Source organism: Diabrotica undecimpunctata, chromosome 6, assembly GCF_040954645.1.
Source record: "Diabrotica undecimpunctata isolate CICGRU chromosome 6, icDiaUnde3, whole genome shotgun sequence".
NCBI lineage: Eukaryota > Metazoa > Arthropoda > Insecta > Coleoptera > Chrysomelidae > Diabrotica > Diabrotica undecimpunctata.
This window is the reverse complement of record NC_092808.1, coordinates 13585661-13693779: the sequence shown is the minus strand read 5'-3', so window position 1 is coordinate 13693779 and position 108119 is coordinate 13585661. Positions and strand designations below refer to the sequence as shown.

The 108119-nt window shown below is 33.5% G+C and overlaps 3 protein-coding genes across 5 annotated transcripts; 1 reads left to right on the top strand and 2 right to left on the bottom strand.

The window, feature by feature from the left end:
* Positions 1 to 5717: 5717 nt before the first annotated feature.
* LOC140444230 (plasma kallikrein-like) lies at positions 5718 to 16311 on the bottom strand. Its single transcript, XM_072535978.1, has 3 exons — positions 16287 to 16311; positions 14106 to 14307; positions 5718 to 5838 (listed from the first exon to the last, which is right to left on the bottom strand). Exons 1-3 carry the CDS (start codon positions 16309 to 16311, stop codon positions 5718 to 5720), a joined length of 348 nt encoding a protein of 115 aa, XP_072392079.1.
* A 2901-nt stretch (positions 16312 to 19212) lies between these two features.
* On the bottom strand, positions 19213 to 57464 carry LOC140443148 (phenoloxidase-activating factor 1-like). Its single transcript, XM_072534241.1, has 6 exons — positions 57105 to 57464; positions 40024 to 40181; positions 32449 to 32644; positions 32228 to 32318; positions 29141 to 29337; positions 19213 to 19310 (listed from the first exon to the last, which is right to left on the bottom strand). Exons 1-5 carry the CDS (start codon positions 57169 to 57171, stop codon positions 29244 to 29246), a joined length of 606 nt encoding a protein of 201 aa, XP_072390342.1. The 5' UTR covers positions 57172 to 57464; the 3' UTR covers positions 19213 to 19310; positions 29141 to 29243.
* Positions 57465 to 61374: 3910 nt separating this feature from the next.
* On the top strand, positions 61375 to 94769 carry LOC140443147 (lysosomal acid phosphatase-like). 3 transcript variants are annotated; one of them, XM_072534239.1, is made up of 6 exons: positions 61375 to 61567; positions 71412 to 71529; positions 74989 to 75093; positions 85867 to 86154; positions 89824 to 90085; positions 91158 to 94769. In XM_072534239.1, exons 2-6 carry the CDS (start codon positions 71443 to 71445, stop codon positions 91622 to 91624), a joined length of 1209 nt encoding a protein of 402 aa, XP_072390340.1. In that variant the 5' UTR covers positions 61375 to 61567; positions 71412 to 71442; the 3' UTR covers positions 91625 to 94769. The 3 variants fall into 3 exon arrangements, with proteins under 3 accessions (XP_072390340.1, XP_072390339.1, XP_072390341.1); XM_072534238.1 differs by having other exon boundaries at positions 61375 to 61600; XM_072534240.1 differs by lacking the exons at positions 61375 to 61567; positions 71412 to 71529; positions 74989 to 75093 and adding an exon at positions 83913 to 84261.
* Positions 94770 to 108119: the final 13350 nt, after the last annotated feature.

The window sequence follows — 108119 nt, the reverse complement described above, 5'->3', positions numbered from 1 at the left end:
TAGTCACTACCCCGATGTATAAGCGGGAACACAATAAGTATAAATACTCATACGCCCATGAATCACACCTGGCGAGTTATGAGGGCCTTCACATTTCACTCTTCTTTAACTGGTCTTGGGTGAAATATCCTTTGATCTATCCTATCAGTCTCTCTTGGCTAAGTCTTGTTTCTTCCAACCCCGAATGGCGATTAGGTTTCCGAAGACAGACGGGTCACTATTTTATTCACACTATTCTTTCTTCTCTCCTAAACTCGCCAACACGCATGGCAAGCGCGGCGTTTTAAATTGCCATTTTCCCTCGAAGAATGAAATGTCAGATAATAAAACTAGATTACCCCAGGTGAGTAGGGTTTAAAACCCAGAATCTCACACTGATCTATCAGTCTCTCCCACGGATTCTAGGGAGGACAAAGTTCTGACAAAACCTGAGAAAAACACAAAGGGATTTACGATGAAAGTTGCAACGCTTAACGCTAGATCCTTGATGTCGGAAGAGAGATTGTTGGAATTGGAAAACGAGCTGCAGAATGCTAAATGGGCCACTAGTCAGACTCAGTGAAGTAAGAAGATGAGGAGAGTCTCTCAAAACACTAAACTTGGGTCACCTGTTTTATTATATGGGAAGTGAACACATCTCTATAGGAGGAGTAGGCATCATAATACATAAGAAACTCTCCCAAAATGTGGTTTTAGTAAAAGCAATATCTGAGAGAGTAATATATAAATATACAATTAAATAAAAGATGTATCGTTAAGTTCATCCAAGTCTACGCACCAACATCAACCCATTCTCATGAAGAGGTAGAACAATTTTACGAAGATGTTGTAATGTAAACAGCAAGGAAATAAAGAAGGAAAAATTAAGAGGTAATTAGCCTAGTAAAGAGTAATAATTATTTAAGTAATTATTATATATTCCAAATTAATAAAGAATAAATTCGACACAGTTTAACGTATACATTCCAAAGTAAAAACAAAACGATTGACCCAGTTTAACACAAGCCTGAATGTTTAAAAAATTACGACACTTAGACCTTGTTGGAAATTAATACAAGGTAAGAATTGTTAAACAAGTGAGAAGAATTGAGCTGAGTAAGTAGTTTTACATAGCGTGATCCAGTTTAACACATGGAATACGTGACATAAAGAATCTAAGGTAGAAGTTGGCGATACATAAAAACAAGCAGAAGTTGGTCAGTCGGACAGTAGTAGCGCGGCGCCTGAGGGCCCCACGCGAGAGCGGCGTTAGTGGGAAGTGGTCACGCAGCAGCTCCACGCCATAGTGTGGAGATCGGAAGGTACGCAGACAGTGGACGCGTTATTTAACTCGACGGGGTAGTGTGACGTATAAAGTGTCGGCAACTGGAGATTCGAAGGTACGAAATCTCAAATCCCGGTAGACTGGAGGTGTATTCCGTAGCTAGAGCCTAGATACGCAGAGGTAACTAAGATCTCTATATACTAACCCCAGGTATATCTAATAATACGGAAATTGTCTGATCTTTAATTCCTTGCTTGTCTTTTCTCGTCTCCCTTCGCGCCTGAGCGAACATTTTTGTCATAACTGATATTTGTAATGTACAGTCTAGTTAATACATTGTAAATTCGAAATTGTTTTGTTATTCCTAGCCGTTACAGGTCGAGACTAGAAGAGATACACATTTCGCTATGCAGTGCTCCGGCTTCTAACGTAAGCCCATAGCCTCTCACTCTTTGCAGGACCTGAGACCAAGAAGTCCTTAATCCCCTTCCTTTCCAAAAAGATTCCTCTACCCTCTTGTAAATCCGCGAGGGCGAAACCAGTCAGTTCAGACTAGTGGAGCCAGTAAGCCTTGCCCCGCTCGCAGGGATAAGTATCCCCTAAGAATTGTAGAGGCTTTGATAAGGATATTGAGACAGACGTCTTCTACAATGGTGACAGCCTTTATCAGAGTGGAGACAATTCATTAGAGGGGTTTATTCGATTCATTTACAGCTTCAATCCTAAATTATCACGCTTAACCCCATAATCTATTAGAATGGTGTCTTCCCCCCCCCCCCCCCAATATACTTTTATGTATTATTAGAATAGTAATTATATATTATTAGAATGGTGACAGCGGTGGCACAGGGCCGTAAGAGAGAACAATGCTCATTACACTGTCGTAGGTGGTGATTTCAACGCAAAAATGAAAACATAGTTAGATGCATCGGAAATATCTCTGGGAAATTTCGGAAGTCCGGGTAGAAATGAGAGAGGTGAAATGCTTTTGTCATTTCTACTAGAAAATAATCTTTATCAAATGAATAGCTTTTTCTACAAGAAGCTACACAGACGTTGGACATGGAGGAGCCCAGACGGAAATACCCGCAACGAAGTAGATTACTTTATTACAGATAAAAAATACATATTTAAAGAAGTGATCGTTCTTAATAGATTCTCGACAAACTCTGACCATAGGATGGTTAGAGCTACCATTAAGATATCTACTCACTTAGATAGAAGTCATATAATAAAAAAGATATACTCTCACTGGACACGCCCACAAGACGAAACAGCATTTGGAGACTACATTAACAACACTCTTGATCACAGCATAATACCAACTCAAAATAACAGAAAGAAGACAGTTACAAAGTGAAAGGGACATTGGCCCACAAACCATTCGGGCACTCAAAAAAGACATCGAATTCTGTGAGAAGAGATATTAGGAAATTTAAACATGAAAAAATCATACAGATCATAGAGCAAAACAGAAGCATGAAGGTAATGAGACGAAAAATGGCGACAAGTAGAAAAGAAATTATCCAGCTTAGGAATAAAGAGGGTGAAGTAACAACAGACAGACAGAAAATACTTGAAATAGTTGAAGAATTCTACACTATATTATACGCAAACCAAATTAACAATAACGTAAATGAAGACGGTAGACAAAAGGTTCAAAACCAGGGATCTGAGGACAGTCCAGAAATTACTCAAGATGAAATACAATATGCACTAAAAAAAATGAAAAACAAGAAGACGCCAGGAGATGATGAAATAGTTACAGAAGCTATAAAACTTGGCGGAACTTCTCTTCTGAGAAAAATACGAGACCTCTTCAATCTCTGCTTGTATAGTCAGAAAATTCCTATAGCTTGGAATAACACCATTACAATTCTTCTGCATAAAAAGGGTAACAACATGAACCTAGAGAATTACAGGCCAATTTCTCTACTCAACCATTTATACAAACTGTACACCAGAATAACAACCAATCGATTGGAAGCAAAATTTGAGCTATATCATCCAAGAGAACAGGCTGGTTTTCGCCCCAACTACGGTACAAATGACCACCTACAGTGCATAAAAGTCTTGATTGAAAAATCAATTGAATACATATAGACCTCTAGTTTTAACATTTATAGACTTCCATAAAGCGTTTGATACTATCGAACTACGCGCACTTCTAAAGACATTGGAAGAGTGTCGAATTGGTCATAGGTACACCAATATTATAGAAAATATATCCAGAAATGCTACAACAACTATAAATCTGCACGGTACTACCAATAAGATACATATTAGGAGAGGTATTCGACAGGGAGATACTATGTCGCCTAAGTTGGTCATTACTTGATCATGCTTTGAAGTCACTGGAATGGAAAAGTAAAGGAATAAATATTGGAGGTGAGATACTTAGTCATCTACGATTCGCAGATGATACTGTTGTGATTTCAGATGACCTTAAGGCTGCCAGTGATATGTTGAATAAACTCAGCGATGCAGCACGTAAAGTAGGTCTAAATATTAACTACCAAAAGACAAAAATGATGACTAATTTAGTTCCGAGCCATTCTTTAAGGGTAGAAGACGTCGAAATTGAAATTGTTGACAGCTACATATACCTTAGACATACGGTAAAAATTAGCAGGGATAATCAAACTGCTGAGCTGCTAAGAAAAATAACACTGGGATGGGCAGTATATGGAAGACTGCGTGATATTTTTAAAGATGATATACCTATCAGCTTAAAAAGAAGAGCCCTTAATCAGTGCGTCCTGCCTGTCCTTACATATGGTGCAGAGACACTTACCCTAACAAGGACATCTACACGAAAACTACAAGTGACGCAACGTAGAATGGAAAGATCATTGTTAGGCATAACGTTGCGAGATAGGGTAAAAAACGAAGAAATCCGTAGAAAAAGTGGTGTAGAAGACATTATAAAATACATAGCCAAAATTAAATGGAGGTGGGCAGGACACGTCGCTAGAATGAAGGATAATATGTGGACCAAAAAAATCTTGTAGTGGAGACCGAGAGCGGATAGACGAAACCCGGGAAGACCACCCACAAGATGGACTGACGACATAAAGAGGATTTGTACCAAGTGGATTGCAGCAGCGCAAGATAAATCTAAATGGAGGTTTTTCCAGGAGGCCTATGTTCAGCAGTGGACGACTATGGGCTGATGATGGTGATGATGATGATGTATTACTTTTTCTAGAGCCAGATTGAACAGTATACAGGAGAGAGGGTCTCCCTGGAGCAGCCCGTTATTTGACTTTTTCATTCAACTACATTCAACTTTTTTAAGAGTTAGTTTTGTTAAATTTTCACATCACAATCACATTCTTTTTCTGTAGGCTTTTTTTCTTGGGAGGTTGTCTGTCTCCTATCGGACGCATCCCCAGGTGGGCTATAGTGGAACGTTCTAACCGGTCATAGGACCGGTGGGTAGTTGGTAAATTAAAATACTAACCGCGAACCAAAACAGACTAAGGTGTGGCAACCCTAACAGAAGAAACTCTGGACCTCCAGGTTGGGGGTTGGGCTAGAGGCTGACAACCTCTTCCTGTAAAAAAACATATGTTACCGAATCTCAGGAACTATTAGCTGGACGGAACTCACGACTACGACTTTGCAAACGAAAACGAAAAATGGAATTAAGATTAGGAACATGGAGTACCCGAACCTTGTACCGAACTGGAGCACTCACATCTTTACTAGACATAGTGAACACGTACAAAGTAGATGTGCTACTACTGCAGGAAATGTGGTGGACGGCAACTGGCACTCTTGACAAGAGAACCTATTCCATATATTACAGCTGCAAAGAAAGCCAACACATAGATGGAGTGGAATTTATTGTACACCGAAGAACAAAAAAACAGCTCCTTTTATAAAAGTAAATATTCTGCAAAATACGAATAGAACAACAGAAAGAATTCGAGATAATTATGGAACTATCTCTGAAGAAAAAAGAAAAAATCTCCAATTACAGCTTAAGTTTGTAAAACTACAATATCGATATTTGTATGAACCAAACTTGGAAAACAAATAATGTGTCAGTAAACTGCTTAACCTTGTATTAAGCAATATTATCTTGTTAAACGGTTAAATAAGTTTTTCTTTAATACATGATCCTTCCATAAAACAGTAGTTCTTGTTTTACTTTTTCTATAATTTTACAGTGGATGAAGGTGTTATGTACAGTTTTTTTTTTCAAATTTTGTTAAGACATAATTTGTGTGTTGATATTTTTCTGTCAATAACATATTCCATATAGTAGTAACGACAAAGAGAAGTTTTTATACAATAAAAGTACATTTGAGAAAAATTTACAATGAAAAACTTTAACCTTAATTTTCTCAAAATCTTTATTTTGTAACATAGCGCCTTCATCCACTGGCATCTTCAATTCTAAAAAGCTTTCTGAAAACCACACTAAACTCAAATTTAGGAATTGGAATTATGAGTCGTCTGGTCTCATATTATCCAGTATCCAGTTCATATAGTGATCTACTTTTGTAAACAGCGTAGGAAAATCACATCTTGGGACACGGTAACTTAGAATTCCATGTTGTACATACCTAAAACAAATTATATAAACACAAAATAAACAAATTTTAATTGTAAGAAAGCTGAGAAAAGTTTATTAATAAAAATTTTATTAATAAAAAGTTTATTAATAAAAAAGCTTAATAAGATACAAAATAAAGGTTATTTCCACATTTTTGCTCAGCTTCAAGCTGCCTTCATCGGCAAATTTTCGGCATCGCTTGAGCATGGTAAAGCAGGTCTTTCTACAAAATTTCGTTTTCGCATGGAGAGCTTTGAATTCCTATTGAATCTTTTTTTAAATGTTGAAATCAAAACCAACATGGTCTTCGATTAGAATAGATCTGCCATCTAGACATTTTTAGATCGATAAAAATAAGCTGATTTCAAAAAAGTATAGTACTCGGGTCTAATGGATATATATGAAAGATATGCGCTTAGAAAATAAATTATTTATTATCAATTGCAAAAAAGTAGCCTACTTCTAGTTTTTGGTATACTGTAATTATTTTTAGTATCGTTCAAAAACATAAGTAGAAAAAATCGTCAAAAAACTGTCAAAGTGTTTAGACGCATTTCAAAGTTTCTCTTAAAAATTTAAATATTTAAATGATTATTTCTTCAGTTCTAAACATGTAAATAGTGAATAATATTAAAATCAAAATCCTGTTCGAGTCTAATCTAAAATAGCTTGCAAAGAAGTTAATTTTATAGTGGTTTAATAACTTAGTGAGAAAAGTAATTAAGTATAAAAGTGAAAGTGATTTATATACTGAATATTGGAATCGTGAGTAGATAAAATATACTTTTTTCATCTATTTGGATTTATATATTTAAGTAAACAACTGCAATTAGTTATAAGTATTATCCAATTTACATGAACTGGTATCACAACGAAAGCTGTAAAACAGCACCGGTTTTAGTCGGATTTTAAAATCCATTTAAAAGATGTCATCTTCCAATCAGCTACCACAAAATGCATCATACTTAAAAGAAGTTAGTCAACCACGTAGTATAGTAATCCCAAGCAGAGATCAAGCTATTTTATTTAACACTCTAGGGAATTGTACAATTAATGACTATCTTGAAGGATTGAGTCAGCATATAGAACCGAAAAGATAATTTTCGCATCCCGTATATCAAACGGTAGAATATGCATATATCTATCATCCAAAAACCTAGTAGATAAATTCATAGCAGAAACAAAGAAGATAATAGTAAATGGAAATATACTAGAAGCGAGAAGATTAATAACTCCATCAGTCCGCTTAATTCTGTCCAATGTATGTCCAAGCATACCTTCTAACATAATAATGGACGAATTAATAAAACTAGGTTTAAATCCTCTCTCAGACATATCATATCTACGGATAGGAGCAACCAATCCCGCCTTTAGTCATATTCTAAGCTTCCAAAGACAAATTTTCGTTTCACCTTTTCCAGACAACTTTGTACTACCTGAAACTTTTATTATCGAGTTGGAACAAACATCATACCGCATATTTATAGCTCAAAACGAAAATTGTTTCAAATGCAAATTAACTGGACACCAGGCAGCTAATTGTCCAAATATTTCACCTTCTAACCATCCTCACAATGATAGTGCAATGCAAACAGAAATAAGACAAAATTCATCAATAAATCATACTCAACAAGATAATTTACAAAATACTCCCGCAATCTCAAATACCACTCCCTCCACACTTACTACGTCTTCTCAAACCACATTACAAACAGTAGCAATCCCAAATTTATCAATAAACCAAACCCAACAGTGCTCACTACAAAATACATCTATACATTTGACCACTTATTCAGTTAACACTACAATCGTAACACGTACATAAATAAAAATACACATTTGAATTCTTACGAACCCCAAGTAACTTCGAACAAAGCAACCGGAAAAGAACCCTAGAAGATGCAATCACGCCACCCTCACAAAAACTTAAGAAATGATATACTAAATCTCCAAACATTATTGGAACCAGTTAGAGAATATGTAGAAAGGGAAAAGCAATTGTTAAGCTTCGATCAAGTAGTGGATCTATTCGAAAATATACAAGGATCAAAAGACATAATCAGCGTAACAAAATTGTACTCAGAAGACTCTCATGCACTTATAAAGATTCTATCGGAATTACATCCACACTACATCGACAGAAAAATGAAAACCAAAAGCACCAAATTAATACGAAAACTTGGCAAACACATAGGTTTTCTCTCTGCAGTGAATACTTCATTGTCGAAAGAAGATTCCGACTCATCGATAAATAATTCCTTTAAAGAATAATTACATTCACTTCTCTGCTTCAATGGAACTTAAATGGGTTTTACACCCATTTTGAAAAACTAATATATATTATCTCTGAAACACACCCATCTATTATCTGTCTACAGGAAACAAATTTCAAAAATTCAAACCATGTATATAACTTTCGTAATTATTCATGTTTTTATAATAACAGATTAAACCAAAACATTGCCAGTGGAGGAGTAGCAATTTACGTGGATGAAAAATTCATGAGCACACCAGTGACTTCAAATAACATTGAATTAATAACTATTGCAATAAATATACCTCAAAAGATTTATATATGTAATATGTATATCCCACCAAATCAAACCATATCCCAAGAAGATTTAACAGCTGTTTTGGAACAAATTAACTGCCACAATCCGATGTGGGATTCCATAAAACTCAACCCAAAAGGACGAATTATAGAAGATATTATAACATCCCAAAATCTGAATCTACTTAACAACAAAAACTCCTTATTCCACAACAAAGCGGATTTAGGCAAAATAGATCCACTATATATAACCTAATAGACTTAGAGTCAGGAATACATGAAGCATTTGCAAATAAGCAAAATTGTATCGCAGTTTTTTTTGATATTAATAAAGCCTATGATACTGTCTGGCGATACAATATCATATTAAAATTGCATAATTGGAATATCAGAGGCAATATGTTAAAATTTATTTCCAATTTTCTTCATTCTCGCAGCTTCATAGTTCGATCAGACAACGTTAACTCAGATAAAAAAGTTCAAAAGAACGGAGTACCACAAGGATCAGTTATAAGCTCAACCTCTTTTTCTAATAGCCATAAACGACATACTTCAACAATGCTCACCGTTAAAGGAAGATTATACGCTGATGACTTAGTTTTATTTGCCAAAGGAAAAAACTCTACATCTATTCAAAAACATTTATAACAAACAATTAATCAGTTAGAATCATGGTCTAGGACTATCGGATTACAATTTTCACCAACAAAAACTAAATGTATTTTATTCACACGAAAAAATAACACTCTAACTCCACATCTAAAGCTATATAATCAAACCCTTAGTTTCACAAGTAATATCAGATTTTTAGGTATGGTTTTCGATCAAAAGCTCACCTGGAAAAAACATACAGAAGAACTTAAAAAATTATGCCGAGCAGGACTAAATTTTATGAAAACTATTTCCAGCAAAAACTGGGGAGCAGATCAAAATACACTATTACATGTATATAAATCTTTAATCAGATCCAAACTCGACTATGGTGCGATAGTTTATTCATCAAGTAAAATATCAGTATTGAAAACATTAGAAACTGTTCAAAACACAGCTCTACGAATAGCTACAGGTGCGTTTCGAACGACACCAGTTATAAGTTTACAATGTTTAACAGGAGAACCACCACTAAGTTTACGATGCAAATACCTTTCTCTCTTATATGCTTCTAAAATAGCTAGTAATAAAGAACACCCTACTTATACCAATAAGTTCAGAGATCGATTTCAAAACACTTTCTCTACAACAAGACTAGATCCACCATTTTACGAAAGAGTTAGAAAAAACCTTCATGACCTACATCTTAAATTTCCTGAAATTCTCCCAACAAATTTCCTAACTTTTCCACCTTGGTTAATACCAATTCCCAAGATTAACACTAACCTTAGTATATATAAAAAACGTGAGACTATAACAGACCTGATCAAACAATCATTCTTAACAGAAATGGAAACTTATAAAAATCACTATAAGATATACACTGACGCATCCAAATCTTCAGACGGTGTTGGTGCAGCCATCCTTACACCCAATACATCCTTAAAATTTAAATTCAAGCCCATTACTTCGTCATATACTGCGGAGTTGTTTGCAATATTACAAGCACTTATCCACATAAAAGAGTCGAAACAGTTCCCGTCTGTCATAATAACCGATTCACTACTTCACACTATCAAACGTTTATATACTAATAATCCAATTGCCTCACATATCAAATCAAAAATAGAGATTCTAAATAATAATAAGTTCACTGTTGACTTCATGTTTGTTCCATCACATTCAGGTATACAAGGAAATAAAGAAGCAGATGAACTAGCACGCTTAGCATCCTTCAGCCAGGACTCCATTCTTATTAATGAGGTTTCTTCAGATGACTTTAAGTCAGAAATAAAACATGTGTTAAGTGCATGGCAAAATAAGTGGAGTGCATCACAAAATAAACTCAAGTAAATCAAACAATTAGTGAAACCGTGGCTCCAACCCACAGCGAATCGACAGGACCAAGTGAGAATAACACGTTTGCGACTAGGACACAGTAACTTTACACATAAACACCTCTTTACACGAACTGTGCCGCCAATGTGTGAAAATTGTCAAGTAACACTCTCCGTGAACCATATACTAACTCAGTGCAAAACATATGAAGCAGCAAGAAAGAAGCACACTATACCAAATAATATAAAGGAGACCCTAGGAAAAAACATGAACATTAAAAACACAATAAGTTATCTTAAAGACTCAGGACTGTATCAATTATTGTAATTTTTTCTAACTTTACCTGTATTATATATTTAGGTCGCTAATAACCCTGGTGGTTACAGCGTAAATAAATAAAAAAAAACATAAGTAGTACAATAATAATTGTATTAATTCGTGAATGTTCTGTATTATTGCTTAGAATTAATTTTAAGTAGAAACTAATTTGAGTGTAAAGCAAAGAATTGAAATACTCATGATGATTGGGTTATTTGCCCACCTCCTAAACATGATATTTTTTATCATAGTCACGGCGAAGTATTGCGCGTGTCTCTTTTTGGTAGCGTTTACTGACTTTTAAAAAAATATAGACATGAACTTTAATTTGTATATTTATTTAAATTTTACTAATCAACTATGGTGTTTCATTAATTTTAATGAATTGATAATGAATTTCTCAGTTTAATTAAAATTGAGATCAATGTTATTGATTTTTTAATAAACCAATTTAAAGTTTTTATTAAATCGAAATTGCAATGAAATACCATTATAATTTTCTAACAAGTGCACATTTAGCAAATCGCTGTCCCGGTGGAACAATGATGCAACTACAAAAGTGTAACTTTTCAGGAGAACCAAAAATATAAAATAATTTACTTAACACCTCATGCAATGAAGCATAATGAAGTTACTGGATTAGTATTGCAGTTATACTTAGCCACCGTGATATACTCTATTACTCATTCGAAATGAATTCCTAATTTTTCATCCCTAAATTTGATCCCCAATTGCAATTACGTCATTGTTGCCACAAAATAACTGAGGCAACAATGACGTAATTGCAATTGGAGATCAAATTTAGGGATGAAATTTAAGGATGTAGAATTTAATTTTAGAAAGAAAAATTTAGAATTTAGTTTTAAAGATAAAATTTCCACAGACATACTCATTTTGTAAAATTTTTGGTTACCTAGCTAGTTTTGAAAGGTGGAATTGAAATAAGCACAAAATGGCATTAAAAAAGTTTATTAAACAAATCGAAAATTGTAGTAAAAGCAAACAATTTTAATAAAAAGGAACTTAAAATTGCAAAAAAAGTATCAACGAAAAATTTAATCGTAAAAGGCTTTACAAAATCCAGAAATTATATGTTTTGAAAGTAACTGTTTTAAATCTTTTAGTTTATCACCTAAAGGAATTTTTGAAGAAAAAGCCCTACATAACTGGCATTTATATAAAAACAATTCCGACTAACTCCGACCCCTTCTTTTTTGGCAAACATCAACTTTCGTCCACGTTAATTGTTTATAACTTTTTTATACAGGAAGTAATATTTCCCTTTTAAGCTTTGAAGTAGCATTGCTTCAGTTATTTTGAGGTCACGGCCGGCCTTTTTCGTCTTTGGTGAAATCTAGTCCCATTTCATTCTACAGTGCTTTTACATCGTAAAACTCAGTGAAATCCATTTCTTTAACGGTTAAAGAAGCTCCTACTTTTTAAGCATTCCTTATTAATTCAACGTATTGCTCGGGAATGTATATGGGCCCTGATTTGGTGGCCCTCTTCACTGCTTTTTCTATTATGCTGTGGACTGGATCACCTTCATTTTAGGTGTGACCGCGAACAAGGTACTTGTGAGTAATAGAATTGATGTCCAAAGTATTGACAGCAAACAGGTACATGGCTATTAGAAATTTATTTTTTTGTTGGCCTCCACAGTTATCGGAATAAAAAATCACATCAACTCCTGGGCTGGTTATTGACAATTCTTTAGATAGTAATAAACGAAAGATCCGATTTCTATTGCCCCTCTATTCCTCATCACTTCATTCCAAAAGTAACAGCTAACTTTATTAATTTCACAAGTGCTAACTGTTTCGGAGACTTGGTCTTTTTTCGCCTTTACTTCTACTACTGTAAAGTTATAACAGTTTAAGCGAGATTTGTAAAAAAATGCAGAACTTTGTCCTATTGGTACAGGTAACACTGCTTGTAAATCATAAGTAGCCAGATATATATTGTTATCAGAATTTTTTGTTTTCAGTTTATCGTTAGTTTTTTCTTTATGACTTATATCCTTTTCCCCTAAATGACTTTCAATGGTTGTTTGCATATTTTCTTTTTCTTCTGTCCCGACATTTTTTAAAAATTCCCATTGGTCACAAACATCTTTCTTCGGAATAAAAAACACTATATTAAATTCGCTATTGAAAATACAAAAATAACAATCCAATCTACGATCTGACTCTTTTTCTTTTGCTTCTTTCCGCTCCTTTATATAGTTCCTGTGAAGTTCCGCAATAATTAAACCACCGTCTATCTATTGACTCGAAGAATCACTTCGAAGAGAGTGACTTTCAATTCGTGGAATTGAATTTGTATGGCTACGAACAGAATTATTCCATATTCAATGGTGATCGCCAACGTCGGATAATTTTGATACGTCACGTGAAGAAGAAGAAGAAGACGAACAGAATCCAAAATGTTGTCAATTATTTTCTTGTGACTGTCGTGCTTCCCACGTTTATCTTCTGGTATAATAGTAGTTTTTTCACTTGAAACTGCTTTAATTATAGAGCGAATAGCTTTTTCAGTTATTTTAAAAGTATTAATGAGAAACGTTTTACATAACCGTTCTTGTTTTTCTTGCCTGTAATGATAATGCACAATTTGTATTTCTGGAAGTGGTTTTTGATGTAGAAATACGGGTAGCTCAACTTAAGTGGCTGAATACAAGAAGCCAAAATATCTCGCTGTCTTTGAGAGGGCCCTAATGCCCAATGCTTTTTAAACTGTGTCTTTCTCAGCTTTTCAGATACCCTATTTGGACATTTCAAACGGCATTTGTCGGTACACATAGGTCCCATTTTTTTAGCAGCTACAGGTTTTCCTGTTCTAGAAGTATACCCCTGTCTAGAATTCTTAAGTTTTTTTCTTTTCTTTTAACCAATTATCCACATTCCTTTGTCTTTTTTTCCCTTCTTGAGTAACAGACCATTACCAAGTGTTGGTGTTTGGGGATCTTGGTGTATATGTTACTTACCTAAAATGCACTTATGTCAATGTTGCCTCACAATAAGGAGAAATCTAGATGAAAAATGACACAGAATGCAGTTACGTCAATGTTTCCGCGTATTTGTGAAAAACCTTAGAGCAACAATAACATAAAATACAATTGCGTCAATGTAGCACCGTAGGTACAAGCACATACTCGACCTATCGAAGCCCAACTATACATTCTTTCATTATTTCTCCGAGATCGGCTGATTTTTTAAATATGACGCATCTGCTCCCTGGTGGTTAAAAGCTGAACAACACGTCTGATAATGATCTGACGAATTGAGTAACCAAGTTTGGACCCAATGACGACATAAACTCATTTCTGATAAATTTGCAGTTACGTTAATGTTCCACCGGGACAGCGAAATACGATCCCGGTAACTGTCAAATGTCCGAGTAAAATCTGATAAAAATAATACAAAAAATAAAAATTTTATAAAAGTCATTTTTGTAAATTATTTAGATAATATACTAACCTTAGTCCATGACCTGGTACAGTCTCTTGAACTTGCAAAGGTCCGCCGCTGTCCCCTTTGCAAGCGTTGGAGTCATTTTGTTCTGCACTTCCTCCTGCGCATATTCTTGTGTCGTCAACAATCGCGAGATTGTTATAAATGTTTTGACATTCACTCTTGTTAACAACTTTCAGTGTAGCGAATTGTAATATATTACTTTGTTCTAAAAGAAAATATGAAATATTAGGTTTTCTTTAATTTATTTACATATAATACAATAGAAGTTAAAATACTTCGTAGAAGAGATAGAAATACAAACCCATAAAGATAAAGAGGTATATGACACACCTGCAAAAACGATTCCATATGAAAGAGTCTAAGAATAAGAACTTGATTGGCTTAGTAGGATACTAAGAGACCGAGAGCTGCATGGGACTGGAAACACACAGCGAAAAGAAATCAAGCAACTTGGTGGACGAAAGAAATAAGGAATAAGTAAAATTAAAGAAATATAAACGACAAATGTAATGCTTTATACCGTGCAAAAATAATTGGAAAATTGAATTGAATTGGAAAATTTTAATTGGAGAAATATTGAAAATGAACAAATAAATAAATGAAAATAATACTTTCAAGATTTACAGGTGAACGTGACAGGGAAAAGAAATTTACAAAACGAGTAAATAATGATACCAAAGAAAAGTAAAAAGTATTGGATCACAGGAGAAATAACATCCCAAAATATGGTTTATTAGGATATGTACACAACAACATACACTCAAAGATTGGCAAGTAGCATTGTACGTATGTATAGCATTAACAGGCCTTTTAAGCTCATTGCTAGATGGATAATTTCCATCGTTTTCTGTTCTTAGCTATCAGCTTCCAATCTCTGATTCTCATCTCTCTGACATCTTCCATCACTATATCTCTCCATTTCTTTCTTGGTCTCCCTCTCTTTTTTTTGTCCTCAGTTACCCTCCAAGTAATATTCTTGACTAGTCTATCACCTTGCATTCTTTCTAGATGTCCGAGCCATTCTAGTCTACGTTTTTTCACCACGTTATTGTAGGGTTAGCATACAAATGGTACACTTCTGCATTAGTTCGTCTTCTCCATTCTCCCTGTACTACTTTTCCACCAAACATTCTGCGAAGTATCTTTCTTTTCCATGCTTCCAATCTGTTCTGTATGGTTTTGTTCATAGTCCATGTTTTGGCAGCGTATAGCATTGTGGATCTACTTATAGTTTTGTATACTCTTATTTTTGTATTACGAGATATATCTTTGGCGTTAATTATTTCGCTCATGGCTCCAGCACACCTGTTACTCTTGGTCAGTTTCAGGTTGATTTCAGTTTCTTCCTTACATGTTTGATCAATAAGAGTACCTAAGTACATATATTCATCCACCTTCTCGAATTCTACAACTGATCCATCCTCCACCTCCACTTTAAATTATCCCCTGGTGTTTATACCTTTTTTGCTCGAGATTTCCATGTACATACTCCGATTTATTAATATGTAGTAACTTTCAGTCCCATTTTAGAGCTTTCCCGAATCAGTCTTTTTGCAATATTTGCCAGTTCTTCTCAATTTCTTGCAATGAGAACCACATGATTAGCATATGCTAAGCATTGGTGCTCCTTAAAAACCCTTAAAATTTTTTCTAGAACTATATTAAATACTAATGTAGAGAACGGATCTCCTTGGCGAACACCATTTTTCACTTCTAATTCTTCTGACACTATAGTGTTGCATTTTACAGTACAAATTGTTTGTCTAATTGTCATTTTTACCAATCTTACTATTTTTTCTGGCACTTGGAATCAATTTAGCGTTCCTATTAATTTGTTTCTGTCCATTGTATAGTAGGTGGCTTTGTAATTAATGAAAAATACTTGTACTGAAATGTTGTATTCATAGCAATTGATTAGGATTTGTTTTATCATAAAAAATTGATCGGTTGTTGATCTTCTATTCCAAAATCCTCCCTGGTATTTTTCTAGATTCTTCTATACATATATTTCTAATCGTTTTTTAATTAGTATGGCGAGCACTTTATATATTACCTCTAATAAGGATATTCCTCTATAGTTTGCGCATTAAGTTATATCTCTCTTTTTGTATATAGGAATTATAATTGACTTATTCCATTCCTGAGGCATTTCTTCGGCATCTCATACTTCTGTTATTAACTCACCAAGTTGGTTTATTAAAGCCTCCATATTTTAAGTTCTCTATCACAATGCCGCTCTCCCTGGAGCTTTTTTGATTTTTCATATCTTCATTTTTTGTTTTATTATATTTTATTTATCATTTCTTCAATTTCTTCTCTTGTGGGCTTTGTATTACTGTTTGAGGCTTAGAAACATTATAATTTTCTTCAGTAGTCACTCCGTCATTGAGCATATCTTCGAAATATTCTTTCCAACTTTCACATATTTGGTCTTTCTCCACTATCAGGTCTCCTTGATTATCTTTTACATTCATTCATTTTTATTTCATTTTTCTTGTCCAAGAACTTTTGTTGTAAGCTACTCACAGTAGCGTTATCTTGTTTGGCGTAGGATTCTTGTACTTCCTATTGATAATCCTGCACTACCTCAAATTTTCGCAGTTTTTCAAAATGAAATTTACGTTGCTCTTTCTTTATCCGTTTATGCTTTTTAATTATTGCTTCTCTCATATTAATTCTTCAAAAAATGGTGTGAGTCTACGTCAGCCTCTCTGCACGTTTTTACATTTGTTATTATTGGCGAATTTCTTTTGTATTTAGATATGGTCTATTTGATTAGTTTTATTTGATCCCAGAATTTTCCACGTTCCTTTATATAATTTTTTTCTCCTGAAATGCGTACTCATTATTTTCATCTTGTTTTCAATTGCACATGTAATCAATCTTTGGTCATTATCGTTTGTATTCATATGTTTACTTTCACCCCCTGTTATTTTTTTATATATATCTTCTCTTCCGACCTTTGCATTGGCGTCGCCTATAATAATTTTAATATCTTGTCTTTGTATTTCTTCAGACAATGACTCTAATTCTTCATAAAATGTATCTTTTATTTCTTCTTCCATTTCTTCTGTTGGAGCATGTATATTTATCAGCGATATCATGTTCTCTTTTCCTTTAATACTAATTACACACATTCTGTCAGATTTTGCTACGAATCGTTTTATACGTATAAATTGTATAAATACGTATAAATATGTGTCTTGTATTGCTATGATGTGTATTTTATATTTTTTTAAGTTCTTCTATTAGGTTAATTAATGCTCCCTCCTCGTATACTCCTCGTACATTCCATGTCGCAATATTTAGGTACGTATTCTTGTTTTTTGTTTTGCTATTTATGTTCAAACTCATTTTCCTGTTCGTTGCTAGGGTCCGTCGGTATAACGGGCCGTCTTTTTCTTTTTCCACTACTATATACCGTTTTTAGAGTCCATATTCCTAGAATTTTTTCGTTTGAAAGTACCATTTCCAGCCCATTCCCATTTTGTGCCAACCACAGTTAGTTTTTTGTACCCTATCTTCACGCTTTTATTTTCAGCTCTTAATTCTTTGCCCTTATATATAATTTTCTGCTTCATGTGTCATGTGTCGGTCCAGTCATCGTTGATGAAGATCTTTCCTTCAGTAAGACTATTTCGACATCTTCTTTTAGGTGCTTTTGTATACATAATTTTACGTTATTTTTTAAGAGTGTTTCATCTGTTGCGACTATTGGTAGACCCGTAATTACTATGTTATTTTTCATCTGTTTTTCAATTCTTTCTACTTTGTTTTCAACCTAGGTTTATTTGTTTTTTGTTTCTTCCAATTCTTGCTTTATCTTTATATTTTGTTTTTTTAAGCGCTATCATCTCTTTTCTACATTGCTCATTTTCATTCCTGATTTATTTCAGTTTCCCCATCATCTTCTAGAACATACTCATAACTCCTCCTCCTGTGAATCTTCTTCCCTTGGTTTTCTATTGCGGTTCTGACAGTTTTTTTGGTTTGCAGGAAAGGTGAAGTTGACCCTCTATCTTTTCTCTTCTTGCCTTCTGATATCATCACTGTCCGCGTGCATCATATCTGTTTCTGAGGACCGCGAAAGGAACTATCCGCTCAAAAATCCAGTTCCTATCAGTCCTCAGTTAGCAGAAATGTTTTCAACTTTGGCAACGTTGCAAAACTAACGGACAGAGTTCCACCAGTATGACTGTTTCGAATTATTGTAAATAACCTTACTTACTCTTATCACTCACTAAAATTTACAGCAGACCTAATAAACAAAGACAGGAAAATAGCCAAAGCCATAGTAGGTCGGTTAACAGGGCACTGTTAGCTGAATAGACAGTTGGGGCTGATGGGATTGGCAGATGATGATCTATGCAAATTCTGTCACCTAGAGGAAGAAACAGCAGAGTACATTTTGTATCAGTGTAATAGCGTGGCAAATGTGCGGTCCTTTACATTAGGCGAACATCCACCGGCAAAGAGCTACGTGGAAGGTTCAGTCTCGAAGTTGAGTCTCGAAAAGGTCGCAAGCAAAAAGCATAAAAGACTATTTATTCACGGTGAAATAAATCACAGAAAAGAGTTGACAATAAAAAAAAAGTATATGGCATTTAAAATGTAAGTGTACCGTAGAATGTTGCGCATACTATGGACCGTATATTGCACAAATAATTCAAAACTTGAAGGACTAAACATAAACACTACACTCACCATAATTATCAACCAAAGTATACTAGAATATTTTGGACATATAACTAGAAGAAGAGAAGGCATGGAACGAATGACAGTTGAAGGCAACGTAGCGGGCAAAAGATCCAAAACAAGATCTCCGGCACGATGGTTGGACCAAATACTAGACATGACTGGAAAACATACTCATTTACCGAAGCAAAATAACATGCACACGAGGGATATAATTGGACAGCAATAGCCAAACGTATTACATGACGCCATTTTATCCTTCCAAAGGAGAAAAGATAGAGGAAGAGGATCTGAAGAAAGATTTCGATGAGGTACCAAAAAGAAAATTATGGAATACAACTAATTATTAAAATAATTTTTTCAAATTATATATTCAAAATTTTCAATTAAACAAATATAGCTAAAACTTACGTCCACTTCTAAATGACGTACGTCCCCAACCTGAAACTTTTGCTGATGCTGAATTAAAGTTAGATTTCTTTACTCGTGGTAAACACACTGGTCTTATATTTTCTAAAAAAAAAATAAATGACTGACTTAATTACAAATACAATCGAAATTAAAAATTAGGCTTTAAGCGGGATAGAGGGACAGGCTCTTGTCCCGTCCCATGCCCCACAATTTTACATGTGTCTCGTCATGCATCCAGGCCCGCAGCTATTTTCGCTGTCCTGTCCCGTATCCCACAACGTTATTTTATACTTTTATTTATAGTGTTCACTTGAATACTGTAAGCTCGTATTATGATGAGTACGATAGCAAAAAGTGACCACCAAAATTCTAGTTATTAAAATAAACAGTAGAGTGGAAGTGGCGTACCAAATTCTGTTTTCTACAATGAACAATTCACACACACGTAACACAAACAAACAGTGTTTATTGTAATATTAGCAGAAATTGCAGGTAAGCAGCGGGTCCACTATTAACAAACATTCAGGACCATGTACCCAACTTTCCAAGAATATTCGCCACTAGAATACACATCCGAACATGCACCAAACCACATATACTGGCAACCGACAAATACTCCTATATCAAACATTCCACAAAATCAATTCGCTCTTCAACCACAACCACAATAATTTCCACCACAACCCCAATCAATTTACTACAATCCAAGCAACCCATCTACTGTAGGGCAGACCTCAAACACAAAGCTAAAAGAAATCCACAATAAAAACTTATGGCAAGTAGTCAAAAAACGTAAATTTCCGAAACAAAATACCGATCCCAATTCTCCAAGCTCATCACCAACAAAAATCGATACAGAGCATTACCAAACGCCGAGAGTCCTGAACAAACTGAAACAGAAATACAACAGAAAATATCAAAACCACCTCCAATATTCGTATACGGCGTCAAAACCTTTAAAGATATGGTCGATAACTTTGCACAAATTGTCGAGGAAGAAACCTACTATACCAGAACTCTGCCAAACGGTACTGTCAAGATTATAACATATTATACAATAGATACATATGGTAAACTGATAAGACATTTACGAGAAGAAAAAATCGTTCACTACACTTACCAAATAAAGTAATAAAGTGCCTACAGAGCGGTAATAAGACATATCCATCACTTTATACCCACAACAGATATACCTAACCAAGAAACTAGAAAAAGCCGGTCATAAAGTTCGCAATAAAACTAACATTCGATACAGACTAACAAAGGAATCCTTATATTTATTTTTCGTTGACCTTGAACCCAACAGTAACAAAAAAACATTTTTAACCTGGAATTCTTATGTCACACCAAAATAGCAAACGAGGCACCAAATAAAAGAAACTCAATCATCCCATGCATGCGATGTCAAGCATATGGCCATAGTAAAACATATTGCACTAAACCGTACTACTGCGTCAAATGTGGAGAACAACATGATTGTACAAACAAAGATTGTAAAAAACCTAGAAACGCTCCAGCTAAGTGTGCACTACGCAAACAAGATCATCCTGCTAACTATAAGGGCTCGACAGGGAACTAGTAGAAAACAGATATATGCAGAAAAGAGGAAACCAACAGCCTCAAAGAACAACATTCAACAGCCGATATGTGTGTACTGAAAAAAATCAGCTGAACACCCCTCTACAAAAGCATCAAAGGACATATGCAAACGTGACAGCACATCAAACCAACCATGATTCAGAATCTAAAACTAATATAGAACAACAACATTCCTAAACGAGTTCAAAAACATGTTCTCTCAACTCATGAGTAAAAATAGTATGATATTAAACTTACTAACACAAGCCGTTAACCAAATAAACTCTGGCCTGTAAAAATGGCCTGTTTACTGCTTATGCTAAACCATAAGCAGGAAGTAATTACTTTCTTAAATCTGAAAAAAATTGATGTTCTGCTTGTTTCAGAAACTCACTTTACCGATCTAACTACGTTCAATATTTCTCTCTATACCTTAGTCCGATGGTACAGCTCATACGCAGAAAAAATACAAGCAGCAATCGTTCAAGTGAATGCAACGCCATGGCACTTTAACATATCTGCAATGTATAGCCCACCGCGTCACGCAATCCAAACACATGAATACAAAGCCTTCTTCCAATTACTTGGCAGTAAATTCGCAGCCGCGGGTGACTGGAATACGAAACACACAGACACTGGGGCTCAAGACTCACAATAACAAAAGGTCGTAATTTTCTAAAAGCAATGACCGACAACAACTATGATTGCCACACTAACGGAATCCCTTCGTACTGGCCGAGTGATTCCAGAAAACTTCCAAATCTACTGGACTACTACATAAGCAAAGAAGTGTCCAGAAACAACTGTCGAATAGAATCCAGCTATGATCTCTCATCGGATCATACACCGGTTATTATGAGCTTTGGTACCACAGTTATAAACAACCCACCACCTCCTCGACTCAGCAGCTTATACACCAGATACAGCAGCTGAATACTTCACCACACTTTTGCAAAAAGCAGCATGAGAATCTACACCACGAACTGAACGCAAGTCAACACATACCACAAATATTCCCCTGCACATTCGCCAACTCAATGCTGAAAAACGTAGTGTGAGGAGAATCTGGCAAATATGTAGCAACAACATAGATCTACATATATATTTAATAGACTACGTAGGCAACTTGGAGTAGCCATCAAAGCCGGAAACAACGAACCCCTCGAACATTACATTACAAACCTTACAGTAAATGATCAGACGTTATGGAAGGCGACTAAGAAGCTTAAGAAACCATACACAACTAGCCCTTTCATACGTAAACCAAATGGCGAATTGGCCTGTTCCAACAAAGAAAAAGCGGAAGTCTTCGCTGAACATCTTACAACCGTATTTCAAACAGAGTCAGCAGACCCTGATGAAGAAGTGGAAGAACTAATTAGCGCAGCATATGAAAGGTCCCTCCCAATTAAAAGTTTTACTCCTACAGAAGTCAAGAGAGAAATAAGCAAACTCAATTCACGAAAGGCCCCAGGTTATGATTAAATCTCAGCGCAAGTACTAAAACGATTTTCTCGCACGACCATTACTTTGCTAACAGTTATATTTAACCTCATTCTAAGCTTATCATACTTTCCAAGAATATGGAAATTTGCTGAAATCATTATGATCCTCAAGCTAGGAAAAGAGTCTTGAAGAGATGAAAAACATCTTATCAACCCTTTATGCTACTCCCAACCGTATATTTTCTTTTGCTATTGTTCTGAAGCTATTTTCTTGTGGCATTTTAAATTAATTACTATTTAAATGGGAATAAGCCACAATTAAAGGTTAAAATACGTTTATTGACGTTTCAATTTCCACTTCGGAAATCGTTCTCAAAATACAAACATTAGTAAATTAAACAAATTTTGTTTTTGTTACTTAGTGAAAAAATTCTTCTAATAATTTAATTTTATCTGACTCATCTATATTGACAATTCAGACATACATTATACATTTTAAAGTAGACGACTTTAAAATGATATTGCCAATATTGTTGAGTTGCGTTCCTGGGACGACTTTACTTATAAGATAGTTCATTCGATTACATGAAATCAACTTTAACTTGAGAATATCCGTCAGAAAAGATCATAACATGTAATTCGTCTTTAAAAAGACAAATACATGCCATGATGACAGTAAAATTTTCCTGTTAGTGATTCCATAGTAAATTATGAGGGAAAAACCAGGAAAAAAACCTCATAATACTATCCCGACATGGTAAGTATTTGATCTTGCATTTAGTTTACCTTCAATAAATACCAAATTCCGATTTTATATGTTTGTTATTTAAAAAATATAAATGATGTATTCTCCATATGTTACTGACTTACCAATACTGGTATTTTCTTTTTAATAACTTCCTCTTTCAATATGGGTAACCAGATCCTACTACATTCTGCCGAGGAATTCGCGACACAATTGGTCTCATTTAGCATAATTAGAGCCGCTTCTTTGATTTTTCTCTTTTTACCATCCGTTTCTTTTAGGACTATATTTGAATCATTCCATTGAACCCTATGTTCATTATCCCATGCATGTTTACATATTTGAGATCTATCAAATTCTCTATTTTTAATATAGGATTGATGTTCACTTATTCTAACATTTAATGGTCTTGATGTTTCACCTAAATAAAACTGATCTCATTCACAAGGTATTTTATAAATGCAATTCTTTGTCCTTTCTTGTTCATTGTTAGGTTTGGTTTTGGACAAAATAGATCTCAACGTGTTTGTTGTTTTGAATGTTGTTGAAATGTTGAATTTATTTCCTATCCTTTTAAGCTTTTCCGATAATCCTTTTATGTATGGTATTGTTATTTTCCTCGTATTATCCCTTGTATATGCTGTAGGATCTCGTTCTAAGTTGTTTTGTTCTATTCGATCGATTGTTGAAAATTCCTTATTTATAAACGATAAAGGATAATCATTTTTTAATAAAACAGATGTTAACAAATGTTTCTCCTCCAAGAACGAATTTTCGTTAGAACAAGTAATTTTGGCTCTATCGTATAAGGATTTAATGATTCCCTTTTTAATATTAATATTGTGATTTGATTTGAAATTTAAATATCTGTTGGTGTGTGTTGGTTTTCTATACACCTGAGTTTCGTATCCAGTATCGTTCTTAGAGATTAAAACATCCAGAAAAGGTAATGTGTTATTATATTCCTTTTCCATGGTAAATGTTATTGTCTCTTCTTTATCGTTTATATCATTTAGGAATGTGTCCAACAACTCTGATCCATGAGGCCATATTGAGAATACATCATCTACATATCTCCACCATACTGAGGGTTTTAAATTTTGTTTAGAAATAATATTTGTTTCAAAATCTTCCATAAATATATCGGCTAATAATGGAGATAAACTAGAGCCCATTGCTAGTCCAAAACTTTGTTTATAGAATTCATTATTTAGTTGAAAATATGTATTATCAGTACATACTGTTATTAACTCCATTATAGCTGATATATTTAGTCTTGTTCTAGTTGCCAATGTATCATCACTCTCTAATTTTGTCTTGACTATATTTAAAGTCTTATCTAATGGCACATTCGTAAATAAACTATTTATGTCAAAACTTACTAAAGTATTATTTGAATTAAATTCAATATTTGATAATTTATTTAAAAAATGTTGTGTATTTTTTATAAATGTGTCATTTTTATTTGCAATTGGTTTTAAAATATTTAATAAAAAATTAGATAGTTCACTACAAGGAGAATTCATGGTACTACAAATGGGTCTAAGTGGCATATTCGTTTTATGAACTTGTACTCCATAAAAATGAGGGGTCTTACTGTAATGAGGTGTAATTAATCTTCTCTGATAACTGGGTAAACAACCTTTAAACTTGAATAAAGTTCTATATATTTTGTTTTCCAAAGGTTTTGTTGGATCCTTTGTTAATTTTGTGTAAGGTCCGTTTATTATTAGATCTTTAATTTTGTTTTCATATTGAATTTTATCCAATATCAGAGTTGCATTCCCCTTGTCTGCTGGTAGGATGATTATGGAGTCGTCATTTTTTAAAGTTCTTATAGACTTTAGTTCCTCTTTGCTTATGTTTTGTTTAATTTTAGTAGACTTTTCCAATTCAAGCTTACATAATACTCTGTATTCTTCCTTTTCATGGGTTGGTAAACATTGAGATATTTTTTCCACTGAGCTTATTTTGTCTAATTTTGGTATTGATGGCTGAGTAACAGCAAAGTTTAGACCCTTTGACGGTATTAAATTCTCCGTTGCACTTAAATGTCTATTTGATAGATTGACAACTGTCGCTAAAATGTCATTATTTCTATTTAGGTTATCTAAAGTGTGTATACTGTTTTGTTCTAATAGAATATTAAATTTATTTAAATGTATATCTCTTTGTTTAATATATGAATTTTCATAAACTATATGTAAACTAAAAATAATTTGATCAAAATCAGAATTTGGTATCACATCGAAAAGCAAATCTTCAATACTTACAATATCTTGTTCAACAAAAAATAAATTTGATCTATGATATTGTAACCTTTCGCGGATCATGGACAAGCTGGCTCTATGTAGAATGTTGTTCAACCTTCTGCTTGAATATGCTGGACGTAACTTCAAGCCCTTTGGTATTAGGTTGTTGTCTCTACATCTTCGTAAAAATTTGATTGAATTTTGACAATGTGCCAGTTTCTTGTATAGAATTTCCAATCTCCGAAAATTTTGAATAACGCTGGGCCCATAACGGTTTCTTAATATTGTTCTGAAGCTATTTTCTTGTGGCATTTTAAATTAATTACTATTTAAATGGGAATAAGCCACAATTTAAGGTTAAAATACGTTTATTGACGTTTTGAGATCTATTTTGTCCAAAACCAAACCTAACAATGAACAAGAAAGGACAAAGAATTGCATTTATAAAATACCTTGTGAATGCGATCAGTTTTATTTAGGTGAAACATCAAGGCCATGAAATGTTAGAATAAGTGAACATCAATCCTATATTAAAAATAGAGAATTTGATAGATCTCAAATATGTAAACATGCATGGAATAATGAACATAGGGTTCAATGGAATGATTCAAATATAGTCCTAAAAGAAACGGATGGTAAAAAGAGGAAAATCAAAGAAGCGGCTCTAATTATGCCAAATGAGACCAATTGTGTCGCGAATTCCTCGGCAGAATGTAGTAGGATCTGGTTACCCATATTAAAAGAGGAAGTTATTAAAAAGAAAATACCAGTATTGGTAAGTCAGTAACATATGGAGAATACATCATTTATATTTTTTAAATAACAAACATATAAAATCGGAATTTGGTATTTATTGAAGGTAAACTAAATGCAAGATCAAATACTTACCATGTCGGGATAGTATTATGAGTTTTTTTTCCTGGTTTTTCCCTCATAATTTACTATGGAATCACTAACAGGAGAATTTTACTGTCATCATGGCATGTATTTGTCTTTTTAAAGACGAATTACATGTTATGATCTTTTCTGACGGATATTCTCAAGTTAAAGTTGATTTCATGTAATCGAATGAACTATCTTATAAGTAAAGTCGTCCCAGGAACGCAACTCAACAATATTGGCAATATCATTTTAAAGTTGTCTACTTTAAAATGTATAATGTATGTCTGAATTGTCAATATAGATGAGTCAGATAAAATTAAATTATTAGAAGAATTTTTTCACTAAGTAACAAAAACAAAATTTGTTTAATTTACTAATGTTTGTATTTTGAGAACGATTTCCGAAGTGGAAATTGAAACGTCAATAAACGTATTTTAACCTTTAATTGTGGCTTATTCCCATTTAAATAGTAATTAATTTTCTTTTGCTTATAGTCTTTGGTTTGGAACCTTTAGCCACGTAATTACATATGAATATTAGTATTCATTCATACAGGATTGTACAAGGAGGATACTTTTCACACTCAGGGATTCATCAGAGCGGCTTTATTTTAACAAACAAGACATAAACCACGGTTAGGTAGGTGGGCAACATAATATATGATAAACATACAAAGGAAATGTTCATGCATACGATCAATTTTACACTCATACCTTCCTTTAATTTAATTTTTACAACAAATATCATAATGATTTTAAAAAATTTTTATATTGTCTTCACTTAATAGAAGATTTACGTTTAATGGTGTACTTAAACCCTCTTTTATCAATTCTTTTACCAGCCACGTGCTTTTATTACGATGTAGTGGGCAGTTGAAAAATATGTGATTTAAATCAGCTATACTAGTTCCACACTCATAGGTCTGTTGGGAGAACTCCTATTTTGTATAGATGTTTCGGAAAACATCCATGATCTACTTTTAATCTTAAGACAGTTGACACTGTATTTCTGCTTAGTGTAACATCTTTGTAAAATTGTTTTACAGCTACTGTTGGTTGTAATTTGTATAAATTAGTGCCTGTGCTTTCACCAAACTGAATCCATCGTCTGTCTCATTTAAATTGAATATGTTGTTTGATATAGGCAAGTAGGTCACATGTGTTGAATTCTTCTGTCACCATATGTGTTGTAATGGATTTTTAGCTATAGAATCAGGAATAGTATTGCCAAAAATATCTGAGTGTCCCTTAACCCATACAAATTTAACCCCATATGGATCTGATAGTTTTAGTAACTGTTGAAAAATTTCTAATATGAATATATTGCTATTGATTGTTAATTTAAAGTTTTGTAATGAGTATAATAGGTACTGACAGTGAATCACTGCTTATGACAATTTTGTTCCACTGGTTTTCACAGCACAATTCAAGGGCTTTGTATATAGCATAGGCTTCAGCAGAAAAGATGCTGGATTGATTATTTAAAATAAATGATCTTTTTATCTTCCTTTTTGCTACAAAGTAAGCACTGGTTGTACATGTTGGTGACTTTGACCCGTCTGTATAGATCACAATATGGTTTGAATAGCCACTTATGATTTCTGTGTGAGTAGTATAACAAAATTCGTTTTGGTATTTAGGAATAATTGTATTTAGGATATTTGTAGCTAGAACATTTGTTAGATGTGGTATATCCAACGATTCCCAGATAAGATTACAAGGGGAATTTATTAACTTGAGTTCGTTGCAAGTTATAACTGCTCTTGCAAGTGGTGGAGAGTTTTTTTTAATGAAAAATGTGAATGTTAAATCAGCTGTATTTAATTCATTATTTATTTTTCCATTATAAGTGCCACGATAATGTTGGTTTAGAAAATATTTGCTTGCCAGATATTCTCTGCGCAATGAGAGTGGGTTTTCAGATGCTAGAACTAGGGTGGCTTCATCTGGAGTATTATTCCTTGTGTATGTTGTACAATCTCGTTCTAAGTTGTTCTGTTCTATTCGGTCGATTGTTGAAAATTCCTTATTTTATAAACGATAAAGGATATCATTTTTTATTAAAACAGATATTAACAAATATGTTTTTCCTCCAAAAAAGAATTTTCGTTAGAACAAGCAATTTTGGCTCTATCGTAAAGGATTTAATGATTCCCTTTTTAATATTAATATTCTGATTTGATTTGAAATTTAAATATCGGTTGGTGTGTGTTGGTTTTCTATACACCTGAGTCTCATATCCAGTATCGTTCTTAGAGAATAAAACATCCAGACGACAAGGTAGTGTGTTATAATATTCCTTTTTCATGGTAAATGTTATTGACAATAACATGTACGAAAACAAGTTTATTGCAAACGCTTTCACAATGAACCTTCGCAGTAGTCGCATATATAAATTAATAACTTAAAGCCAATAATTTATTCCTTTACAACTGCTCTAAAGAACGTAATAAAAAAGAATGTCGTTCAAAATACAGGTCTTCGAATTTACACCGCACGAGTCCAATTCAAACCCTATAATGGGACACTCGATAGATTCCACTCAGTCTTTGGAAGACAGTATACGAGTCTTCCTTTTGCTGCTGAAGTATCATCCAATTAAGAAAATCCAATTATACCCACCGTATTTGCTGACCGGCTTAAAAGTTGTTTCCAAATTTCAAATCAAACTGTTTATTACCGCCTACAGACTTACTTGTTAAAATTTGGTTTCCAGATAACTACAATACTTTCTACATGCAAACTCCTCCTTGGACAACTCGCCTTCCCTCTCCTGACTCTACTGATATCAACCTATTGCGCTTAAGAAAATGAGAAACGCTAGCAAGTGAACTTCTTTTCAGGTGTCGCTATTCCTTACTCTTATTTGTCACTCATTTCTGTCCATCTTGTCTTCTTTATTTAAACCATTTTCTCTCAAGTCCTCTATCACATTTTAAAAAATGTACCTTGATTCGATAATTTTACGATTTTGCTTGTTAGAGAATTAGTTTATAAAGACATTTTTTTAAATAAAATTTTTAATACTTACTGTCATTAAACTTGATTTTTTTAACTCTCAACAGACCAATATCATTTAAAAATTGTTTAGAATCGAAGTTCGGATGTGAAATTATATCTTCAATTGCTACATCCTAAATAGGCTCGTTGCATTCTCGGTCATAACCACTGCCTGTACAGTCTATTCCTTCATTGGAAATGTCATATTCTCCAAGTCTTACACCTAACCTAAAATTTACATGAAGCAAGTTAATATTGGTTACCTCAGACAATTTGGAAACTTCAGAAAAGAAGTTTAAGAATAAAGAGACCTGGTGGTGACCAAAGAAATCAAAAATATTACATAGCAGTACGAACACAATATAAAAACATGACAAAAGCAATAAAGCATACTCTAATTCCTACACCAAATGGATTGTTTACTATGGAGGCCACCACAGTAAACATCTTAACGGAACACGACACCCTGAAAATAGTTTCAGCACATGTTAAATAGATACAGAAGAGCCCACCGTTATCATAGGAGACCTAAACGCGAGATCACCCAATTGGTACGACAGAGCAACAAACTGAAATGACAGACCGTTCGACTGTTGGACCGGTGGAACCAACATGATTCCATCGAAAAGACAGACTTCCCACTTTTCTGGATATAACAATTCTACATAATATAGGGCAACAATACGAAATACACTCACTAAATGAAGGGGATTCAACACATAATCCAATCTTACTGACCCTAGGAGCAATTGAAACAGAACAATTTCAACCCAACAAGAAGAAGAGAACTAGTTGGCCAAACTTTAAAAGGATAGTAAAAGATCGGCAATCACTCTGTCGGATTATCAATACGATATTTAGTATAAAAAAGGAACAGCAATTAATAATGCTGATGGTTTATCACGATTACCCGGTGGTGAAAATACAAAAATTACAGATTGTTTGTATTCATTTAGCTTGGTAGATCAAATACTTTTAAATGCTTGTCATATTTCGAATAAAACAAACAAGGATTTGCAGTTAGTAAAAGTAAAATATTTTATTTTATCTGGTTGACCAGGAAAGTGAGTGATAAATCCTTAAAACCATACTTTAAACCTAGAAACGAATTGTGAATGGAACAAAATTGCATCCTATTAGGAAATGAAGTATTTATTCCAAAAAAATTACAAGATAATGTATTGGACTTAAGTGATAGATTCGACCGTTACTTGATGGAAATTCGTTTAATCTAACAATAAAACATTGAAAACTTTCATTTTCAACTCTTCCACAAAATTTATTTTAAATTATTAGAGAGCAAGAAACCACCAAACCGAAAATGGACGTGGATATCTTCCTATAAAAAGATGAAAAACCAGATCAATTACTTCTTGTGTGGGAACAAAGACATTTTTGAAGATATAACTGCTCTCAACCGATTCACAACTGGCAGTGATCATCGTCTTTTAAGAGCTAGGATTCTTGTTAAGTAGACGAAAACCAGTAGAAACAGGCCACATAATTATTGTAATCAGATAGATCAAACTAAAATGCGACAGAAGGGAGATGAGTACAGAGAAGTCTTACGAAAAGAATTTGTAGAACATTATCAACAAGAATATTTCGACATGCACACAAATTATAAAGAAATGCAACGAAAGCTCTTGAAAGCAGGACTGACTGTTGCAAAGAAAACGAAAAATAAAGAAGACAGAATAAGTGATGGAACAAAACGGTTGATGGAAAAGAGACGCACATTTCTAAGCGAAGGAACGCGAAACACCGATGGTTTCAAAGAATTGAATAAACAAATAAAGAAGGGAGTAAAGGAAGATTTAAGGATTTACAATGAAAACAAGGTAGAAAAAAATAATAGAAAAGAACCAAGGCCTGAAATGCTTAAGATCAACTTAGAAAAGCCTATATTAATCTCACTGAAGAATAAAGATGGAAAAGAAATAAGAGAAAAGAACGAAATCCTAAATGTTACTCAAGCATTTTACCGTAATTTATATTCCTCAAACAAGAACCCAGATAACACTGCAAATGAAGATCTTAAGAGAAATATAACGAATGTCAACTCAGAAATACTCCCTAACATAGAATCCTTCGAAATAAAACAAGCTATGGCACAACTAAACAACAATAAGGCTCCAGGCCCAGATGTAATACTTGTAGAAATGTTGAAGGATGGGAGTGAAATTATTGTCGAAGTATTGGAAAAATTTTTTCAACGAATGTCTTCACAGAGGAAAAGTCCCAGATGATTGGAATGAAAGTTTGACAATACTTCTCTTCAAAAAAGGAGACAGGAGAGATCTGAATAACTATAGGCCAATCTCCCTGCTGTCATAAATGTACAAACTGTTCTCGATAGCTCGATAGCTATCAACCGGTAGAGCAGGCAGGATTCCGAAAGGGTTACAGCACAGCGAATCATCTTCTTACAATCAGAACGCTAATAGAGAAAGCCAATGAATATCACTTGAACTTATATATTAGCTTCGTTGATTATGAAAAAGTATTCGTCTCCATAGAACTTTGGGCAATAGAGAGAGCTATGAATAACTGCAGGATAGACTTCCGATACAGAATGATTATACATAATATAATCAACAGAGGAGTTCGCCAGGGAGATGTTATCTCACCAATGTCTTGTACGGGGACCGATAAATAATTTTCTGACTCCGCATCACTTTTAGAGTTATCTGCACTCATTGTCTGGTTAATAGTTACACCTAACGGCGTCTTTCTTTTTACAGCTTCCCCCATTTAGGGAGAGCTATTTGTACTCCGTACACTATATCACAAAAAAAAATTTAAACTAGTTTACAAAGTAGAAATTAAATAATTAATAACCGATACCAGCAATTTCACAGGTTTGGTTCATAGAAATACGTCTCGTAGCTAGCAAGTATATCACTGTAATGAAGAAAAATTCTTAAATTACAAATAACTCAAAACCATTATTTTCGTACTTACTGGTTTTACCTTATCACGGCAGAATTGTAAAGAGAATAATAGAAACAGCAATATTGTTGGTTAATTTAAAGCTTGGTGCTAGTCTACAGTACCGTCTACTTAACTCTGTTTTTTATAATTTGTAATATTACTGTCGTATTTCTTGTTTACTTACAATGCTGGTCTATCCTGTAAGCAATGGGCTGCCGTGTGGATATATCTATTATTGATAATTGATCCTGCACACTTAAACTCTGCTTTATTATCTGAAAGAAATTAACCAATAGAAAATTGTAATTATGTGTAGTAAAAGGAGATAGGTCTAATCAACTAGTAATAAAAGACAAAAATTGCAAGAATGAGAATTTTTTAAAAAGATATAATTTTTTTTCTTACCAGATCCTCTAAAACTCAGTAAAGACATCCATGGATATTCACTAAGTTCTGCATCTTCTCCATTTATCACTCTTATATGCGCTATATCCAAATAACCACAATCTTCGGGCAATAGCTTGTAGTTTTTATGTTTAGTAATATCCACATCGGTTGAATCCCCGTCACTAATGACTATTTGACTAGTAGGACAACACACCTTAACACATAAAAACATTAAATTGTAATAATTGACAATAGAATGCTTTTATTTTAGTCATAAGATTCGTTTTCTTTTATTTACAAAAAACCCGCTTCAACCTAATAAGGTTATTAGCAAAACGGTAACAGTTAATTACACTCAGCTTAGTAAATTAAAGTCTTTTAAAAACAAAAGTAGGTTATCTATAGTGCTGCCCTCATAAGCTAAAAGGCCCTAACTCCAACATTTTTGTAAATGTCTTTTATGGGCATTTATGAATCGGAAATAAAAATACACTTTGTCGTTAGAAAACCTTAAATCCATCAAAATGACGAGTTATTGTGAAATATATATTGGCCCTAAATCCATTTTGGTGTTATTTTTGTAAAAAGAAAGCCCTATGTAGCAAAAAAGAACTAAAAGTACCCCAAATCTACAAACATTGTTATTTAGGGCCTTTTTTCTTCTAATTACGCCTATGAATACAGAATTAAGACCGTCTTCTGTGAAATACCGCGGAATAGTTTTTGAAGTTAGGGTATTCTTTTACCAAATGTTATGGCGTGACTGGCTGTTTTGACGTGGCTTTTGCCAGTTTCATTCTCATTAATTGTTTGACGCTGACGAGTACTACTTCTTTGGTTTGTGGATTTAATTTTGTTTAGTTGTAATTTTAAGATCCCGTTTTCCCAAGAAGATATAATATCCATTTTATTTTCCGCATCATTTAATCAAGTAAGTTCATTCATATTATGTATTTAAAGATATTCAGTTATCAGTAAAGTTGTAACGTTAACCTCAAAATGTAATAGTCTAGGTTCTTGAATCTAATTTTGATAGACCAACATTGTTGCATAACTAATATTACCAATTTGGGCACAGTTTAAAAGTTGCTTGCTCAAAAATTGAAAACAATGTATATATATATATATATATATATATATATATATATATATATATATATATATATATATATATATATATATATATATATATATAGTAAAAACAGAAAATGAAACTTCTAAAATTACAGTTAAATAAGAGTAGGAAAAACTAACTTTATAAAAATAATTTATTAAATGAACGTTACACAAATACTAGGATATTTTAACAGAAATTAAAGTTGCGTTTCTATTTCTCACTTTAAAAAATTTAATAGTATTAGATTATCTTTCTGTCAGTTTGGATTAAGATTTTTATATTCTTACAGTGTCTAGTTTTTATATTAGTAACAAAAATTATAACATAAATCCAATTATTTGTTTTGAGCTAGTCAGTTCATCTTTTGCATAAGATCTAACGATTTTTTATATATTTTAGGTGGGCGGTTTAATAAGAATTTTAACAGTTTAAATCGTTGAAGCAATGATACCTAGACGTAATTTATCAAGAGTAGCTTTAATGCCATCGATGTTGTCTGAACAAAATCAACAACTCAATGATGTTCTCAATAAGACTGAATACAACTTAAAACAAGATCCGCTACCAATGGCAGATGATAGTGCAACTTCGTTAACTATAGAGGCTCAATTTGAAACCAAAATAATACCTGCTTATCCAGTGATTAAAGAAGATATTGACTCCTTAAATTTAGAAATAGAAACTGTAAACAATAGTGTAATCCGTAATAAAAATCCTCAAGAAAATGAACAGCAGTTAGATTTAGAACAAGAACCAGATAGAGAAAATAAGGAACTTGGTATTACAAAAAGTGGAACAAAAAGGATACGGAAGAAAACAAGTACAACTTTAAAAGAAAAATTACGAAACAGAATAAAGAAGACCATCCCACGCGCGATCCTTATGATGATAAATGTCGCTACAAATGCAATGTAACGCCGAATTTTGGAACAAAAATTTCACCGAAAGACGACACTTTATCGTCTTACACACCACTGCGCTCCCGGTAAAAAGACATCGAGGTATATCGCAAACCAAACACAATTCATTTCGATATTTTTTTAATGACCAAAAAGGCGAAGCGGTCAGGGTATGTAAAACATTTTTTCGAATGACTCTTGGATTTTTTAAAGAAAATAACTCAGTTATTTATGATACCATAACATCTGGTGACAAAAATACAATAACAGGTACAGCGTCAGGTGTAACCGACAAAAGGGGAAAGCATTCTAATCATAAGAAAATTGACAGAAGCGTCATTAGAAATCATATACAGAGTTACAACCCAAGTATTGCTCATTACAGAAGAGAACATGCACCGAATCGCCGATACCTCCCAAATGATGTGACCATTCAAAGGATGTATGATGACTTTAGACGAAGTGAAAACTTTGTGACTGTTCTTACGATTTAACAGAAAAGTTGTTAATGAACTCAATATATCATTCACTAAACTCGGTCATGAAGAATGTGGCATGTGCGTCAAGTTTAAAGAACATAATAATGACCACAGTCAGGAAAACATATCATCAGATTATTTGGTTTGCGTCTGTTGGAAGAGCCATATTGCAAAAGCTACAGAATGAAAACAATTATATAAAGAGCATACAAAACTACAGTCTTCCAATGACACCATGTTCTTTTGTGCTGATCTTCAAAAGTCATCATGTTGCCATGCATGGATTTCTTTAAAGAAGTCGTGTTTACTCGAAGAATGGTAGTGTTTAATAAAAGTTTTGTACCTATTGGTACTAAACGTAAGACCAAACCTCCCGCGGAATTGTGGCATGAGGCAATAAGTAGAAGAAAAAAGGAAGACATCCTAAATGTCTTTAACTCGTCTTTTTACCATTTCAGAGATGTAAAACATATTTGTATTTTGCTGGACAATTGCTCAGCACAAAATAAGAACTGGACTTTCTTTACCTTTTTGGTGTATATTGTTAATTATTGCATGGAGATTTCTGTCGACGCCATTGATATTTTTTATTTCGAACCAGGTCACACTTTTATGGCTGCTGACTCCTTTCACCATCAGGTAGAATTAGCTATGAAGCATAGTGGAAAAGTGTACGATTTCCAAGATGTTGTTAAGAGTGTTCAGGAAGCAAACTTAGGGAAAGTGGAAACAAAGGAGCTTAGTGGTGAGGATCTTTTCGCTTGGAAAGACTACACTTCCAAGCCAAAATTTACGCATCGTGGCAACTATAGCGTTCCGTATCTTACAGACATTGTAAAAATAATAGCTAAACGAGGCAATACAATTCTACTATATTCCACTAATTACCAAGAATCTAATATCAAAGTGCTAAATTTCTTACAAGCTAAATATATCAAGAACTTTCCAATGCCTGAGAAAACTAAAGGAGTAAGAGGATTTAATAAAGCTAAAAAAAAAGAAATAGTCGAACAAGTGTGCCCTCGTATGCCATCTAATCGCCGTGGATTTTGGTTAAGCATTCAAGATTCAGAGGAGCCAGATTTATTAAAAAATGACTGACGCTGAATGAGTCATAAAACCAATTTTTCCTTTATGTTACTTCGTTTTAAATTGTTTCATATTTTCAAATTTTTATATGTCTATTCATTTTAAGATATTACACAGTTCTTAAAAACATAAGTTGTATTTTCAATAAACCTTTTATGTTCAGTATGTATAAAATTAGTTAATTTTTAAAGTAAAAAGCTTTAACTTCCTATACGAGGGAGTTAGGGGTTCTTAGAATCTGATAAGTTAGCATCCAACTTTAAAATAAAAAGCCCTAAATCCGTTTTTCTCCTAAAAAATTTAAATATTCATTTTTTTTTTATTTAAAAACAAAACCACATCAACCGCGCAGGGTTATTAGTGGATATAATAAATACATGAAATATTACATTAAATAAAATTGAATAACTTGATGTCTTTTAAATAGCTTAACACTGTCGAAATTTTTTTTGGTGAGAACTGTCTTGAGATCATCATCTGTGAATCCGTGGGATCTTCTTTCTTCCTTGAATTGAGGACAATCAAGCAGGATGTGTTTCACAGTCAGTGGGTTAGACCAGCTGGAGCAGATAGGTAGTGGTTCTTTTGTTATTAGGTATTTGTGTGTTAAGGCAGTATGGCCAATTCTTAAACGATTAATAATGACTTGGTTTCTTCTAACAGAGAAGATAATCTCAGAACTTTTTCAGTGTATTTTAGTGAAAATCCAGATTAGTGTTTGTGTTTAATTTGTAATAGATAGGATATATGTAATAGATAAATAGATAGGACATATGTAAGTCTTTTATATATTTTATTTTGGTATAAACCAATGTAATTAAGTTTAGGATCCTTCGAAGCGGCGTCCTTTTTTTTCTTAAATAGCTAGAAGTCTTTCTTGTTGTTCTATTTGTTCATTTGTCCCAGTAGATTTATGAAAGTAACCCCTTTGTTTCATTTTTTTGTAGTTGCCCTAATCCAACCTCATTGCCATTTACTTATCCACAACCCCAGCTCTCCTAACAAACCCTGAGTGCCGTTCGCATACATTTCGATTTAGTTTTCTTGCCTATCTCGACCCCCATAATTTGAGTTCCTAATTTTCTACCCCTTATAATAGTACCCCATGTGGTAAGCAAAAATAATTTCGTTACAAATCTTTTGTAAAGTTGTGAAAGAAGTAAAATTGGTCGATAATTTTTCAGTTCTACGGTGTCTTCCTTTTATGTATTAATCTTATTTTAGCAGCATTCCATTGGTCGGGTATGTTGCCTTCGAATAGACATTTATTAAATAGTATTTTTAGACATGTGATGGCTTCTTCTCCGCCTTTCTTCAGTATTTCTGTTAGGATTCCATCGCTTCCAGGAGCTTTATTCTTTTTTTCATTTTTATTTCTTTTACTGCTCTTTCTATTTCTTCGTGGCTTATTTCGGGCATGACTTCTGAGTTGATATCTGTTATCTGCTTTGAGGAGTTAGGGAGATCGTTTCTGTAACGAGACAGATCGGCGTAGAACTTTTCAATTGAGTTTGCTATATCAGATTTACTTTTTTCTAGTTCATTTTTAATGGTTACTATATTTTTCTTTCCTAGTTTCGGTTTGGTGCATTTGAGACTTCGGTTTTTCTCTATGACTTGTTCTATACGGTTTTCTTGATGTTTTTTACAGTCCTCTTTTATCTGTTTTCTTATTACTCGATTAAGTTCCTTAAATTCTGCAGTGTCTCTTTTGTTTTGTCTCAGAAGATCTTTCCTTTGTTTCAGCATGATTCTACACTTATTTTGGATTCTCGTTTTCTGTTCGCGATTGCCACTTCTGAGCTTGCATTTAATAGTTCTTTTGTTATGACTTTATTGATTTCATTTAAGCTAAATTTATCTAGATTTAATACTTTCGCGGGTTTTAACTTGCTTTTATATTGTTCTGTATTAGATTATAGTTCATCTATGTCTATATTCCAAGTTTTTCTAAATTTATTTCTATTTTTATTATGTTTTATCTCTAATTGGGCTCTAACCATTCGGTGATCGCTACTTACTGAAGCCGTATTTATTTCTGTTACGTCCTGTATGATATCTGTTTTGTTACACAGTATGTAATGTACAGTACAGTATGTATTGCTATTTCGTTCCGAGTTTTTCCGTCTGGGGATAGCCACGCCCACCCATAATTTTCAGGGAGATGTTCTCGTTTATATTTAGCCTAATCATTGCAATTCTTTCGGATAGTCCTACGAATTGCTCTACTTTATGTGAATATCTCTTGGAAATTATAAATCCTACGCTATCTAGGCTTTGTTTTATCATTTTAAGTCCTTAATGTCTTCTTTGAGTTCGTAGACTTTTTCATCTTTGCTTAAGGACCTAATATTTAGAGTCAATCGTGTGGTTTTTAGCGATTTCTTGCACTGTATGGTCTACACACCTGGGGACCCATTCCGTTTGTTTTATATATCGCCATATTCCTGTTATGAGGTTTTTTATCCTTAAAACACAACGCTGGCTAGACGGCACTTACCACTTCCGCCATCCACACCGTAATGAAGGTATTCTTCTCCTTCGTGGCTGCCGTTGTGGACTTCATCCGTGACCCTGAACAAGGGACCCTAAGCAGGTACTAGTTTCCCGGGTCAGGAAACAGCTGACCTGGGTATTTTGGAATTGTAATAGACAACAATTGACTGTTGGAATTTTTATAATCCAAGGTAAGGATGAAGATATATTTTTGTATTGATATAAGAGTGGAAATTGGTTCCAGTTAAGTGGGTTAATTGCATGATAAATTTAGCAGGAATATGGGAGATTGAACTTTGAAGAGTAATTAGCCATGGATATGTCTAAAATAGTATTTATTAGTAATTAGCCATGGATATGTCTAAAATAGTATTTATTGGAATTCTTTTATTTACAGTTATGATAGAAGTGTAAATAAGGGTTATTAGCTGCCTACGAAGCTCTAGCGTGGGTTCACCTAGTTCATCTTGTATGTTATTTATCCAAAGGTTTTAACATTGTTGTGATGACAAATGCATATGCAACACATCCGTAATCAATTTTGGAACGAATTAAGGATATGTTTCACAAGAGTAGTGTTTTACTATCGACACGCCAAATTTTGTGAGCTAGGTACTATAACAAGTTAAGACCATTTCGACATGAAAGAACTAACTGCTGAATATGACTTTTCCAATTTAACTGTTGATCAAATATCACTCCTAGAAATTTTATTTTGTTTGTATAAAAAAGATTTTGGTTTTTAAGCATTAGATTCGGTTTATCCTCGATATGTCTTTTTGAAAATATTATACATTTTGTTTTATTAGAGCAAAACCTGAAACCAGTACTTAGGGACCAATTTATTAGTTTATTCAAATGTTCTTGTAATATTGACGCCGTACGATTAACCTTATTGCCTTTGTTGTAAATAATTAGGTCATCAGCATATAGTCTTGCTTGAACAGGTTTCGCAATGATTTTTATTATATCCTTTATTGCTAATAAAAATAGAGTCGGACTGATAATCGATCCCTGTGGGATTCCGTTTTGTTGTTCTCTAAGATAAGTTATAGCACCATTCGCTAGGACTTGAAATGTTCTTAGAAATAAAAAATTGTTAATGTAATCCAAAATATTTCCGTAATATCCCAATTTTGTAGAATATTCGACATGCGGTGTTTCCATAGCCCATACTGTATCAAATACTTTAGTTATGTCAAAGTTAATTGCCATAAATTTTTGATTATTTTTAAAAGCTTCGTGAATAGCGTTTTCTAGATCTATAATGTTGTCGTTTGTAGATAAGATTCGTTTTAAAATTACTTTTAACAATAAATTATGTTTCTCATCTCTCGTTTCATTAATTGCAGCACACTTTTATGGATCGAAAAATTAATACCCTGAATTGAAAAATTAAAAAAGTGGCGGAAAAAATCATGGTCAAACGAGTGACAACAAAAACATTATATGCAAAATTTATGTTCAGTATTTCATTTAAGATTATCAAATAACAATAATCCAGATAACCTACCTTTAAGTGGTCAGAGCAAAGGTAAGCCTTAAGTTGTTTCTTTGCTTCATCGGATAAGGGTCTTTCAACAGTTAGAAGAGCTGTCAGCATAGGTTGACATAATCTTATTGGAATACAATTTCCCATTTTTTTATCAGGAGTCGTACAGACGTCTCCATCTAAATAAATAAATTAAAAATAATGTACAATATCCGACATCATATAGTATACACACAATACAAAAATGTAAATAAAACAATCAAACAAAAAATCAAAGAAGCGAAGGAATTATACACAGTGTAGGTAAAAGTTTATGGTCGGTATGGTAAAATTTAACAGGATATCTAACACAGGTATAAAATCATCTTTTCAGCAAATAGACAAAGATAACAATCATATTTCCCCTTGGTCTCCCCTCCAAATTTCTTATTGACGCCTATTGCCCATTAGTGAGACGATTAGTTCCGATCAGAAATATTTTACATATCTCTGGTTCCGATCCTAATAAACCTAAGAAACTAGAGGTGGGTCGTAGACATTTTTATTGGAACCGTTTTTCGTAAACTGTAACTAGTTGATTGTTTACCAGTAGTTTCAAATAAGCGAGAACACAAACAAACATATTGGCTATATAGTGAAAGAAACTAACGAAAGATATATTTATTATAACTTGAAAAATAAATTAAACATTTACATTATACATAATTCATCAAAAATACACCATGGACTTAAGTCATCTTTATCAGTTTTTTTTGTACTGGTTGATTTTCAATAGTACCATCTTCTTTTTCTTTTTTTATAAAAGTAACCAGCTTCTTAACTCTTTCTTTTGTTTTTTATAACTAGGTATTCTGATTAATGAATGAGTTTCTATTTACGATTGATCTGCATTTTCGATTTCAAATCTTTATTGATAGTTCGTCAAAGGATTTAGTTATTGTAAATATAAAATTAAGAATTATTTTTCTTAGTCAAAATTATTGACCTAGCATAAGGATAATAATTTTATTTTCAAAAAATGCACATTTGTAGAAGATGCAGCTTATTAAATTTAGAATTTAAAACGGTTTTATTAGGCTGCTGCCATTTTTCTGAAAACCATAATTCAGAAAACATCGCTTTTGAAATTAGTGAAATTATTAATCAGTGGGGTCTAAAACGAAAAGTAAATTTTGCAGTAACTGATAATGCCTCAAATATGGTCAAAGCTATTAAAGATGTTTTGGAATGAAAACATTTAAATTGTTTTGCTCATACGTTAAATTTATTGGTGGAGGACGCACTTAAATGCTGTCGTGTACAAATAGATAAAATAAAAAGTCTTTTTTTAGATAATTCGGCAAAAAACACATTTCAAAAAAAGTACCTTATCTTCAGAAAGGCTTTTAAAGTATCAATAACAACATAACAAAGTTCCCAAACGGCCAATCCAAGACGTGGAAACTAAGTAGAACTTCCCTTATTACATGTTAAAAAGAATGACCGAGTTAGAAGAGGCAATCCGTTCCACATTGATATTAGTTAATTCAGACTTAGACTTAGACCAAATCTAAATAATGAAGACTAGATTATTTGTTCTCAACTTTCCCAAATTTTACGGTCTTTTAAAGAAATAACAAGTGCAATGAGTGGCCAAAAATACTTGAAGGGTAGTTCAGTGATTGTTATGGTACGCTGCCTGCAAGAATCTTGCAATAAAATTTTAGCAAACGGTAACCTTACATCCATGGTATCAGACGTAGTACAATTACTAATATCGGGTTGTATTGTTTAGTTTATTTTTATATATATAATTATATATATTATAATTATAATATTATATATAATATTATAATAGCCATTATGTTTGTTTATGTAGGTACTCTCTTACTTGAAACTACTGTTAAACAATCATAGTAACTTGTTTACGAAAATCGGTTTACGATAAAAACGTCAACGACCCACCTCTACTCGTTGCCTCTGTCCTTACTTTGATTCGGTGCTTTGACTAATCAAGAGATCGGGAGACGAGACGTTGCCAAATAATTTTGTATGAAACTTTTTTATTGTGGCATCATATGCAGTTTATTATTTTTAATGGGAATAAGGCACAATGTGACTTTAAAATAAGCTTATTTTGATGTTTAGATTTTTAATTCGGAAATCCTACTTAAAATACGAAACATTAATAAATTTTATTTATATAAAAAGATTTCCGAAGTGGAAATCAAAATGTTATATTACACTTATTGTAAAGTAAAATTGTGGCATATTCCCAATAAAAAACAGTAAGCTGCCATTTAAATCCATTACGCCCAAATTTGATTATCTTAAAACATTGTTCAAATGCTAAAATGACAACAGGTCAAATAAAACCAATAAGTTTGGCAACGTTGAATTTCACCTTTTTTTATTATTTCAACTTATTCATTTTCGGCGATATTAATCCCAAGTAACTGTAATAGAGCCATCTAAAAAATGGATTACAAAATGCCAGAGATGGTTTAGTTTCATTATAAATAAATAAATTTATTTATACTTTGATTGTCAGAGAAAAAAATGCCACTGATCCTCTAAAAATCATACGAACAAGCTAAATTTGTCTGAGAATGTTGATTTTTGGACCCTAAAAAATGCAAAAAAGTTTACTAATTTTACGCCCGATGGGGGCCATAGTCCCCCATCGGGCGCATCCCCGGGTGACAGATAGAGGAATGCCTCCCAGATATGGGTAGTAAGAGTGAACGGCTACGAATAGCATCTGACCTAGAGGGGGCGGCTGATACAGAACTCACCAACCCGTCTGGCAAGCGAGGTGTTTTAATGCCAAAAAAACCCTCTTCACGAAACATGTCAAATTATGAAACAAACGGAATAGGACCCCAGGTGGGTAGAGTTACTAACTCGGAATCTCCCACACCGGGAAACCGGTCCGCCTCATGGATTTTAAGGGAGGCAAATATTTGACAAAAATTAATGTAGGAACGTATAACATCAGATCTATGAACGAAGACACCAAAATCCACGAACTGGAGGAAGAACTGACTAAAATACAGTGGGATATTATCGGCATATCCGAAGTAAGAAGAAAAGGAGAACAAAAAATACAGCTAAAATCAGGAAATTTGCTATACTATAAAGGTAATAAAGAAAACACCAACAATGGAGTAGGATTTATAATAAGTAAAAGAAGTAGTCAAACACATACAACCTACCATGGGCATATTAGATAGAGTAGCAAACACAACGCTTAAATTAAAAAGAACGTCCTTAAAAATCATACAGGTGTACGCTCCAATAAGTACCTACAGCGATGAAGATATTGAACATTTCTACGAAGACATAACAACAGCTATGGAAGAAAAGAAATCAAAATTAACGCTAATAATCGGGACTTCAATGCCAAAATAGGAGAACAACTATATAAAGAAGAAGACAAAGTAGGACACCATGTAATGTATACGGCAAAAGAAATGATAGAAGACACACATTGATGAATTACTTGGAGGAGAAGCAACTATATGCAATGAACACATTCTGTAGCAAAATACTGGGGTGTGTAGGAGGAGAGAGGTATAAGAAGAGTGGTCTATATATAGGGGATAAAATAGATAACAATTAAGTAAAGAAGTATGAAAAAAAAATATAGAACGGAATGTGGCTAGGCTAGCAATGTAGGCAGGAGGATGACCACTAGAAACTCAAGGATGGATACGGCCAATTTGCATGCCTTTTAAAGACAGTAAATCAGGAAAATGTGTATGATGGATAGAAAAGAAGATAAGAAAAATGAATAGATATAATGAAAATTAACAAAGAAAACAAATTGAGGGCGCCAGAAGAGGGATAATACTCTAAAAAGAGTAACAGTCACTCTTCCAGGTATCGTATACTGCTAATATTAATTAAAGTTGATTTAATAAACAAAAATGCTGTAAATGTAAAAAGGTAAGGAAATATTAATAAAAAAATTATATGCAAAACAAATTCAAGTTTATTAAATATAACTTCTTAGATTCTGACAATCTCAAAATATGTTACCAAAAAGTATATGAAAATTTCACAATATAATATTTAAAAAAAAATGTTGAAAACAACTATAATAAAAAGTTGAAAACTAGACAGAATAACTCTGATATAGAGTGTACAACCTACATCCAGGTTAAACCGACCTTAAACAAAATAATGCTAACGTTGGAAGAACGTATAGCCAAGTAAATATATCAAACTTACCTACAATATGACCAACAATATTGTTAAACAACTCTAAATTCAAATATAAACAAATAATACATAAATGGGCACAAGCCAAGTTAAACAATTGAAACCGTCTATTATCCTGAAGGGATAATAACCGGAGTTAATAACACAAGATGAAATATAAAAAAAAATTAGTTAAGTAAACACATAATGAAATAATTAAAGTTAATAATGAAATAAATGGTTAATACAAAAAAACAATTTAAGATAATCTCTGGGTAGAATTTGAGCTCAAACTTACCGATACCTTACACCAAAGGGAGTTATATTAATTAATATATATATATATATATATATATATATATATATATATATATATATATATATATATATATATATGTTATAAAAAAACCTATAACTGGTGAAACAAGATATATATATAGTTCTGAAGTAAAAACCAACTGTCCCCCTAGGTGAAACAGTTGTCTGGAAGGATACTCCCGAATGGCTTCGGTGTCCCAGCGAAGTCCTCCTTGAGGTCCGAAATTAGCACGGAGCTGGTGCTAATTGGCTCAGTTCCAATGATTACGGTCCTGCCCTACCTCTAGGTGCAGGCTGGAGAAAAAATGAGGGTGGAGTAGACAATACTCCCTGGCTTGTCCCAATGACCCTGATTCTTATAGAGTTGAAGTGGTACTCTCCCTCGGATGTTCTGAGGGAAATTTATAATTCCATGGTAGGTGGCTGAAAATAATTCCCCGTTACTTCTAATCTCAACATTGATAAAAAAGAAATCAAAGAAGAAGTGAGGAAAGTTTCTTTCAGCATAAGAAATCGGAGCAAAAAGATAATTATGGTAGATAAAAAACCCATCCAATCGGATGTAGCGTGACCTTGCTTCACATAGAGTAAAAATATAATGGCCTTGGACAAAATACTATATTAAAATATGAAATAATGAATCTGAATAATAGGATATAGATAAAATACTCTAATGTTTATAATATAAAAAATTATTATTTACCAGATAGCTACTTAATTCCGTGCTAGAAATCTCACTTCACCTCCCGAGTTTCCGAAAACACCGTCAATTAAATTGTTATGGCTATACTTAGAATATTTAACTTCTTGAAGTGAAGGAAATTCTATGCATTAATTGGATTTTCTTTCGCTAACTGCCACTTACTTTGTACCACTTCAAACTCTCGATCAAAAGTGAATTCTAATTCCTAGTTTGTTAACCAAGTTAACCTAAAGCCAGTTTCCACTCCCCCTAATCTCCTGTCATCTCTCTCGTTCGCAATGGTACCAAATTAGATCAGAGTGACAACTTAAATTATTAAAAATACACACTTAATGGGCAAATGAACACTTAAAGTTAGGCAACCCATACTACATCTCTGAAATTATTTTAATATAAATTGTTTATTATTTTAATATAAATTGTAATAAAAGTAACGACTGTTACATTCCCCTACTAGTCGGGAAAAAAAAAATTTTAATCAAAAAATTTTTTTTTTTGTTCCTAAAATTAAAAGTATCAATAACTAAGTGTACTGGCCTAACATTCCACGTTGATCCGTAAGTTTACACAAAAAAAAATAACCACGAACTAAAGATCACGGGAAAAAAGAATGGTCATGGCGCCAGACACCACAAACTCAGATGACTCGAAAGTCGAATCAAAATCTCAATTGACTATATGCTTAAAAGCCAAATATTAACTAAATATACCAACTAAATTCTTGCTGACAAATAAATGTCGAATTGGGCACTAAATCCAAAATTGAACTATCCATGGACATCAGATCTATAAGACTAAGTATATCCAAGGACGAACAACCAGGCAAATGTATGAGCCAATTCAACCAATATCTCACCCGGAGATATACTAAACTAAGATCAAAGAAATCATAAACTAAATAGGTTAAGAATTGAACACTTAATCCAAAATTGAACTAACAATGGACACCAGATTCATAGTAGTATATCCAGAGAAGAACAATCAGGAAGATTTATGGAGCAATTCTCACCAAACCAAATAACACAAATAGTAATCTAAATCGTAAAGATACCAAAGTATATCAAAGACGTAATAACCAAAATAAATGTGAAATAGGACGCTTAATCCAAAGTCAGACTATCAATGGACACCAGATTCATAAAAGCATATCCAAAGAAGAACGACCAGAAAGATTTATGGACCCATTCACACCAATACTAAATCTCAAAACTAAATGAGGTCTACGTACACCCACATCTGGTGATACGAACCTACATAACCAAATAAACAAATAAGTGAGGAATCAGACACTGAATCCAAAATCGGACTATCGATGGACACCAGATTTATAAATAGAGCATATCCAAAGAAGAACGATCAGGAGAGGACCAATTCTCACTAATGCTAATAACTAAATTAGCTCTTACCCTCATCCGGTAATATGAGCCAATACCAACTAAGTAATTACAATAAAGCAAAACTTCCTAAAGTGTGAAGCAGCATTGTCACACTTATTCAGACTAAGTAATGTAATATGTAACTGAACTAAACCAAAGATAAAGATAAATACCTAAAGTCTAAAATCTAAAATGGACTAAAGGAATTCAGAGGCTAAATAAATTTTGAGTGTGCTGGTATTCGCTAACTATAGCATGTGGCTACAACAGATGTATGAGAATAACCAGACACCGATAAAATCCCAATAGAAATCCTAAGAAAATATAAGTGGTGGACTTTTCCTATAATACCATTACTAACGATAGAAAAAAAATATGTCGAGAACAAGCAACCAATTTTGAACAAAACTGTAGATTTATAACAAGTTCTCGCAGCATGGAATTATCCGGGAATAGTCCTAAATCTAAACAGCAATTTATGCCTAAGGAAAGAAGTGGGATTACACTAAGAGAACAACTCATTTGTCTAAACTCTTAAATAATGAAAATGACTAACTTGACATGTGTAGGGATAGTTAAAGAAAAAAACATAACCTGAAGTAAGATAACTAATATGAACTAATTAAACTTCCCTATCAAGTTGTGAAAAGGTAACTGGAATATTTGGACAATCACACAAGAATGGTTAGGACATGTCGCGAGCATTTCCTGACCAGAAATATTATGAGGCATAAACATCTGCCTACTCTGCAATAAACACATATAGTACGAACCTAATTGAGCAGCAGTGATCAGTTGCTGAGCAACAATCTCGAACCCACGTATTCACTAAAGCTGAGTATTGACAGATTCATTGACAGAAAATTCAGAAGAATAAATAAGAAGAAATAAGAAGGACACCGGTCATCCTTACCTACTTCAAAATTCCAAACTAATTCCAGAACCATCCTGTATATGGAATCAGGACATAAATTATTGTAGAGTATTTAAGATTTTCGTGACAAGTAAGTATAAAGCAGACCAAAGATAAAAAAAAATCACAACATCTTTCCAAATTGGCAAATATTGAACAAATATATCAAAACAAATACTAAGGAATCAAATATCAAAAATATAACACACAATATATGATCCAGTAGTGTAACAACATAGTTCCATAGTTCCTTATCAGTAATAGGATTAACTATAAGTATAAATCTAAATATGTAAATATATACTAAACAACCCTCGTATCATAAGAGGTTAAAAGGAGTAATTCTCCTGGGAAAATTAGTACTTAAGAATATTAATTCATTATAAAGTGCATCATTTATAATACAAAAAAAAAATGGATAAGTCATACATACTAATTATCTAATAAGTTATAGAAGTCATTAACCAATGCCAAAAGATACAAAAAATAGCGGTGTACCTACGTTATCTGGTGATTAAGAAAATCTTAGACTAAAATGCAAAATATAATCAAAATAAGCTAAACACAAACAGAGAAAGAGATTAGTTTAAACGAAAGTGTTAAGTTAGTCTTCTTCTGAGGATGAAGAACTAACCTCGTCGATGGTGTTATCAGGCAGTAAATCCTTTACATGAAATTGACCAATTCGTTTGTTGGACGAATTGTCCCTTAATTCATATACCAAAGGAGATATTACCCTTACAACCGTACACGGAATGTATTTCTGGCAAAATTTTGCCGAAATAGCATCACCTTTACTTGATTTTACAAAGTTTCTCTTTAAAACTCTATCGCCAACAAAGAATCGCAAATCTCTCTTCCTCAAGTTGTATTGACTTTTGTTCCGGAGGTAAGAAGTTTTTAACTTCTTCCTGATATCAGCAAAAATTGGAGGTAGAGTCTGAAGGTCATCTAGACGATGAAGTCTCTCGGATATTTGAGGGAGATTTGCGGAATTTTCAGAAATTAACCCAAAATAGTCACCAGATAAAGCAATGTTTCTGCCAAAATTCAAGTATGATGGGGAGCACTGTGTCACTTCATGGACAGAAGTCCTTATGGCTTGAGCTATGGAGTGAATATATTGATCCCAAGCTCTATGATCTGGGAAAGTGTATGATCTCAAGGCTGTGACAATACTTCGATTCACTCTCTCAGTATGGTTTGCTTGCGGATGGTACGCAGCATTATAAAAGATCTTCTGAACCTTGTATTTGGTTAGAAGGTCTTTAAAAGCTTTAGACACGAACTGTGGACCATTGTCACAGGAAACAATTTGGGGAACACCAAACAACAAAAAGACTTGTTCGTCCAAATATTTCACGATTGCTGGAGTTGTGGCCTGACGAAGAGGAAAAACTAAAGGGAATTTAGTGAAATAATCCACAACTACTAAACAATAGGTATTTTCTTTGTAGCTACGAGGATATGGTCCAATGAGATCCAACGAGATCATTTGCCAAGGAAAATCAATGTTCCTGAAGGAACCCATGAGTCCAGCTTGTGGTAAATTACTTGGTTTACAAGTAGCACAAACCAGGCACTTAGCAATATGTTTTTTTACAGATTTGCGCAAGCCGGGCCAATAATATAACTCTGCAATACGGTGATACGTTTTATAAAAGCCAAAATGACCAGCAGTAACCTCATCGTGAAACATATGCAAAATGTTTTCCCGATTTGGCGTAGGTACGACTATTTTCCAGTCGGACATATTAGATAATGTCTCTACCGGACCTAAAATGTGTTTGTACAGCACATTGTTCTCTACCTTAAAATCAGGATACTTTTGTGGGTCTTGAGTAACCCTATCAATCATATTCTGATACCACGCGTCAGGAGTTAAAGAGGACAGATCTAAGACGTTAATGTCATGGACACGGGAAAGAGCATCTGCAACTACTACCCCGTTTGCCTTTCTATGGATAATCTTATAGGAATAGGCAGCCAGTTTACAGATCCATCGGGAAAGTCTCTGTGAAGGGTTTTTCATGCTATGAAGCCATACTAAAGAACTGTGGTCTGTAATGATAGTGAAATTACGACCTTCCAAATAATAACGAAATGCTTCTAACCCATGGATAATAGCTAAGAGTTTTTTCTCCGTAGTGAAATAGTTCTTCTGTGCCTTATTCAACTTCTTGCTCGTATAAGCGATGGGGTGTTCAGAGCCATCTTTTAACTGAAATAACACGCCACCAGAAGCAGTATTAGAGCAATCAGTCATTAAATAAAAATGCTCATTAAAATTAGGTGACATCATGACTGGAGCGCTCGTTAAAGCATCTTTAACGCGCCTAAAAGCTTCATCTGCCTCAGGAGTCCAAGTAATAGTTTGTCCCTTTTTCCTGTTCTTCAGAAGATCAGTAAGAGGTGACAACAAGGTAGAGTAAGATGGTACAAACCGACGATAATAACCACACATTCCCAATATCCTACGGACTTGGGTTGTGGTCTTAGGTATAGGAAAATTCTTAATGGCAACAATTTTATCAGGATCAGTCCTTAGACCCTGATTATCAACAACATAACCCAAAAACTTAAGACTAGGACGGCAAAACTGACACTTATCTAAATTAATCGTTAGATTAGCTTCCTTAAGGCGTAAAAACAACTTATCTAAAATTTCCATATGAAGGGAAAAATCAGGAGTAACAACTAAAATATCATCCAGATAATAGAAAACATAGGGCTCTAACTGAGGACCAATGACTAAATCCATCAGACGACACATTGTCTGGGGAGCAGAAACAAGACCAAAAGGCATAGTGACAAATTGAAATAGTCCTTTGCCACTGACGGCAAAAGCAGTATACTTCTTGCTCTCTTCACTCAATGGGATCTGTAAGAAGGCCTTAGACAAATCAATAGAAGAGATGTATTTGGCATTCTGAAGTTTGCTCAAAATCACATCTATTCTGGGGATAGGATAAGCATCCCGGTTAGTGGTAATACTGTTCAATTTCCGACCATCAAAGCAGATCCTAAAGGATCCATCCTTCTTTTTCGTTAACCATAGAGGGCTACAGTAAGACGAGGTAGAAGGTTCTATGATGTTTAACGAGAGCATCGAATCGACTTCTGTTTCTAAATCAGCCTGCCATGCTTGAGGTATGGGATACTGATAAAGTCTAAAAGGAGTGGGATTTCCCACCTCAATAGTGTGAGATATTAAAGACGTACGACCTAGTTTATCTTTGGAAGAAAGAGTAGTAAATTTAGAGATCATGTTCTCTAATTGCCTTTGTTCAGAACTAGATAGACTAGAAAAATCATGAATAGCACTCAAAGTAGCTAAATTAAATTCAGAAATTGAAAACGAAAAATCAGAACAACTTAACGTGCTATTGAAAGCATTGAAAAAGTCCATGCCTAAAATTATAGAATTCTGTACAGAAGGAATAACATAAAATGTGATTTCTCTACATATATTTGCAACAGTGATTTCAGTTTGAAGTTTGCCTGTAATAGACTGAACTGTACCATCTGCAGTAGATACCTGCAAAGATGAAATGGGCATAATGGAAGAAGTTGCATTTTTCAATAGATGTAACGAATGTGCACCTATCAAAGAAATATTAGAGCCGCTATCTAACAACGCTAAGCATGCTTGTCCTAAAATCTTAATTGGTAAATAAGGCCTATTATCATTAACCTTCCTAACTAGTAAAGAATTTAAATCTAAATCTAAAGTATTTGATTGGTTATAAATATTATATGGTACAACCATAGACATATCATCATCATCAACAAACCTAGAAGTTGATACTGATAATGGAACTATTTCACTACTGTAATCATTAGAATTGTGTTTAACGCTACTGGGTAAAGAAGAATTGGTAGTTGACCATCTGTGATCACTTAAAACAGGCGGATTCAACGTTTCATGATTAGTAGTTAATTTCGGGACTGATTTTGTCCTGTGGTGTGCTTTGCTTTTTTGAAAGTTACCCCTTTCCCTTTCCGACTCGGAGATGGGTTTGGGTTGCTGGATGTGCTTGGACCAGTGGTCTCGTTTGAAGTTTGGGTTTGATTCCCTGATTGTATGGTAGACGGAGAAACGCTCAGGGGACGGACCTCCGACAATTCGTTTCCCGAACACTTAAAACAATTTCTCTTTAGAGTGTTTTCCCTACCACAACCATGGCAGAAAATACGAGTGCGAGGGATCGAACATTCAACAAACGAATGACCAGACTGACGACAATTCCAGCAGACGATAGAACTTACAACTGACACATTACGTTCAGGGCCCTTATTTTGCCAAGAACGATGACTAAAAGAGTTTGGCTGAGAAGAAAATTTAGAAGAAGGTCGAGATGTAGATGAAGACTGAGAGGACCAGGATAACGTTTCCTCTAAACGTTTACACTTTACAGTAAGGTCATCAATAGTTTGGATGTCCATAAGAGCTAGCTGTTGATGATAAAAAGGTAACAGACATTTAAGAATAATTTTTATCTTAGCAGAATCTGATAAAGAAGTCTCCAAACGGCTACACATGCCCAAAATAGTGTTAATGAACATGGTGACAGATTCTCCAGGTTTCTGCTTATGGTTTTTGATTTGGTCCAATAGATCATCCTGGAATGAGTAAGGAAGAAAATCTGACTTCAACTTGTGTACCAGATCAGACCAACAAGAAAAACTACCTCTATTATTCATGAACCATGTAAAAGCTGTACCGGTGAACAGTTCAGCAGAAGCAGCAAATATATCCTCTTCAGAGACACCTCTAGAAACACGAAGACATTCAACCCTTTCTATAAATGACATCACATCAGTGTGCTGTTTTTCACCAGAAAATGAAACACCCCATTTGTGTACTTGCACAGGTTTGGAGTATGCGAAGCTAGGAACTACATTGACTGGAGCATTAGTAGTAGATGTAACAATGTAATTAACTCTAGAATCAAGTTCACCCTCCAATGTAAGTATTCTCAGAGAAACAGTCTTTTTAAAAGATTCCTGCTCTTCAGTAGTGCAATGAAACAAATGTACGCGGCCAGAAATGTGAGCTAAACGAGAAGTTAGTCGCGCATACAAGTTATCTTGTACAGTTCCCCTGAAATCTCCTATTCTCGTCGACAAATCATCTAAGGTTTCGGATATTCCTTTCTGTTGGTCATCGAAAGGGATGTGTGTAGCAGAAATCTGAGTAAAACTCCTGTTGTCCTGTTTCTGCTTTAAATCTCCACGCAAAAGCTTGCGTTTGTCTTCAACCTTTGCCGACTCTGCAGGCGTTATACCCCTAACATTCAATTCGTAATCCAATTCGTTTACCAAAAGATGCTCAACTTTGAAAGCACACATGATGAGAGGAAAAATATGGACAAAGTGATACCAAGATCAGAAATATGAAATACTAATTATTAATTATACCTAAGTTGTAAAAAAAATGTGGACAAATTATTAGCAACACATCACCAAGATCAAAATAGCCAGCAAAAATAATATATATATAATCAAATAAATACCTTAGTTATCTTACTAAAATACTCAAAATAATTTCTAGTTATATGTAAACTATTCTAAACCAAATATTAATATATATGCAACAATTAATAGTACCTATAAGTATAATACTGTTGGCTGTAGGAATAAAAGTTTATATAATATACGATATAAGTATGTGTAGGTAAGTAAGTAAATATAAGTTCTCAATAAAAATACAAAATTCAACCTAGAATGTAAGTTGTACTACTATAACCTATCACTGAGGTCTCAAAATATTAATAACTAATAAATCTAATAAATAAACTAATAAATCAATACAGCAGTATAAGTATACCTGTTTAGTATTAATAAAAAATTTAAAGATAGAATAAATCAGCAATAATATGAGTAAAAAAAAAAAAAAAGCAAAAATACAAAAACTCAAGTAAGAAAAAAAAAAAGAAATCAGCTAAAAGCTACTGTCTTAAGACCAAAAACTTGGAAAAGGCACCGCGTTGGGACGCCGATGTAGCAAAATACTGGGGTGTGTAGGAGGAGAGAGGTATAAGAAGAGTGGTCTATATATATGGGATAAAATAGATAACAATTAAGTAAAGAAGTATGAAAAAAAAATATTGAACGGAATGTGGCTAGGCTAGCAATGTAAGCAAGAGAATGACCACTAGAAACTCAAGGATGGATACAGCCAATTTGCATGCCTTTTAAAGACAGTAAATCAGGAAAATATGTATGATGGATAGAAAAGAAGATATGAAAAATAAATAGATATAATGAAAGTTAACAAAGAGAACAAACTGAGGGCGCCAGAAGAGGGATACTACTCTAAAAAGAGTAACGGTCACTCTTCCAGGTATCGTATACTGCTAATATTAATTAAAGTTGATTTAATAAACAAAAATGCTGTAAATGTAAAAAGGTAAGGAAATATTAATAAAAAAAATTATATGCAAAACAAATTCAAGTTTATTAAATATAACTCTTGGTGATTTTCTATTTTTTTAATTTCCTTAATGCTTCCTTTACTTATCCTCCTCAATAGTTATTGCTTCGTTTGTCGTCACCTCTGGTATTGGTGGTTCATTATCGTCACCTTTAGCAAATAGTTCTATGCCTGTTGTGTTTGTTGTGTTTTGTATTGTAAAAAGGCTTTTTTCTTTTCTTCACACTTTTTGTCTTCACTACCTTTCTAAACCATGGGGTTTTCTTTTTTGGTATTTTAGTGTTTGTTACTTTCCTCTCTAAAAGTGATTCTGTTGCTGCGGATTTTTGAGTTTTTCCCGGCTTTCCTCGATGTTATCTTGTTTTATTATCGATATTTTGAACTTCTTTTTCTTCTTCCTTCTTTTATATAGGCTTTAAAACCTGTTCCTTCTTCAATATTACACTAATGAATTGTTTAAATGATCGCACTATCTTTTTCTTGGTCTGGCCAATACTTCTTCGTCTATTTGATGACTTATCTCGTGATATTCGTACTATCCTCTTCTCTGCCATTCTACTAATGTGTTCGTTCTACTACTGTTTCCGTTTTGTCACCCATCCATTTATGTCTTCTATATTGCACGCTCTTCTTATGTTTTCGCTTCTCTTCTTCTTCTTCTTCTTCTTATTTTTCTTATTCTTTCTATTTATTAGCTTGCATACTCGTGCATCTGCCAGCGCATTTGGTAGTGTTGCAGCTCGTCTTGCTCTAAGCAATGCTGCAATACTAAAAAACTTTTTCTTCACAAATAATGGTAAACCTCAATAATTTCACTAAACACACACATTAAAAAGCTTTGGTTTTACAGACTTTAACTAAAAAATTACTTTTCTATGATGCTTAAGATAATTTGATGTAAACTTAGATGTGTCAGGTCTTGTCTCCGCCGTGTATGTTAATATAGATCTAAATGCTGCTTTATACATTCTTGTTTTTGTGTCTTGTCTTAGGTGTTTGTAGTTCCAGATTGTTTAATTGATACTGTTTAATTGTTGATTATTGTTAATTGTGTTTATTATGGAGTGTCAATCACGTAATTTAACCCGAGATGAATGTGCCCAAGCAGTGATACTGTCGAAAGAAGGTTGGAGTTATCGAAGAATTGCTAGTCGGTTTAATGTGTCCCACTCATCCGTCTCACGGGTGTTAAAAAGATTCCTCAAAACAGAGGATCATACTCGCAGACCAGGGCAAGGACGTAACCGGGTAACTACCCCTATTCAAGATCGATTTTTAAGAATTTCTGCTCTTCGACAACGTTTTGTAACACATCGAAGTCTACAAATTCAGCTTCGAGACGTGCATGCTATACAAATTAGTACTGAAACTATTCGCTAGCGACTTAGGGAGTACAACTTAACACCTAGGATTGCCGCCCGAGGTCCTCTATTAACTGCAGAGGATCGAAGGGGGAGACTACATTTTGCCAGAGAACACGTTAATTGGTTAGAGGCTGACTGGGAACGAGTGCTATTTACTGATGAATCCCGATTTTGTTTGTACAATAACGACAGACGTGTTCATGTGTTGCGATGACCCAACGAACGATATGCTTAGTGTAACTTCTCACACACCACATTTTTTGGTGGAGGATCCGTTATGGTGTGGGGTGGTATTTCTTTGACCGCACGTACGGACCTAGTGGCCATACAAAATGGAACTGTTACAGCTGAAAGGTACGTATTGGAGATCCTGGAGCAGCATGTAGTACCATTCGCTCCTTATATCGGTGAAAATTTCTTACTAATGCAAGATAATGAAAGACCTCACGCTGCACAGATCGTCAGAAATTATCTAGAAGAGGTAGAAATTAACACTATGGAATGGCCAGCACATAGTCCGAATTTAAATCCGATTGAAAATCTCTGGGATATCCTTGGTAGACGATTAAGAGTGACACCGATCCATCCAAACAACTTACAGGAAGTGGGAGAGAGGCTGATCCAGATTTGGAGAGAACTAGACCAAGATGAACTACGGCAATTAATTTTAAGTATGAGCCAACGATGTGAGGCTGTTATACGTAGTAGAGGTGAAAACACTCGTTATTAAGACTTTTTTCATATTTTAGTTTACTTTTCTTATCATTATTTTTTTAGAATTTTTCGTTTTATTTTTTTTTTTTTCTCCTGTACTTCAACATTTTCTGATGATAAGACAAATTGTTATAATTACTAATAAAATGTAGAATAAATCCGGTGACTTTTTATTTTTTATTCTTTGCCTGTTTACAAATAAAATTGATTTATTGAAGTGGTGCGTTAAGTTCTTGGAAAAGTGTATATATAATTATCTACTGTTCCACATGTTTATCGTTCTCAGAGTTGATATTTTTCCTCTGATTGACGCCATTACAAGAAAGTGGTGTATCCATGTTTGGACCTCGGTAGCCTCTGACGTCCATGAGATCCGAAAATGCCTTGCATCTATCACGATCCTTTGAGTACAATTTTGTAGGGAAGTCTTGTTCATTCAACACAAGTTTAACATTAACAAGTTTTTGTTACTTGCAAAGTTTATTAGTGTCAACCCGTTATCATTTGACTCTTTCAGTGCGCTGGAAACCATGACGTAAGCATCTATAATATTCTTTGTCCAAGGAGTCTTTATTCATTGTATCTTTTATCAAACTTAAAAATAACAATCAGATTGTTTAGAAAACGAAAAATTCATAGGTATTCATAGAGAGGTTGTAATTTCTCCACAATAAAAATAAATAAAATATCTGAGAAATATTGATATCACGTAAATTAAAATTAATGGAATAAAAATTAAGGTGAAATTTTTGCATTCTTTTAATTATTATAAATAAATACCTAATAATAGACATGACGTATTAACATACCATTTGGCAACCATATTTACCTAGTCTGCTTTGTTTTTGTAATTTTTTTTTTAATAAATCGTTAAATTATTGTAATAGAATCGAATGATTTTTTTGTTGTAAATGTAAAATTTTTGTAATCATCTGCTAAAATATGTCTAAAAGGTCACGACTGTTGTTGACTTTGACCATCACATCTACTAATTGCTTCCTAATGTTCTTAACAAAAAAACAATATAAACAAGTGATTACCTTTGATGGGAAATTACCAAAAATTAGAAATAAATTTTTTAATGGATTTTATTTACCTTGTCCATTGGAATATCTAACCACAACAAAAAACACAAGAAAATATATCAGACATGTTGACACCATGTTTTTATGTCCGCAATCACGAATTTCTGAATCGCATCTGGTTTGAAAAATACACACAAATCTGGTTGAAATTTTGAGAGGGTATTCACATCTTATTATAACATTAATACCTCTTAATATTTATGTTATTCTAGAAAAGTTAAGGTTAATAGGTTGACATTTCCAACACGGTTCCGATTATTCCACCAAAGAAAAAGTTGTTTTTGAAACGGAGGACTAATGCTGTTTAACGAGAGTGGGAATACACGAATAGTAATTAATATATATGATAGCAGTTAATTATTGTATAGATATTATATATCGTAGACTTCCGTGATACTAAGTTATGGACACTATTTCCAAATTATACCGGGTATTCCCTATTTTAAATAATTTATAAACAGGGTTATTACATTTTGTGGCAAAGTCCCTTATATCTGTTATTATAAAAGATACTAAAAAAAGTTATTTACAAAAATAGAAGCTGTAAGCTTTAAATTTTAAAACTATTTATAAATATAGGTAGGGGAGATCGAGTCTGGTTGACGCACAGAGTTGGTTGACGTAGTGCGATTTTCTTAAAACTAAGAAACTTGGCAATCACGCGTTTACACAAGGTCCAAGGCTTTCTTCCCACTGTTTCTTATTTTAAATAAGATAGGTACACTTAATTAAAAGAACTTTATTTTATCAAGATGAACATAACCCAGTCCTTGGCGTTCGACCGTTGACATAACTGCTTGACCTAATTCTTCTTCTGGTCACCGCACACAACTTATAACTTTCGTAAATTTAAAAGTTGTGATTGACTTCTGGGTGGCACGTTCCCTCTGTGGACGTCGACTATAATTTCAGCTTTTTTAGATAGGCTTGTCTATATTTTCAATCAGGTATTATGCGTTCACTACTGTACATCAAGAAATTTACTACCAACATATTTGTCACTGAATATATATCCAAAAGAACCTACCAAAAACTACCAGAATTGTCTGGGAAACTCTAAAACTGTTGTAAGAGAAACTTGGTCCATAATAAACGATCTTCGAAATAAAATTAACACAGCTCAAACATTGTCTCTTCCAAACCCTAAAAATCTAAATGAATACTTTACTAATGTAAGTAAAAATAAAACATCAACTATTTTGCCACAACAAGATCCTATTTTCTATCTTTCCAATTCAAAAAGGTCTCGAATTCATTCTTTATAAGAGCAGTTGATAAATCTGAACTGATCCAAACAATCTTCCTGTAGTACTGATAGACTATCCATAAAAATTTTCTTAAATCTCCCAAAAATTGCGTTGAAAGTCCTGGTCTCACTAATTAACGAATCCTTTGAAAAAGGTATATTTCCAGAGTGACTAAAGACAGCCATTATTATTCCTCTTCATAAGGGTGGTAAAAAATCGAATGTCGGCAACTATAGACCTATACTTCATCTAATTTACTTACCGTTGCACGTCATCTGCGTCATAGCCCGTGAGGTCACATGATACCAACACGACATATTTAGGCGGTAGGTGTGTTCTTTTTTAGAATCACTTTGCCGAGTACACTGGCATTACAGCCATTATATTATATACGCCTAGAAATAATATTTAAAGATTTCTAATAATTATGTCACCTATTTGATTTAAAATGGATTCAGGATTTTTTTATACTTTGGCAAATATGTCAACTTCGATCTCTGTCAATGATAATGACGTGCAACGGTAAGTAAATTAGATGGACTGTATTGCCTTACTACCGGTCCTATGGCATTTTTCGTATAAAAATGCTTGCACGTCATTCAAGATTTACGACGTCAGAACCCCACAGCGTTGCCAAAACATCAGAATAGTTAGTGCGGAATTTTTAAAATGTCAACTGTTTGTCAAACTATTATATTAACAGTAAATACACTTAGTTTTAAGACTATTGCAGCACACTAAAATACATAAGAAACCATTTTAATACAAAATTACATATTCTAAATTTTAAACTTACCTCTTTTAGGGCTTTAATAGCAAAAACGTCAAAATTTCAATAAACATTCTATAAAAATTATGACGTGATTCTAGCCACGATGATCATTACTTCTAGGGAAATTTTGATTTTCCTGGCAGATATCACATGACGCAATGAGTTTTTCTATATCATCATTTAGATTTGGCCACCAACAATATGATCTTATTAGTAATTTGTTTCGTACAATATTAGTATGTTGTTCATGAAAAATTTTTAAAATTTCAAGACTGAACAACAAAGGAATTACGACCCTACTAGCGGACCAACTCGACATCGAGTTTTGATGTAAGTTTTGCTGATATTTAAGAGGGGCGGAGTCTAACGATCCATCGTTTCTGTCGCCTGGTGTAAATGTTCCAAAAATCCTAAAAATAAACTGTATCGACGCCAATTTTTTTAAATTCAAAATCGATACAGTAGTTTTTTAGGATTTTCAGGAAGATTTACATTAGGAAACGGAAACAATATGATTGTTAGACTCCGCCCCTCTTAAATAAAAAACGGAAGTAAAACCGGAAGTAACTTTTTTTGCATATATTAGATTGTAAAATGCCACGTTTAAGAAAAAGAAGTCGGTTTGAGAACTCTAACTAACTAACTAAATTTATATTTAAATATTATTTAAATTTAAAAAATACAGAAAACAGTATGATGCTCCGCGCTAGTCTACACAACCGCCTACTGTTCCACTTTTTTGAGAATACGCCACAATTTTACTTTATAATAAGGTTATTTTTTATATTATTATATTCCTCTTTTTTTAATTTTGATCATTATTAATTAGATCGAAAAGTGTATGCACAAACATACGATCTGGGGTTAACACATACTTTTTAAATATAGATTTTACCATATTTATTAAATTAGGAGTATTAATATATATATTTCAATATATTTCAATGAATCGGATGCCACAAAACAAAAAAGGTTCAAATCTAAAAAAGCTCCATCTAAATGCACGATTGTTATCTCTATTAATCTAAAGTAGCTGCACAAATATGTGCAACCGTACATTTTCTAACTACTTTTAATTTTATCTATTAACCTTCGAATACTTTCGACTAGACTAGCTGTAAATTCTAAAATATTATCTTGAATAATAAACGTATCAATCACTGTTGGTCTGGCCCATACTGCACTTAATTATTTTGTAAACTAAAAACAATTTTTATTTTAACATTTCTCAAATTTATTATAATGGTTTATATACCTAACATATTGTTTTAACAATATTATCTACCGGAAAAGAAGGAAAGCTCCAAAATACACAGAGGATCAATTAGAGAGAATTCCGAGATGTTGCCGCGCGTTAAGGCGAGTGCATTTCGTCAACAAGTTGATCGTGATGGACGATGAAAAATATTTTACTTTGTCCAACTCTGAGATGAAGAGTAACGATGGGTTTTACACGAACGATTACGAAAATGTACCTGATGAAATAAAATTCAAAAGTAAGAAAAAATTTGAGGACAAAATTTTGGTATGGTGTGCAATTTCTGAGGCTGGCTTTATCTCACAGCCCTACATTGGTGTTGTTCAAGGCGAAGCCTTAAACGCAAATATTTATATTCAAAGATGTCTCTCTAAATTGCTTCAGTTTGTGAACACACATCATGCAAATGATCAAATAGTCTTTTGGCCAGATCTTGTTTCATGTCATTATGCGAGGATCACAAGAAACTGGTACGAAACTAACAACATTACCTTTGTACCGAAAGCAGACAATCCCCCCAACCTACCTCAGGCTCGTCCAATTGAAGAGTTCTGGGCAATATTAAGTCGGAAAGTCTATAATAACGGATGGGAAGCACAAAATCGGGAACAGTTAAGACGCCACATATATACAAAAATTAGAGAAATTGACGCCGAGGTCGTCCAAAGGATGATGCAACGTGTCAGGTGAATTATTAGGCAAATCGAAAATAATGGTCCCTTGTCTGTCATTTGAATTTTGATTTATAATAAGGATAGTTAAATTAAATTGTTGAATAATTTAATAAAAATATAAGATTATTTTGGTCAGAGTTATATGCTTTTGACATTTTTCCCAAAACTTTAGAACCATACGTTACTAGTTGATTTTTTAACCAAATTTGCATACTCGTATCTAACGCATTTTCGTCCTCTAAAATGTGTGTCAAGTTAGTTAGAATAATATTCTTCTTTTTGAAACATTAAAATATGTATTTTTGAAATAAAGTAGTGTATAATAAATGTGCTAAGCCGGTTGTGTCGCTGAAATTTATTAAGAAAAATGAGATGAATGTTAGTGGTTAAGTAACTTACCTAGTTCAATAACACCCAGTTCTTGAAGAAATGTATCAACTATGTAATCGTGCATTGGTTTAGTTGTAATTGATTCAGTAATAGAAGGTGTATTATATACATTTGGTTTTATTTAACATTAAAGGTTGGTGAAATTTTGGCAGTTTAATAACAATAGGTAAATATTATTATGTCCTAATTGGTCCTAATATGAAGAATCTTTGGATACACATGCCACTAATATTGCTCTAATTTAGGTTGCTTTGAAGTTAAAAACAGATTGGTCGGTTAAATTTTCTTCTTTATTCGTCTTTATGTATTTATCTCTTATTTTATCTTTTCTTTTTAATATAAAATACTAATGAGCTTATATTCAATTAAAATTTAATAAAGGTAAAAAAAAATAAATTAGACTTACTCACAATCAATTCCTCTCCTAGCAAGTAATGTAGTGCCTATAAACCCCTTTTTTAAAGTTTTATGTTTGTTTTGTCCTGTTAATTGTGTCCTGTTTGTCCCTAATTGTGTTGTTAATTTATTATTTTAACATTTGACATCACAATTCTCTTCCTAGCAGAAATTAAATGCTTTCAATTAAAAGTTGATAATTACAAGTCAAAGAAATTGCACACCCACAAAATAGTACAAGTACTTTCATTCATTGTCATATAACTGTCCTTTTTCTTTTAAAAAAATTTTCAATAATTAACACACATTTCAAAATATATCTCTTCAATAAATATAAATAACTTTAATAATTTAAATGATTAAACATCACATTTTCTTTCAACAAACAATAACATATACCTTACTCCTATATCATCTGTTAACATCCCTTCCCTCAAGAAACTTCCTCCTAAGTTGTTAGACAGTTACAACATTGACCGAAGATCACTCATTATCAGTAATAAGGGATATTTTGAACTATGAATAACCAATCACTATACCTATAATAACTCTTGTGCCGGAATCATTTAATTTACTTTGTACCACCGACCTGATGATGCTTTGCAAATTTTAGAAAGCGAAACCGATCGTCTTAGGTAGTAAAATTAAATTAAATTAAAACTGATTGTGAGTAAGTCTAATTTATTTCTTTTTTACTTCTTTTAAAATGGACTCACACAAGCAACACATTTACGATTTTAAAATTTAATAATATTCCAATTAGAGTAAGATCCCAGAGCGATCAGACATAACTTATTTTCACACAAATGAAACCTTAGAGTCTCAGTAGCGTCTCGCGTGCTTTGAATACCTGCGTATTTATGAAACTTGCTGAGTGACACCTGGGCAGGTACCAGGTGAGAAAGGTAACTAAAAATAAGAGCTATTTAACTTAAATTTACATAACTGATTTTTATACATATTTTGTAGAATATTATTTTAAAAATACTGTAATAAGTGTCAGACACTTGTCATGGACCAGAACTTTTGTCAGACGCTTTAAAGCTCCACTAAAATTAAATGAACTTTACTTACTTTTACATGTCTGATTTTTAAATATGTTATTAATGGAACTATAATAAAGTTATATTTAATCAGTCAGATAAATTAGAATGACCAAATATCCCTCAAACACAAAAATTAGTTAACCAGAAGTATGAGCGCGAGAGTGCTGTGCTTGCATTTCAGAGTGAGTGAGACGTCTATAACTCGGTTCTCCTACTTTAACTCACAATCTGTTACACTCTTTGTTATTTTTGATCAATATTTCTCTCCTTATATCAAAGGCTACGAAAGAGGCCTTCGTCATGAGTCTATTCAATTTGATTTCAACATTTCTGGCTCCGATCAAGTTAGACCGTCAGATTTTTCACAAGAACTCAAAAATATCAATTTCAAACAGGCCCTCGTTGATTTTTTTATTCAACACTAGGCATCTGATGAAATGGTGTCATTTATTAGGAATAAACGGATGTTAATTAATTCTAAACAATGTCATTCTTACATCGTTGATAATAATAAAGTTTTATCGAATGTTGATGACAATTTATCGTGTCCTGAATATGAAGAAGCTGACACTAAAATTGTTTTTTATATTTGTAATGTAGACAAAAATTTTAAAAATTTTGATGCTAGCAGTTTACCACCATGCTAAAGTGAGTTATTCTAACAATTCCGCCGTGCTAATTACATTTTTAGCATATGGAAGAATGCAAATGCAAAACAACCAGCCATTTTAACTCCTAAACACAATGGGTAGAGATTAGAAGAAAACCAATATCACTTTCATTGGTTTGATGGTGACCAATTACCAGCAAACGTTAGTGAATTCCTTCAAACTTCAGGTATTATACTTTGATTTCAGGTTTAGAATTTATTATGTTTGTGATTTTTTGCTTTTTAATTCTTTGAACTATTTTTGCAGAAGAACCAGCCAGCAACACCATAACTGATAATGATGAAGATGATGACTCGGATGAGCAGCATCATGATTGGTTGAATGATGAAAATTGTAATAATTGCGACAATGAATATGATGATTAAAATATAGACAAAATGTTTGTTTCAATCAATCCCAGTTGAAGATTTCTTACAAAAATTTTTTTTTTTAATTATCCTAACTAGTATCTTTTTTACAACAAAGTAAATATAATTTCTTATGAAACTAAATTGCTCCGATTAATTTAATTATCCCAAATATATTCAATACATTAATTTACTTTAATATTTATCTTAATGCTAGAGTTCATTATATTAAAATAGAGATGCAAAAATATTTAATTGGATCGAAAACAGTAAGTATTCTTAATGTAATTTTTTACTCTGAGACTCATATGCACAGCACTCTCGCGCTCATATTTCTGGTTAACTAATTCTTGTGTTTGAGGGATGTTTGGTCATTCGAATTTGTCTGACTGATTAAATATAACTTTATTATAGTTCCAATAATAACATATTTAAAAATCAGACATGTAAAAGTAAGTAAAGTTAATTTAATTTTAGTGGAGTGTAATGATATTTATTTATGTCTATTTAATTTATAATGTCTTGTTCTTATCTTAATTCATTAAAAGGCACAATAATTTATATCAATTTATTTAAACGAATAATACACATAATTTATTTAGGCGAGCGTAACAATAAATATCGCGGCCGCGGGTCTTCAGAATTAACTGCCCTCTTCAATCAAAGTTCGGTTATTTTATAAGCAATCCTGATATTCGAGAACAGCATCGAAAGATCGCATTGTCTTGCATCGAAAGATCGAGAAGCTTAGCCGGGCTCATTCACCATAATTTTGGTTCTAGACTTCCACCGAAATTTCTACAACAAAACAGAATATTTAGTCATAAAATTTAGGCCAGTATATTTATCGTAACAGGAGCTTTAAAGCGTCTGACAAAAGTTCTGGTCCATGACAAGTGTCTGACACTTATTACAGTATTTTTAAAATAACATTCTACAAAATATTTATAAAAATCAGTTATATAAATTTAAGTTAAATAGCTCTTATTTTTAGTTACCTTTCTCACCTGGTACCTGCCCAGGTGTCACTCAGCAAGTTTCATAAATACGTGAAAATAAGTTATGTCTGATCACTCTGGGATCTTGGACTAAATCAAAATAAAACAAATTGTAATGTATTCGATTTCAGAAATTGAGACGTTTTCCAAATGAAAGTTTAGGTGAAAAGAAATGAATTTTCATGAAAGTTTTACTTTTTTTTTTCTTCTTCTTCTTCTTCTTCTTCCTCTTTATAAACAATGCAGCTTGTTCATTGGTGGATTAATACCTTTTGTGCGGTCGTCCGATACTTCTTCTGACGATTTTTGACTTCTCTTGGTATTTTGACGACACGGATCTCCTCTATTTTGTTTATGTGGTTATTTCATTTTTTTTTTCTATTTTGTGTCCATTCATTTATACACTGTACGTTACATTTTCTTCTAATGTCTTTATTTCTCTTTCGATCTCTCAGCGTATTTCTTGTAATTTTTCTTAGTACTCTCAACTCTGCCGTTGCCAATAGCCTTTGCATTGTGGCTGCTTTGGATATTGTTTCTGAGGCATATGTCATTATTGGTCTTACACTGGGTAATCCTTGACTTCATCTCAGTATTAATGTGTCTGTTTTACCATATAGTGTTATTAAGGCACCCTGCCAGTTTATTTGCTTTTTGTACTTGATCTCTTACTTCTTTGTCCAGGTCTCCATAGCTAGACAGTGTAATTCGCAGGTATTTTATTTCCATTACTTGTTCAATACCGATGCCATTAGTTTCTATTTTACATCTGGTTGGTTCTTTGCTAACTACTATTGTTTCAGTTTTCTAAGCTGATATTGTCATATTAAATTCTTTTGCTCTTATGCTAAATCTGTGGACCAGTCTTTGCACACTATCTTCATCTTGGGCTATCAATATTGCATCGTCTGCGTAACAGAGTATTTTTATTTCTTTGTTTTCCATTCCGTATCCTCTTCCTTTGTTAAAGCTTTTGATGACTTCATCCATGATCAAATTGAAGAACAAGGGGCTCAATGAATACCGTTGTCTTATTCCGCTGCCTATTTCTATAGGTTCTGTGAGTTGCCCATCTATTATGACTTCCATTTTGTTGTTTTGGTAGATGTTTTTGATTGTTTTTATAATACTTAGGGGAACTTCTCTATTATATAAAAGATGGATTAAATATCGGTACCTCGGAGGTAAAGGACACTATGTCCATTTTCTTACTTTTTCAGGAGAGCAGTTTTAAAATTTTTTAAATTTATAATCAGTAAATACTCAAATGTTTCTTATATTTAACCAAGATTAATATATTATTATTGTGGTGTGTATAATCGTTTTTCATTCCATAAAGTGTTATATACCTGAGGTTTACCGTTCATTATTTAAATTTTTTTTTAAAATGTGTAGTTGGACATAGTGTTGTTTACCTCTAACAACTTTTTTAAATAATGTGGCATTGCATGTTAAGGACTTTACGAAATAAACAATACAAACACATTAAACAGCCTATACTATTATTTTATTAGAGGTAAATATTATAATGTTATAATAATTAAGTAAAATTATAGACGACAAGTTTCAAAATTGTTAAAGATGCTCCATATCATCTTCATCTTCTTGTGGGTAATCGTTTGTGACTACATCGCTATGTGTTAAATTTTGATAAAACGCATGACAAACTGACGGAACAAAAGGCAGTAGTGCAATTAAGTCATTGTACTTTTGTTTTGTGATTGGTAATGGGATTACTGAGACTTCATTTAATTGGGCTGGAAACGTTACTTGCTGTCTTCGATACCTCATGAAGTCCACTTCATACATATTTTGGTTATTGAAATCGGTCTTATAAAAGAACTTTCCAATGTGTTCTTGTTGGACTTGTAGGAAAACACATGTTGACAGTAGAACAGGGTCTTTATTAACATTTTTTTTTCTACTTACAAAAGGAGGATTAGATGACAATTTCTTATCGAATAGCGTTTTGGAGTTTTTGAAATCTGCAAGTTCCATATTGTGCACTGTGTATTTACCTGATGTTTGCCTAACTAGTTGTTGCCAGTCCCATGGTGTTAAAATGGCCAAATTGGAGAGTTTCTTTCTTTTTCTTTCGATTAAAGCATGAACAGTGTCTGCTTCCATATGTGTGTGCCCTTTCAGTAAAAACTTTTGAGTGATCTTCTTTATTTGCAGTATCCAAAAATAGCACATTATAATACTTATATTTTTATTTTGTCCATAGCAGTTATCGGTCCAAAGAGTGATGTCCTCTACTTGACTATCTGGCATTGTATTGTCAGCACATTTCAAAATTGACGAGGCAATTTCATTTGCACCTCGGGCCCCTTTCGATTCGTCCCACATTATACATTGTACAGAAGAATCAGTGGCATCATGTAATGTAAAATTTAATGTCCAAAGCTTCCTTTTGTAGAAACTAATACAATTGTTTGTTAGTGGTGAAGGCAAACATTTTTGCAAATTACCAGATAGTACTTTGTATTTTGGTGACTCTTTAGCTATTATAAAGTCCAATTGTTTTAAGTTATACCGAGTTTTAGATTCAATTAGGTGAGCATCATGATCAGCCTGTACACTGGTTAGTTCATCTGCAGTAAAATTATTTTTTAATTGAGCGGTGAATGTACTGCATGTATCTCAAATGTCTCTTTCGGGCGGTTTAAACGACAACTTGAAGTCTTTATTAAAAATATCTACGTACAGCCACTTTTTTGCTCTGAGCTTTGGATCTACATGTCTTTCATTGCATTCATCAATGTACAGTTGATACATCTTTTCTATTGTAAGTTCTGTGCCCAGATAATCTCTCTTACTCCTTTCTCTGGAATAATTACTCTCGTATTTTGGGAATGATTTAATATGTTGATGTATACTATTTATGGTTTCGGTAGGAGTTTTATTGGTTGGCGTGTGTCTACCTCTTTGATCAGCTTTTATTAAACCTCCTGGCTCAATTTTTTTCAACATATTTACTACTACTAAATTAGATATACAAAGTGTGTTTAAAAACATAACCTTGCACACCTTCAATAGCTGATTGTTCACTGTAAAATGGTAGTGTAGTGTATTATTTTTAGATTTGGTAGAATTTAGATCTTTTTTTCTTGATCGAAGAGTAGGTTGGATGTCGATACTTCAGAAGATAAATTGCTTTTTAAGATCTGAAACGTTTGTCTCAGTCCAGTATGAGTTGAAAATTTTGTGTCTTTCGTATTCTGGCAATCTTTCAGAGTATTTCATGTGACACATGCAAGGAGGCTTTAACATTTTTGCAGGCATGTCTTTGCCTCTTTTACTGAGATACTCTTTCCCACCAGCTATTTTTCGTTTGCGAACATTACAGGCCCAATTTTGTTCATTTACTACACGTTTTTTACCTTTTTGTTTGCACTTAGTTATATTTTGTACCTTTCTTTTAACACTTTTCTCTTCTTCTAAAGTAACTTTATTATGTTCATTGAAATTGCCTGCATCACTGCTTAGGGATAAATCGTCCTGAAGAAGATTTTTTTTATTGTCCCACTAATCGTAGGTGTAATAATAGCTTTCTCTTTTACCTTTGTTTTCGCTGGTTTACTTATACGTCTCATATCATTGTCGTCCGATTCTGAGCTTTCACCACTTAGAGGCTCATAGATTTTATCAATATCCGAATTTTCATCTCCAAACAAATTATCATTTTCGTCCACTTCTTTCTTATAACGAATATATTATATCATCAAACCAGCTAAACGAAGGACTTAAATCGTGTTTTATTATAATTTATGAAAATATTTTAATTCAAAAATAATTTTAAAAAATAAAAAAATTAGACATGACTTTAAATTATTATGTTTAATTTCAAATCAAAAGCTGTCATTCGTTTCTCGTAAAGTGTAGCACAAAACTGCATTGAGTTGTGGCATACTAGAATAAATAAAACACACTGGAGAAATTAAAAATTTGATTTGAAATTAATACAAAATGAATAACTTTTACAGTGAACAAGTGTGGAATTTAAATATATGCATTATAATTCGAAACTGCTGAAATTTGCTGTTGTATTTTGTCATATCTCCATTATTAAAAAATTCTTCAAACATTTTGGACAATAACTCAACCGTCTCTCTGGTTATTAAATTTATTGGATACCGTTTTTTGTTGTTAATAATAAAAATAATATTTATCTAAACACATTTTTGAACGTTATTTTTTTATTTAGATTTAGTGCAATTCCGTTATCTGTGATGGCAACAATGAATTGTTTCACGAACCATTGTCTCCAGTCTGAACCAGAGATATGTAAGAGCTCTGGTTAAGCTCTGTAAGGCTCTCTTATATATCTCTGGTCTCAACACTGGTTTACATTGGGAAAAAAAGTGTACCATTTTTATATGACGGGAAGTGTACAAGGGTACATAACACTATGTCCGGATGGTAAATGACGGTGCACACATATAGTAGAGGTAAACAACACTAAGTCCACATGGTGTTGTTTACCTCTGACTGGAAGTGGACTTGGTGTTTAATAAAAAGTCGGTAACTTGCCGTAAAATTGTCTCTGGACATAGTATGGTTTACCTATGTGTAGAGCCACAAAAGTTATATTCAAAAGTGCAATAATCTAAATTTCGATAAAAATGGACATAGTGTCCTTTACCTCCGGGGTACACATATATTGTTGGATAGATATTTGAGTCTTTGTCAAACGCTTTTTTTAGGTCAATCAAACACAGCAATGCTGATCTATTATACACTAGTGATTTCTCAGTAATTTATTTTATAACGAATATTGCATCTGCACACGATCTTCCACTACACTACGAAAACCCTGTTGTTCATTTGCTAAACTTATCCTCTGATTTATTAGCACTTGTAAAATTTGAGTTGTAAGTTTTAGCGTAGTATTTAACAAGTTTATACCTCGGTAATTTTCTGGCTGTTTTTTATCTCCATTTTTTAATAATAGAATTAGTTCGCTCGTTCTCCATTCTTCCGCTATTTTATTGTGTTTTATAAGTATATTAATTAATGTTGTTAATTGTTCTGTCATTGCTGCTCCACAATATTTCAGTAATTCGTTTGGTATCCCGTCTTTACCTGCTGCTTTTCTGTTCTTCATGATTTCAAGTATTTTCCGAACTTCCTGTACTTTTATATTAAGTTGTTCATTTGTGGTAATTTCCGGTGTTTCCGGTTCTAGCGTCGTTTGTTCTTCTGCGTGGAACTTTTTTAGGTAGTCAATCCACGTATCCTTATCTATGTGTTTTCTATATTTCCTATATTTTTATATTTCCTTTTGCTGACCGTAAAAATCATGTTCCATTTCTTTCCATTTTTTACAAGTGCATGTATTTCCTATCTAATTGTCTTGTAATTATGGTAACAGTTTTTTAAAAAAGGTTTTTTTAAACTTTCTAAAAAAATTTCTATAGCTCTCATTATATTTTTGTTCTTTGCACTAATAAAGATATCCTCTGCGTAGACGATTATTTGTCCAGCTTTTTTCATAGGTTATCTTTGTTTATATTTCGTAGTACATATTCTAAAGCCTTATAAAACAGTGTTTTGGATAACGCATTTCCTTGTTTGACTCCTTTATTTATAATGAGTTCATCTGTCTCCCCTCTTTGCATCTTTATGTCATTTTTTGTAGTTTTTATTGTCACATACATAATCAATAAGTTTATGAAGGATATTTAATTTTTCCAGTGCTATAATAATTAGTTTTCTTTTTTTTTTAAATAAATTGTATTATGTAGAATTTGTATCAATATTTGTTTTATCGTATGTATGGCATCTGTTATTAATCTTTCTTCTGTGAATCCACTTTGGTATTGTCCCATTCTATTTTTCGTGATCTTCTTCGTATTATTGATGTCATTATTTTATACGTCGTACTTAGAAATGTATCCTCTATAATTTGCACAAATTTTTTGTTCACCTTTTTTATATATTCCATATTTTTTCAATAGTGTTAGTACTTTTTCCCTCAGCACCCTTCCTCCGTACTTTATTAATTTCATATTAATTTCTTTCCCAAAATCTGTTCCATTTTCGCTCCTTTGTATTACTTCCTCCAATGTTTCTATTGTTGGCTCTTTTAAGATTTCAATGTCTATTTCTTTGTCGTCCGCTGTTTCCTGTTTCTTGTATATTTTTTCTCCAATATATTTCTTCCTTAAGAGTTCGGTGTAGTGATCTACCCATACCTGCTTATATTCATTGTCCTCTATTGTAGGTCTTTATTTTTTATTCCGTTTATTTTACCTTTTTATTTATTGATTTGTTCTTTTAATATTTTTATAAAAATTTTTCGTGTTTCAGTTTCTTCTTTCCTGTTCTATTTCTTGCATTTTTTTTTGTCTATCCACCGTCTTTTCTTTTGCTATTGCAGATATGAAAAACTTAATTTTGTTTATGTTAAATAACGATTTGAAAGTCTCTTCTAAAAGGAATGTCTAATCAGAAAAGTAGTGAGGATCTCACATTCTGTTTATTTTTTTATTATATTTTATATTTGTTATTTTTTAGAGTTTACAAGTGAAAAGAACACGAAGCAATAATGTTTAGAACATGTATAAAAGTGATTATCTCTCTGTTAAGTGTTATTTTGATGACAGAAACCAATGAACTAATTGCTGTAGTGACGGTAAGTTAGAATTACTTATTTTTATTTATGTATTATAACATACAGTCAACAACAAAAATTATTCGTTTGTAAGACCCTTAGGTATTATTATGTATGGAATATCATCATCATCATCATCAATTAGCCCTGAGTTGTCCATTGTTGAACATAGGCCTCCCCTAGACTTTTCCATCTGTTTCTGTTCTGCGCCTCTGCTATCCAATTGGTCACGATTCTTTTGAGGTCGTCGGTCCATCGCGTTGGGGGTCTTCCTCGGCTTCGCTTGTCAGCCCGTGGTCTCCACTCAAGCAATTTTTTTGTCCAACTCTCGTCTTTCATTCTTGCAACATGTCCTGCCCATCTCCATTTTTGCCTTGTAATATGTTCGATAATGTCTTCCACTCCGGTTCGTCTGCGAACTTCCTCGTTTCTTATTCTATTTCTTAAGCTTATTCCAAGCATTGATCTCTCCATCTTTCGTTGTGTCCTTCTCAATTTTTCGGCTGACGTTTTTGTGAGAGTTAAGGTTTCTGCTCCGTATGTGAGGACTGGTAGAACGCATTGGTTAAAAGCTTTTCTTTTTAAATGGATCGGTATATTTGTTTTAAATACGTCTCCCATTTTTCCGAATGCAGCCCAACCCAGACTTATTCTTCTGAGTAGCTCGCATGTTTGGTTATCTCGCGTTAACCTTATTTCGTGACCCAAATACACATATTTTTCCACAAGTTCTATGGGCGACTTTTCGATTTCTATTAGCTCATTGGGGACGAGATTGGTCATCATTTTTGTTTTTCCATAGTTTTTTTTTAAACCGACTTTCTGGGTTACTTCCTGTAGTTGTTGTAGCATATTTCTGGCTTCTCCTAAGTTGTCTGTTATGAGAACAATATCATCGACATATCTGAGATGATTGAATATCTTTCCATCGATGCTAATACCCTTTGATTCCCACTCTAGACGTTTAAATGCGTACTCCATAACTGTTATAAATAGTTTTGGCGACAAGGTATCTCCCTGCCGCACCCCTCTGCCAATTTTTATCTTCTCAGTCATGCAATGGAGGTTAACGGTTGTTGTCGCATTTTCGTATATATTTCGAATAATATTTGCATACCTGTGATCTATTCTGATAGTGCTTTTAAGATAGCAACTGTTTCGACTGTGTCAAATGCTTTGTGGAAGTCGACAAAGATAAGAGCAAGGGGTCTGTTATATTCGATAGACTTTTCAACTAGAGTTTTAAGGCATTGCAAATGGTCGTTTGTTCCGTGTCCCGCTCGAAATCCTGCCTGTTCTTCTGATTGAGTCAGAAGTCATTGAAAACAACAGAGGCTTAAAATGTCTAAGACCCGCACTGGTAGTTCAAAAAATTATCAAAATTAAAGACGCCAACAATAAGGAAGAGAAGGACAAATATAAAATAACAAATATTGTCGAAAACTTCTACACATCCTTGTACAGCTCGCAAGGCCAGCCTTGCTAGCCAAAGGGATATAGTATAGCCAAGTACTACCAAATATAAAGGGATTCGAAATAGAAAGAGCTTTAAAAGAGCTAAAAAATAATAAAGCTCCAGGACTCGACACGACGGTATAATTGTCGAGCTCTTGAAAACAAGCAAGACATTAACAATCCCTACACTAACAGAGCTATTTAATAGATGTATCCATAATAGCAAGATCCCTAAAGACTGGAACGAGAGTCTAGTAATACTCTTACACAAAAAAGGGGACAAATGTGATCTAGGGAATTATAGACCTATATCGTTGCTCAGTCAACTCTATAAATTATTTATGAGAATTATTAACAACCGGTTAACCTACAAAATGGACAATTACCAACCGGTTGAACAGGCTGGCTTCCGCAAAGGACATAGTACAACAGACCATCTGCTGACAATGAGAACATTGATAGAGAAGGCAAATGAATACCAACTACCCGTATTTCTTGCCTTCGTCGACTATGAAAAGGCGTTTGATAGTATCGAGATGTGGGCTATAGAACAAGCTATTAACAATTATAGAATAGATTCGAGATATAGGCAATTAATACATAATATATATGAAAATGCAATTATGATAGTACAACTAGACGAAAATACAAATCCCATCCCCATTAAGAAAGGAGCGAGACAAGGAGACGTAATATCGCCAACGTTTTTTAACCTATCCCTAGAAGACGTCTTCAAAACTAAAAATTGGTCAACCTATGGCATTAACGTTAATGGCAACAAGTTAAACCACCTCAGATTCGCTGACGACATAGTGATTATAGCGAGCACATTCGAGGAACTGCAAATTATGATGGGGGAACTAGCAACAAGCTCCCCACAAATGGGGAATATGAAAAAAACAAAAATAATGACAAACACAGATGACGCCAGACGTATAACTATAAATGGCAGTGAGATAGAACAAATCCAGGAATATATCTACCTAGGCCAAATCCTGAGACTTGACAAAGAGAACCAAAGTGCGGAAATTACTAGAAGAGCAAGACTAGCATGGGCAGGATTTGGAAAACTTAGTTGCATACTTAAGAACCGCAAAATACCCCAATACTTGAGGAGCAAAGTGTTCAACCAATGCATCCTTCCTATCATGACACATGGATGTCAAACCTGGACAATAACCAAGGCAAACATGAATAAACTAGCCACAACAGAAAGAACAATGGAAAGAGCAATGTTAGGTATACGACTGTCAGATAAAAAGGGAAAGACTGGGTAAGATCCAAAACAAAAGTCGAGGACATAGCAACAAAAATTGCCAAACTTAAATGGAGCTTCGCGGGCGACACTGCTAGACAAAAAGACCAACGTTGGAATACTACAACATTGGAGACCTTACGAAAGTAAACGACCAAGAGGAAGACCACAGACAAGATGGGTTGATGACATTAAAAGAATAGCCGGAACAAATTGGAAATATGTTGCTCAGGATAGAGACCGATGGAAGGAGTTGGGAGAGGTCTATGTCCAAACGTGGACGGCAGAAAGCTAAGAAGAAGAAGAAGAACTATAAAATCTTGGAAGTCGCTATATAAATTTTTGTTGAAATCTGTGAGTGTTCTGTGCACGAATTAAATACATTTTTAATGATTGTATGATACTGCGATAACTACGATATAAAGTGGCCTTCGTGACCGAAAAATCTTGCCACAAATAATTTTTTTATTTAGACTTATCTTAAATCCAAAATTTATTTCCGGTCAACAGACCTAAAAACACTAAATATGCGAATTTGACAAGGATTTCTGTGACGAAATAACACCTCGTATTCTGTTTGTATGTTTTTTTTTGTTAATATAATACTGAAATATATTATTTTTTAACAATCTAATATTATACACGACCGTGCAGTTAGGTCACGTTCGCACTGACGTATTTTTTTGTTGTCATTTAAACATTACCCACCTATTTCGAAATATGTAATTAGTAAATTTGAAGTAAACACTTCTTCAAAAAAAATATTTTAGCTTTTTCGTCATGGGGCAAGAACACCAATTGGTTTGTATGAAAATGATCCTTACAAAGCAGTATCATCTGAAATCTGGCCAGAAGGTTTTGGACAATTAACTAATGTAAGTACATAGTAACCAATTTACCATCCAACAGTAAATTATTTAATAATATGTATAATAGAAAATAATAAATTGATCCAAAATTATTTTAAATATTCTTGAGGCAGCAATTCAAAGTTGCAAGTCGTTTCAATATTCCATTAATTTTTTTTTAAATACGGTTGCAATTGTAACATCATATAGAATCCAATCAGATGAAAGGCTTTTTACAGCTCCAAAAAACGGTAAATTTCTTCATATTCTTCTTTTGTCTATAAAGAAGTATATTTTCTTAAGGCTTTTTCAAAGCGTTTAAATACTCTGTCAGGGTGTCGGCCGATATGCGCTCGACCGTTTTGCGCCCTTACGTGAAATCGGCTGGTTTGCGCTCTAACACTTTCTTAATGGAGATATAACTAATTATTTTCTTATATCGACCGTTTTGCGCTCTCTTGTAATCGACGTTTAATTTTATTCTACCATAACGATCAGGTAACGGTTAGGCTAGTAAAATTAGTTTTAAAAAATCATAAAACTATAAAAAAATAAAAATAAACCATCTTCCCTTCACACTTTCATTCAGGCTTAGGACTATCATAGTTTATACATAATATAAACATTGGCGTGTTTAGAAGATGTTTTTTTTATTTTTTCATTTTTTTGGTTTTTTTTTTTAATTTGTTAATTTTTTTTGTTTTTTTTTAATTTTTGTTGTTTTTTTTTTTATTTTTTTTTCAAACTTTTTATACAGTAAAATACAAAATATTCTTGGGAATAAAAAATTTTCTATTTATTGCAGCTTCTGGATATATGCCAATATCCTTAAACACAACCTTAAGTCCCTTGTATCTTTATATTTCTGTAAAGTTTTGGATATTCTTTCATCAAGATTAAGATATGTTTTCTTGCGGTGCTTTCCTTCTAGATTAAAAGTAAATCGATCATAAAGGTGCTCACAATATTCTGCTTCTTTAACCAGGCGCTTCACTAATTGGAATACATTGGGATGTGGTCTTATTAATGTATTCAGACGATGATTCCAACCTTCTAAAACGTTATTACTGCGATGTCTTTGATCATGGCAATTCCAAATTTCCTTGGTAATGTGAGTATTTTCTAACCATTGTTTGACAAAGTAGTCATAAAACTGTTCCATTTTTTCAGAAATAGGAGAGGTTTCTTGAATGCATAACCAGCCATCATCGATATCTTCTACGGGTAGATACGCTAACGCAGCACACATTCTTATGTGCAAACGTATCTCTTCGTTGTCAGTGTATTCACAAACAAGTCCAATATTTTGAACATTTTTCCATATACATTGATTGAATTGAAAATTACAACCGGAAATTTTGGCTTCGGAAAAATAATTTTCTAAAGCACCAATCACCATCAGAGATGGTTTCCAATTTGGTAGTTGCTCTTTCATTGATGAAAATAACATATCGTATGTCTCTTGGGTTTTGTTAGGAAGTAACGCAAATATCAATGGAATTGTATTTGTCTCCTCTGACGTACTACCAATATCGATATGAACGGTATATATTTGACTAAATTGCTTACTGCAGCTTTTGAATGTTTCACCCATAAATACAGTGTCCTTACTGTTAACCAAAATCTCCCTAGCTTTGTTGCTGGCAAACACCAATATTCTATATCCCGAGGGAGTGGTCTTGTCGATAAATAAAAATTTCGGTTTGTCGCTCATTGTAATAATTTCTTCTGGAAATACTATTTCGGATGCTGCCGCTGGATCTGTGAGCAGCCCACGCGCACGTTTTCTACAATCGTTTAAACCACTTTTTACTGAAGAGAATTTTGGGAAGTCTGTCACGATATCCAGTCCTTGACTATATAATCTTTGAAATTCATCTTGATATATTTTTGACATCGGCAAACAAATATTATCTTCCCTAGCTCTTTTTCGAGCATTGAAGACACACTGCTTCACTTCTGTCGCTGCAACACTCGGCTTAGACAGATGTTCGGCTTCCTTAATTATTGTGTTATTATCCATAATTATATGTCCTCGACATATTTCAGTTTTCCCTTTCAAACAACTCCCAAAAACCGAACCATCTTTATTTGTTTGTTTCATACGAAAACTGTACCCTTTATACAATGCACATGGTTTTCTCTTCGAAGTTTCAAAATTGCCATTTTTAAAACACTAACTCACACTAACTCACACTGAGTCACAATAATTCTTGATCCTACTATCTCAAAGAACGCAATAGAAATGATTGACCATCAATATGGTCATTATCACGTAGAATTTTCAGGTAATTTTTATGTTACCATACCCTTTGTTAATGACTTAAGTAGTTACCAGTTCGCATTATCAGGTATAAAAGGAAAGTTAGTTTCAGCGATCTCTCATTTTGGGAATTCTAGTTACTAATTATATCTAAACAATTAACTTCCAGGTAGAAGGATTATAAACAGAGGTATTAAAGATTAAAGAACACTCTGATGTTCGACAGTATTAGAAAAATTTAATAATTTTGTTAGTTAAAATTGAACTGAATGTTAAAACCAGCGGCAGCCGGCCAGGTGAAGTAGGTGAAGGTGAGGTTCACCAAAAAAATATAATTAAATTGAGACAAATAAATAAAAAATAGAAGCAACAGTATTATATCTAAATTCTGAAATCAATTATTTATTCTCTTTTAATTAATCTAATAATTAAAAAAGACAACTAGCTTTATTAGCGGTACATTCTTGACGGTCAAGTCCTGACCTGTGTCACTAGCGGTGTAGGATTCAGGAAAAGGTGAATATCATTTTTGAAATGCGAAATCCATCTGCATAAGCGTTCACGGTTGCCATGGCAACGTGACGTCAGCCTATACTTAGTGATAGCTGAGAAAACTGGCGAGTGCAGTTCCGTCTAAAAATATATTATCCGTCTTCCCCACTGTTGGATGTGCATTTGGTATTCCTATTTTTCGGAAATTTCTCTTAGCGACAATATTCTGAAATTTAGTCTATTATATACAAATTTTTTATATAGTATAGTGTATAGTATAGTATTTATTAGTTTAGTTTAGTCACAGTATTAATTTTATTTGTTTAGTGCACTTTATTAATACATTTCTCTGTGGTTTGTTTCGGATTTCGGATATAAAGTGTTCTCGCAGATTTTGTTTGGACAAAAATAATTTTAGACAGACATGAATCCAATGAATAACTTCTTCTTCTTCTTTCTATGCCGTCTTCATTAACGGAGGTTGGCGACCACATTTCTAAAAGTTTCTCTGTCTTTTGCAACGTGGAATAATTCGTCTACAGTCATGTTTGTCCAGTCACGAATATTTCGCAGCCATGATTTCCTCTTTCTACTTATTCCCTTTTTGCCATCGACTTAACCATGCATGATGACCTGCAGAAGACTATATTATGGTGGCTAAATTAATGACTTGGTGTGTAATATATTAGAGACTCCGTTTAGGCATTGGAAAAATGAAGATAAAAGCGATGTTCTTTTACATGGTCGACCAACAAGTATTTTAAACATCTGCGCCTGATTCAGAGTGGTCGGCTGCAATCAGCATCTGACTCAGAGTGGGCGGCTGAATCGAAACTCACCAACCCGTTTTAGCTGGCGTGGTGTTTTAATCGCCAAAAAACTCTCAATGAAATGTCAAGGTTCAGAACTAAAATACCCCAGGCAAGCAGAACGAATCATATTTAGCATAAGTGCCATAAAAAACTGTTTTCAAGTTATTAGGGCCCTAAACTCTATACATTTTTTTTAACGAATTTTTAATGAGATTTGGGCCCAAAGTAGGTACCAAAACTCCTTTTGGCTCCGGCAAGCTTTCCTCATCTTCACCACTTTTTTACGCCACGAGCCGCCGCTGGTTAAAACAAGTCTTGAAAGCGTATGGATCCGCCTACCAGTAAAGGAATTTGTACTGTATTTATATTTTTTAAAAATGGTCGTATTTTATTGCCCTTTATTGAGAGGGTTTTTATCATTGACGGGAACTAGAAAATGCCGATAATTGGTGCCTGCGGTCCTTTAAGAGAATGGTCAGTATAAAGAGGTATAAAAGAACGAGGATTTCCATTTCTAATAACCGGGAATTAAGAATCGGTCGTTATACGCAAGTGGTCACTTTATAGGAGTTGACACTTACAAAAGTTTTACTGTTTATGTCTTTGCGAATGTTAAATCATGTACGAATAAAAACAATAGTAATAATGGTATAATCACAAAGCATAACAAGAACGTTTTATGTCAGACAGCAAAATTAACGAAATAAAAAAAGCGGATACATATTCAAAAATAATTAGAGATAAAAAATATTCGCAAAATTTCGAAATTTTTATTATATTTTCACAAATATGCAAATTAATTGTTATAAAGGTAATAAACAATAAAATAAATAGTAAAAATCAAATAAATCGAGGCTTATCAATGGTTAAAATACTTTTATGGTAAATTTATTACTTTCCTTAATATATAAAAACTTAATTATAATAAAAAAAATAAGAATATTTATTATAATTAAACCATTTAAATATTTATATGTATAGTTTTTCCTATTCTCTATTAGGAATTATTATATAATAGTATAATTAACTTTAATGACAAGGGTTAATATATTCAAATTTGTAACAAAATATGCTTTTTGCTTGGTATGCCCCATTAAGTAACCTTATTTAAATCGGTGATAGAATAGATATATATATATATATATATATATATATATATATATATATATATATATATATATATATATATATATATATATATTGTAAATGTGTAGGGGAGACCGAGGTTAGTTGTTACAATTTTTACTTTTTATTTTTTTGTGCATTCAATATGTAAAATACCTGATAAAAATTAGTGTAAGAAGCACTCACTTCGATATAATTATTTTAAATATTAGATTTACAAGAAACTTGCCAATTTAAAAAAAAAACATATATTTGTTTAGTTTTGGAAATTGCATCTGTTTCGTGGTTGATGTGGATGCGTGTGATAAACTTATTTACCACGGAAACAAAAATAAAATTGAATAAAACGTAGGAAAAAGTTGTTAATAATATTTATTATCATAAAGCGAAGTTAATTCTCGAAGGGATTGTATGTATCGCGGACCGATCCAAATGGTGTCTCAATGATTACTGAAAACTAAAACTCAACACAGAACACGCGTTCTTTGTTTTTAAAAGCCAGGCCATAAACTTTTATTATCGGGCTGGTCGTTATATTAATTTCGTTTCCCATAAATGCAAAGCACTCAAAATGTATAAGTAATTAAAGTGTCGAGCATATCTAATATCTGTAGTAAATAAACATATTGAAAAAACAAATTTCTATTTCTTATGTATATAAACCATTTGCGAAAATGTAAATTTTAATATGAGATTGTTTTAATTAATTTTTGAATACAAAAAATTAATTCGTAATTAGCTTGTCGCTATACATCAAATAACCCCCCAATTGGGTAAGTTGCTACATGGCAAGGGCAAATTGTTACACTAGTAACTTTCATACTTTTCAAAGAATGTTTAAATTTCCTTATGAAAAACTTTAAATGAACTTTATTTATGTTTTATTAAAATACAAACTATTGTGCGACATTTTTAAAAATTATTTAAATCAGTTATTAGACTAATCAGACTGGCAATATATGCATACAAAAATTGGAGAATCGTCACTGCAAAGTTCATGCACCCACCCCTTACAGTCTACACATTGCACCCATTTTTTTTTATTTTGAGTTATTGTATGAATCACAACATATAATGCAGGAACATTTTTCATTTTCTTCATCTCTTTCTTTTAAAACAATTGTCCTTTTGACTTTTTGTTTTCCGTTTTTATTAGCTTTTAAGTTTCTCAGTTGCTCTTGCTGTAATAGTGCTTGCTTTTCAGGTGTGTCCGTCAAAATAGCCGTATGTCTTCGTTTCCTATTTTGTGCAGTAGTTTTCCTGGGGTAAGTTTTAGGCATAGGATGAATATCTTTAGGACTAGTATGTCCTGTAACTAAAGTACGAGAAGTTAAAAGGTTGTGGATCTTGGTCTGGTTCCTTGTTGATAACTTGTGGTGGCGTACTTGGTGGTGTTCGTATATTTTTTGGGGTTGCTTGTGACTGAAGCTCCATATTTTCTTGCGGCTCAGGTCTATCTGTAATTGATGATGGTAGAAAATCTTTATCAGTAAAAACGTCCCTCTTAAACGGGAAAATGTCAGTTATACGGAAACCAGACTGTATATTTTTTGAAGTTACAGCTAATGGCAAAGCATTTCCTATAATTGATGGAATGTTATAAATTGTCATTGTAACTACTGGATGAGCTTTCATCCAGCCATCCATCTGACTGCTAATACATTTTTTAATGGTCCAAAAACCGATATGTCTAAAGTTTAGAATCAATGAGAGCAATGCGAAGACAAGGTCAAGAGAACAATGCCATTTTCCTTGCAATAATCTATTACCTCAACCGACAAATGGAAATCGTGATTGTCCATTATTAATAATACTGGACTTTCCTTAGAACATTTAATATTCTTATGAAAATATTTCACATAAACTAAGAATTCCACTTTCGTCATCCATCCAGAAGGATTGCTCGTTCCTATATATCCTGGTGGTCCACTGAAAACAAAATGTTCTGGATAATTCTTCCGCAGAAAAATAAATACTGGCGGCATTGAGTTTCCACTGGCATTCACTGCCAGATACACTGTCACTAATGTTCCTCGTTTCCCCGAAGTGACCGCTTCCACTTGCTTCACACCTTTTGATGCTATTATTTTTGCAGGTTTTTGAACTGTAGTTACCCCGGTTCATCTAACTTGTAAATATCGTTTGCTCCAAGATTGTGCTTATTTAATACATTGGCGAGTTTGTCAAAGAATAAATTTACATTGTGCCTATTAAAGCTTGTGGCTCACCCTAAGCTTATAGCCTGAGGGATATCGATGGATAACTCATTGTGGCGTTTTAAAAAATTTGTTAGCCAGTCAGCAGATACAGTCTCAAATTTGGTCCAGTTATCAGGAACAGCTACTAGAAAAGACCATGGTATATCTTTGAACATTCAATAACATAAGAAGCTAATACATTTTCATGTAGAGCAGAGAAGATCTTGAGATTTTTTAAATATCCTGTGGACATGGTATTAGCATCTGAAAAAAAAAAACAAATTAGTTTATAGTACATGTGTTCATAGAAAAAAAATTCATGATTTTACTACACTCACTATCAAGCCCAATCTGGCTCTTTTTGACGTATTTCTGAAGCGCCATAGAATTGCCACAGGAAATCTTCTTTGCTGCAGCAATAATGATTTCCTGTGGCATTTCACCACGCTTCGTTTTTTTCTTGTAGGTTTTGATTTCGATCTATTAAAAATTTACTATTGTATTTACAATAAAATCTAGGTTACTAATAAACCTACACACACATTTCTTGAGATGGGGCAGGTTGTTACAATAACAACTTTTCCCTTGAAAATAATAACAACCTGCCACAGGATGTCATAATAAAAATAAATTGTAATTACTCATCAATCCAACATATTTATTCTTGTGCGTATAGACAATAATAAAGCTAACAGTCAATAAAACATGCTGTGAAAACAATAAGTTACTTTTCTTCTTCTTAGGGTGCCTCTCAGTTCCGAACGTTGGCGATCATTCTGGCTAGGATGACTTTGTTAGTTGCTATACGGAATAGCTGTGCTGAGGTCTTTCTATAGCCAGGATATTCTTCTTCGTCATGGGGCCCTTTTTCCTTCAATTTTCCCATCTTGAAACAGTTCAAGTTACTTTACCTTGTAAAAATAGAGCCAGCAAAAATTGAAACAATGTCGGAAAAATTACTGAAAAACACAAAAATGGTCGGTCTGCGTCAGAGCCTTAAACCTCACTAATCAAAGTGTCCAAAGTTCGTTTAGACGTAGTGAGGTATACACCGCATTGGCTAAGTCGAGTTAAAGGTGCTGCCATCTCCTTAAAGTGAATAAAATTAAATGTAACAACCTGCCTCTGTAACAACTATCCCCGGTTTCCCCTACTGTTGAAATGTATGATGATAAACTCCATTCGCTTAGCTCGGGCATATTTTGACAGATTCATTGTCGGAAACCTACAACACAACAATTCCTACTTCTCAGTATTAATAGCTCAAGTATCCTACTATTGCAGACTTCTTTCTTTGAAAAAAGAAGATTTATTCTAAATAGTGGAAGTGTATACTAAACCCATAACATTTTGGGTAGTATATATTTAAAAGATATATTTTAGTTGTTATAATTTAACATAACTATTTATTATATATGGTGCAAACAAATAAATATTGATTGTCGGTAATTTGTAAAGTTCTATTTTATATACCATTTAGTTTGTTTACTATTAATATTGGCTATAAGTACGTGTGCTTGGTTGTATAGTAATTTCCAGCCACTTCGAATCTGTCAAAAGTAACTAACTTCGCAAAAAAATAATTACCAAATTCAGTAGACAGTTCGGGCTGGAGATAGCGAACGAGTATATAACAAATATATAGCTAAATGGGTGTTTTAGGACCTGGCATATTACATATTTTAAATTAGGTTAGAAAAATAAAGTTCTAAATCAATTTTCTTGTGGCATTTTAAAGTAATTACTATTTTTATGGGAATAAGCCACACTTACAGCCGGTTTCCGAAAGGCTGATCATTATCAAAATTAGGTAATCTACTGTTAACAGTCGATTAAATGCATTTTGAGTTGCAGAAACATCGATCAAACTTCAATCACATAACACACATTAACTAATCTAACAAGCAAATAATCGATGATTAACAGCCTGTCAGAAGTATTTTGGGTTTCCGAAACGCTAATTATTATCGTTTTATCTATGTCAAACTTCTGTCATACTAGCTTGTCAGGTAATCTGAGATTTTTGGACGATTAATCTTATAATCTTTGGTTATGTACCAATGGTTTTAAGTAAATAAAATAAAATCTTTGGTTACGTTGTAAGATAAATAAACCTAAGGTGTTTTATAAAAAGTTGTTGTTTAGAAAGAACTCAAAAATATTGTTACAAAGTTTCAGTTTAAGAATTAAAGATGATAAATGACAAATTGGTAAACATTAACGAACGACACAAAATTATTAGTTAGTTAGGTTATGTTTGTGTGTTGATTTTCAGAATGCAGATTACACATAAACAGGAATGATGGTAAAGTGAAACAGCAACATTACTTTCTTAATTTAGAGCAAGATAAAGAACAATTCGTACAGAAATAATAAACGATTACAATCGATTCTACTGTTTCCATGTAAAATCGTATGTCAAATAATCTATAATCGGTGATTACGTAATTTTACCATAATTTTCGTTTCGGAAACCTGTCGCTTGTTAACAATTGATCAAATTTGATACTTGATTACATGATTGGAGATTTGAATAACGTTTCGGAAACCGGCCGTTAGAAGTTAAAGTAAGCTTATTGATCTTTCAATTTCCACTTCGGAGATCGTTCTCAAAATACAAACAACAAATTAAACAAATTTTCTTCTTTTAGGAAAATAAAGTTGAAGAAGATTGTAGATATCATTATAAATTTATAAATTCCAATGAAAATAGAAAAGTAATTTTTTTTTAAATATTTAACTCTTTACGAAACTTTAACCAAATAGGTGTCAATCTGTTTCATTATCTGCTTCTTCTTCTCCACGTGCCATTCTCTGAGATTTCTCAACCAGGACATTCTTCTTCATCCAATGCTGCGTTTACCTTGAACCTTCCTCTATATTATCATCCGTAGGATGCTGTATTTTTCACCACGGGTTATATCAACCAAATATTGAAGTTCTTTCACTTTGACGGTATACAATATTTTATTGTCTTTGTTTATTTTGAGTATAAATTCATTGGTCACTATATCTGTTGATATTTTTAAAATTCTTTAGTGCCGTATCAGTGCTTCACCGACCCGTGATTTCGACTGTTTAAGTTCGTATTCACACAGCACAGTATAGTTTAGTGAGGGTTGCCAGAATGGCCATATTTCCCGACAGCGAACTATTGATCATTGCTGTAGTATTAGATGAACAAGAACAGCAGGAAAGAATACACTACAAATAAACGCTTTTGGATTCATTAAGCTTGGAAGAAGAGAGCCACGGAAGTTTTTTGAATATTTCAGAATGTCTCAGAATTCGTTCATGTTGTTGCTGAGTAATCTAGAAGTATATCTAACTAAAAAACTTTCACGCACACACTGGAGAGAAGCTATCATATCAGTAGAACGGCATGTCATTTGTTTCATATCCCATTTTTATATTCTGTGTCCATATACTTCCGGATTTGACAAATCAAATAGAACCGAATTTTTGAGCACCATTTCAGACAACATCTCGTCATTCATTTGTGAAAAATGTAACAGAGGTCCGGCAGCGAAAATAAAAATAACGTTGGCGATAAATCTTTCTATAAGGTACGGTCACAGCATATGGAACATTTGTGTCTATGCTGTGGTACGGTTACGTCAAAAACACTGTCAGCACTGCTACAGCATAGACACAAATTATTTGTTCCTTATACTGTGGCACTGCTGTGTGCTGTAGACTGGTGCCGGTGTAACATTAAATTTTTACTCCATTAAATTTTTACTCCAGAGTAAAATTATAACGTTAAATTTCAACTCTAGGGTAACATTGAAACTAACAAGTAATTGTCAGAATTCAGAAATCCATTTTCCACTGAATAGTTATTAACACCAAATACCACAATAATATCGTCCTTTATACATAAAAAATAAATTAAAAAACTTTTTCTTAGCTAGGTAAGAATCAGCAGTTCGAGCTTGGTCAATGGTTTCGTGAAAGATACAAACAGTTTTTACCGGACCGATATCACAGTGATTTTCTAACAGTGATGTCTTCTGACGTAGACAGGTGCTTAATGTCTGCCGCGGCACATCTGGCTGGACTGTACCCTCCTAAAGATAATCAGGTCTGGAACGAAAGATTATCCTGGCAGCCAATTCCCATCCACACACAGCCGCAGAAGGAGGATATGCTTATTGCTTCTGAAAGACCTTGTAAGAAGCATGATCGCCTTTATCAAGTAAATATTTTGTTTGCCAATTTGATAGTTAATTTGAATTTCATTAATTTTTACTTGTGTGGTGTTTCTTTTGTGGTAATCACTAACCCACTAATATTTTTTAAACTTACTAACCTGTTAAATTTCCCAACAGAAGCATAAGAATAATCGGATTGTGGTTTAAATAAACATTAAATACAATACAAACTATTCCAGGATCCGGATATTATAACATTCATTAAAATAGGACGGCTGCGTTGGATAGGAGGTTTAGAAAGAATTGAAGAAGGCGAAATACCAAACAAAATATTTAAACAGATGCCAGTAGGAAAAAGAACAAGAGGAAGACCGAAGCTGAGATACTTAGAACAAATAGAAAATGATATACCAACCTTAAAAATAAAAAACTGGAGAAAAAAATCACGAAACAGATCAGAATGGAGAAGAATCCTGGAACAGGCCAAGACCTAAAAAGGGTTGTCGAGCCAGTGATGATGATGATGACAATCTAAACACTTGATAGGGAACAATGTTCTGAATAAAAAACCCACGCATATAAAAAGGATCATCATCATCAATTAGCCTATATTTGTCCACTGCTGAACGTAGGCCTCCCGTAAAATTTTCCACCTATTCCTATCTTGTGCTTCTTGCATCCAGTTCGTGGTGAATCGTTTGATATCATCACTGACTACAAGGTTGGTCATAAATTTTGTCTTTGAGGTGTTAATTTTAAGATCAATTGTTTTTGACACTTTATAGAGCGTGTGCAGCATTTTTGTAGCTTTATCAACTCTATCAGATATTAAACCGATGTCATCGGCAAATCTTAGGTGGTTCAGATCTTCCCCATTTATATTAATTCCCATGTTATCCTCTCGTTCCATTTGCTTGAACATATATTCAAGAACAGCTGTAAACAATTTAGGGGAGATAGTATCACCCTATCTAATTCCACATTCTATTCGAAACTTCTTGTTATCTTCATGAAGGCGGACACAAGCTGTACCAGTTTCGTAAATACTTTTAATCAATGCGATATATCGGTAGTCAATGCGGCAGTCGATTTTTAATTTGGAGGTAGATGGAGGTTAGAGGACAATGAGGCGGTAGATTTTTAATTTCATACTAACGGATTTTCAGTGTTGGTAGGAGACAAAAAATCTAAATTACTCTTCGGGAAGCAGATATATGTCAGTTGTTATTTCATTATCTTCTATAAATATTTTTTTTCTTTTTCACCCTCTAGCTTATTAAGCCAGTAACATAGTTACTGCGCTACGGGAGGATGTCAGGATGTGATAGGATGTCATTTCAATTCATAATATTGAAGATGGTAGGCAAAGTTTAAATTCATAGGCTTTGATACTCACCAAAATGCATGTTCTGTCTTGGAATTTTTTGTAGTACAACCCAAAGCACTGAATGATCGAACCATTTTTATACAATATACCTATATTACAAAAACTATGTAAACTATATAACTATTTAAAAATGCACTCTGTAAGTAAAAATTAATATTCCATGTAAATATCACAGAAAACAAATAAAATTTCAAACATTGTTTACATTTGTTTGCCCTCTTATTTGCTTCCCCTAGCGCAGAGGTTCTCAAAGTGGGTGACGCGGCACTCTAAGGTGCCCCAAGCATTTGCCAAGGCTTTGCATTGTATCTTACATCGCTATTCTTTGGCAACAAAAAAGATGCCACAAGATTTAAGAGACGTATTGGATAGTACTGTAAAAATAATTAACCATGTGAAGAGCCGTCCGCTTCAAGCACGCCTTTTGTAGCTCACCGCTGAAGATGTGGGTATGAATCAGTTCAATCTTTTGCTTCACTCAGAGGTTCGTTGGTTAGGGAGACTATTTGAACTGAAAGATCCACTGATTAACGACCCAACGTTTTTACCTTGTTTAGGCTGTGCCTAAACAAGGAGATCTTCAAGAATGTAACCAATTTGTTGTTTTAAAACGTCAATTTCATGTTGCCGCTCTCCGAGACAGGGCGTGGCAGTAGCTGTAAGGCCTGAGTGTCAGAAGAATTGTTTCCACCTTTTTGGATGCCGTATCAGGATCAGGTATCGTTGAGCAATGAGATTGGAAAACCACAGAAAACCAATCTCCCCCTGTCCTTGTGATTTGAATTCGACTCTTAAGAAGTGTGTGTGGTGCTCACTGTTTGATGTTTGATGTTGTGGATGTCTGTGTTTGTAGGGTTGTTGGGATGTTAATGTTGTTATGGGTTGTATGTTGTTGGCTTTATCTTTAGGAGTTTATATGTTTATGATTGGGAGCATGTTGTGTGTGGGTAAATGATAAGTTTGTATCGTAGTGTATGTGAGTGTTGTGTTGTAATTTATGTGCAGAGTTGGGTGAAGGTTTGGTTTATTGAGTCATTATAACAGGAAGTGGATATGGCGTACCCATACAGTGTGTTGGACAGTTGGTTGAAATAACGGATTGTGTCACTTCTCTGTTCAGAGAAGACATTAAAAAGGGTCATGGAAGTGAAATGGATTAAGGATTTCATGTCCGAGGAAAGGTCGTATGAAGGGATTTGTTTAGGTGAGTATACGGGTTGGGTTTGTTTTAGGTTTCTGAGTATCACATTTACAGAGGAGTCTTTCATCCTAGAATTAGAAGATGTCAATTGGCTGCGAAAATTGGGATACCTTTCAGACATCTTCGAAATAATAAAACCACCACTTCGCTTCAAGGCAAAGGAGGAGCACAATTAGATAAAATCAAAGCCTTGTGTAAAAAAGTTACATTTTTCAAAGCATGTGTTGAAAAGAGGAACCTCACAAATTTCTGTCGATTACAGGAATTTGTTATAACAAATGAAATCAATCCTCAAACGAACTTCTTTGAAATTGTTATAGTCCATTTGCAAGGTTTGGAAGAAAGTATTGTAAACTATTTTCCTGACATTGACTCAGATGACTTATATAGCTGGATGATGGATCTGTTTTCGTGCGACCCAAAAAATAAACCTGTCGGAATGACAAATGAAGTTTTTCAAAATCTACTTGAGATCAGCAAAGTTAGCAGTTTAAAACTCAAATACCGTGAAAGAAGCCAAGAAGAGTTCTGGATGCAGGTATATTCAGAAAATAATGTTGTTGGCAAGGTTGCAGTGAAAAAACTTGTGTGTTTCACATCTATTTATCTCTGTGAGTATTCTTTCTCAGCATATGCTTAAACTATAAACAAATTCATAATAAGAAGCAAACTTCAACCATCAAGGGATTTGGGGGTCAAACTTACAAAGATTTCCATAATTGTAAAGAATATAATGAAAACATTATCGAAACAGTTTCATTCATCACATTAAGTAAGGATATTTGAATATCAAATGTACTGTATTTCATTGATCTGAAATAAAGTTTATATTGAAATCAAATGAGCCTCAGAATTGTATTTTTTTTTTCATTTTTTGTCGTTTTTCAAATTGCTTCAAGGGTTGGTATGCCTCGAAATATTTTTAGCCCTACAAGGGTGCCGCGACTAAAAAAGTTTGAGAACCAGTGTCCTAGTGGGACGCAAATAAGGGGGCAATTTGCTTCCCAACACGCACACTAAACTAAAAAAATTAGCTTTATTTATTTTCTCCGAGTTCTATATCTAGTTTATTTTTACTACATCTATCGAGTAAAATATCTAAAGTATTACATTATTGTATTTTAGGAACTATTAAATTCCAAATCGTATTTGGCGTTTTTAGAACAACAGAGGGAAATATTAGATTATCTGTCATTCCATTCCGGAGAAAATGTAACAACTCTACGTGATGTGTTCCTAATAAACGACAATTTATCCGTTGAATCTAAATATAATCTTACTTTACCGGATTGGACTAAAAACGTATTTCCACAATTACTCTCTCCACTAGCACAACTTTCTATTGCTTTACCTGCGTCCACTCCGGAGTTAGGAAGGTTAAGATCAGGTAATTTTACTTTATATTTTGATTCATATAATCAATGATATAACTATGGAGTCATTGAACTACCAACTCATATGAAACTACTACAGTAATTTGAAATCTACTGTACTGACCAAGTTACGAAATAAAAACAAGAAGGGATTCTAAGAGAATTTCATTGTTCTTCTATTACAAATTTTAAAACTAAAGAAGTATTAAGTTAAACAAAGCATTAACCCTTTCCAGTCAGATGATCCCATTTGGGATCATAGCAATGTTTTCTGCTTTAGCGGCAAAGGAAACTACTTATGTCGATTTGGCGAACGGTATTGCGTTGCCTCACCTTCCTACTAGATGACGCTGCATTAATTTATTTGACAATTCTATCAGTAAGCGTTAGTCACATTTCAATGTAAAACTTTGTAGCGAAACAACGATCATCAATTCACTGTAAATTTCAAATCATTCTAAGGTGAGTAAATGAACCAGTAATTGCACGAAAAAATTTATTTTGCTTCTTACATTGTTTTTATTTGATAATTCGCATTATAGTTTGCATATATTTACAAGATTGTGTATGTAAACATTATAAATATCAATGAATCCAAATGGAATCATTGGGCTATTATGGAGGCCTCCAAATGGCATCATTGGGAAGTTGAATTTTGTTTGTCAATAAAATACAAAAGTATCCGATCAACACTCTGACGGAACTCCGGACAGTTGGCCTCCAGTCAATACCCAAAGATCCGGTGGAGTTCCCACTAAATCAGCACTCTAGCAAAACTCAATTATCTCTCGTGGCATAAGCTGTTTTATATCGTCGTAGACCTTCCATTTCCTCTAGCTCGCGTCAATGGAAGAGGAACTTTTTGTGGGAGAGCGCTGACGGAATAGGTGTGATGCACATCGTTACAGGATGCACCATAATTGGTAGAATAAGCTGAGAATGATGATGATAATATACATATATACGTATATATTTAACAAAATATATCTATATACTGACTAGAATTACACAAACAAATATACTGTCTACAATTATTTTAAAAATGATTACTTGAGAAATTCTATTGATGTTTTCTTTTTATTTTAGGTCCATTAATAGACTACATAGCTACGTTTTTGGAAAATGCAATTTTAAAATCGAATAACTCCCAAAAATACCTAATATTATCAGGACACGATTTTACAATCGGCACATTGTTAACAACTCTCGGATCAAACGACCATCCCTTAGCAGAATACGCCTCCTCTGTCATATTTGAACTCAGAAAAAGCAAAGATAACGTACCATTTGTAAACTTGATGTTCAGAAATAGTACCAACTTGTACGGAATCAAATTAAAGCAGTGTGCATTCAATTGCGATTTTAAGCAATTCAATCAAATCATTGCTCCAGTAAGAACGAATGCGTCTATCTGGGAAAATGAATGCTCTGATTTAACGTTTTCAAATAGAAAATTGTTCTTATCCCACCTTACCCCTTTTAATCAACCTCTACAATATAGTTCAAGAAGTGGACTACCACGGAAATTGCATCACTTGTGGCCATTCCACTAAAAGCCTTGATTTGGCCTATCTTTATACTAGATTTGCATATGCATGACAAATTTATTATTTTAAACCAAGTTTGGCCTGTTTTGTATATTCTTAATTCACTTTTGTTTTACAAGTTTTGGTTTTAATTACTTTTGGAATTTTTATCTTGAACAAAAGGGTGATAGCTTACCACGTTTATTTAACTCTTTTAGTCGCATCCTCCTCCTATGAGTACCCAAACTTGTTAATTATCATATTGCCGAATAGTGGCATTTAACCTTCCGAAATAACATGTTCCCTGTAGAAGAACGGCGAATTTACTCATTTATGAATGATAGTGCTCTCTATGAGCGAACGGAGTACCAATAAGATAAAGTTCATTACTTCAGTGTCGTCTTAGACAAGGAACAAGAGGGGACGCGTAATCTTATGGAATTGACTGAAGCCAAATCGGCACCAGGAAGCTTGCCAGCTAATATTTTCAGTAATCGAGAAAAACGAGTAACCTATTTCATAGAAACAATTAAACTAATTTTACTTTTCTATTACAGTTATATGATAACTACATGTTTATATACAAATTTTTTGCAAGTTTTCAAAAATAACTAAGTAATTCTAGAGAAATATTTGGATATTATACTTTATGAAAATAACAAATGGAGGTTGTACACATAGAAAATAACTTACGAACAATATTTATTAAATTTATTTAGTTTATTGAGATAATATAACTCTTAGTCAAAAAAAGTTCACAAAGAAGATATAATAGTGAAGCGAGATGACAAAAAATTTAGAAAGTAACACTTTTAATTATTCAAAAGTAGTTAACTAAATGGAAAGTTCATTGTCTTCTTTAGCGTTCCCACACAACGTTTTATCCTCATCGATTTTATTTTCTGGTGCTACATTGCCTTGTAGATTGTCTTCGATGATAAAGAGTTTGTAAAAACTTAAATGAGGATATTTTCCAGTTTTCTCCAAAATGACAACATAATCAATTATTCACATCAACCTTTTTGTTGCTGGATCTCCTAATCAAGATCAAGATTAAGCATCCTAATACCTCTCTTCAAAAAGGGAGACAAATCAGACCCGGAAAATTACAGAGGAATGAATTTATAAACACAGCACTAAAACCACACTAAAACTAACAACCAAAGTGATAACAAATAAATTGAATAAAATTATAACACCAGCAGAAGAACAACAAGGTTTTAGGTCGGGAAGATCATGCACCGACGCTCTATTTATAATGAAGCAAGCGCAAGAGAAATCATTAGAATACAACTAATCGGCATATCTATGTTTTGTGGATCTTACAAAGTCATTTGACCGGATCAAATTAAAAGACGTTATCCACTTACTGTATGCAAGAGAGAGACCTCTAGGAATAATCAAAACGATCGAAAATATCTACCAAAACAACACAATAAAAGTAAAAGTAGAAGAAGAACTAACCGACCTTACTGAAGCTGGCAATGAGATAAGACAGGAAGATTCCCCGAGTTCTCTATTGTTCAACCTGATTATGGACGAAATAATAAAAAAAGTAAGAACTAAAAAAGATACCAAATGGGAGAAAAACAACTTAAAATAATCTGCTATGCATACGACGCCATACTACTTTCTCAAAGTGAAGATGATTTACAAAGTATGCTGCACCAATTTAATATAACCTCCAGAAAATTTAACATGTTAATTTTCCCAAAAAAGACAAAATGCATGGTTACAACAGCAAATTTACTAAGATACTAAGATGTAAATTGGAGCTAGAAGGTCAGATAATAGAACAAGTGATGGAGTTTAAATATCTAGGCATCACATTATCTAGCTACGGAAAGCTCGAAACCGAAGTGGAAGATCAAGTGAATAGAAACAGAGCCGCAGGCTGCCTAAATGAAACAATATGGAGAAATAAAAATATCGGGAAAGAAACGAATGGCAGAATTTACAAAACAGTCATCAGACCAATAATGACATACGCGGCAGAAACAAGACCTGACACAAAGAGGACAAAAAGGATGTTACAAACAACAGAGATGACAACAGAAAAATTGATGGTCAGACACTATGGGACAGAGCTAGAAGTACAGATATACGACGTAGATGCAAGGTGGAGAACATCACAAACTGGGTAAGAAATAGAAGAGTAGAATGAAAGGATCATATAAGCCGAATGACAACAAATAAAGTAATAAAGACGACAAGAGACAGTTCCCCAATAGGAAGACGATCAGTAGGAAGACCACGAAAACGATGGAATGAGAACTTACTGGAGGCACATTGAAAAACAGACAGAGTGATGTCTATATAAAAAGAAGAAGAAGAAGAAGAAGAAAAACTTTTTTATTGTTATTGACCATGACATTCTTTCGGGACCATGTTTCGGAATTTTGTCAGATTTTATTCTTTCAATGTTCTTAGTTTTTTTTGTTATTGATTTTCCCATACTAATATGGTTTTTATAAGCTAACTCGCCGCGAACTAACACTGTGCCTTAAGAGCTTTTAGTTAAAATAATCCTCTTCATTTTTAAAAAAAGCAAAATACTATTGTCCTGGTGCCTTAATGTGTTTCGATATTCATGTTTAGATATTCATGTGGGGTCAGGATTATTTCCTTTTGTTTAATATCCTTTTCGATATTCCCAAAAACCCGGTCTGGTGGGATGAAAGAATGTCCTCTCACTGGGAATACTACTTTAATTTTTCTGATTTTATCTTGTCTACAAAACCAATAACAACACATAGATATGATTGTCGTGTTTTTGTTTTGGCCGCCGCATCTATTACACGTGAGCCTGATAGTATGAATATCGCCTCCAAAATCAGCCGATTCAAGAACGTAATAAATGGGTACTAATGGGCAACGTACAGGCACCAAAACATGGCGGTCACGTCGAAATTGGCTTCACTTTGCTATGGTTTGTTAAATGAGTGTTACCTGTACTCTCTTTTTTCTTGTCTGAGAGTTCGTGGACTGTCTAACCTCAAAACACGTGCAACTTGTGATTGATTTACAAGTAGAATTAGAGTCGCGTATTTATGTAACTCATCACTTACCTCAATTCAAACGATTTTTTTTAACGCTGTTTTCTATCTGTATGAGGTGATATTTATCTAAATAATCAATATTATTGACGTTCGAAAGAATATGTGATTAAATAAGTTACCGATATTAAGAATTCTTGATGTTGATTATTTTAATATAAAGAAACTAATCTATAATTTAAAAAAAATAAATTGAGATTATGTATAAACTGTGAGGTTTTATTTATTGCTTCCTGCATTTACCAAATATTGGACTTACATTTTATATTTTGGTGGAATGAATTCGAGCTATGTGATCCATCTGAATTTAGACAACCCATATTTCGTTTACTGGCATGTTGTGTAGTTTATTCAGTACACTAAAAATATTTCACGAAATGAACATGAAAAGATACAGGTAATCTAGTCAATAAAAAATATTCAACAAATAGAAGGAAAACAATAACCAAGTCTAGGAAAGGAAAAAAGTAGGCAGGAAATAAATTACAATGTAGTGATTTCTTCTTAAAAAGGAAACAGGCGTATCATAAGTGCAAAAGGAAACATAACACAGAACAATTATGATAACAGTTATGAGAATAATTTAGTAGTCAAATTGAAGCTGATTTACATGGAATTACAAACCATTGGCGTACAAAATAATAAAACAAATGAACAGTTCTTCGTTTTTTCCCATTCTTCTCAAAACTTTGTTTGTGAAATGAAACAGGACATTCTAAACATACCCTTGTCGGAATGGATTAACCAAATAAGTTCCAATTGGGGTAACTGGAGAAACCTTAAGATTTTGCTCCAGTATTATTTTTATCTGTTGGTCTTCCTATTATATCTTCTTTTTCATGTTGTATCTTATTTTCGTGTATTGTATCATAAACACTTTCTCTGTTGTTGTACAATGACTGTATGTGCTGCCTTCATTTTGTGTTATAGATAACATGTGTACTCGTCTGTTGCATAGTTAGTCGTTTGTTGATTCAATATATGTGTTATTTTCATTATGGTATCCATCTTCTTCTTTAAGGGCCGTTTTCGTTCCGAAGGTTGGCAATCGTGATTCACGAATACCTACCCCTTTCTATCCCCATCATCATTTTAATTATCTGTTCTCTTTTCATTTCTTGATTGACTTTGCAAATAAAAGTAAGAACTAAAACAGGATACAAAATGGGAGAACACCAACTTAAAATAATCTGCTATGCAGAAGACGCAATACTAGTCTCTCAAAGTGAAGACGATTTACAGCTTATGCTGCACCAATTTAATATAACCGCCAGAAAATTTAACATGTTAATTTCCCCCAAAAAGACAAAATGCATGGTTACAACAGCAAATTTACTAAGATGTAAATTCTAGCTGGAAAGTCAGATAATAGAACAAGTGATGGAGTTTAAATATCTAGGCATCACATTATCTAGCTACGAAAAGCTCGAAACTGAAGTGAAATATGAAGTGAATAGAGCAAACAGAGCCGCAGGCTGCCTAAAAGAAAAAACATGGAGAAATAAAAATATCGAGAAAGAAATGAAAGGCAGAATTTACAAAACAGTCATCAGACCAATAATGACATACGTAGCAGAAACAAGACCTGGCAAAGAGAGGACAAAAAGGATGTTAGAAACAGCAGAGATATACAGATATACGACGTAGATGCAAGGTGGAGAACATAAAGAACTGGGTAAGAAATAGAAGAGTAGAATGGAACAATCATATAAGCCGAATGACAACAAATAGAGTAGTAAAGACGGCAAAAGACTGTTTCCCAATAGGAAGACGATCAGTAGAAAAACCACCAAAAACGATGAAACGACAACTTACTGGAGGCACATTGAAAAACAGACAGAGTCATGTCTATATAAATAGAAGAAGGCGAAAGAAAATAGGCAAATACAATTTCACTATTCATGATTCAGTAGAAAGCCTCATTGAAGTCATTTGGGGATGATTTTAATGTATTTTTATCTTTTCCTTCTTCTTCAAGTTCCGCTCCTATCGGAGATTGGAAATCATTCTGATAATTATAATTTTGTTGGTTACGCGCCTGTATAGTTCAATTGAACTGCATCCAAACCATTCACGGAGATTGCGTAGCCACGAGATTTTACGTCCTCCTACGCTTCTTCTGCCTTCGATTTTACCCTGTATTATATTCCTTAGTAGTTCGTATTTTTCACCTCTCATGATGTGCCCCAAGTATTTCCTAATTTTTATGGAATTTAAAACTTCGCATTGTTTTCCTAGTTATTTGAGAACTTGTTCGTTTGTTTTGCGATCCATCCATGATATTTTCAAAATACGTCGGTAACACCACATTTCGAATGCTTCTAGGTTTTTAATGTTGGATTTTTTAAGTGTCCAAGCTTCAACCCCATATAAAAGGGTAGAGAAAATATAACATCGAAGCATTCTTATTCGGAGCGATATATTGATATCGCGATTACAAAAAGTTTTCTCTTTCCATTAAAAGTTGACCGTGCAATTTCAATGCGGCATCTTATTTCTTTTGTCTGATCAGTATCTTCTGTGATCCATGCCCCAAGGTATTTGTACGAAGATATTTGTTCAATTTCTGTATTATCTAGTCAGGGCCGCCGCTACCATGTGTGCCAAGTGTGCATCGCACACGGGCGGCCAACAATAGGGGCGGCCAAAAGCAGTTCACTGATGATGGAGATTATCGTTGGATCATGGAGATTAGTCTAAATGTTTAAGTAAGTATTTATCGATTTACAAATTATTATTGTTATATTATGCATCTTCTGCACATTTCTTTAAATAATAGTATGTATGTCTAAAGTGTTGGAAGGGGGGCGGCAAATATTAAGTTGCACACGGGCGGCCAATACCTTAGCGGCGGCCCTGTATCTAGTACTAGCTTAACTGATGTTTTGTGCTTTTGTAAATACCATGAACTTGGTTTTCTTCAAATTTATTTTTAGTTCATAATCGTTGCAATATATATTTAGTTGTTCAGCAAGGTGTTGCAGTTCTTCTAATGTTCCTGCCAGAAGGACGGTGTCCTCAGCATATCTTATGTTATTAAGTGGCTCACCGTTTATTATAAGGCCCTCACTGACCTCGGCAAGCGCTAATTCTGAGATGGCTTCACTGTATAAATTGAATAACAAGGGTGATAAAATACACCCTTGGCGGATCCCACGGTGAATCTAAATATCCCATGTCAGTTCATTTTCAACTTTCACTTTTGCTATTTGGTTCCAATAGAGGTTACATATGATTCTAATGTCTCTACTATCTATGTTTTTATTTAATAAAATTTCGTTAAGCCGATTATGCTGCACTCTGTCAAATGCCTCCTCAAAATCAATAAAACAGGCATATATTTCCTGATTTATATCTAAGCATCTCTGCGAAAGAACACTTACTGCAAACAGTGCATCTCCTGTTCCCAGTCCTTTCCTAAATCCCATTTGTGTATTACTTATGCCTTCATATAATTTCTTATGTATTCTATTGTGAATTACTTTTAAAAACCATTTCAAGACATGACTCATTAAAGCTATGGTGCGATGTTCATTGCACTCCTTTGCATTGGCTTTTTTGCGTAGCAGTATGAATGTTGATTGGAGTGATTCTTTAGGTATTATACCTGTTCTATATATTGAATAGATCCAAAATAAGATCAATAGATTCAGTATTCACAATTTTGAGTAATTCGATAGGAACTTCATCAGGCCCAGGAGATTTACCACCTTTAGCTTGTCTCATTGCATATTCAATTTCTTCTCGTATAATATCAGGACCAGTATCATCCTTAAATTCTTTTGGTGCTTCTGTTCTCTCTTTGTCTTCAAAAAGTTGTGCTATATATTGTGTCCATCTCTGCATTTTTTAGTTTATATCTGTTATAAGTGCACCACTTTCATCTCTTAGTTGCCTAGTTTGAAGTGTTTTTTTTCATTCCTGTTAATTCTCTAATTCTTTTGTGCATGTTAGAAAAGTCATATTTTTTCTCAATTTCTTCTAGTTCTTGGCACTGCTCATGTAACATTCTCCCCTTAGCTTCTTTTATTCTCTTTTTAATTAATCGATCAGTTTCATTATATTTAATTGGATTTTTTGTTTTGAATGATTTTCTTTCATTCATTAATAGTAGTATTTCTTCAGTCATCCAGTCTTTATGATTTCTTTTCTTTGGTTTTAAGTTTCATTTGCTGTTTTAATTATTGCTACTTTTATATTTTCCCATTTCTGATCAATGTTATAACTACTTTTATTCAGTTCTTGGGCATTACGTAGATTTTCAGTAAGAGTTTTTACAGTTTGTTCCTTTGTTTGTGGTTCCCTTAATCTCTTTATATTAATTCTACTTTGTGTGGGTTTTTAACTTCAATTTGGTTCGTAATGGGACTACGATGGGGTTATGGTCTAAACCGATGTCTGCTCTAAGGTAAGTTTTGGCGGACAGTATAGAATTACAAAATCTTTGTCTAATGAGGACAAAGTCAATTTGATTTCGGATTATTCTATTCGTTGTATCACCGGGGGATTTCCATGTATACAATCTTCTTTTTGGTAGCTTAAAAAGTGTATTAGCTATTACAAATTCTTCCGTCTGGCAAAATTGTATCAAACGGTCACCACGTTCATTTCTATTTCCTAGACCATATTCCCTCACATATCCATCCACTCTTCCCTGGCCAACTTTTTTATTGAAGTCGTCCATTACTATTGTAATGTGATGTTTCTTAATTGATTTTAAGACTTGTTCCAAATCATGATAAAATAATTCGATATCGTCGTCATCTTTATCTGCCGTAGGAGTATAAACTTGAATAAAATTTACTATACCTTTTTCAGACTGAAGTTGTATTGATAAGATCCTATCAGAATAAGGAGTAAAACTTCTCACAGAGTAATTGACCTTTTTTGCAACTAAGATAGCAATATCATAGCGATGATTGACTTCGTTATTACCTGAATAATACATGGTTCTATTATTTGTAATTTGTTTGCCTGAACCTGGCCACTGTACGTCACTTATACCTAAAACATCAATTTGGAAGTTTTCCATTTCAAGCAGTACGTTCGCTAATTTACCACTTGCGTATAGACTTCTGACATTCCAGGTTGCCATTTTCAATGTTTTAAGTGCACAGGGATTTCTCTGGTTTACGACCTGGGAGGCCCTGTGATCTACAGTTATTCCTCCCCTGCCGGTTCTTGGATTCCGTGCTCCATAATCAGTAAGTTTGTTTACTCTACTTGTCATTTGCCATTCATGACTTTACTAGGGGTAATTTATGAGTCTTTAATACAGCGGTTCCTTGTTGCCTTCTGCATCCGTACGCCGTTGACCTGTTTTTCGATTCATCCGCCTTTAGGGCCAGTTTCCCAACCCTTGGACAAAAGAGTGCCCTTTCACTTATTAACTCATCCGTCCGCAGCCGTTGGTCATAAGTGGGGGATTGCTTATTCCGGCAATCATTCGGTGAATTACCTGTTGGTGACGGGAGGTATTTTATTTCCCTCCTACCCACCGGTAAACCGGGTCGAGCATTCCCCTATCCGCCACCTGGGGACGACTCTCTAAAGGTTATAGGTTCCCCCGAGAGTATATTTTCCTACAGAATCTATATTTTTAAGAAGAGGGTTTAGGACAGGATTTCTTCTTGGCTTGAATAGGATTTATTTTCATTTTCTACAGTGGAATTCAGTTTCCTATAGAAAGCCTTCTGTCAAAAAGTATATTGTCACTTTTCCAGTTATTACTTACGTTGTTTCTGCTTAGGCGACCTGAATAAATGGAAACTCTTTCTTTTAATGTGTCCAGGCAGTGTTGAACTGTGTTGTTTTCTGGATCATGTTGTGAGTATTTGAAAGTATTTAGAATTATTTCTTCAGCTTTTTTAATTACTTTCCTACTTTTTACTCCTCGAATGTATTCCGTAATTTGTCCAATATCCCCACGCAATAATTCAATTTTCCTCAGCAGTCGTTTTTCCCAAGGTGTCCCAATTTCCAATTCTGTTTTCAGTCCTTCCGATATTAGTACCCCGTCGTGTTGTGATCTGAACGCCCATAACCCATAACTAGCCCATACAATCCCATAACTATTATTATTATTATTGTACAAATATTGATATAATCAAACTTATAAAAGACCAAAGAAAGAAAAGATACATGAGTTTTCTAAATTAAACAAATCACCCATTCTTTCAATACTTTTCATACAAATTCGATCTGACAAGACATTCTGTACAACATTGCATATTGCATAATCAGTGATGGATGACATAAAACAAACTTTTAAACATTCGAATCTGATTCCACAAAACTTTATAGAAATCTGTTTTACATATTTTTATCTCTTCTTTGTATGAAAACCTCTTTAAAAACACTTCTCCGAAAAAGCAAAGTTCAAAAGGACCGCCTGACTGTGTATTTGGCCCTTCGAACATAGGAGTGTGAAGTTCTAAAAGTGCCAAACTATTTCCGTCTTTTCGTCGGTCTTTTTGAAACGTCTCGGTGTTTGAATAATGTAGAAAATGCTTTATTTGACTAACCTAAGATGTTTACATTCGACGAGCTGGCGATGCAGCGAGAGGCGCCCTGCTTTATTTCCCAAATTTACAAATTTTTAATTCGGAAACAGTAAAGCGTGATGAAAAGACCTTTATATTTGCTACTTGATCTAACTGTAAAAAAATTGTATATCTTGTAATTAGAAATGAACTTTTATTTACAGTTAATATAATAGTTTAACTTTTAGAGTGAAGTTACTTGTTGTGTTCTTAACCGGTTACCGCATGAATTTTTGTTTTTTGTCAAAAATAAATTCTCAGATAAGAATTTTAATTCTATTTTTACGCAAAAATATTAAAAAAAACCTAGCTACGAGAAAACCTTTATTGACAAAAAAACATTTTTGGTGCCAAATCATCATGGAACATCGGGCAACAATGTAATATTAAAGTCAAACTATTTTGAAGCTATAGTATACACTATACAGTATGAAACTGCAAATAACAGTTTCTTTCTTTAATAATACACAATGCTATTGTGCATTTTGTTCACACTATATATGTTTTCCCTGTACAGCCTGGAAATTTGCATCTTGACCCCAGTGCTCTCATCCCAATAGGGAAAATGATCAAGCCCATCTTTACGGATGTCTTCTTGGAGTATTTCTTTAGTGGGTCTCTTTTTTCGTTTGTTCTCGTACATCTGCTAAATGCTACGACTTGACGGTCTTCCTACTCTGTTCTGTTTAATTTATTTTCCGGCTTTGCATAGAGCATCGGCTATTGCTAGTTTGATATCCAAAAGGGGTAAATCAAATTTCTTCGCTCTTTTGACTAATAACCAACAGTTCACGGCTGTCATGTCAATGAAATGAAAAAATATTCGTAAATAATATTTCTTCGATCTGATTTTTATACGATAAAATCCTAATATGGAATCAAGGAGATCTACACCTCCCATGTAGTTGTTGTAGATTAGGACACTGTTAGGACAAGGTATCATATTATGTATACTGTCTTGTTTGTCTTCTTCTTTTTTCTCCCTTTGGTTCACTTCCAGTATATGTTGACATTGTAGTAACGATTTTATTATCAAACCAGGACACTACACTGACATCCCCATTGTCTATATTGGCTATTTTCTCTACCATATGACCTCTGCCGCGCTTCTTCATTTCTTTCTCAGCTGGCATCACAACTCAATGAACACGATTGTCTTACTGTTCCCAAAGTTAAAATGCCCTCTTTGGTCATATATATCATAAGAGGTATGCTGGTGAACCAATTGTCAAAAAACAACTTGTAATGTTGATGTTTTGGTATCGAATCTGCTAATTTGACAACCACGTTGCTGCTCATACTAAGATTTGGTACTCCTAGAGGTACAATATTACTCTAGGAACCAGCAAATAAATTAAAGTCATAGCTGAATCCCAAAATACCACTCAGCAAAAAGTTTTTAAAGCCCCACTTATGTGGTTTTTTTTAGTTATACTGCTTTAGCTGGCTTTGCGCTTTTATTCGTATAATCTGTTCGTCTACAGCTAGAAATTCTTCCTTCGGAACCATGAGTAGTCATTCTTTGATTTGGTTCAGAACAGGTCTAATTTTGAATAATCTGTCATGTCCAGGCTGATCATTTTCAATCATGTCATCATTGTTATTGAAATGCAAGAAACGTTTTATTTCTTCGAATCTGTTACAGCTCATCACATCGCTAACTGTTCGGTGGCCAATATTGGCATTCCAATAGTGACTTGTTGATGGAAGTTGAATTATCAACATGTAAATAGTAATTCCTATAAATTGTTCTATCTCATATTTTTTTATATTAGCTGGTTTATCTGGAGGTTGTTGCACTGAGTATAAATTTGATTGGTCTGTGATATGCTCTATAAGACTATCAGGAAAGAGAAACTTAAAAAATTGGACCGGAGTTTCTAATTGTAAAATTGAAGAAGATAAATTTTCAGAACCAGTAAATTTTGTGTCATTTTCTGATCTTCTCAGATTTCCTTTCACCCAATTATGAGATTTCTTCCTTTTATATCGTAGTCTTTCAGACAAAGGGGTATCATCATCTGAGGAATCTGAGGATGTGGCAGAAATGACAGTTTCCTTGACATTGCTTGGTAAATTTTCACGCTCTTCATTGTCACTATCTTGACACAATATCATCTCATTTGTGCCGTTTTCATCGCAGAGATCTGATTCTTCACTATTAGTACTACATATTTGGAATTCTAACTGCATTCATTGTACCATAAAAGAGTTTCTGATCCATATCTACAAAACCAATCAATGAGTCCATAACTTCATAGTGTGTCATATATAGCACAAACCCTTTTTGGGGTTTTCGAGAGACTTTCAACATTCTTACAACAACAACAATATTGAACAATATCCAAACTGAACAACATATACACCAATCTGAAGAGGAAAAATATTTGTGATTGTATATGAGTCCGCCAAATGCAAAACTTGTATTTACCGTTACTCAAACTGAGTTATTTGCAAAAAACTGACAAATTTTGCAAAAAACCTTACATTTAATAAATGGCACTTTTTTGTGATAGATAAATGCTTTATTGGGTAAAATATAATATAGTTATGTTTGCTAGGAAAGGAAAAAAAAATTGAAAATACCGAGTTTTGCAAGTCAACTATGTAAATTAACATTTGCAAATATTGTATGTAGAAGTATCTATGTAATAAAGAAGAAAGTATCTGGAAGTAAACTTTTGGTCAACAGTATATTTTTATTCAGTAAGTACAAAAAAGTTAAGTACAAAAGGTCTTACAAATTATGTGTATATATTTATATTAATTCCTAAACTGTTAATTCCTCTGGGTCCTCATCATCAATATGATCATTTTCTGCAGCACTCTCGTTATTATTTGTTTGTACGCCAGTATCTATTATTTTATAAAATGTGAGATCCGGCTGGTCTCTCCAATTTTCACCAAAATATTTTCTAAGGAGAGTGTCTATGGACGATTTATCTCCTTTCAATGAACATACAATCTGTTGTAACTTAGATTTCAATAAAGAAATGTTTTTCCCTTTCGTACTATAGACTTGCTAAACCCTAAGTCAGAACGATAAAGTATTTCCCCTTACTGTGGCCATGTGATCTTTGCCCTTAGAAAATATAAATCTTTTCGATGCATTACATTTGAAATGTCACTGAAAAGGTTTTTTAACAACAGCGTCACTTGTCTTTCTCCAGTCTGATATCTGCCACTCTTTACCAAGTCTCAGCACCTTTGAGTATTTTCCAATTATGTCTTATCCTCTTCTTCTCATATTCTTTTTTGTTTATTACAACATTCTTTTTTTATCTCCCTTTATATCATACCAAAAATCCTATCTGGTGGTAAAAAGGAATGACCAACAACAGGAAACGTAAACTCTACTTTCTTGATGTGACCAGGTGCTTTATAAACCATCCAGTAGATTATCATAGACATCATCGTGCTATTTTTGTTCTGTCCACCACATCTATCTGCAAATAGGTGAACTTTTTCGATTTAATTTTTAAAGTTGAGTTTTATGAGGGTATCATGTACAGCGGAGGCAACAGCATTTGAATCTTTTGAATGTTTATACTCCAGTCACACAGATGATGTCACATTTGCAGAAAAAAGATGGGATTTCTAATTTCCAGCCACAATGGTAAAATTATAAAAATTTATTTGCCGCGTGAAATAAGCCGCCTAGTCGGGAAACTTTGGTAAGGAAAAACTTTTTTGACAATCAAAAGAAAATATTTGTATATTATGATTTGATTCGTTTTTTAACAAAGAATAAAAGGCGTTAGCTCTTAACGTATGAACTCTCTGCTCTGTTACAACCTTTAACTTTTCTTCTTCTGAATTCTCTTTTCTCAAAATTTCCTTCGTTCTGAGACACGTAGAGCAAGCATTTATTAAGGGAGTGCCGAATGATATGTTGTAGTGTTCATTAATGTATGTTCGGAAATATGATAACTTTACGGAAAAGCTTTGTAAAATTTAGATTGCATGGTAAATACAATCTAGGTGATTGTCCTCTATTATAATGACTCTCTGCACCGTCCAAACGTTTGGATACATAATTTTATTAGATCAAATCTATCTTTTGTTGTATCTTCCCCTCTTCTCTCTTTTGGTATTTCACTCCGGATAACAAACGTTCTTATAACACGCTCTTTAGAACAAATGAGTTATTCCAAGAAATGCTCCCTTGCATACTCTTTAAAGTCCACCCTTTACTGTAGGAACAACATATTTAACTGAAAAAAATATTGCATCTTTGCAATATGACTGCAAATATGGCAGTTTTGCATCTAGTGGACTAATATACCACATACCAGAACAATTGATAGAGCAATTACATAGTTAAAAAAGCTGATTTTGTCTTGATCATCAGGATGTACTTCTACTTGCCAGTAGCCACTTTTTAAATCTAGAGTCGATAACCATTAAGCACTTAATAAAGTATTTAGTGTATCATCTATTCGTGGTAATGGATAACTGCTTTTTTGTGTAACCTGATTTAATCTTCTGTAGTCTACACAAAAGCGAGTAGATACATCTTTCTTAGTTACTAAAACTACTATTGAACACCAGGGTCCGAAGCTTCCTTGATAATATCGGCATTTATCATGTCTTGTATTATATTTTCAAGTTCTTTTTGTGTAGGAAATGGTAATCTACTTGAGGCTTGACGAATTGGTCTTGCATCTCCAAAAATATCGTAGTTTTCATTAATAAATTTAATAATTTTTTCTAATTCTTCAGTTGTTGATCAAAATTTTTGATTAGCTGTTTTACGAGGCTAGCTTCAACTGGGTAACTTAAAGCTTTTTTATATTTTTCGCACTAATTATTTTTTTCTAGTGACGTACATAATGTTATTTGTTGTTCTTTTTTCAATTTAAAATACTGCTGATAAATCAGCAGCTCTTATTTGAATCATCTCATATACATTAACGAGACACCTTTTTCTTCTAAATGTGCCTATCTTCTAGAGATGTTGGCGACCACATTGACCCATCTTATTCTATTCACAGCAGCTCGAAATAGATCAGTTGACGTTAGACCAGTCTACTTTCTAAGATTGGCATACCAGGGTATACGTCTACGTCCAGGGCCTCTCTTACCCTCAATCTTGCATTGTAGAATCAACTGTAGAAGCCGATATTTATCATTACACATGATGTGGCCGAGGTAAGCCAATTTTCTGTTCTTTATGGTGTTAATCATTTCTTTGTCTTTTCTTAGCCTCTGGAGAATAGTTATGTTACTTGTGTGGTGTATGTATGAGACCCTCAATATACGTCGGTAGCACCATTTTTCAAATGCCTCTAATCGTTTTATGGCATCTTCTGTAAGGCTCCAGCTTTCTACTCCATAGAGAACGACAATAAAGACGCAATATCTAAGAATTCTTATACGTATATTGATACTTAAAGATCAATTGCAAAGAATCTTCCTAACGCTGTTATAATAGCATATTTTTTCCACTCTTTCTAACGGTGTATCGCCTATTGTAATTTGGGCGTTTATGTTGGTGTTCTTACTAATGATCATTATTTTTGTCTTCTTGCAATTTAGTTTTAGGCCGTATTTGTTACATGCTTCTACAACGTTATCCATCGTCCTTTGAAGCCCCTGCGCACTATCTGCCAGCAACACTCTATCGTCTGCATATCTAATATTGTTTATAAGTTTGGCATGTAAAGCAATTCCATGTTCTGATTCGTCCAAGGCCTCTCTAAACATGTTTTCAGAGTATATGTTAAATAATGCTGGTGACAATATGCAACCCTGTCTAACTCCTTTTTCGATTATAAAGATCTCGGACAGTTCATTTTCTAATCGTACTGTTGCTTTTTGTTACAGAGATAAGTTTGAGATCAGTCTTATATCCTTACCATCGAGTCCTGATGTCTTTAGGATATCGATTAGTTTCCCATGTGGGACTTCCATCAAATTCTTGGCTCGAAATCAATGAAACATGCATACACATCGCAGTTGATATCCCTGGCTTTCTGTATTAGAACTTGCAAACTAAAAAGTGCTTCCCCCGTTGCGAGTCCTGCTTTGAATCCAAATTAAACTTCACTCGGGTGTTCGTCTAATTTGGCGTACATGCGCGAGTTAATGATAGTAATAGTAAGGAGTACTTTAAGTACATGGCTCATCAAACTAATTAATCTACACATTTTCTTCATTCTTCACATTTTCTAGCGTTGGCTTTTTTAGGAAGTGTAGTGAATATTGATAGTAGCCAGTCTTTTCGTAAGTAACCAGTCTCGTAGATGTTGTTGAATAGTTTCGTAAGAGCTGTGATTTGGTGTGCCTCTAATAGCTCTAAAAATTTAACCTGTTACCTCATCAGGTGCATGGTTATGGTGATTTTCCATCTTTAATCCGCTTAGTGGCCATAGATACTTCTTCGTTTGTTATTTCTGGGCGTAGGGATTGTTCATTTCAGTCGAACTTCGTGCTGCATCTTCGAATAATTCTTGCATATATTCTTTCCATCTTCGTAATTTATCTTCAATGGTAGTCAAAATCTGGCCTTCAATATCTGCAACTATGCCTGTATTGCGTTCTTTTCTGGTGTTCTGAAATCGTCATGTTTGCGTTGTAGTGTTTCAACTTCCGTACATTTCCCCGTCAGCCGTCTTCTTTTGCTCCTTTTATCTCCTTTAGTATAGTCTTATGCAACTTTTTGTATTTGTTGTCATTTCTATCTTTTAATTTTCTTCGTTCTTCCATCATCTGCAATATTTTATCTGTCATCCATTCTCGCTTCTTTTCTCTTTTTAATTTTAGATATTCATGCGAAATTGTGGTAATAGATGTCTTCATTTTGTTCCACTGTACTTCTATGCCTCTGGTAGTGTCTTCAACTATTTTCGCAAAATTCTTATTAATTTCTGTTTTTATTTTTTTCTGGATATCATTTTCTTGTAGTAGTCTTATATCAACGAG

Coding starts and splice junctions, on each gene's coding strand:
- LOC140444230 (XM_072535978.1), bottom strand. CDS start 16,311: ATGGAGGCTTTAATAAACCAACTTG. Junction 14,308..16,286: donor GGCTTTAATAAACCAACTTG/GTGAGTTAATAA, acceptor ATTTTCTTTTAG/AACAAAGTAATATATTACAA. Junction 5,839..14,105: donor GTACCAGGTCATGGACTAAG/GTTAGTATATTA, acceptor AATTTGTTTTAG/GTATGTACAACATGGAATTC.
- LOC140443148 (XM_072534241.1), bottom strand. CDS start 57,171: ATGGTGTCAACATGTCTGATATATTTTCTTGTGTTTTTTGTTGTGGTT. Junction 40,182..57,104: donor TAGATATTCCAATGGACAAG/GTAAATAAAATC, acceptor TTATTTATTTAG/ATGGAGACGTCTGTACGACT. Junction 29,338..32,227: donor TTACAGGATAGACCAGCATT/GTAAGTAAACAA, acceptor TGTAAATTTTAG/GTTAGGTGTAAGACTTGGAG.
- LOC140443147 (XM_072534239.1), top strand. CDS start 71,443: ATGTTTAGAACATGTATAAAAGTGATTATCTCTCTGTTAAGTGTTATT. Junction 71,530..74,988: donor AACTAATTGCTGTAGTGACG/GTAAGTTAGAAT, acceptor AAAATATTTTAG/CTTTTTCGTCATGGGGCAAG. Junction 90,086..91,157: donor GTTAGGAAGGTTAAGATCAG/GTAATTTTACTT, acceptor TTTTTATTTTAG/GTCCATTAATAGACTACATA.